General features: G+C 48.5%; 1 pseudogene; it reads left to right on the forward strand.

Moving 5' to 3' along the window:
• The first annotated feature begins 118,679 nt into the window (after positions 1-118,679).
• LOC146859530 (proliferation-associated protein 2G4 pseudogene) lies at positions 118,680-119,882 on the forward strand (annotated as a pseudogene).
• Positions 119,883-144,179: the final 24,297 nt, after the last annotated feature.

Here is a 144,179-nt window from a genome sequence, read left to right on the forward strand (position 1 = left end):
TTGTGGGATGTGCATTCATACTAGTGCCATGTGTTTTGCTGTTTACATGATTGTATGTGTACCTTGTGATTTTATGTTTGCTTTCTTCTGGCCACATACATGTTCAATGGTAAGGGCCTATACATGTATGTTGATAATGACAGTGATTGGCCTTTGCATGTGTTGTTAAATGTGGCAAGGGCAATGTTGATATGTTGTGGTTATGTGGGCTGTTGTGTGCACCCAAACAGTGTGTGACATGTGTGAGTTTCTGTGACCAACGTTGCCACGATGTACACTTCTATTCATTACGGCCTACTGTGGGCTATGTTTTAATGGAATGTGTAGTCACAGTTGTGTTCCACATCTAGGTCATCGAAGCCAAAGATGTGGTAGTGAGTAGTTATGTTGAGTACCCATGTCCAATGTAGAGGGTGCGCTCACATAAAGCTGATATTTATGTGGGATGTGACATGAATATGTGGTGTGGTTATCTGTGGGTATTTGTACACTACTGTGGCCTAGTTTTAGTATGTGCAAATCATTGATGCTGGTCATTTGCCTTATATATTGGTCACAGATGTACCTCTGTTTCAATGTGTTGTGTGTAGATCTACATCCTAGGCCTTGCAATACTGGACCGTGATATGGAGCTAGAATGCGGTGATGGTGTAGCCAAAAATCTCAATGTGTAGTTGGGATGTCCATGCCTGTGTTAGGGGTCTCCTACCATGGATTTATGTTAATCATCTGACAGTAGAAATTCAGCCCCTTTGTGCCCACACAAATTGTAGTGGCCCATGTAGGTGCAGTTGTGTTTGGCAAATTGATGGTGTTATTGTTATGATGTGTGTGGGATGATTGTGGCAAGTAGTCTCACACCTGTTTCCACTGTGTCTTCAGCATCAACCAAGCAAGGCAGAGGAGACCATGCAGATGACTTTGGGGAGACAGCTGGAATTAGTGGCTCTGGTCAGAAGACTGACAGCAGCGGTGTCACAGTCTCGGAGAGTGAGGGGCATGCCCTGGAGGATAAAGACTTGTCATCTTCATATTCGGTGAAGTCAGGCTCCAGTGGAAGCTCTGTGGTGGTGGACCCCACAGAAACTGCATCTACACCACCCTTGTCCACCACCTGCGATTCAAGCGTCACCCTCCCTGCTGCTCCCCACCAAGTTGTCTTCATCTACTCCCATAAGGAGTGTGACGTCTCTTTTACCCCAGGAATCTCATCCCCAGCCCCAGTGCCCCCAGCTGCCCTGGGTGAGGAGACTATTTCCCTCCTAAGGCAGATCTCTGTAGGGCAGACTGCACTGCTGAGTGCCCTCCAGGGTCAATCCAACAGCTTGAAACAGATGCTGGAGTTCCTGGATGGCATTCAGAGATGCCTGTGTGCCCTACAGAGACCTCTTCAGGCAATGGCCTTCTCACAGACAACAGCCTTTACACAAGGCCATCCTTTTACCCCTCCACCTGCCTCTTCCACATCCCATTTCCCTTTACCCATACCCATCCCACACAGATGCAAACATAGGCACACACAGACACCAACATCCACTTGCACCACACCAAAACACAGAAAGACTTCCATACATGCACCCACCGAACAGACACTTACCTCTGTCAGTAGTAGCACAACACACATACCCACAGAGCACCCACCATCAGACACAGCCCAATCACAGCCACCTTCAGACTCACAGACACCAGCAACAGGTACACAGCCTCAATGGACCTTTGTGCCACTGATGCACTCAGATGATGCAGGGAATTTCAGCAGAACGACTTCAGTGCACACTGATCCATACAGTGCAACTCGGAATAGGGCAGTCCGAGGACCACCGTCAGTCTGCACGGTGGTCCATGGATCACCAGACTTGTAGTTAAGCCCTTAGACTAGAGCAATCCTTCCCACAACTCTTCCCTCAACTAAATAAACACAAAAACAATGTATGAACATTTACAATACAATGTTAGACTATTTCCAAATAGCAAAGGACTACAGTACCTAGAGACAATAGCCAAATCTTTTCTCTAAACACAACCTCTAACCAACAAAAATAGCCCTAAACATAACATCATACACATACCTAATTTGTAATCATTTTTTTAAATATAAAAATATTATTATGTTGAGAAAACTAAATATTAATGTAGCTGTAACAATTGACATAATGAACGTATTTTTAATATTATTTAAAAAACTAGTGCAAATTAAATCAACACCAAAAAAAAAACTACCTAAACATGCTTATACTAATACATCATGGGGTATATTCACAAGAACATGTGATAACTACCGCAAGAGTAGTGTAATGCAAATTTCAATATCGCAGCCTATCGGGGGAAAATAACCCAGTGCCAACGTGGAATTCAAAACAAGGCTGTAGCATGCAATAGTCACCAGATAACATGCCAAATCTCCATGTGAAAATAATCGCCACGCCACATAAATGCGATACGTGAACGCAAAAAAACATGCGATGAGGCCAACCGTGGAAAAAAAGTAGTGAAAACCAGCAACAGGCCTGCCAATCCCACGCGTCTGGCAGAACAATGTACCATAAAAACAACAGAAAAAATATACCAAAAACAATCTAAAGTGCGTAGCAACATGGATGCACCCTGACACAGCGCAGGGGCCAACTTGAACCACTCAACCCCCACAGACTACCAGCAAGGAACAACGGGTCGGGGAAGGTCAAGGAGAAGAGGGAGAGGAAGACGGGTGCAGACCGCAGGAAAACAAGACCAGCGTCACAGAGGTAACAGAACACTACCAGCAACTGACCCACTAGCAGACCACCTGGATTGCAGTCGGAGTGCCAAGGTGGCCAATCCAGGAGGCCAATAGGCGCCAACATGATGTGACTACCTAAACCAGGCACAATCCCGCTGCCAGCAGGAAGGCAGCAACGGTGACAGGAGGTGGCAGTCCAGTGCCACCGGAGGAGCTGAAGCAATCCCAGGCCACAGTCATCAGTGTGGAGGCAGTGCAAGGAGTAGGGAGTATGGACACAGCGCAATAGGACCTTACACAACATCAACAGGGAGTGTAACAAACAGGGACTGGGGGGACGGGGGGAGTGGGTACAATGGCATACATGCACAACGAGGTGTAGCACACTGCACACCCACAATCACCCAGGTCCATGGGCCCGATCCCCTTGGCACACTGCAGCACACACACATAGCACGAAGAGCACACCCACATTGACGTCTACGAGGAATAACGCGCATAGCCGACATTGCAGAACAGAGGACACAACTGGCTCCGCACATGCACAGAAACATGCCTACTACATCTGACAGAGCCGGAAACTGGGAAATGGAAATGTACGCGTACGACATCACATCCGTCATGTAGTCCAAATGTACACTGTCCCGCAGAAGAATCCTGCACCTCCAAACAGTCACAATGTACATTGCCATACAGTCTGCAAGCAAACCTGCACAATGCGCCAACATATATGTCAACTCAAAGTCAATATGCACCTCCCCTTCACATCGCAGAGGGGCACACAACACCTTCAGCAGAGCACAGAAAACAACATATCAGTGATGCCGGAGAGGACCACCACACCGTCGACACCGACACCCTACAACAGCACATGGATATCCCACGCAAACCCCCACCAGGACCCGGACAGCCAAGCTACTCAGAGGAGAACATCGAGCCTGAAACAGACCACACAGCAGGAAGCACCAGCAAGCACAGCTGGCTCACAACACTTCACCCACCCACACATCGCACCCCAATGTCATGTTCCTGTGCACCAAAAGGAGTTGTCCCAACAGGTGTGGGGGGACCGAACCCATGGAATGCAAAACAGGACACATACGTAGGTGTCCATCACCCTTCAGGGGCCACCAACACCCCACTAAGGAGACCCACACTGCCTTAGAGACACATGCAGTCGCACATTCACAGTACAGAACCACGGGCAGGGGCGCTCAAAAGCAGTCACACACCCATGTTGGCTCTGCATGCGATGGCCCTTACGAATTGAGTGGGTGACGACAAAGCTACAAGTCCAAGCTCCAACCCACTGCCTGCGGCGACACGTCTGCATCCGATGTACACAGCGCGATGTAATGGCGTCAGGCCCAGGGCCCTCATGCATACAAGACCACAGGGACACATGCAGATATCATGTTGAACTGGCTACGGGCACATGTGCCTGGCCCCTTTATTGGCAGGGCTACATGTACAGTGACGCCAGTGCTGGATGTGTGTGGGGTGAGTGTAAGCCATTCCGCACGGAATGTCTGGTGCTGGTAACCACTTGAACATTAGACACCAGTGCAACGGAAACAGAAAACATGCATGAAAGAGTCAACTGCTGAGCAACATGGAGGGAGCCGTAGAAAGTCCAGAGGACACCCAAAATGCAAACAGAAGTGTCCGTGAGTTGCAGTGCACTGGGGATAGGACACTAGAGATGAGCGCGCCCATGTGAAGAAAAGGTCTTGGATTGTGTCCCTCCAACTTATACCTGATACAGATGCAGTGGGGTGTGTCATTCCTGCATCATCTTCCCCATCAACGTCTCAGGACCCCCACACTGTTTGAGGTGACATAGCTGCACAACCTCTCCACAGCTCAAAACTCAATCAGTAACGGACACTGGCACCTGGAGTGCTGAGCAGGGTATCAGGCTGATGATGGCATCTACGACAGGTCTGGGCAACTCTGTAAGTCTGTCAGGACCACCGTGTTGACTGTGGCAGATGGCTGTTGGAGGTGGTCCTTGTTCTGGTGGCGTGTGCCTCCTGCGGTGATGCCACACTCGATTTGGTGTGTGAGACCTGGTGAGACACTGTTGGGCCCGGAGGCTGGGTACAGCGCAGGGCCACAGAGAAATGGCTTTGATGACCCCAAGGCCAACGCTTCAGGGGCCATCCAATATCTCTGAAGAAGGGGTCCGGACCTGACAAGTACAGAGTTAGTGGCCTCGGATGCATAGCGGCTGGCACAGGCACCCAGCCACAGGACGGTGACTTGTGGTGCAGTCAGATGGGCCATGCGACCTGAGCGGGTCACCATCAATGGCCAAGGTGTATGTTGCAGAGGGTTTCGGGGGAAAGTGGAAGGTGTCCTCCGGGGCATGATGCCGAAAGGTTTGATTTTATCCAGAAGCAGCAAATGAAGGAGTGGAATGCGACAGCCTTGTTGCCACCACCAATTCGGTATCAGCTACATGAGGATGAAAACTGCCCCCTAGTCCATAGATTCAGACGCCACCAAAGTTCGACCAGAGAGTGTCCATGATTGTCGGGAAACAGACTTAGAGGCACCGGGGCTGAGAGGGGATGCTGTCTGCGATGATGCTGGTACGCTGATATGAACTCAGCCATTGCAAAATAAAGAATCTGTGACCTACTGATCAGCAGTGGCCCACAGCCACGTGTTGTTGGCTGATGAGGCACACAGTTAGTGACACAGGGCAGTTGTCGGTAGTGTTCTATCACCTCCGTAAAGATGATCTTGTTCCCTCCGGACTGCAACGCGTCATTGTCTTACACCTCTCCGTGCGTGCGATGACATGTATTCTGCCTTTTGAATAACCGATATTCATTTCCAAATCTGTGACCCACTCGTGCGCAGCAAAGGCTGAGGACAGTAGTCCACGTAGGGCCAAAGACACGTGTGGTTGTGATGCCATGCACAGACTTGTTGACATCACATCGAAGTAAGTAAAGTGACTTGTTCTATGCCTTAAATGGTGTTCGCTGCTATGGTGTAATCAAGACTCAGTTCCAAATGTGTGACCTACCTGACTGTGGTGTAGGCCTGAGGCAGCGGTCAGCATAAGCCATTCACCGAGTGTCGCCGGCACAGTTTGGATGGCCCCACCTGCCTGCGTAGTTCAGGTTCAGTGGCACCACCTGTTTGGACACCTCCATGTATGTGACCCGGGTTTTGTCCCGACTGAGCCGCATCTTCCTCTTACTCCTCTCCTTCCGACCACTGGTGTGAACTGTGCCTAGGTGCTGGATGTGGGACCTACTGGGTCACGGGGTAGTCTTGGTTCCTCATCCACGTATCGCTGGCTGGCATTGAACTGGGTTAGTGGCACCACGTATCGCCGGCTGGCGTTGAATAGGGTTAGTGGTACCACGTGTCGCATGCTGGCGTTGAACAGGGTTAGTGGCACCACGTGTCGCCAGCTGAAATTGAACAGGGTTAGTGGCACCACGTGTCGCAAGAAGCCCATATGGAACTATGCCTCACTGATCGGGTGGGGCCTGGTGCTGTTGCCGCTGGCCCGGATTTGGGGTCATTGCCATTCATGACTCAGGACACAGTTTCACACATGGGACCTACTGGGCCAAGGAGTAGGCCTGAGGTGGCAGTAGAGTACGTCAACGAAAAATGACTAAAGCAGGCCCGGGTCGGGTAGGCCGTGTTGGTCTGAGGAGGCTGACAGGAGTTTGTGCCGTAATGTGGTGGGCCCTCCTTGACACACGCCAGTGTCGGCAGGCGATCAGTGAGGCCTGGCTGTGCAGGGGCAGACCTGACAGCTTTGTGGTCCAGAAGGCACACAGCATCGCAGGCAACTCTGCTCTAGAGGATGGCGTCGGCCTCGCGGCAGGGTGAGAGGCGCTGCCCTGGCAGAGAAGTTGGGCTTTCCGGAAGAGGACCACACCCAGGGCTACGTGCTTCCTATTCACACCCCTCCGCTGGCGTGGCATACGCCGGGCCATCCCACTCCAGTCACGCTTAGGGGGGGACGTAACAGGCAAGATTTCCATAAGGTCCCCAACTGGCTGTGGTGACATTGTTGCGTCCACTGTCCGCTACACTCCATACATCAGAGGTGTATGTTGCCATGAATATGGGTGTGTGTTGCATACTGTGGTCTGTCCAGCACATCTCCGCCACTCTTGGCATTGTGTACTTTCCCAATCATGATACTACTGCATCCTTAACACATGCCTGTTTGCCACCTCTCCCCACATTCGGCTGTTGTGTGACTGAGGTGCCATGCCATTGACGGCTCATGTTCACGGCTTGGCCAGGTAACCATTGCGAGTTGTTCTGTCATGTCTGGTGGATGTGCATGTTGTTGTGCATGTTGGTTGTGATTTTGTGACGTTTGCATTGCCAGAGTTGTGATTTGCATGGTTGTGGAGTTGAGGTGAGTGGGGTGTTCATTTGGAACTTGCCAAGGGGCTGTGCATTTCCCTTGGTGCCATCATTGGTTGCTGATAGACTGTCGGATGATGGAGAAATCATGCACACTGTCTGTGTATTTGAAGGCGACATTGTTGGAGGTTCCACGATGTTCTGTTGTTGCATGCACATTGGGGTGGGATGTGTGCTTTCTGTTGCAGTGATTGTGTGCTGTGTCACCGGAGGGCACAGGTGGAACATGTGTGCTGTTGATTGCCCCCAACACATGTGTGCATCCTGCTATGGCGTATGATCCTTGCTTGGTCTCCAGCGCGACCTGTGCATTTTGTTGGATGTATGGGGACTGGGATACCAGGGTGATGGTCATGTCCAGGACAGGTGTGAGGGACTTGGATGTGGCTGGCAGTGAGACTCCTCCGACTCTGGTGGGTGTTGGTTGGGGGGTACCAGGGGCCAACAGGTGCAGCCAAGCCAGCAGCTTGGTGAGGGGTGGAATGTTGGTTGTCCGCTGTGTTGGTAACATAGGCCTGTTGGGCGATGATGGTCGGGATGCGTAGGATGGTTGTCCCTTTCAGCCTGTGGTGGACGGTGACGTTGTCAGAGGTTGGGTCTGTGAGGCTGGTACACTTCCTCTGGGTCTGCTGTCTTTGTCTGTACTATGTCTCTTGTGGTCCAGGGAGGTGTTCTGGGTGTGAGTTGTGGTCCTGGGGTGGTGTCGCTGGGTGTTGTGGCCCTCTTGAGTGTGCGGGCCGCATGATGGGTGGTTCCATGGGATCTGTTGCCCTTCTGATGTGGCCCTGGGCTGTGCTCCCTTTTATTGTGCAGGCTGCCGTCCGACTTTACACCAGGTCAGAGCAGGTGTAGATTTCCTGGTGCTAACGCGCCTTATTGACTGTTTTGTGTTTTTATCGCAATTCTGTCTGGTTGTTGAGAATGTGTGATGTTGTCGCGGCTTCTGGCACGGGATCGCCCATTCTGCATCTCATTAGCGATAGTTGTGGGGGGCCTCTGTGGCAATGTTTTTTGCGGCTGCTATCGCAGGTAAACTGGTGCTGTGGGCTGTTAACACCAGCTCGTGAATGGGGCGATAGATTTATCGCAACTTTGGCTGCGATAAAGTGCTGTTGACTCAGCGATAGTTTCTTGTGAATATGCCCCTACATATTTTTCATAAAACAATACACTCAATATAGATTTATCCAAAAATAATTAAACATAAAGGTGCCGATTCCGATCCTGTATTTTTTTTTCCCGTACGACTCGTATCCGTATTTTTTTACGTACGAGTCGTACAAGTGCCCTACAACCAGCGAAGTACGATTCGTACGTTAAAAATTATTACGAATTGCTTCGGGAAAATGTTACGAGAGGGATCCGGACAGTTGTACGTGCAATTCGTACAACAGAAGTCAGAGCGCGCAAGTACGACCCGTACCGGCCGTCCGAATATACAACCGCATGGGAAAGGCCCCGTATGGAGAGAACGCTGTACCACTCATGTACACGGGTAAACTTGTGCCTGCATACGAGTCGCACAGCCTACCCTCCCCCCGCATATGTCAGCACCGTACCCCTGTATATGTCAGCACCGTACCCCCCATGTCCGCACTGTACCCTAGCCCCCTACGTGTACGTGCCGTACCCCAGCCCTGTACCCCAGCCCCGTACCTGTAAGCACCATACCCCAACACCGTACCCCAGCCCCGTACCTGTACGCACTGTACCCCAGGCCCGTACACCAGCCCCGTACCTATACGCACCGTACCCCAGGCCCGTACCCCAGCCCCGTACCTGTACACACCGTACCCCAGGCCCGTACACGAGCCCCATACCTGTATGCACCATACCCCAGGCCTGTACCCCAGCCCCGTACCTGTACGCACCGTACCCCAACACCGTACCCCAGCCCCGTGACTGTATGCACCGTACCCCAGCCCTGTACCTGTATGCACCGTACCCCAACTCCGTACCACAGCCCCGTGCCTGTACGCACCGTACCCCAGGCCCGTACACCAGCCCCGTACCTGTACGCACTGTACCCCAGGCCCGTACCCCAGCCCCGTACCTGTACGCACCATACCCCAACACCGTACCCCAGCCCCGTGCCTGTACGCACCGTACCCCAGGCCCGTACACCAGCCCCGAACCTGAACGCACCATACCCCAGGCCCATACCCCAACCCCGCACCTGTACGCACCATACCCCAGGCCCGTACACCAGCCCCGTAACTGTACGCACCGTACCACAACACCGTACCCCAGCACCCTCACCCAGCATCACGTATGTACGGACCTAACAACAACATTGCAGATAGAGCACGGTACCACAACATCGTGTATGTACGCACCTTACATACGCGAAAAAGACTCATACTGAACCAGGACACTGTAAAACAGCACAAGGAGGCTCAATTCGACTCGCAAAACACCACAAAACACGTCTACATGAGAAAATACAGCTCAATGACTGACCTGGCACATCCAAACAGGCAAACAGAGGCCCAAACCCACAACCACCTCCTATAACACACTCACCAAAATTTCAAACACAACCCCACCCAAAAATGGACCAATAAAAAGGGCCCGCACACAAACCATGAGTCTTTGCAACAGACCCACTGCTGCCAGACCCACCAGATAAACAACTGCACCTTACTTACACCTTAACTACACCTTAACTTACACACCTTCACACAACCTCCTTCACAAAGACCCCCTCTTTGTCAGGACTCCAAAATTACAGATAGGGTTGATAGCGCATCGAAAACCCAAAGTTTACACACCCCGTACTATGGAAGATACTTGGGTGGAGCTGACTTGGAATTGGCGCCTAAAAGGCCACCAGAACCGAGTGGCTGTTAGCGTTCTAGTGTTCAGCAGAGAACGCGCTGGAATCCCAGATGAGGCTCACGCTGCTTGTGAACTGCGCACTTCACCAAGAATTCCAGCGAGTCAGGAGCGCACTTCAGAGCGCGCTAACAAAAAGAGTCAAAGTGTAGTTTTTGAGGGCTTATCATTTATCAGGGCTGAAGAGCATTCGGAAGTCAGCTGATAATGAGGTTGTAAGCCGAGTTCCAGGAAGTTAAGTGATATATGAGGAGAACGGCAATTCTCCGTTTTTGTGAGGCTTTCGTACCGCATCGAGAGAGAGAGGAAGCAGCGTCGCCCGGAGCATCTGAAGAAAGAAACAGAAAACGAAGCTAAGCTATCAAGCGTATATTTTGTCACATCAGAGAATTGAAGTAAATTGCTGTGAGCTATATAAGTAATAAGAACTTACTGTGAAGAAAGCAGCATTTTAGTATTTCAGCACAGAGGTCATGTGCGGAGTCGGCAAGACCTGAAAAAACAAAGAAGTGGTTAGCCTTACATGCTAGTACACTTGAGCAACCTGTAAATAGTTAAAATAGATAAACCATACTTACCACAGGAATAAAACGTCAGACAGTGGCTTAGGAGCTGAGAGTAATAAGACCAAAACTAAAAGAATAAGAAGAGAAATGCCAAATACACAGATGATTAATTATCAATAGGAAAATACCCCAACCACAGTAAGTAGAATTCGAATTTGAACATAAATAATACCAAGTCAAAAAGAGAGTAGAAGTCCTTAACATATGAATGTAAATATATTGCAGGTGTGCTAAAAGAAAACGAACTGCAAATTAAGGCAGAAAGCAAGGAAGACAAAACATAGAAGAGAATAGAAAGAAAATAGAGAAGTAAGTAAGATACGCAGGGAGAAAGATTTACATGAGGAAGATAAGCATTAGGTTTAGCTGTTTATTTCTAATTGCAGACGAAGAATACAGTTAAAGAACAAAAGAGCACACACAGAAAAGAAATAAAAGAAATAGAAGAGGAGCTGAGTTCTGGAATTAGTATGGTAAGGTAGTAAGATATCAGGGTTAAAAAGATAAAGAGAGGTTTAAGGTCTAAATGGTTTATGATAACATGAACTCTTGTCTACAGGTTACTTCTTCAGCAATAGAAGTCTGCGGGACGGACTACTGAAGAAACCAGCAGAACAGTCTCCTATCTCTTTTGTTGTTTTATCCACTTTTCGCTCTTCCCCCCAAGATAGCCACTCTAGAGACTTGTTACACTAAGCTCTAGGTTGCTGTCGGGGTTGATTTGGGAACTAGCATCTCTGTTCCTGTGTAGTAGCATTCAGTAACTAGAGTCTGACAGAGTGAAGTGCCCAAGTTGCATTTTACACCCGAACAGAGATGGCTGAGGGAATAGACTTACAAGGTTTAGGAACTGTGTTAGATACCATACAAAAAGAGTTAATTGCAGTCCGAGAGGAAAACCAGAGTCTCAGATTAGAAGTAGTAAATTCTAGAAAAGAGACCGCAGAATTGGCGCAAAGGCTTAGACAACCTTTTGGTTCTGGGTCGGACGCTCAAGCTTCATTGACAGAAGGGACTAATAGGATGACTACTCAGGTGATTCACTCCCTCTCACCCGTCATTCCATTAGCGGCACCTGAGCGTTTTAGTGGGGATCCACAGAAGGCTCAAATTTTCATTACGTAGTGTTCGTTACACTTCATGTGCCTCCCTTCCATTTTTCCAGATGCTCAATCTCGAGTAGCCTTCGTGTTGTCATACCTAAGTGGGGATGCAGCATCCTGGTCTTTGCCTCTGATTTCAAAGGATGATCCCATATTGCGAAATTATGAGGACTTCAAAGAAGAGTTCCTTCGAATATTTGACAGAAGGCGGATATCCCAAGCCGTAGACAACGAGTTACTTGACCTGAAACAGGGGAATTGCGATGTGGTCTCTTATTTGGCTCAATTCAATAAACTAGTGGTGGAAACCAACTGGCCTGAGAGTAAGAGAGCAGCGGTGTTTTATCGTGGTTTAAGAGATGAGTTAAAGGATGCATTGGCTGGAATACCCAATAGACCCACAGAAATCTCAGCGTTGGTAGACTTGGTGCTGGAAATCGATTTCCATCAAGGGGAAAGAAAAGGTGAAAAAAGAAAAGATTTCAAGCCGATGGTTCCAAGATTTGATCGAATCAGGTCGGAAGGAGGACGAAGTTATGAAGGTCAGCAGGGCATCGAACCAATTCAGATTGGTACTATACGGGGTCCTCTTTCCAAAGAAGAGAAGGAAAAGAGAAGAGCCAGCAATCTTTGTATGTACTGTGGATCGGGAGGCCATTTTGTGCGAGCTTGTCCAAAGAAACCCAAGGGAAGTTTCAAGCCGAAGGAAAACTAAAGGCACCATCTGTTGGAGGAGTTGAACAGGTGGATGCGATTTTAGATCAGACTCCAAAGGAAGATAGGGTGGCCAATACTCTACAGTCTTCAGCTCCACATCTAATTTTATCGATGGAAATCAGATTCCGACACGTGACGCTGAGGGAAGTCTCAGTGATGATCGACACAGGAGCCACCGGAAACTTTTGCGATTTAAAGTTTGCAAGAAAGGTGGGAATTGAAGCCATAAAAAAGTTAAAATTTGAGCCCGTTAGAGCTGTAGATGGAACCAATCTGTCCTCAGGTCCAATAGTCAGTCACACAGAATTAATACATTTGATCTCGAATGACGGACATGAGGAGAAGATCCAGTTTAACTTGATCGATGCCCCCCAATTCCAATTGATCCTTGGACTTCCCTGGCTCACCTAACATAACCCAACTATCAACTGGAGCACCAGAGCCATTAAGATTAGGCCTGGGCCAAATTTCCGTTCCGTTCGCGGAAATTGCGATAAATTGGCATTTTCGCGTTCCGCGGAGAGCGTGAAAATGTCAAAATTTCCGCATTCCGCAGCTTTGCGATAATTTGTTTCATGCTCGCGCTGTAAAATAATACGTTCTCGCGCGCGCGCGATCTTCTTACCTGAATCCCCGCGTTCGCCGACAAGTTTTCCCGATCCGGTCGAGTTCTCCATGAGATGTTGTATTGTTTTTAGCCATTTGCGCTGTCTCACGACAGTTCGCGTCCGCAGTGACGTCATGCGTCGCGCGATCACGTCTTTCTTCTCGCGATCATGCACCGCGAGACAACTGAAAACAAGATGTCCGCGCCTGCAAGCAACCGCAGGGGTAAGTTAGCGACCCGCAACCATGCAGAAAATATCGCGAACGGGGGGGAAAAAAACTTCCGCATCTTCGCGATATTTCTGCGTGTTTGCGGAGATTTGTGACATTTTCGCGATAATTTGCGAAAGTGAATTTCACAAATTCCGCCCACCCCTAATTAAGATGAAATCAGATTATTGTTTAGGAAATTGTTTTGGAGGTCCGCAGAGGGAGCAAGAGGTTAATCCTGCACATTTGTTGTGTCAGATTGGAGGATCAATTTGTGTAATCCATGTACAAGACATACCAGAGGAATATCGAGATTTTGAAGATGTATTCAACGAAGTGGAAGCTGAACAATTACCACCCCACAGATCTTATGATTGTAAAATTGAGATTGAACCCGGTTCGAATCTACCTTGCAGCCGTGTGTATGCCCTTACGGAAAAAGAACACCATCACCTAAAGGAATATTTGGATAAGTATCTAGCAAACGGCTTCATTCATCCCTCGCAGTCTCCAGTCTCCTCGCCCCTATTTTTTGTGCCAAAGAAAGAAGGGGATTTGAGGACTTGCATCGACTACAGAGCCATCAATAAGATTACAAAAAAGAACCGTTATCCATTGCCGCTAATATCTGTTTTGTTAGATCAAGTGAAAGGAGCAACAATTTACACAAAGTTGGATCTGAGAGGAGCGTACCATCTGGTGAGAATGAAGGAGGGCGATGAGTGGAAGACAGCTTTCAGAACGAGGTTCGGCCTATTTGAATATCAGGTTATGCCCTATAGGCTATGTAACGCTCCAGCAGCCTTTCAACACTTCATTAACGACGTATTGAAGGAATTCATCGACCAGTGTGCACTGGTGTACATTGATGACATCCTTATTTACTCTGAGAACAAGGAAAAACATCAGGACCAGGTTAGAAGGGTCTTACAGAAGTTGAGAGAAAACAGACTGTTTGTAAAGCTTGAGAAGTGTGCTTTCAGTGTCTCACAGATTGAATTTTTGGGTTTTGTAATTTCACCAACAGGCATTCTTATGGACCGCAAAAAGATCGAAGCAGTAATAAACTGGAAGTCCCCCGAGAGCGTCAAAGAAGTACAAAGCTTTATTGGTTTTGCCAATTTTTTACTGGAGATTCTGTCAAGTTCCCAACTTCTTCACGGAGACAGAACGATGAGAGTTCCCAACGCCCACTCCCCAGAACCCACTGCAACTCAGGCAGCTGTTCCAGGAAGGGGGAAAGGGGAATTGGACAGAGAAGAGACACTCCGACTACTCCTGGACTTCCTCCGCCTGCCTGCCAAGTCTTCGTTTGGTTATTCTATTGGCTGGAATTGGAGTTCACCTAATGCACACAGGAGATAACACCTTGGTAACACTTAAACATAAATATATATTTCCGTTCACTGTAGGACTTGTTCTAAACCCTTTTCTTTACCCTACCAGGTTCTGACGGAGCCTTGCTTCTCTTCTTTCACTCAGTAGCCTCAGTTATATTGGGACTGAAGACTCCTAATACACACAAGGGAAAATATCTGGGGTTAACACATTGCCTTTCCCTCCCCGCATCAATGACTAATTTTACCTCACAATTCCCACCTGCTATATGCCAGTAGGCTATTGTAGAATATGACTTGGTGAGCAGTTAGTCAGTTGAAGGCAAATTGACTTTATCCCTGCAGATAGCTCAGTTCCTCATAAAGAGTAATGAAGGAGATGTTCACTGTTACAGGTTCTTTTGATGCGCGCAAAAGGGAACAAGGAAGGAAAAATAGGTAGGAGAGAACAGGAAAAGCGCTAGGACACTGGGGTTCAACTTTTCATTGTAGTCACAGTCAAATGACGAACGGGAATCCTGAGACCGGAACAGTCTTACTTGTGATGCTGGAAATGGTGTCCTCACCGAAGACTTCTCAGTATTCTTCTAAGCTGAAGGAACTCTGGAAGGGTCGAGGATGAAGAGCTGAAGTCCAACTACTGGATACAGCAGTATCTTACCACATAGAAGGTAACTCCGACACCCTTCCTGAAGTGGCACTATGGAAGCCAAAACGTCCGACTGACTGGACGTGACACTGCAGGATAACTCTAGAAGTCTGACATGAGAGAATTACTTCCCACGGCAGCGAACTTACGAGACTCTCTCAGAACAACCACTCGTCTCCTCATACAAATTGAAGTGCGCAGATTCGCGCGCCGACTCGCGACTCGGCACCTAAAGTCTCGCGATAACTTAGACTCCCATAGACCCAATGCCGCGTAAATGGAAAACCAAGCGGCCATCTTAAAACGTGCAACTCTTCTAGACATTCAACCACAGGTTGCACAAGGAAGGTTTTACAAAGATTCTAGGTCTCTTGTAGAGTCTTCTGCATGTCGCAGTGACCTGATTCCTGACAGTACCCCCTCTCAATGACCGATTCATCGGTCTTGGCTTGAAAGGGTGCTGTAAATGAAATCGTTTAATTAACAAGGGAGCATGAACATTCTGTACTGGCTCCCAAGATCTGTCTTCAGGGCCATAACCCTTCCAGTCAACCAAATAGAATAATTTCTGGTGTACTCTTTTTGAATCCAAAATTTCTTTTACCTCATACTCTGAGTGTCCCTCAATGTCTAGAGGAGGTGGTGGATCACCCAATCGAATGTGAGGGACCGTCTTCTTCAATAGGGATACATGGAAAACTGGATGAATACCTAAACTAGAAGGGAGTTTAAGTTTCACTGTTACTGGTCCTAGTACTTTCTCAACAGGATAGGGACCTACAAAACGGGGTTGAAATTTCCTATTTCCCTTCAGACGAAGGTTCCGGGAGGATAGCCAAGCTAAATCCCCTATGTGAAATATTGGTGCCTCTTTTCGATGTTTGTCTGCTTGTTTCTTGTAATTGTCTTTTGCTTTTATCAAGTTAGCTTCTGCTGATTTACGGACTGAGGATAGGTTCTCTAAAAGATCCCCTACAGCGGGTACCCCTAAATCCCCCTGAAAGCTAAAAGGATTTGGATGCAACCCAAAATTCAAAAAGAAGGGGGAGTACCCTGTAGAGACATTGGTAGCATTGTTGTGTGTGAATTCTGCCATCCACAAAACATCCGCCCATTCACCACCCCGATCCAGAAGAAACAAACGAATATATTGCTCTAATTCTTGGTTTACTCTTTCAGTCTGTCCATCTGTTTCAGGGTGGTAACTGGTCGAGAGTCGAATTTCTACTCCCAAACCCTGCAGAAATGCATTCCAAAAACGGGACACAAATTGGGGTCCTCGGTCCGAGATCAAAATCTTAGGAATCCCATGAATCTTTACTATATTCTCACTAAAGAGTCTAGCTACTTCCTGGGCTGAGGGAACCCCTTTTACCGGGACAAAATGGCTCATCTTGGTGAAGGCATCTACTACCACCAGTATGGTATCAAACCCTCGGCTCAGGGGCAGGTCAACAATTAAATCCAATGTGACTGTGTGCCATGGATGTGTAGGAGTGGGCAAGGGTTGTAACAGTCCCCGGGGACCCTGTCTACTGGATTTCCCCCGTGCACAAAGCTCACAAGATTCTACATAGCGTTTAATTTGGGAATTCATACTGGGCCACCAGAAGTAGCGTTGAATCAGGTCTTGGGTCTTAAATATGCCTTTATGTCCTGCTAGGGGTAGATCATGGCAGTCTCTCAATGCTCGTTCTTGGATTTCTTTGGTGGGTAAATATAGAGCTCCGTTATGATAAGGCAAGGAGTTGATAATGTCCCTGCCACTTTCCAATTGCGCCCATTCCTTCATCTCCTCCTCAGACATCAATTTTCTGACTTCTTCTTGATAATTGAGCACAGTCAAGGAACATACAAACTTAGAGGTTGGAATAATAGGTTGGGGGTCCACCGAATGTTCTGTGGTCTCGGTTTGTATCCTTGACAGAGCATCCGCTTTTCCATTCTTGCTCCCTGGGCGGTACGTGATTACAAAATCGAAGTCTGCAAAATATAGGGACCAACGTAACTGGCGAGGTGTTAAAGTCTTTGCGGATCTCAAAAATTGAAGATTCTTGTGGTCTGTGAACACCGTGATCGTATGCCTGGCTCCAAGCAGATAGTGTCTCCATTCTTCAAAGGCATCCTTCACCGCCAGTAACTCCTTCTCAGCAATCGTATAATTGACTTCTGCAGCATTTAACTTCCTAGACCGGAAGGCCACTGGATGTAATTGCCCCGTAGATTTGTGTCGCTGAGATAACACACCTCCAATTGCTTGATCAGATGCATCAGCTTCCACAAAGAAGGGTTCAGCTGGGTCCGCGTGAAGCAGGATCGGAGCCGAAGTGAAGCTCTTCTTTAAAAAAGCAAAGGCTTGCTCCGCTTCTTCTCCCCACTGAAATTTTACTCCCTTTTTGAGGAGTCTCGTAATGGGGATGATTTTCTGTGAAAATCCCAAGATAAATCGCCTGTAGAAGTTGGCAAACCCAAGGAACCGCTGAACCTCTTTTACATCTCTTGGAGAAGGCCAATCAATGACTGACTGAACTTTCTTCATATCCATAGTGATTCCCTCCGGAGACAAGATGAATCCCAAAAATTCCACAGACTGCACGCTGAAAGCACATTTCTCCAATTTAACAAAGAGCTGATGTTGACGAAGTCTTTCTAGGACTGATTTGACATGTTCAGTGTGCTCTTGCGGATCTTTGGAAAAGATTAAGATGTCGTCTAAATAAACCACAGCTATTTTGTCAATCAAATCTCCCATGATGTCGTTGATGAAATGCTGAAAGGCGGCTGGGGCGTTACACAGGCCAAATGGCATCACCTGGTATTCGAACAGCCCATATTTCGTTCGAAATGCCGTCTTCCACTCATGTCCTTCTTTCATTCGGATAAGGTGATAGGCACCTCGAAGATCAAGTTTGGTAAAAATCTGAGCCTCCTTAATCTGATCCAAAAGAACTGAAATCAAAGGAAGAGGATAGCGATTTTTGATTGTTACTCTGTTTATGGCTCGGTAGTCAATGCACGTTCTCAAAGATCCTTCTTTCTTAGGGATGAAAAATAATGGAGATGAGACCGGGGACTGAGATGGTCGAATAAATCCGTTGGCTAGATAGCGGTCTAAATATTCTTTAAGATAGGCATTTTCCGCTTCAGTCAAGGCATATATTCTACTGCAAGGCAGCACAGCACCTGGTTCCAAATCAATTGCGCAGTCATATGATCGATGCGGTGGCAGTCTTTCAGCTTCTCGCTCATTAAAGACTTCTTGAAATTCTCGGTACTCTTTCGGAATCTCTGTTGCTTCAACCACTCCAATAACTCCAGGACTGAATGACAACAAGGCGGCTTGAGAGGGTTCAATATTCTCTTCAATATTCTCAGGGGTCGCAGGGAAACAATGCTCCAAGCAGAATAAGGAATCCATCTCCACAGTCCGATTCTCCCAATCAATGGTAGGATTATGTATGGTTAACCAGGGGAGCCCCAAGATGATTTGGAATTGAGGGGCATCAATGAGATTGAATTGGATTAGTTCTCGATGTCCATTGGCTTGAATGAGTTCCACAACTTCAGTATGATGAGTGATGGGGCCGGAAGAGAGATTAGTCCCATCCACTGCCCGAACAGATTCTTTTTTGTCTTTTAATACTGCTTGTATTCCGATCCTCTTTGCGTACTTAATGTCACAAAAATTGCCTGTGGCACCTGAATCAATCATTATCGCCACTCCAGTAATTTCTTGTTCCCCAAACTTCAGGGTCATTTGCAATATTAAATGGGGCGCTTGCGTTTGAAGGGTATTCATAACTTGATGGAAGGTTGGAGTCTCGTGTTCCCCTTTCGCCATCTGAATGACTCCTTCTACAGATGGTTTTGCCCGTTTCCCGAAACTGGAGTCTTAGGTCTCTTCGGGCATTCCTTCACAAAGTGCCCCGAACCACCACAATACATACATAATTTCTTCGCTCTCCTTTGTTCCTTCTCTTCCTTGCTCAACGGACCACGTACCGAGCCAATCTGCATTGGTTCACTCTCAGCAGTCTTTTCTGAGTTCTTGCCACCCTCAGAACGTACTTTATCAAATCGAGGGTAGTTCCATCGAAAGTCTCTAAATTTCTTTTCGCCTTTTCTTTCGGAGCTGCGAAAATCAATTTCCAAAACCAGATCCACTAACTCAGAAAATTCAGTTGGTCGGTTCGGAATCTGGGCCAAAGTATCTTTAATCTCATCTTTCAAACCACGATAAAACAAGGCTGCTCTCTTCTCCTCCGGCCAATTAGTCTCTACTAACAATTTATTAAATTGCGTCAAATATGCAATTAAATCTTTATTGCCTTGTCGCAGCTCTAGCAGTTCGTTATCAGTTGCTTGAGAGATCTTGCGTCTGTCAAAAATCCGAAGGAATTCAGCCTTGAATTGATCAAAGTCATATAGCAGCGGATCATCTTGAGTAACTAAAGGCATCGCCCAATTAGCTGCATCTCCACTTAGATAAGAGAGAACGAATGCCACTCTAGACTGTGCATCTGGAAATAGGGTGGAGCGACACATGAAGTGTAGGGAGCATTGTGTGAAAAAGATTTGGGCTTTCTGGGGATCCCCACTAAACTTCTCTGGAGGGGCCAATGGGATAATGGGTGAAACAGAATGGAGAACCTGCGTGACAGTGCGTGTATTATGTTCAGGGACGGAACTCGTGGGAACTGTTTGAGAAGAACTAGATGCTCCCCCTGTAATCTCACTAACTCTTTGGGATAATATCATGGTCTCCTGACGAGAAGCCTGAATTTCTTGCCTCAAATTTTTATTTTCCTCACTGAGGGTTCCTAACTCTCGTTGAATCCCTATCAACATTTCTCCTACAGCCTTCAAGTTAAATCCCTCCGTCATTCTGTCTGGGTGAAAATACTTCGTGGGCACTTCAATCTGTCAAGTTCCCAACTTCTTCACGGAGACAGAACGATGAGAGTTCCCAACGCCCACTCCCCAGAACCCACTGCAACTCAGGCAGCTGTTCCAGGAAGGGGGAAAGGGGAATTGGCCAGAGAAGAGACACTCCGACTACTCCTGGACTTCCTCCGCCTGCCTGCCAAGTCTTCGTTTGGTTATTCTATTGGCTGGAATTGGAGTTCACCTAATGCACACAGGAGATAACACCTTGGTAACACTTAAACATAAATATATATTTCCGTTCACTGTAGGACTTGTTCTAAACCCTTTTCTTTACCCTACCAGGTTCTGACGGAGCCTTGCTTCTCTTCTTTCACTCAGTAGCCTCAGTTATATTGGGACTGAAGACTCCTAATACACACAAGGGAAAATATCTGGGGTTAACACATTGCCTTTCCCTCCCCGCATCAATGACTAATTTTACCTCACAATTCCCACCTGCTATATGCCAGTAGGCTATTGTAGAATATGACTTGGTGAGCAGTTAGTCAGTTGAAGGCAAATTGACTTTATCCCTGCAGATAGCTCAGTTCCTCATAAAGAGTAATGAAGGAGATGTTCACTGTTACAGGTTCTTTTGATGCGCGCAAAAGGGAACAAGGAAGGATAAATAGGTAGGAGAGAACAGGAAAAGCGCTAGGACACTGGGGTTCAACTTTTCATTGTAGTCACAGTCAAATGACGAACGGGAATCCTGAGACCGGAACAGTCTTACTTGTGATGCTGGAAATGGTGTCCTCACCGAAGACTTCTCAGTATTCTTCTAAGCTGAAGGAACTCTGGAAGGGTCGAGGATGAAGAGCTGAAGTCCAACTACTGGATACAGCAGTATCTTACCACATAGAAGGTAACTCCGACACCCTTCCTGAAGTGGCACTATGGAAGCCAAAACGTCCGACTGACTGGACGTGACACTGCAGGATAACTCTAGAAGTCTGACATGAGAGAATTACTTCCCACGGCAGCGAACTTACGAGACTCTCTCAGAACAACCACTCGTCTCCTCATACAAATTGAAGTGCGCAGATTCGCGCGCCGACTCGCGACTCGGCACCTAAAGTCTCGCGATAACTTAGACTCCCATAGACCCAATGCCGCGTAAATGGAAAACCAAGCGGCCATCTTAAAACGTGCAACTCTTCTAGACATTCAACCACAGGTTGCACAAGGAAGGTTTTACAAAGATTCTAGGTCTCTTGTAGAGTCTTCTGCATGTCGCAGTGACCTGATTCCTGACAGATTCATTGGTGAATTTTCGCATAAGATTTTACCACTCACTCGTCTATTAAAAAAAGGGCTCAAATTTGAATGGACAACTGAAGCTGAAGAAGCCTTCCGCTCTCTAAGAGAAAGTTTTACGTCTGCCCCAATTCTACAACATGCAGATCCGACTGAACCTTTTTATGTGGAGACCGATGCCTCAGATCAGGCTGTGGGAGGAGTTTTGTCCCAACGAAGCAAGCTAACAGGGCAGCTGCATCTAGTCACCTATAGGTCAAGAAAATTAACTCCGGCGGAAATAAACTATACAATCACAGAGAAGGAGCTATTGGCCATAAAAGATGCATTCAAGGATTGGAGACATCATTTAATGGGGGCACAGCATCAAGTCACTGTATACACTGACCACAGAAATTTAAAATTTCTAAAGACAGCCAGAACCCTAACACCAAGACAACTTCGATGGTCGCTATACTTTGCTGATTACGATTTCGTCATCACTTATCGGCCAGGAGCCCAGAACGTGAAAGCAGATGCCTTGTCCAGAATAGACACAGAAAATCAAAAGACACCACTAGGAAATCAATCCATTATCCCAAGTGAAAAGATTATTGGAGCAATTACTTCAGTTGATCTTGAACATAGTATCTCTGACGCAATGGATGAAAAGACCTTGAAAGAGTGGGTGAAGAAAGAAGGAAGGGAAATTCGTAATCAGTTGCCCTACTTCCACGGAGCTCTGTATATTCCCACTAAAGAGTTGCAGCAACAGATCATCAAGGAATGCCACGATGCAAAGTTGGCCGGACATAAGGGAGAGGCAAAGACCAGAGAACTGATCCAGTGACACTACTGGTGGCCTGAAATGTCAAAGGGCATTGAGCAGTATGTTAAGACTTGCGAGATTTGTGCTCAGGAAAAATCCGAAAGACAGGCTCCAATAGGTTTACTTATGCCCTTACCCACTCCACCCTATCCTTGGTACACTGTTACATTAGACCTCATTACTGACTTACCCCTTAGTCAGGGCTACAATACCATCTTAGTAGTGGTAGATTCCCTTTCTAAAATGGCTCATTTCACAGCTCTAAAGGGAGTATGTAGAGATCTCCAGCCAGGAGATGTCATGGAGCTGTTACCTAGTTCTAAAGGGACAGTTGAGGAGAGCCATTGGAGATAAAGGAAGCTGCTCTCTGCTGGGATGCTGTTTTATTAATAAACCTACAAGGAAACTTCAAAGGAACCTGTGAAGGCTCTTCTTTTCATGGCGACGAGCTGCGCAAGGAGCAGAAATCAGCATCCCATCCTTGGATTCACAACAAAAGATTAAGGCAAGATCAAAGCTGATTTAATCTATTTATCCTCTGGAAGTGAAGACTATTTAAATATTTCAATATTTAAAAACTATTCTCATTTATTGAAGCCTTTAAAACAAGTAATCAATAACTCTTGAGAAAACTGAATAATAATTATTCATGCGTTTATTTATACTTGGCATGCTTTTAAACAATGTCATAATGAAATGCGCTGCTTTAAACACCAGATGAACTGTTTAAATATTTCCAACTTATTTCTCAAGAAAACATCCTTGGTCTTTGTACTTTGCAAACGTTTCCTATACTCCACATCGTATCATCTTCCAATATTACGATATTGGACTTCATACTTTTGATCTTTAAAGGTCCCATATATTTGCTTTCACCTTTACGGATCATTGGTTTTGCCTCAAGAAGATTACAAGGCGCTGAAAGATCATATTCAGTAATTGAAAGAGAAGCCTTGGCGTGTTGTTGGGCGATGTGCCATTTCAAGTTTTACCTGTGGGGTCTCCCTTTCAAAATACGGACTGATCATAAACCATTGTTGTATATCTTCAAGGGTGGAAGAGGGTTAGAAGGGAGTATAACCCCAAGAATTTCTAGATGGCTATTGTCTGTCTTAGAATATAACTATGAGATCGAATATGTTAAAGGAGAAAAGAATGTAATTGCTGATTACCTATCAAGAATGCCTCTGGATGTAAAGGTTGATGAGATTTGTGTGAACACAAATACTGATTTTATTAGTAAAATTGATGTTGTTGCTTTATCGCCTGAAGAATGGAGCAAAGCCATGGAAAATGATCCTGTATTAAGGAAGGTAGAAGGTAAAATTGTTAATGGTTGGAATTTTGAAGATTGCAAAGATTTGGAACTTGTGGATTTTTTCAAGATTAGAGAAGAGTTAAGCCTAAGTAATGGGAATGTTATGAGAAGATGGCAAGTTGTACCCCCTAGAGAGGTGAGGAAACATATTCTTAACATAATTCATGAAGGTCATCCTGGGCAAGGAATGTCAAAACGAAGGGTGAGAGAATCTTTTTGGTGGCCTGGAGTAGATTCAGAAGTTGAAGCTTTGGAAAAAATTGTCAAATTTGTTTAAACAGTGATAAATCTAAAGTGGTACGTCAACCCCCATTGGAGTGTACAAAATTTCCATCAAGACCATGGGAGAAATTAGCTATGGACTTTATAGGACCAGTGAGTAAGTTGGGGCTAAGAGATAGGTTCATTCTAGTTCTGGTAGATTACTACTCTAAATGGTTCACGATAAGAACAATGGGTGAGATCAATACTGGTAATGTAATAAAATTCCTTGAAGAGATCTTTCTTGAGGAAGGTATACCAGGCAGTATAGTGACCGATAATGGTGTACAATTCGTTTCGAGGGAGATGCAAGAGTATCTTGAAAGAATGAGCGTTGTTCATGAAAAAGTAGCTCTCTTTAGACCTCAAGCTAATGGTCTAGTGGAAAGGGTTAACCGTATAATAATGGAGAACATTCAGTTATTCCTTGCGAATGGTTTGTCATGGAGGGAGGAGTTGCAAAAAATGATGTGGGCGCATAGGATTACTCCTCATTCTAGCACTGGGATAGCTCCTTTTGTATCCCTTAAAGGGAGAGAACCAGGGAAAAAGGAGTGTCCTGTTTGGTTATGTGAGAAGGATAAGATATGGGTTGATCGTGAGGAAGTGATGAAGAAAGTTGAAGCGGGTCAAAAGAAGATGAAATATACGTATAATTTTAGAAAGGGAGTAAAACATATGACGTTGCAAGTTGGTGATTGGGTTGTGGTGCGGAAGAATGAATGGGTCCGTAAAGGTGAAAGCAAATATATGGGACCTTTAAAGATCAAAAGTATGAAGTCCAATATCGTAATATTGGAAGATGATACGATGTGGAGTATAGGAAACGTTTGCAAAGTACAAAGACCAAGGATGTTTTCTTGAGAAATAAGTTGGAAATAAGAATGTTAATTTTAATTTGTACTGTAATGTATTTTTAGTAAAGCAAAAATGTTAATTTTATTAATCTTTCTGTATTCACATGATAGTCTTTTACACTGTGTTGTTGTTTGTATAAAAGGGAGATATGTAGAGATCTCCAGCCAGGAGATGTCATGGAGCTGTTACCTAGTTACTGGAAGTATGACATGGGGAAGTTCTAAAGGGACAGTTGAGGAGAGCCATTGGAGATAAAGGAAGCTGCTCCCTGCTGGGATGCTATTTTATTAATAAACCTACAAGGAAACTTCAAAGGAACGTGTGAAGGCTCTTCTTTTCAGAGTGCCAACAGCTAAGCAGTTGGCGACTCATTTTAGGGCCCAAATAGTGAAAATACATGGAATCCCTAAAATAGTAATCACAGACAGAGGTCCACAGTTTGTTTCCCACTTTTGGAAATCTTTCATGGAAGGGTTGGGTACAGAAGTCCGTTTCTCCACCAGTTATCACCCAGAGACTGACGGTCAAACCGAAAGGGTGAATCAGAAACTTGAACAGTATTTGAGATAGTTTCTTTTAAAACAAGAAGGAAATTGGTCGGACTATCTATGGGCTGCCGAGTTTGCCCATAATAATGCAAAGAATGTTTCCACTGGGTTTTCCCCCTTCTTTATGAATTATGGAATACATCCCAACTCAACCCTCAGGCAAACTGAAATCTCAGTTCCAGCGGTGGAGGAGATCGTAACACAGTAAGAACAGGTACATAAGAGTGCAATTGAAAATCTTGAACTAGCTAAGGAAAAGTATAAGACTTATGCAGACAGAAAGAGACGAGTAGGCCCCCCCCATTGGAAATAGGAGATAAGGTTTGGTTAAGTACTAAGAATTTGAGCCTAAAAGGAAATCGGAAGTTTCAACCGAGATTTATTGGTCCATATCTGGTAGAGGAGAAAATAAATCCGGTGACTTACCGAATTCAATTACCACCAAGGCTGAAAATACCCCCAGTTTTCCACATATCCCTGTTGAAGAAGGCTCCAGAAAACTTACGAAAAAACCTGCCACCAAGGCCTCTTCAACTAGAGACTGGTACTGAATTTGAAGTCAAAGAAATTCTAGACTCCAAAATGCGAAAAAAAAAGGAGCTTTACTATTTGGTGGAATGGAAGGGTTATGGGCCTGAGGAAAGATCTTGGGAACGAGATGAAGATGTTCACACTCCAAGATTAGTTAAGGCCTTTCAATGATGATTTCCAACTAAACCCCAGAGGAGGTAACCTACCTTGTTGGAGGGTACTGTCAGGACTCCAAGATTACAGATAGGGTTGATAGCGCATCGAAAACCCAAAGTTTACACACCCCGTGCTATAGAAGATACTTGGGTGGAGCTGACTCGGAAATGGCGCCTACAAAGGCCACCAGAACCGAGTGGCTGTTAGCGTTCTAGTGTTCAGCAGAGAACGCGCTGGAATCCCAGCTGAGGCTCGCGCTGCTTGTGAACTGCACACTTCACCAAGAATTCCAGAGAGTCAGGAGCGCACTTCAGAGCGCGCTAACAAAAAGAGTCAAAGTGTAGTTTTTGAGGGCTTATCATTTATCAGGGCTGAAGAGCATTCGGAAGTCAGCTGATAATGAGGTTGTAAGCCGAGCTCCAGGAAGTTAAGTGATATATGAGGAGAACGGCAATTCTCCGGTTTTGTGAGGCTTTCGTACCGCGTCGAGAGAGAGAGGAAGCAGCGTCGCCAGGAGCATCTGAAGAAAGAAACAGAAAACAAAGCTAAGTTATCAAGCGTATATTTTGTCACGTCAGAGAATTGAAGTAAATTGCTGTGAGCTATATAAGTAATAAGAACTTACTGTGAAGAAAGCAGCATTTTAGTATTTCAGCACAGAGATCATGTGCGGAGTCGGCAAGACCTGAAAAAATGAAGAAGTGGTTAGCCTTACATGCTAGTACACTTGAGCAACATGTAAATAGTTAAAATAGATAAACCATACTTACCACAGGAATAAAACGTCAGACAGTGGCTTAGGAGCTGAGAGTAATAAGACCAAAACGAAAAGAATAAGAAGAGAAATACCAAATACACAGATGATTAATTACCAATAGGAAAAGACGCCAACCACAGTAAGTAGAACTCGAATTTGAACATAAATAATACCAAGTCAAAAAGAGAGTAGAAGTCCTTAACATATGAATGTAAATATATTGCAGGTGTGCTAAAAGAAAACGAACTGCAAATTAAGGCAGAAAGCAAGGAAGACAAAACATAGAAGGGAATAGAAAGAAAATAGAGAAGTAAGTAAGATACGCAGGGAGAAAGATTTACATGAGGAAGATAAGCATTAGGTTTAGCTGTTTATTTCTAATTGCAGACGAAGAATACAGTTAAAGAACAAAAGAGCACACACAGAAAAGAAATAAAAGAAATAGAAGAGGAGCTGAGTTCTGGAATTAGTATGGTAAGGTAGTAAGATAACAGGGTTAAAAAGATAAAGAGAGGTTTAAGGTTTAAATGGTTTAAGATAACATGAACTCTTGTCTACAGGTTACTCCTTCAGCAATAGAAGTCTGCGGGAAGGACTACTGAAGAAACCAGCAGAACAGTCTCTTCTCTCTTTTGTTGTTTTATCCACTTTTCGCTCTTCCCCCCAAGATAGCCACTCTAGAGACTTGTTACACTAAGCTCTAGGTTGCTGTCGGGGTGGATTTGGGAACTAGCATCTCTGTTCCTGTGTAGTAGCGTTCAGTAACTAGAGTCTGACACTCTTCACATTCACACCCACACCGTCATTTTCACACCCACACACCCACAACCATCCACACCCACACCCCACACCATGCCCACAGACAAGAATCCAAAGTTCATAAGGGAGGAGCTGGACGTCCTTGTCAACGAAGTCATCAGAGTTGAGCCACAGCTCTTTGGAACATTGGTCAGACAGACCAGCATAGCTGAAAAATCAGCCATGTGGCAGAGGATCGTCGATAAGGTGAATGCTGTTGCGGCCATCAGAAGGATCAGGCATGAATGCCAAGTTAGGTGGTACGATCTGCGGAGTGCAGTCAAGCGCAAAATGAATGAGGACAACGCCCAGAGTAACATCACTGGAGGTGGGCTGCCCCGCAGACCGGTACATTACCATCCCTGGGAGGAGAAGGTGATGGCCACGCTTCCGCCGGTGGGAGTACACGGAGTCGAAGGAGTCGCAGAGCCTGGTGAGTACACAAATAACTGACGTAACATGGGGGGAACGGCATCCACACCCCAACTACAACAAATGCACACAACTACCCCCAAGCCCTCACCGGACACAACCACAATCAAAAACCACGCACATGCCACTAATGTGTCCATGCCCCATTCACAAAGCAAGGCCATGCCATGTCCCAGGCTACACGAAACTCAAACCCAAGACTGGATGTCTGCGATGCTGGGAGGGTGGGGCTCACAAAACACTTTGTGCAACTCAGAAGCAGACACCAATGCCCATATGGCCTAGTTACATACCCATGCACCATGCTCAATGCACAGGGACTGGCCAAGTACTGACAAGGTAGCTGACACTTGTCCCTGCTGTAGGCAGCACAAGGCCCTCCTGTGACCACTGTACACTCAAACACCAACTCCACAAGCTCAGATACCTAGCACAGGAACTCACACTCACTGTCATGCCAGCATGCACCATGAGGGGACAGACACATCACCTGGGAGACCCAATGCCAACTCACACTACACCCAACAGCAGGCCCGGTCACACCCCCTCCCCCCCTTACACAAGCACCCCCCCCCCCCGGGGCAGGCAACGGATTTACCCACTCTCACAATGGATATGTGACACAACAAGACCAATCCATAGCCAAATAAGCATCCTAGCCAAAATTCGACAGGTCAAACACTCAGTAGAACATATCAATCTGTCCCATACCCATCCACAAGTGTACATTGAGAGGAATGCTAGGCACATCCAACTACCTGGAGGAACTGTGGCAACTTGAATATGTATGAAACATGGATGTCGCATGAAACAGCATTAACATTGTCTCTCTCTCACACACAGGGCAACGTCATGGTTCTCCCCCCAACACTGGGGGGGAAGAATCACAGTCCCAGGCTCGGCATGAAGATGATCCCACCGGCAGCGACGACTCTCACCACTCCGTGGATGACCCCAACTAACAGGGTCCCTCTGGTGCCCAAGCACCTGCACCACCTGCTTCAGGTACATCTGGCCCAACCACCCCCCCCATTCCTGCCACATCCCAGGAAACACCCAGGAGCCCTGCTCGCACTGAACAACAGAGCCAGTCTGACCAGGAGGGACAAGGTTCTCCGGGCACCCAGGAGGAGGCATACAACCCCGCAAATGCCAATTCTCAGGTGTCCCGTAGACCCGATGTGCCCACAACGGCAGGCCAGGCTCGTGTGGGCAGGGGTGGTGGGAGTGAAGGCAGGCGGAGGCGCGAACCTGACCAGCCAGCTGAGGGAACCGGTATGTCACACATACGCCACATCCTGGACACATACCGGCGTGACACCAGGGGCATCAGCCAGGTAGTGGCAAGCCTCACAGACATCAAGGGGACCCTCAATGAGATGAAGAACCTGCAGGCCGAGCAACATGCCAGTCAACAACAACACCAAGGACGGATGGAGGCAAGACTGGCTGAGCTCCTGCCGGTGCAAACGAACATAAGCCGTTCACTCCGTCGGATCGCCGACAACATGGGTAACCCTCCCTTTGCCCCCAGGCGAAGACCACCACCAGCCACAGGGAGGGAGGAGGAGGAGGATTCGTCCGACGGAGCATCACAAACATCGTCAAGGCCTGCATCTGAGGGTCCCCCGAGGAAGGTGGGTCGTCCACGGAAAAGACCATGAGAGGCAGCGGACCATCCCCATCTCCCAGGTCACCTGGCCTGGCACCTGGCCCTCTAGCGCAACAGCAGCACTTCATCCAATGACATTCTCTGCCACATGGACTTGCTGGTCACAGTCTGACCAATGATGACCAACACTGTGGTCTGGACTCTGATGACTTCCAATGCAAAGGATCCCATCTCCCCCTGTGAACTTTGGATTCTATGGGCACTGTATAGCACCTATTTTCAACACTAAACACGCCCCCTACCGAGAATAAATCTTAATATCTCTACCTATATGTTGCAGTCATTTAGCATGAATACACAACCTACGTGTGGGGAAATGTCAAACTATGCCTGAGTGTTGAACTAACTCCAGCCATCCATACCCTCGGAGCTGAGTCTGGTACAGGACATACATGGGTCACAATGTATCATCCAAAACAGACATGGAGCACAATACTCACCCGTGATGGCCTCATGCTGCTGAGGGGGGGCTTCCAATCCTGTGCGGACAGACCAATTGGGAAGAGGATCATTAATGCGTAGAGGTCATGGATCATGTGAATGTTGCCGGGGAGGGAGTAGCAGGTATGTTTTGCCAGGTGGGCGAACCATGTCCTGCATGCTGGAGTACGGTGGATGTGAAGAATGGTGGCCAGGGCAAGGTTGGCTGCACGGAGATGGCCCAACGGGGTCTTGGGTGACAGACGTACAAGGTTGGTTTGGGGTCTGGGGTTGTGGCCTGCCTCATGAGTGTTGGCGGGGAGTGTGAAGGTCATCCGGCAGCACACAGTGATCCATTGCAGCTATCACTGGTGGACGGGTATGTGGCCGGGGTGCAGAATGTTGAAGCAGAGGTGTGCAGATGCCCCCTGGATGTGGACAAGTTTCCCGTGAGTTTGGATGTACTTGCTGCGTAGAGGGCAGGGCAGTATTTGACACGGATGTTGTCGTGGACCTGGGGGATGGTCTGTCTGTCCGTGGAGTGGATCTATCTGTGGATCATGTGCATAATGCTGAGGGAGTTGCAGCCTGAGGTACAGATGCTGGAGATTAGCATGGCAAATGTGAGCCACCAATACATGATGCACACCATCTTGTGTGCGTGGCCACTGGGTGCTTGTGCAGGGCTCTTGCAGGTGGGACACAACTAGTTGACCCAGCTGTAAGGGGACAATCCTCAGGTTATTACCTCAGTCCTGTACAAGTCCAGCCTCAGGTGGCTCATGTACAACCATTCATCAATGGATCCCTCTTTGGTGAGGGTGAGTAGCACCTGGCTGTCAATGGCATACGAGCTGATGAGGAGTTGCTGTGTGCATGTCATGGTGGAGAGGGTGGTCCTGGACACATAGAAGATTGACACGCTCAGAGATGATAACTGGCCAAGTGCCAGATGACGACACCATACTACATGCTGAAGGCTTGAGTCCCACTCCCATGTCCTTGCTGGGGTACAGTGCCGGTGGGGAGTAGGAGGATCATGACCTGGTTGGTGTGACAGGGCCTGGAAGGCATGGCAGTGCTGTGTAGGCAGTTGGAGTTGCACACTCATCATGCAAAGGTGTTGTGTGCGTGCTTAGGGTATGCCTGAGAGCAGGCGGCAGATTTGCGGATGGGCATTGCTTGGAGGGTGGCTGCAACATCAGACTGTAGTGTGATGTGGGTCATGCAAGGACATGAGGGTCGTGCAATGTGCACGTTGCATGCGCTGACGGTCCAGCCTTTGGCACCGTGTGGCCGCAACAGTGGCACAGACAAGATCAATCAATCAATCAATCAATCATTTGCATTTATAAAGCGCGCTACTCACCCGTGAGAGTCTCAAGGCGCTGGGGGGGGGGGGGTCAGTGCTCGAAGAGCCAGGTCTTGAGCTGCCTTCTGAAGGAGAGGTGGTCCTGTGTGGCGCGAAGGTGGCTGGGAAGAGAGTTCCAGGTCTTCGCTGCTAGGTAGGAGAAGGACTTGCCTCCGGCGGTGGTTTTGCGGATGCGAGGTACGGCAGCCAGGGCTTGTCCGGTTGAGTGTAGGGTGCGAGGAGGAGTGTAGAAGGAGACTCGGTTGTTGATGAGTTTTGGTCCGAGATTGTGCAGGGCTTTGTGTGCATGGGTGAGGAGTCTGAAGGTGATCCTCTTGTTGACTGGAAGCCAGTGGAGTTTCATCAGGTGTCCGGAGATGTGGGGGTGGCGAGGTATGTTCAGGATGAGTCGTGCGGCCGTGTTCTGGATTCGTTGAAGTTTTCTCTGCAGTTTGGTGGTGATGCCGGCATACAGAGTGTTTCCGTAGTCCAAGCGGCTGGCGACGAGGGCGTGGGTGACGGTCTTCCTGGTGTCGGTGGGGATCCAGCGGAAGATTTTGCGGAGCATGCGGAGGGTGCTGAAGCATGCAGAGGTCACCGAGTTGACCTGTCTGGTCATGGAGAGAGATGAGTCCAGGATGAAGCCGAGGTTGCGTGCGTGGTCGGTGGGTTGGGGAGTGCTGCCTAGGGCGGAGGGCCACCAGGAGTCGTCCCAGGCGGTGGGTGTAGGGTCGAGGATGAGGACCTCCGTCTTCTCTGAGTTTAGTTTGAGCCGGCTGTCTGTCATCCAGTTCGCCACTTCCTTCATGCCTTCGTGTAGTCTGGTTCTTGCTGCGGTGGGGTTGTTGGTGAGGGATAGGATGAGCTGGGTGTCGTCGGCGTAGGATATGAGGTTGAGTCCGTGTTTTTGTGCGATGTTCGCCAGGGGGGTCATGTAGATGTTGAAGAGGGTGGGGCTGAGGGAGGATCCTTGGGGGACGCCGCAGATGATCTCCGTAGCTGTGGATCTGAAGGGGGGGAGGCGGACTCTCTGAGTTCTTCCGGAGAGGAAGGAGATGATCCAATCCAAGGCCTTGCCTCTGATGCCGGTGTTGCTGAGGCGACGTATCAGGGTACGGTGACAGACCTTGTCGAAGGCTGCGGAGAGGTCAAGGAGTATGAGGGCCACGGTCTCTCCTTTGTCGGTCAGAGATCTGATGTCGTCCGTGGCTGCGATGAGGGCGGTCTCGGTGCTGTGGTTAGCTCTGAAGCCGAACTGTGAGGGGTCGAATGAGTCGTTGGCTTCCAGGGCGGTGGTGAGTTGAGCGTTGACGATTTTCTCAATCACTTTGGCAGGGAACGGTAGGAGCGAGATGGGCCGGAAGTTTTTGAGTTCGGTGGGGTCTGCTGTTGGTTTCTTTAGGAGGGCGTTGAGTTCGGCGTGTTTCCAGTTCTCCGGGAAGGTGGCGGTGGTGAAAGATGTGTTGATGATGTCTCGGAGGTGGGGTGCGATGATGTTGTCGGCTTTGTTGAAAATGTGGTGCGGGCAGGGGTCGGATGGTGATCCTGAGTGGGTGGAGTTCATGATGCGGGTGGTTTCCTCGGTGGTGGTTGGGTTCCAGGTGTCGATGGTGGTGTTGTCGTTGGCGGGTTCCGGTGGTGGGTTCGTGTTGGTTATGGTGAAGCTGTTGTAGATGTCGGTGATCTTGTGGTGGAAGAAAGCTGCGAGGGAGTCGCAGAGGTCCTGTGAGGGGGGGATGGAGTTGTTTTCGGCGTCGGGGTTGGAGAGCTCTTTGACGATGCCAAATAGTTCCTTGCTGTTGTGGGCGTTGTTGTCTAGTCTGTTCTGGAAGGCTGATTTTCGTGCGGCGCGGAGGAGTTGGTGGTGTTTGCGGGTGGCGTTCTTGAGAGCAGACATGTTCTCGTCGGTCTGGTTGAGGCGCCAGGTCTTCTCGAGGGTGTGGCATTCTTTTTTGGAGTCCTTGAGGGTGGGGGTGAACCAGGAGTTTTTCTTGTGGCTGTGTTTGTTTGTTTGGGTCTTCAGGGGGGCCAGGAGGTTGGCGCAGTCTGAGATCCAGCTCGTGAGGTTGTTGGCGGCTTCGTTTTGGTCTGTAGTGCTGGTGGGTGGGTTTTGAGAGAGGGTTGCTGTGAGTTGTTTGGTGGTGATTTGATTCCATTGTCTTCTTGGTGGTTGCTGGGCGTGGTGGTGTACGTTGGTTTTCTTGAAGCTGAAGTGGACACAGCTGTGGTCTGTCCAGGAGAGTTTGGTGGTGTGGTTGAAGGAGATGTGTTTGCTGGAGGAGAAGATGGGGTCGAGCGTGTGTCCGGCGAAGTGGGTAGGTGTGTTGACCAGTTGTTTGAGTACGAGGTTGGCTAGGTTGTCCAGTAGGGGGGTGGTGTTGTTGTCGGTGTGGTTCTCCAGGTGAAAGTTGAGGTCCCCTAGGAGGATGCAGTCTATGGACTGGAGTGCGTGTGGGCTGACGAAGTCTGCGATGTCTTCGCTGAACTTTGCGCGTGGTCCTGGTGGTCTGTATATGAGGGAGCCTCTGAGGGTGGTCTTGGGATCGCTGTGGATTGAGAAGTGGAGGTGTTCGGTGTCGGGGAGTGAGTCGTCGGAGTAGGTCGAGATGTGGATGGAGCTCTTGTGGGCGATGGCGATGCCTCCTCCGGTGCGGTTGGTGCGGTCTTTCCTGATGATTTTGTAGCCGTCGGGGATGGCTATGGCGATGTCGGGTGCCGAGCAGGGGTTCATGCAGGTCTCGGTGAGGAAGGCGATGTCCGGGTTTGTTGAGTCGATGAGGTTCCATAGCTCGATGGTGTGCCTGTGGACGGATCGGGTGTTGATCAGGATGCAGTCGAGGTTGTTTCCGGGGGAGTCGTTCTTGTTGGGTGCGATGTGTGTTTGTAGGAAGGTGAAACGGCAGTTGCGGCAGGTGAAGGGTCCGTGTTTCCGCTTCGGGGTGTCGCGGCAGCAGCCCTGCGTGCGGCCGGGGTTGAGGGCGGTGAGGGTGGCAGTGTCATAGGTCAGGCGGGGGGGTGGAGGTCGTGGGGGCCAGGGGTTGTGGCGCTGTGCGCAGTCCAGGCGCGGACGGGCGCAGACGGGCTTGCCTTAGGCGCGCCTTCGGCGCGCCAGCTTCGCACCCGCTGCGCGCGGCCGCCATATATGGGTAGCCGGGGAGGAGGGGTCAGCTGGGAGGCGGGTGGCGGGAGGGTAGGTGGGGCTAGGGAGAAACGGCGGGAAAAACAGGCGGCAAGGCCAGAAAATGACGAGGCCCAGAAAGGACGAAAAAACAGGCGAAAAAGCGGAAAAACAAGGCAAAAGAAGAGGCGCTCTGGGGGCACTCACACAGGGTACACGGAGGAAGAGGGGTCACCAAGCAGCAATAACAATAACAGTAACGGCGCTTTGGGCACTCACACGGGATACACGGAGGAAGAAGGGTTACCAGGCAGCAATAACAGTAACGGCGCTTTGGGCACTCACACGGGATACACGGAGGAAGAGGGGTCAGCAGGCAGACAAGGAGCAACAACGGCAATACGGAGAGAGCAGCGGACAAGGTAGCAAGGCAGCAGGCAAAGGCAGGTGAGCACTGGTGGCACTGCAGAGGAGGGGGAGCGACCTACCCTGAGGTCAAGGGTCGCTACCTCTGCCTTGGATGATGACAGCCAAATGAATGGGTGGAGGGAGGAAGGGAGGAGCATCTTTGATGCGTGTGTGTTGCCGAATCTGGCAACTTTCTGTGCCCTTGCTGCTGGGGCCGCAGTAGCAGGCGGCATGTCCTGGAAACTATGCCACAAGTTGCACACAAAGACAAAGATGTCAGAAAGGACAACTGCAACAGGCGTATGTACATGAAGGAGTGTCCGGTTTTACATGGCACATCCAGAGACAATGGATGCACAATCACCAAAGATGACTGACACAGGATCATGAAATAGAAGGCCGAGCTGCGCACAGGAGACACACCCTCAGTAGGTGTTTTTGAGGGCCCGTTGTGGGGACCAACATGGCCAAATACATACACAAACATGAACTTCATGCACAATAGAGATTCGAATCCATGATTAACTGCATGCATGTTGCTAAACTACACATAGACTCATATGCACAATCTTTGACAACTATGGCAGAGATGTCGCATGCAAAGTGGCAAGAGACCTGCATTGACTGAGATGAGGCACCTTGTAGGGTGAGGAACACCTTTATTACTCAGGCTCACACCTCGGGAAATGCATCAATATGAACAGACTCACAGGTCTTTTGCCTGAACATGTGGGACCTACACTGGGCACCCCCTTCACACCACAGAGGCTGTAAATCCATTGAACTGGTACACAAGTGAAGTGGGTGAGCCAAACACCCCCTGCTGCACACGGAGAGGCTGCAATTCCCCATTGAGCCTGTTATAGGGATGTCCCACACTATGTCCACACGTAGCATCCCGTATGTTTCAGTGGGAAGTTTTACACACATTGATGCCTTCATCAGAATCCACAGTCCCATTACAGATGACTGTCATGAAGTGTGATTATCAAGTCATGGGAGTCATGCTACATGTCATCTGCCCCATGGTGAGTCGACATGTATCCATAGTGACACAACATGCACAGGAGCAGTGCCCACACATTCCAAACACCTACCACACCCAAAAGGCCTTGCAGCAATCCTTACACAAAATGACTACTCACCATGTCCGTGCATGGAACGCTGATTCAGCACACGTTGCAATACTCATGAGCAATAGCAGGAGGCCAATGATGACACAAGCAGACAGCATGCGCAACTACCTGGGGATGACAGACACACAAGAAGTCAGCAAAAACATTGTCATCCGCATGCATGGTCATTTACCCTACAGGAATAAGTGTGTCACCATGCTACTTTTAAATTGAGTGTCTCAGCTAAAATGCTTGGAATGACATCATCACTCGAGTGACACATCTGAACACACCTCTAAGTCACTTAGCATACAGTCAGCTGGACACACACATTGCAACACATGCCACACAAGGCTCCAAGCGTGCACACTCAGACACAGGGACTCACCATTATGAAAAGAAGTTGCGGATGAGCTGACTCCGATGTCCTCCTCCTCCTCCTCCTCACTTGCCTCGTCACAAAGTCCTTCATCCTCCATGGGTGGATGTTCCTGCTCATCCGGATCCAGGATGAGTGGCACAGCTTTCTCCACTGCCATGTTGTGCAGCATGCAGCACACAAGGAAGATTTTGAAGACCTTCACCGGTGCATATGGGAAGGACCCGCCTGTCTTGTGAAGGCACCGGAATCGGCTCTTCAGAAGGCCAAACGTCCTCTCAATCACTTGCATGGTCTGCCCATGCGTGTTGTTGTAAAGGTGATCTGCAGCTGTTCAGGGGTTGCGGAGAGGCGTCATCAGTCATGGCATGTTGGGATAGCCAGAGTCCCCTACATGGAAACATCATGTGAAGAAGTGGGTCAGGAGATGCCGTAGGATACAAAGATAACACTAAACACAGGACCAACAGAGTATACCCACCAACAAGACATGCTCGGGCATTGTGACAGCCGCGGCATCATTTCTGGCACCCTGCTATGCCTCATGATGTAGGCATCGTGTGCTGACCCTGGAAAACGTGCACATACATGGGAAATCAGCATGTTAGGTAGACACACCACAAGGGCATTAATAGAGTGATAATGTTTATGGTTGCGAAAGGCTACCTCCTGTGCCTGTGGTGGTACCAAAGCCACATGTGTCCCATCAATGGACCCAATGACATGGGGCATCTCTCCCAGGGCATAGAACTCACCCTTGACACCTGTCAACTGCTCACGAGTCGGAAAATGGATGAATTCATCCAGGTGCTCTAACATGGCTTCTAAAACATCATGCAGGACATGGCTGAACATGGTCTGTGACATGCCACCAACATCAGCTATGGTGAATTGAAACGTACCCATGGCAAAGAAATGTAGGGCTGCCATCACCTTCATCTTGGGGGTCAGCGCAGTAGGATACCTGTGTCGCGGTTGGAGGTGTGGTTCCAGCTTCGCGGTCAAGTTCTCAATCAACTGTTGCGAGAAGCGGTAGCGTCTTATGCAGTCATGTTCCCTCATGGCACCCAAGTCTGGCATTGGTCAGGATAGAGGCGGTGCCCTGCAGAAATTTGGAAGGAATAACGAAGAGTGAGTACATAACAACATCTATGTCAATGAACTGAGCACATGCTCCACTGCTACTACACATCTGCTAAATTCAGAGTATGGTCTGTGCAATACATCCAGGACACGTATGCCAGCCAGGTGATACTCCTACGAAGAGGCAGCTACACCCGTTGATTGTCAAGTTCTACATTACATGCCCTGAAACTAGCTGTGGGCCAGTGTAAGTGAACAGCCAGACACATCACAGGAGTGACATACATCTACATATCTGCATTCCAAGGATGACATCCCATACAGACAGCTGGCGGCCAGCTAGACACACAGGTCACATGTCATCATAAATTTACAGATCACACACATTGCAATGAAGGTGTACACGTGATTAACGAAAACACAGACATGGAGACAACGCAGAAATGTCCTCATGTAAAAAATATCATGTTTGGAGCATCCAGACACACGTAACGTGTGAAGCCACATGTGACATGGTGTGCGTATATGTGTGCCATGCCCATATATACACAGACACATGTTGGATGCAGCAACAGCAGATGCAGTTGACGGAACACCAACAGCAAGCTCATGGGAACACATGACACACACATGACATAGTCACATCAGGGCACACTGGTAGTTAGATGTCAGGTGTTAGTGTCCCTGTCCCTGGCATCATGGGACAGTTGCGGGTGTTGGTGACTGTGCCATACCAGTGATGCAGTGCTTGACACGTTTGTACTACATGCACACATGTGCAAAGTGGGAAGGGGAAGTGTGCCACATAGTGCCCCATCACACATGACATGTGGACACAGGTCATCACACATCTACAGTGCTAACACATGATGAGACATGTGCCATATCACTGCCTGACATGCCTAGGCCCTGAATAATCAAAACAAAAGAGGGTATGTAGTTCCTTATAAGAGTCTTAAGCAGGAAGGGAGCCAGGATAACTATTACTATGGACGTCGTCCACTGATATTACGAGGGGATAGGGAAATTCCCTTATTTGGAACTAGGGCCCTCACACACCCAGCCAGCTAGGTGTCATGCTTCATCATTGGGCCTGCTCCTCGTCGGGTCGGCGCTGCAATACCCGACGGGCACCCAATGTGGGGCTCTTTGGCGGAGATCTTTTGTTCCACGCCGTATGGTGTAGTGGGGGTGAGGGGCCCAGTGTGAGTAGATGTGGTGAATAGGTGTGTGCAGTGATTAAAACAGGTAAGGGAATCCAATAAGAGACCTTTAGTCAGATAGGTTCCCTGCCTCATTAAAATGAAGGTCGAGCGGCGTATATGTGACTGTGATAAATAAGGATATGTACGCTCTACTCGTAGCTATGCAGGTCAACATGTTTCTTGCCTTGCTCGTCAGGAGGATCGACTGGCAATTCTTCAGGACCAAGTAACATACATCTGCACATCGTGGTGAGGTGGGTACACCTACCTCTTAAATAATCAAACTGTGGGAGCTGTGACCACAGCAATGGAGGACGACCTACAATTGTAGGAATCATAACTCAGCAGTTGCCGGCGGATAAAAAGACACCTATCGTGTAGTGTCCTCTTAAATAATCAAACTGTGGGAGCTGTGACCACAGCGATGGAGGACGACAATTGTAGGAATCATAACTCAGCAGTTGCCGGCGGATAAAAAGACACCTATCGTGTAGGGTCCTGTTATGAAGTCCGGAGCTGTCCTGGAAGTAAACCGCTAGTGTCTAGAGAAGTACGTCAAGCTGCGACCCATGAACTAGGCCCTGCACATGAAGGACTGCACTGACAATGACTTGATGTACAGCCTTGTGCGAGTCTGAGACCTCCATTGGTTTCTTGTGCGCCTCCTATCACCAGTGTAAGCTGTGAAACGCACTGTACACTCGCTCTGAGGGCGTGTGTACGGTCGTATCACTATATTGGGGTTGGCGTAGGAATACGCTTGTGTGTACGGACCGTACACACGTACATGTACGACCAGTGTGTACACGTACATGTACGACTAGTGTCTAAACGTACGTGTATGACCAGTGTGTAAGCGTGTGTGTACGGACCGTACACACGTATGTGTAGACACTGGTCATACACGTACGTGTACACACTGGTCGTACACACACGCGTACACACTGGTCATACACACACGTGTACACACTGGTCGTACACGTATGTGTACACACTGGTCATACACGTACGCGTGTACTGTCCGTACACACACGCGTACACACTGGTCATACACGTACGTGTACACACTGGTCGTACACGTACATGTACACACTGGTCGTACACATAGGTGTACACACTGGTCGTACATGTACGTGTGTACGGTCCGTACACACACGCGTACACACTGGTCGTACACGTACGTGTACACACTGGTCGTACACGTACATGTGTACGGTCCATACACACACGCCTACACACTGGTCGTACACACACGCGTACACACTGGTCGTACACGTACGTGTACACACTGGTCATACACGTACATGTACACAATGGTCGTACATGTACGTGTACTACCATAGTACACGTACGTATACGACCAGTGCGTACACGTATGCGTCAAATGCACTGTGCAACTGGTGCCGTAGGGGTACGTGTGAAACGCACCGTACCTGTGTGTGGATTAGAAAATTACATAGGGGACACATGGGGGACAAGTATTCGGGCCTAAATGCATGCTGGTTGTCATGGATACCGAGTTCCCAGTTACAAATTTTCCATCAGGTGGGCTGCAAGAGTCGGTTGGCCACTAAATACAATGTTGCAAAGTGGTTGTTGACTTATCATGATGCTCAGATTTTCAAACCATCCAAAGTCCCTCACTGTGTATGTTTAAAGGTATTGGAGGAAACGTAGGATGCAAATGAGCCTGACCAATCACTCGGTACTCCTGTAAATGAAACTGCCCAGCAAGGCAGATATAAGTCAGGCAGGACCCATGAGAGGGCACTTGCCTTCACAACCTTTCATTCCACATCACTGCTGCTGTCTGTGCTTCCTCTGGAACCATGTCAAGGTCTGTGGAAAGGGCCCAGCCATTCACCCATGAGGAGAATGAGGCGTTGCTGGACGTCATCCTCCCACAGTATCCCAGCCTGCATGGGAGACCAGGGGAGCAGGTGAGTGCTGACTCCACTACCTTTGACAGTGGCCCTTGTTTGTGACTGTCACTCCTGGTATTGTGTCCAGGTGTGACAGACATGTAATGTTGTTTAGAGTGGGTCCCAGGGGTGGGATTGGCTTATGTCTCTCATGCAGAGCATGATGTAGTTCATGTGTGCACTCCTCACTTGCATTGTGCTTACTCTGACATTCACTGCATAGTGCATGGCACATTCAGGAAGGCTAATCCTTTTGGCAATTTTTGTTCTATAGTCCTGAGGTGAGTCAGTGGTCCCCCCGGTGTGACAGGTGACTGTACCCACAGATGTGTGTGAGTTGAGTGGAGCTGTGTTGAGACTGTCCAAATGATGTGTATGCCCGCTGGACATTGATGTGTGTGAATGTTCCTTGTCATGTGGGTGAGGGTCTATGTGGAGTGTTGCACCACAGCTGCATGGAGGAGGCAACAGCTCTACTCATCTGATGTGAGAAGTAAGCCGTACTGTGTGTCTGACTTGCTGAACTAGCCTCACACCTGTGACACCCCACAGGCAAGTGGCACATGTGCAGAGTGAGGTTTGTAGCCACTGTTGCCTATGGCAGGTGATTGATCTGTGCCTGTGTGTGTCTGTGTACTCTGCCGAGGTTGCGTCAGTGGCCAGGGGCATGTGACTGCTTTGAGGTGCTGTCCATCAGCCTGGTGTTGCTTTGGATGCACAGTGTGTGCCATGATCAGGGAGTGCGTCGCACCCCTCATGCCACCTGTGTACTTTCAATGCCATGTAGTGCATTGGGGCTTCCGCAGAGGCAAATGTCCCCATGACAAAGGTGCCATTGGTTAGCACCATCCTATGCCCTGTTCAACATATCAAAGATGTTCAAATGTGTGTCTCTGTGACATGGAGCAGGTGTAGTGATGTTGTCTCACTTTGTCATCCTCACAGGTAACTGCCTACCAGAAGGGGGAGATATGGAAGCGGGCCGTCAGGGCCGTGAGATCTGTGGAGGGTCACAGTCGGCGCCTGGCACAAGTTAGGAAACGCTGGCAGGACATCCGGTGCTGGACCAGGAGGATCGCCCGGGTCCTGCTGGAGGACTCACCACCACGCCCCCACGGCAGGCGCCGACACCTGACCCACCAGATGAAGAGTGTCCTGGCGGTGGTCTTCCCTGACATGGATAGGCGGTTACAGGAGGGACAGCAGCAAGGAGGGTGTAGGTACATGTGTGTTTGTTGTGTGTCACCAGATTTTGGAAGTGCTCAGTCGCATGGATACACTGCCAGGGTTCATATGTGCAGTGCATATCCTGTTGCCCAAAGTCAACCAGTGCTGTTCTTCCTCCCTTCCCCTCCTTGACATGTGTTCCCTGGTCTTTGTGCAATCACTATTGCACAGGTAATCCAAGTGCACACTGCTTTCTGCATCATGTGTGGGGGTGGTCTGTGACATTTGTTGGTACCTTGCCTGTGCCCTGTCCTGTTCAGTCAGTTGGGGGCCCATGTATCTTGGCACTGATGCTGAGTCTCAACCTAGGAGTGTGAGGTTTCAAATGAACAGACTTGCAGCATGCATGAACGATGTTGTGGCATCAGACATGATGTGCATGAGTGGGAGATATGCATAGTGCCGGGACGGTTGCTCATGTTACAGTCAGATCATTCCAGGACTAATCAATCAATCAATCATAGGCATTTGTATAGCGCACTGCTCACCCGGAGGGTCTCAACTTATCAACATATCACTGCCTGACATGCCTAGGCCCTGCACATGAAGGACTGCACTGACAATGACTTGATGTACAGCCTTGTGCGAGTCTGAGACCTCCATTGGTTTCGTGTGCGCCTCCTATCACCAGTGTAAGCTGTGAAACGCACTGTACACACTCTCTGAGGGCGTGTGTACGGTCGTATCACTATATTGGGGTTGGCGTAGGAATACGTGTGTGTGTACGGACCGTACACACGTACATGTACGACCAGTGTGTACACGTACATGTACGACTAGTGTCTAAACGTACGTGTATGACCAGTGTGTAAGCGTGTGTGTACGGACCGTACACACGTATGTGTAGACACTGGTCGTACACGTACGTGTACACACTGGTCGTACACACACGCGTACAAACTGGTCGTACACACACGTGTACACACTGGTCGTACACGTATGTGTACACACTGGTCATACACGTACGTGTGTACTGTCCGTACACACACGCGTACACACTGGTCATACACGTATGTGTACACACTGGTCGTACACGTACATGTACACACTGGTCGTACACATAGGTGTACACACTGGTCGTACATGTACGTGTGTACGGTAGGGGTGGGCGGAATTTGCGTAATCGCGTTACGCAAATCTCCGCGAAACGGTAAAAAATCTCCGCGAACACGCAGAAATTCCGCGAACACGCGGAATTGCTTGTTCGCGATACTTTTTGCCTGTTCGCGATCGCTGTTTGCGTGCTCGGGGTGAAATATCTCGCGAACACGCATATTGAGAACGCGAACAAGCAAAATATTTTGCGAAGTCGCGGAACGCAGATTTTTGGGCAATTTCGCGTTCTCCGCGGAACGCGAAATTACCCAAATTCCGCAAATTCCGCGAACGGAACGGAATTTACCGCCCAGGCCTAGTGTACGGTCCGTACACACACGCGTACACACTGGTCGTACACGTACATGTGTACGGTCCATACACACACGCCTACACACTGGTCGTACACACACGCGTACACACTGGTCGTACACGTACGTGTACACACTGGTCATACACGTACATGTACACAATGGTCGTACATGTACGTGTACTACCGTAGTACACGTACGTGTACGACCAGTGCGTACACGTATGCGTCAAATGCACTGTGCAACTGGTGCCGTAGGGGTACATGTGAAACGCACCGTACCTGTGTGTGGATTGGAAAATTACATAGGGAACACATGGGGGACAAGTATTCGGGCCTAAATGCATGCTGGTTGTCATGGATACCGAGTTCCCAGTTACAAATTTTCCATCAGGTGGGCTGCAAGAGTCGGTTGGCCACTAAATACAATGTTGCAAAGTGGTTGTTGACTTATCATGATGCTCAGATTTTCAAACCATCCAAAGTCCCTCACTGTGTATGTTTAAAGGTATTGGAGGAAACGTAGGATGCAAATGAGCCTGACCAATCACTCGGTACTCCTGTAAATGAAACTGCCCAGCAAGGCAGATATAAGTCAGGCAGGACCCATGAGAGGGCACTTGCCTTCACAACCTTTCATTCCACATCACTGCTGCTGTCTGTGCTTCCTCTGGAACCATGTCAAGGTCTGTGGAGAGGGCCCAGCCATTCACCCATGAGGAGAATGAGGCGTTGCTGGACGTCATCCTCCCACAGTACCCCAGCCTGCATGGGAGACTAGGGGAGCAGGTGAGTGCTGACTCCACTACCTTTGACAGTGGCCCTTGTTTGTGACTGTCACTCCTGGTATTGTGTCCAGGTGTGACAGACATGTAATGTTGTTTAGAGTGGGTCCCAGGGGTGGGATTGGCTTATGTCTCTCATGCAGAGCATGATGTAGTTCATGTGTGCACTCCTCACTTGCATTGTGCTTACTCTGACATTCACTGCATAGTGCATGGCACATTCAGGAAGGCTAATCCTTTTGGCAATTTTTGTTCTATAGTCCTGAGGTGAGTCAGTGGTCCCCCCGGTGTGACAGGTGACTGTACCCACAGATGTGTGTGAGTTGAGTGGAGCTGTGTTGAGACTGTCCAAATGATGTGTACGCCCGCTGGACATTGATGTGTGTGAATGTTCCTTGTCATGTGGGTAAGGGTCTATGTGGAGTGTTGCACCACAGCTGCATGGAGGAGGCAACAGCTCTACTCATCTGATGTGAGAAGTAAGCCGTACTGTGTGTCTGACTTGCTGAACTAGCCTCACACCTGTGACACCCCACAGGCAAGTGGCACATGTGCAGAGTGAGGTTTGTAGCCACTGTTGCCTATGGCAGGTGATTGATCTGTGCCTGTGTGTGTCTGTGTACTCTGCCGAGGTTGCGTCAGTGGCCAGGGGCATGTGACTGCTTTGAGGTGCTGTCCATCAGCCTGGTGTTGCTTTGGATGCACAGTGTGTGCCATGATCAGGGAGTGCGTCGCACCCCTCATGCCACCTGTGTACTTTCAATGCCATGTAGTGCATTGGGGCTTCCGCAGAGGCAAATGTCCCCATGACAAAGGTGCTATTGGTTAGCACCATCCTATGCCCTGTTCAACATATCAAAGATGTTCAAATGTGTGTCTCTGTGACATGGAGCAGGTGTAGTGATGTTGTCTCACTTTGTCATCCTCACAGGTAACTGCCTACCAGAAGGGGGAGATATGGAAGCGGGCCGTCAGGGCCGTGAGATCTGTGGAGGGTCACAGTCGGCGCCTGGCACAAGTTAGGAAACGCTGGCAGGACATCCGGTGCTGGACCAGGAGGATCGCCCGGGTCCTGCTGGAGGACTCACCACCACGCCCCCACGGCGGGCGCCGACACCTGACCCACCAGATGAAGAGTGTCCTGGCGGTGGTCTTCCCTGACATGGATAGGCGGTTACAGGAGGGACAGCAGCAAGGAGGGTGTAGGTACATGTGTGTTTGTTGTGTGTCACCAGATTTTGGAAGTGCTCAGTCGCATGGATACACTGCCAGGGTTCATATGTGCAGTGCATATCCTGTTGCCCAAAGTCAACCAGTGCTGTTCTTCCTCCCTTCCCCTCCTTGACATGTGTTCCCTGGTCTTTGTGCAATCACTATTGCACAGGTAATCCAAGTGCACACTGCTTTCTGCATCATGTGTGGGGGTGGTCTGTGACATTTGTTGGTACCTTGCCTGTGCCCTGTCCTGTTCAGTCAGTTGAGGGCCCATCTATCTTGGCACTGATGCTGAGTCTCAACCTAGCAGTGTGAGGTTTCAAATGAACAGACTTGCAGCATGCATGAACGATGTTGTGGCATCAGACATGATGTGCATGAGTGGGAGATATGCATAGTGCCGGGACGGTTGCTCATGTTACAGTCAGATCATTCCAGGACTAATCAATCAATCAATCATAGGCATTTGTATAGCGCACTGCTCACCCGGAGGGTCTCAAGGTGCTGGGCAGGAGGAACGCTACTGCTCGAACAGCCAGGTCTTGAGTTGCTTCCTGAAGGCGAGATGGTCTTGCGTTGTCCGGAGGTGGATGGGGAGGGAGTTCCATGTCTTGGCTGCCAGGTAGGAGAAGGATCTTCCTCCGGCGGTGGCTCTGCGGATGCGGGGGACGGTGGCGAGAGCGAGGCTGGCGGAGCGGAGCTGGCGGGTGGGCTTGTGGAAGGTCAGGCGGCTGTTGAGGAACTTGGGGCCCAGGTCGTGGAGGGCCTTGTGTGCGTGGGTGAGGAATCGGAACGTGATTCTTTTGTTGACGGGGAGCCAGTGCAGGTCTCTCAGGTGTCCGGAGATGTGGCTGTGTCGGGGGATGTCCAGGATGAGTCGTGCTGAGGCGTTCTGGATCCGTTGGAGTTTCTTCTGGAGTTTGGCGGCGGTGCCGGCGTAGAGGGCATTCCCGTAGTCCAGCCGACTGGTGACGAGGGCCTGGGTGACCGTCTTCCTGGTCTCCGTGGGGATCCACCGGAAGATCTTTCGAAGCATGCGCAGGGTGTTGAAGCATGAAGACGAGACGGCGTTGATTTGTCTGGTCATCGAGAGGGAGGAGTACAGGATGAAGCCTAGGTTGCGTGCGTGGTCCGTTGGCTTAGGGGTGGCTCCCAGGGTGGGGGGCCACCAGGAGTCGTCCCAGGCGGAGGGTGATGATCCCAGGATGAGGACCTCCATCTTGTCTGAGTTCAGTTTCAGGCGGCTGTTCTTCATCCATTCGGCGACGTCTTTCATCCCTTCGTGTAGGCTGGCTCTGGCGGCGTCCGGGTCGCTGGTGAGGGAGAGGATCAGCTGGGTGTCGTCGGCGTAGGTGATGATCTTGAGGTTGTGTTGACGTGCGATGGTTGCGAGGGGGCTTATGTAGACGTTGAAGAGGGTGGGGCTGAGCGATGACCCTTGTGGAACGCCGCAGATGACTTCGGTGGCCGCTGACCGGAACGGGGGGAGGCGGACTCTCTGGGTTCTTCCGGCGAGAAATGAGGTGATCCACTCCAGGGCCTTCTCCTGGATGCCGGTGTTGTTCAGGCGCTGTACCAGGGTGCGGTGGCAGACAGTGTCGAACGCTGCGGAGAGGTCCAGGAGGATGAGGGCCGCAGTTTCCCTGTTGTCCATTAGGGATCTGATGTCGTCTGTGGCTGCGATGAGGGCGGTCTCCGTGCTGTGGTTGGCTCGGAAGCCGGATTGCGAGTGGTCGAGGGATCCGTTGGTCTCGAGGAAGGCAGCTGGCTGTCTGTTGACGGTCTTCTTGATGACTTTGGTAGGAAACGGGAGGAGCGAGATGGGGTGGTAGTTCTTGAGGTCGGAGGGGTCTGCAGTTGGTTTCTTCAGCAGGGCACTGATCTCGGCGTGTTTCCAGCACTCTGGGAAGGTGGCGGTGTTGAAGGAGGCGTTGATGATGTCGCGGAGGTGGGGTGCGATGATGTGGTCAGCTGTGTTGAAGATGTGGTGTGGGCAGGGGTCCGTAGGGGATCCGGAGTGGATGGTGTTCATTGTGCGTGTTGTGTCTTCGGTGCTGACTGGGGTCCAGGTGCGGAGGGTGGTGGTGAGGGGCATCGGTTCGGTGGTGGGGTTCGTGGTTGGTGGGCCGAAGCTGTTGTGAATGTTGGCAATCTTGTCGTGGAAGAAGGCTGCGAGGGAGTCGCCGAGGTCTTGCGAGGGAGTGATGTCATTGTTTCCGGCGTCGGGGTTGGAGAGCTCTTTGACGATGCTGAAGAGTTCCTTGTTGTTGTGGGTGTTGTTGTCCAGTCGTTCCTTGAAGGCTGTCTTCTTTGTGGCGCGGATCAGTTGGTGGTATTTGCGCGAGGCGTGTTTGAGGGCCGTCATGTTGTCTGTGGTCTGGTTGGTGCGCCAGGTGTTCTCCAGGGAGCGGCAGTTCTTCTTGGAGGTGATGAGCTTGTCGGTGAACCAGGAGGCTTTCTTGCTGCCGCGTCTGCTGGGGGGGTTCTTCTTCAGTGGTGCGAGGGCGTCTGCGCAGTTGGTGATCCACTGTGTGAGGTTGTTGGCGGCTTCGTTGGGGTCCGTTGAGCTGGTGGGGGGGTTCTAGCTGAGGAAGGTGGTGAGCTGGTCGCCGGTGATCTTGTTCCAGCTCCTGCAGGGGGCTTGTTGAGGGTGGTGGTGGGTCGTCGCTTTACTGAAGCTGAAGTGGACGCAGCTGTGGTCAGTCCACTGGAGATTGGTGGAGTGGCTGAAGGTGACGTATTTGCTGGATGAGAAGACTGGGTCAAGCGTGTGGCCGGCGTAGTGGGTGGGGATGGTTACCAGTTGCTTGAGTCCGAGGTTGGCCAGGTTGTCCAGCAGAGCAGTGGTGTTGTGGTCCTTGTTGTCCTCCAGATGGAAGTTGAGGTCCCCAGGAGGATGTAGTCGGTGGAATTGATGGCGTGCGGGCTGACGAAGTCTGTGATGTCTTCGTTGAACTGTGTGCGTGGTCCCGGTGGTCTGTAGACGAGGGTGCCTCTGAGCGTGGTCTTGGGGTCGGTGTGTATCTGGAAGTGGAGGTGTTCGGCGGAGGTGAAGGTGTCATCGGAGTTGGTCGAGATGCGGATGGTGTTCTTGTGGATGATGGCGATACCTCCTCCTGTCTGGTTGACGCGGTCCTTCCTGGTGATTTTGTAGCCTTCCGGGACGGCGATGGCGACGTCGGGCGCTGAGGAGGCGTTCATCCAGGTTTCCGTCAGGAAGGCGATGTCTGGTGCTGTCGAGTCGAGGAGGTTCCAGAGTTCGACGGCATACCTGTGAACGGAGCAGGTGTTGAGCAGGATGCACATCAGGTGTTTGTTGCTGGGGCTCGGTTTAGCAGGTGCGGTGTTGGGTCGGAGGCTGGTGAAGCGGCAGGTCAGGCAGGTGACGGGTCCGTGGGTGCGTCTCGGGGTGGCTCGGTAGCAGGCGGTGTTTCGGCCAGCGTTGAGTGCGTGGAGGGTTTTGGCGTCGTAGATGTGCAGGGTGTTTGCTGGCGAGGGCGAGGACCAGGGGGTCTGGCGCTGGGCGCGGTCCAGGCGCGGATGGGCGCAGACGGGCTCTGGGGGCGTCATAAGTAAGGAGCCGGGAGGGAGGAGCAGCTGGGTGGCGGGAGCGGGGCGGCGAATGGATACACAGGGGGGCGGGGCCGCAGGGAGGCAGCGGCGGGAAATTCCAAGAAGCAGCGGGCAGCGGGAAATTCCCAGGAGCAGCGGGAAATTCCCAGGAGCAGCGGGCAGCGAGCGAAGGAATCTGCAGGCAGGAGGCGGCAAAGGCAGGCAGGAGCGGCAGCAGTGAGTGGGGCGACCAAGCCCTGTGGAGGGCTGAGCGGTCACCATGGAACAGTGTGCCCACTACAGTCCCCTGAGACACCCTTGCCTCATAATCATGTGTGTCATCCAACACTGTGCCCATTTCCTGTGTGTTCAGCATAGGTTGGCCTCTGTGGCATTGTTTCCTGACCTCATTAGTATTTATGTAAAATGTGCTACATGTGTCCACTGTACAGGCTGAGCCCATTTTGCTTGTGCATCCTCACACTGGCCAGTGCCTGTGTGTCTATTCACAAATATCTGTTGATGGTTGTTTGTCACAACTATGTGTTGCCAGCCTCACGAGGTGATGTGGAGTACATTTGGGAATTCTTGCTGTACATTTTTGTAAACCCTGATTAAGAGTTGTCACTTCTTGATCTGTCTCAATCACATTGTCTCAGGTATGGGGGGTTTGTGCGGGCAAGGCCTACATGTCCAAACCTTATGTCTCCTTGCAAGGTCTGACCTATGTGTGATAATTGACAGGACAGACACTCAATGTGCAGTAACCCAGTCATGTTGTCCAGGGTTCAATGTTTGTGCCTTGCAGCATGTTTCAAGAGTTAAAATAATGGTTCCTGCGCATCCATTTTTGGCACCAGTGTGTGGTCGAGATGCTACGTAGTTTGGTTTGTGTGTGCTGACATCTGTGTGGACATTCTTGGTTCCCATGAGGGTGTCTCCTCAGTGCAGGTGCTCCTTATTCCGACACAATTGCAGGCCCATTATCTTATGCATTGTCCTGTATTTGGACATGTGTGCCACTCCACATGACAGGCAGTGGGTCAGATGTGTTTCCAACTGTGTCATCATGGTACGGATGGCCATTTGACAGGTGGCATGATTCAAGTTGTTAGTCAAGAAGTGTTGTACCTTGGCACTCACTACACCTGTCAACATGTCCCAATTTTAGCAATGCTTTACTTTTCTGTTTTGTTGTGCAGGACAATAATGTGCCTGCATGACAGATGTCTCCCAAGGAAGTGCACAAGAAACCACCTTGACACTTTCCGGGGACACGCTGGCCCATTTAAAAGAAAGGCACAGTTCAAATGACACTTGTTTTGAGATTATGCATAGACATGTTCCCACAGTGTGGTTGCATTTGGGTAATTCCTTGGTTGTTGCTGATTACAACTTACGAATGTCAAGTCATCCAGACCACCATTGTGCCATGTATATGTACTTACTAATACCTCATCTCTTCTTAACAGTGGCTTTTGTGATTTATGCTGGCAGCTCATACATTGACTGTGGAAATGTGGTTTAGTGTGCACCTCCTTGTGTGACTTCTGTTATACAGGCACATGTGTGTTCTGTTCACAAAGTGGCACATTCACACATTCTAAACACGTAGATTGTGTCAATAGTTGTGATTCCCAATGGATCACAATGTATTTCTTTTGGGTTTCCAATGTACTCACAGGTCTCTGAGGGTGGGGACACCTTCAGCATTGGCGTCTGTTATTTGGGCTTGGGTGCACCAATACAGTTTCATTGACAGCGAACAAGAGGTGGCATGCCTTCATAGTCTTGCTGTGCTCGACTGTTCCCAGACACTGGCTTCTCAGTATAATTCGATATCAAGTTATTTGCTGTTGTGTCCTAATTTTCATTGTTACCAAGTGGCATGGTGGGTCAACCAACTGGGAAGTGCAGGGCTTCCATATGTGCGGAGTATTCTAGATGTTACTCATGATGCATCTCCTGATGTGCACTATGACCTATTTTGTTTGGACTCATGTATCAGATGTATACCGGTGACTGATTATTTTCTGTTTCTTCACCTTGCCCACAGCATCATCGGAGGACACCGAGGGAGACACCTGCATGGAGCCGGAGGAGGGATCCAGCACCGGTGCCACCACTGCTGGCGAGTCTGCGGAAGCAAGTGGCACGGAGGGCGAGGGGAGTCAGGCGGAGGACCTGTCTAGTTCCAACACCGACTACGACGCTGACGAGTCCGAGGCTGAACTCCCTGAGGGGGCGGAGGCTGCTACAACAGCTGGCAGCAGCACTACATCTGTCACTGCCCCCTCCATTCCCATCACCGCCCTCCTAGTTGCTCCGGTCCCTTCTGTCTGTGCAGGGTACCACCATGTCTCCTTCGTGCCAGGCACCGCTCCCCCTGCCCCTGTCCCCCCTGCTGCCTTCACTGCAGAGTCTGTGGACATTCAGCGGCAGTTGCAGGATGGCCAGACATCGATGCTGAATGTCCTCCATGGCCACACCAGGCTACTGACACAGATGGTGTCGTACATGTAGGGCATGTCATCAGCGATGTCTGACCAACGGATGTTGCTGAGGTCCATGGACTCTTCACTGATGGCAGCAGTGAGTCTCCTGCAGCGCTTTGTCACCCCCTACCCCTGCACCATCCACACTTCCCACTCCCATGCCTGTCCCAAGCACACCTAGACATTCTCAAGCAAGCACCCCACCAGACACAGGCAGCATACCAACATGGAAGGGCAAGCGCACACCCCCTCGCACGCACACTCAGGGGGAGAAAGGCACACCCACTGGGTCTGGGGCACACAGGCATACACGCAGCCACAGTCCGAGTCCGCATGCCTCACCACCCAGTCCCCCCCATCGCACTCCCCTCGGCTCCCCTGCCCCACTATTGGAGAAGGAGAGCTACTTGGCTGTGCTGGGCCTCAGCCCCACTGGCTCACCAGCCCGCAAACGGGCAAGGCACTCCACGGGTAGGGGAGTTGAGTCCCCCCTATTCACCCACTCCCCCAGTAGCTCTGCACCCCATCCCTCCGACCACCCCCCTCCTTGGGGCCTGTGGTTTATTCGGGTGCAGGAGAGACGCTGGGTGACCTGGCAGTAGTGTGCAGCGCTGTGCTCGAATCTACCTTTGGTGCTGCCCCACCCCCTGTGGTGGAGTCGTCCCCACACCTACCCTTACCCCTCCTGTCCCTGCGGTGCCTGGTCCTTCCCCACTTGATGCCCCCCCACCAGTAGACAAACCTGAGGGTTCTGATGTGCAGGCAAGCTAGGGGAGACATGTGCCCCAGTGTCCCCCCCCCAAGGACTTCTGATATGGACTGGCCATGTGCCTTGGTAAATGTGTCCTTTTATGATTTTGTTTTTAATGCTGAATAAAGCATTTTCTTTTCACTTTCAACACTATTGCATTTCAGGTATTGATGTGGGTGCTGATGCTCCAGGAGTTGGGGTTGTGTTATTGTGTTATGTTTCAGGGTAATGTTGTGGTCTGCTGCTCATGGGGTGGACCATGGTATCTGCGTGCCATCACAAGGTCTCTGCAAAGAATCTTTGGTCGTGTGTGCTATTTGTGTTTGGAGACATTGTCCCAAGGAGTGTTCCTTCCTCTGTGCCACCTGACATCTTCCCTGCACGGAGATGCCCAATTGTTGTGCTTACCTGTGTCTACATTTCCTTTGTTGGTGACAGATCCCTTCAACTATGGCCATGCCTGCTCATCAATGTCTCCGGCTGCATCGTCTGTGCCATCCTTGCTAGTCACTGTACTTGTGTATTGAGTATGTTGCCATGCCTTGATGGAGAAATAGTCCCTTTTACGCACACTGCATGTGTGCAATCCCAGCCTAGCACACATATGGTACTTGTTCTGCAGGGTATTTGGGCACCTGACTCACAATTGTGGCCATTGTATCTGTGTGAACTCCACCCTATTCCGGCCATGAGAGACAACATCTTGGTGGCTGTCCCAGCACCTGTACATCCCTATCAGTCCAGGGATGTGCGTGACAGTGTGTGTTCCCTTTGGCTTTCTTTGTTTATTGGGCATAGACATGACTATACAGTCTTGTGGCATGGTCTCTGTGTGTGCATTGTGCTGCATCTGCCAGGGGTGCGTATGCATGTGTCATTTGTCCTCACACCCACATGTGGTGTGTCATGCAGTGGGGGAAAGACATACATCCTCATGGGAGTGGGACACTGCTGTCTGTGTTGTGTTGTTATGGCACTATCAACATAGTCCAGTTTGAGGGATGCGTACATACACCCATGGAGTTGTGGCCATCTGATAATGATGCACCCACCTCTCACATGTCTCTGTCCACTGCTGGTATTCCTCTGCACCCACCACCATGTCTCTGTCCACTGCTGGGAGTCCTGGGCACACATCCCTAACATGTCTCTGTCCACTGCTGGTATTCCTCTGCACCCACCCCATGTCTCTGTCCACTGCTGGGAGTCCTGGGCACACACCCCTCACATGTCTCTGTCCACTGCTGGCATTCCTCTGCACCCACCCCCATGTTTCTGTCCACTGCTGGGAGTCCTGGGCACACGCCTCTCACATGTCTCTGTCCACTGCTGGTATTCCTCTGCTGCCACCCCCATGTCTCTGTCCACTGCTGGGAGTCCTGGGCACACACCCCTCACATGTCTCTGTCCATTGCTGGTATTCCTCTGCACCCACCCCCATGTCTCTGTCCACTGCTGGGAGTCCTCTGCAGACACCCCTCACATGTCTCTGTCCACTGCTGGTATTCCTCTGCACCCACCCCCATGTCTCTGTCCACTGCTGGGAGTCCTCTGCACACACCCCTCACATGTCTCTGTCCACTGCTGGGAGTCCTGTGCACACACCCCTCATATTTCTCTGACCACTGCTGGTATTCCTCTGCACCCACCCCCATGTCTCTGTCCACTGCTGGTATTCCACTGCACCCACCCCCATGTCTCTGTCCACTTCTGGGAGTCCTCTGCACACACCCCTGACATGTCTCTGTCCACTGCTGGGAGTCCTGTGCACACACCCCTCACATGTCTCTCTCCACTGCTGGTATTCCTCTGCACCCACCCCCATGTCTCTGTTTACTGCTGGGAGCGAGAGGCACCCACCCCTATGTCTCTGTCCACTGCTGGGAGTCCTCTGCAGCCACCCACCCACACACCCGCCCCCTTGGTGCAGTACACTGCTGTCCTGTGCATATACAAACACCAATATACTGCTTATATGCTGCACCAGGCCCTAAGCCAACATTCGTGGCGTGTGTACGCCTTGTATCCATTATGTACTGGTGCCGTAGGGGTACGGGTGAGACGGACCGTACCCCCGCATTCATAGGGTGTGTACGGTCCGTACCATGCGTACCCCTACGTCACCACTACAATGGTGGTACGGACCGTACCCACGCCCTCAAAGAGTGGGTACAGTCCGTACCACGCGTACCCCCCACGTCACCACTACAATGGTGGCACGGACCGTACACACACTCTGGGGGCGTTGGTACGGTCCGTACCACGCGTACCCCTACGTCACCACTACAATGGTGGTACAGACCGTACCCACGCTCTGGGGGGCGTGGGTACAGTCCGTACCACCATTGTAGTGGTGACGTAGGGGTACGCGTGGTACGGACCGTACCCACGCTCTGAGTGCGTGGGTACGGTCCGTACCACGCGTACCCCTACGTCACCACTACAATGGTGTTACGGACCGTACCCACGCCCTCAGAGCGTGGGTACGGTCCGTACCACCATTGTCGTGGTGACGGGTACGCGTCTACGTCCACTTCCATTGTGGCGGTACATAGGGATTGGTGGACACGCCCTCCGAAGTGACCAGACCCTGGAGGTAATGTATGTACAGGACATATAACCTTTTTTTTCTCTATTTGCCCTTCTGTCATTTTCGATCATTAAGTTATATGTGTACATTGACATTTGTTTTGTGGAGCTTGGATTTACTCATTCCTTTTGTTTAATTTTTACTGTATTTATGTAAATTTTCATTTGCAACAATTCAGTTTTGTTTTGGGGCTAGTCTTTCTTTTTTTCCCCGGCACTTTTAATTCCGTTTTCCACCACTTTCGTCCTTTTTACACACGAAGGTTAGCCTTCTAGTCTCCCGGCTCTTTTGCCTTCTTTAACCAGCATCCGGTTTATTCATTTCTCCCACACTTCGGCAGCCTGACATCCCTGCTCCTACTCGCCTATACCAGGTAAATTTTCTCGCCTTACGCCTAGGCTTTCCACTCTTTTTCCCAGCTTTAGTTCCCTTTAGTTTAATTTTCTCACCCCCACCTTTTCCAGGCCTTCGCTATTTGTTCGTACCGACCTCCGTGAACCGGCTATTGATTCGAACTTCAGTATTGTACTTTGGATTCTCTAGATGCCACATTGACATCTTGGTGAGTCAGACTTTCCTTGTATTTACATTCCGTTGTGCTTCTTCAATTCACATTTTTATTAACTCTTCCACCTCATGATAATTCTTTCAACTCGTCTACCCACTTTTACTTTCTCACTTACCGTGATTTTCTGCTTTAAGTCACAGTCCTGTTTTTTCACGCTCTTTAGGTAGTTTCTCCTTTGCCGTTTTACACTCAGTGCCGCTTTCGCTTGTCATAGTTGCATGTCCTTTAATGCACTCATTGCTCTTTTAATTTCTCTCGTGGGCTGCGCTCGGCGTTCTGTTTCTTTTGATTTAGCGCTTTCCACTCACACCATTTTTTAACGCCCCTTCGTTACAGTTTTGTTGCAATTCTGACATGAAATGTTATGTTAAACACGCTATGCGATCGCTCACCTCTTGCCCTTTTTTCTGGCGCGTTTTTGATTGTATTCTTATACCCATGTGTTTTCCATTATCTCTGCATTGTATTATGTATATACTTTTTTCATTTGTACTTTTACCATATGATCAACAGTTCTATGTTTTCATTGTTCTTTTCAGTGTGTCTTGACCTCATTGTTAGTACTTTTTACATACACCTCTTTAGACCTGCAGTGGTTGCTTTAGCCTTTTTTTCGCCCCCAATTTATTACTTATCAGAATTTCCTGATTTTTGCCCTTTTCTTTGTCTGTGAACCCTTACCCCACCGTTTCAATATTCCTTTTACTTTCTTCCCCTTGTTTTCCATTATTTCCTCCACTTCCATATTTTGTTACGCTTGTTTTTTGTAATTTATTTATCTTTACTCATTGTCACCTCATTTTGTCGAATTCTTCACCCCCTTCTCCTTTGCTATATGGTTGATTTATCATTGTATTGTTTCCCAGCCCTGAAGAGTCACGGATTTTGTTCTGTTGACGAAACACGTGTCGGCTGGCGCCCTTTATTTTGAGGGACTCATCTTGAATTAAAACAACACTTACTTCACATTGATGTCTGAACTTTGTTTCTTTCTGTGATTATCTTACCCAGTAGTAACGTGTGCACAGGAATTGTCTATAATTATTTAATGTATGTTACAGCAATATATATATCACTTTGCAAAAATGCAAATGGATGTTAATATTGTCTTCCAAATATACACTACCAACACCTATAGTATACCAATTATAGACACATTTTTTATTTTTTATTATTACTTTTGAACATTTTCAAAAAATGTATATATTGAATTCCAATTAATATAATAATGTGTTATGTTTCCTAAAAATAAAACAGTTTTCACCTGAATAAAATGTTTTCAAACTTATTCAAACTTGCATTAAGTTGTTTTGTCTCCGAAATAAAAAATCTGCAAACATCTATGTGTTTTTTTACTATTTAATGAATAAATATGTAACATATAAATCCTACAATACTGGATTTATTATAGCCATTTATGCTATTATAAGTTATTAAGCACAACAAAATATAATAAATTAATTCCATAAAAATATAAAAACTTTTTCTACCACAAAATAATTTTCAAATGGGAATTTTCGCACCTGTAACACAAAAAAACTAATGTTTTCCACCATATTTTTAGCTAATTTAAAAACACTATATACCAAATTATAAATATTTAATATTCCCACTAGAAGATAGCACACTTAATTAACAGTAGTACGAAGTAAATCACGCATTCCAAATAACTTAAAACTTCTAACTAATAAAATTTACCAAACTACAAATTTAAATATACAACTTCCAATACAAAGCAAAATAATTCAGAGAAAACACTGGAGAGTAAACCTATACTCTCCACTCTCCACTTCCCACTCCACCATAACATAACTTAAAAAACATGTTAGATGGTAATATACCAACATTCACCTTAAAAACCTAATTAATACTGATGTTCGGTAATAATATACATGCTAAGGGCCTGATTATGAGTCAGGCTGTCCACTGATCACCAGACTCATGTTGACAGTCCAGCCACTGCCACATCAGCGGTCCGACCGCCCCATTACAAGTAGGAGAGTCGGAGAGCCATAGCACTCTCTTAACCGTCCGGGGTGGCGTGGCAGTCTTGAGGTCAAAATATGCTTTGCTGGACTACGAGTTTCCTCTCTGACAAAGTTTTAAAGGCAGTTCCTCCTCCATGAAAACAATAGCGGAGAGGAAACAAAGTGGGCCCTACAGGGCCCACTGTTGCCTCAGGGCCATGGGGTGCATTGAGGGGGCATATGTTGTGCCCCCCTGTGTGCATGCACCTCAATACCCAGAGCATGAATTGCATCAGTCCATTTGCATGCAGGTACTGCCTTTGACGTTCCCATAGCGGTGCCCTATTTCAAAGGGCACCCTTTAGACAGAAGTGCACAGGAAGCCGATGGCCCGGAATGCACTACTCTTGTTTAAGAGCCACCATCCCAAAGCATTGAGGTTCAAATTACCAGTGGGACAATGTTTTCAAGTCAGATGCAACTGCCCACAGATATCCAAGTATGAGGACCAATCACATGATCTGGATATGCAGTTAGACCATGGGCACTATCCTGAAATCACTGCGGCCAAACAAGCAAGAAATAACAACTGTGCCGCCTTACTGGAGAAAAGATTGAAGAAAATCACTACTGACAAAATAGTCTCTGTTAGCACCTTCAGTAATTTTTCAACTACCATCAAATGGGTGGTACGTACGAACTGGCACATTTTAAATAAAGGTAAATTACTTTGTCAGCTACTTCTATTTGCCTTTAAATGCAGTCAAACTTTCAAAGACCAACTAGTACACACAAGACCTCTCCTCCCTCAAGCATCCATACAGGACACACTGTAGACCCACCTGCCAGTGAGGGGGTACTTTCCATGTGGATCCTGTGGGGTCTGTGCATACACTACATAGTCCACACCTCTGTAACTTGGACTCAGCACTCCATGGGAATTACAAAAAGCACACTAATGTCGACAGTGACAAGCTGATCTATCTGATCACATGTCCTGGTGGTCTCCGGTATGTAGGGATGACATTCAGGAGGATCAAGGTTCACATCAGTGAACCCCGGAGCACCATTTGGTGTAAACTAAACTCATCCAAGCTGACAACACACTTTGTAGACAAGGGACACACACCAGATGAACTCTCCTCGATTGTACTAGACAAACCAACTATTCCAACTAATATTCGTGATGTGTTACGATTCTTTTTGTCAAGGACCTACGTTGAGTATGATATTCTGTGGACGGCTCTGTCCTAGATAGTTCAGTGAACAGGGGGTGGGGGTGATTCATGGTGATCATATGGCTTTGCAGTTGGTGCCACTAATGAACAAAACGTAAATGACCATAATCAGCCATATAGCAACACAATGACATTGTATGTCCTGCCCCTAGCCTGTCCTAGATTTTTGACACATACAGGACTATACCTCTGGGGTCTTTAAGATTATAGTATAGGTCCTGGTGAAGCAGATTAGGTCACATGACCATTATTGTATGCACATTTTCACTGGTTGTTTTACATTGGATAGAGAAGATCAAGCTGTAGTGTGCTTGTGACATTTGGTAACATGGGTACAATTTCATTAAGCATCTTGGTACTTGCTTCCACTATTTTTGTGACCTCACACTCACTGAAGGCTGTGTTGCCGTACTTGTAGGTATTTTATTGAAAGTAACATGAACATGTCACACATGATGGTTGTATAACATCTCGTAATGTGCAAATATGGGGGCATATCAATAAGGCGGTGATAATTTTTTATCGCCGCTTTAGCGGCGAAAAAGCAGCGTTAATTTTATCGCCTTTTCAACAAGGCGACGCTAACCCCTGTTAGCGTGAGTTTTTTGGCGATAGCTACTGGATTTTTATCGCCTTGCCAAGCCAGTGATAATTATCGCTAATGACATGCAAGGTAGCCGTTCCTGACTGAAATTTCACGAAAAAAGTCGCTAACACAGCTGCTTAATATTAACAAGGTTATCTCCAAAACGCTTAGCTACAAAAAAACGCACGCTAACTCCCGCTAACTCCAGTTTCTAACACCTGATAAAAACCTGACTTAAACTGGAGATAAGTGGGTGTATATAAGGGAGAGTTGGCCAGAGCTTCCCAGAACAGCCACAGTAGCCATGCAGATAGTCCTCCTGCAGCTCGGACTCCCACCAATGCAGCAACAACAACAACCACCGCCAATGCCACCACCACCAGGACCACCACCACCCATGCAGCGACGAAGAAGACAACGCTCACTGCGCAGACGTGTCTACCTCACAGACTTAAGGCCAGAGGAAGTCATAGCCCACTACAGGCTCAAAAGGACATCCATCCAGCACATCCTGACCCTCATTGCCCACAGGCTGATGCCACCAACACAGCGGACAACCAATATCCCTGCGCAGACAAAATTGCTAACTGTGCTGCACTTCTTGGCCTCTGGGACATTCCAACCAACAACAGCCAGAGTCGGTGGAGTATCACAGGCAGCCTTCTCAACCTTCCTCCCCACTATCTTGGATGCCATGCACAGCCTGATTCCGCAGCACCTATACTTCCCAACACTGTGCAGGAGCAGATTGCCATCAAGCAAGGATTCCATGACATTGCTGCCATTCCACAGGTGATCGGTGCAATTGACTGCACACATGTACCATTTGTGCCCCCTGCGGACAGCGAACACATCTACCGCAACAAGAAGCACACCCATTCAATGAATGTGCAGGCAATAGTGGACCACCGCGGACTGTTCACAAATGTCGTTGCCAAATTTCCAGGGAGTGTGCATGATGCATTCATCTTCAGACAATGTATCATAAACCAGCGCTTCCAGGATGGCATAGATGGAAATGCATTGCTTGTCGGTAAGTACCAACTGAACACACCACATGCACAAAAAACACTATCATGTTGACCCATCTAGAGGGAGGATGTAAATACATTGCCTAGGTACTGATTGGGGGTGGGCACAAAATGCATGGGCACATGTTGATGTATTGTGTACGAGGATGAGGCATACAGGCTCCACTGTGTAGGGCACGGCTACTCACAGTATGAGCCACGTGCTGCCAGAGGCCTGGCAAGACTTTCTTGTTGGGTCGTGGACCTTGCAGACATTGTACCTGTGTGCCATGTCTGCAGATTTCAGAAGAGTGCCACCAAACACTGCCGCAACAGTGCGGACTCCGAAAGACTCTGCACCATGGGGGCTGTGCGAATCCAGCAATAGACAGAGTGGAGATGCATGTGCACCAAGAGGTGAAACACAACAAAAAATAGTTAACAAGTAAATGGTCCATGAAAGACCTGTGAAGTACTGTGGTGTGGCTATGTGTGTGCCCAGGAAGCTGTCCCAGCCCAGGCTGCAAGGGGGGGGAGGTGACAGAAGGTGACAGAGGGAGAGAGAGGCAAAGAGACACAGGGATGGAGACAGAGGGATGAGGGCGACAGAGGGAGGGAGACCGAGGGCGACTGAGGGAGGGAGACAGAGGGAGGGAGAGATAGAGCAAGGGAGGGAGAGACAGAGCGGGGGAGGGAGACAGAGAGAGGGAGGCAGAGAGAGAGAAAGAGAGAGAGTGAGAGAGAGAGTGAGAGAGAGAGATGTGTGTATGCCAGGTCTGGTGGCTTAGTGAACGAGGGTGTGCGCACCAGGGGCCTCTGTCGCACAACATGGTCATTTCCCTTACTCACTAGCCCTGCCCCCTTCCCCACTGACCCCGCACCCACCTGTGTGCCACAGGGACACAAACCACACAGCAAATTTGGGACCAGAGAGAAAGTATGTGAGTACCCATGGTGTAGAGTAACCCCTAGTACCTGGCTATCCATTTACCCTATTAAAGTCAGCCGGACTGGCATCCTATTCCTGGGTGTGGTCGCATGGTTGATGAAGATGATCATGTTGCAGTACTTGTTGCCGGTGACCTATTAGGGTGACCCAACGTTTCACAAGTACTCACACATGTACATTCAGTGTGTCAAGTTTGCGCTCTGTCGTGACCAAGGTTGTAACAATGCACTTTGATTGTAGGAATTGCAGAGTGGGGCAAATGTGCATGCATAGGCCGGAAAATGTGTCATGAAACCACCATACTGCGCCATTGGTGTTGACTGCAGTGTTGTTGGAAGCTGCTGTTGATGGTGTCTAGTAGCATCTTCTCTCTCACTCTGCCATAAATATTTCTCTGCCTCAACCTTGTCATATGGTGTGTCATGTGGTTGCCCGATGAGTAAGTGGATGTGTATTCGGTCACTACTTGTGTGTAGTAATTGACCTTTCAAATGCTAATCCATTACAAATGCTAAGAAGTTTGCAAAGGTGAGCCATGCCATGTGTATCAGAGTGGGGAAGTGTGTGGACAGTCTGATCTTGTTGAAGAAACCACATATTGAAAATGATTGTGAGTAGTTGTGTCATGTGAGTCTAATGCTCTGCTAGTGACAGATGACGTAGGCCAGTAACTTCACGTGGTGTCACAAGTCATTGTTGATGGTGTGTGCCAACCTTCACTGTCCCCATTGGGCCCTGCAGGTGAGGTGGCTGTGGTCTGTTCCTCCATATTACCTCAGGACATACAATTGCGTGGCTTGTGTGGTGTCACAGGTCTGCCATCAGCATGAGATGCATGTCTGAATGTCAGCTGTGCCATGTGTGGCCGAAGTCATTTGAACATTCACATGGCGGTGACTGCAACAAGTGTGGATCAGTGCCATGGCTAGATGTTAGGAGAGCCAGACTGCCTGTCGGTGTCTGTGGTTATTGTGCAGGCATCATTCAAATTTTGGACACTTGTAGTGACACTTATGCAACCGTGCAGCAAACACGAGCAAAAAGGATGGTTGGAGAATCAACACTAAGGCAATGTACTCAGCATTGATGCCGCTAAATAGCCAGAAGCAACACATGTCTAACCTAAGTCAAAAAATAGCAAAAAGAACAATCGCAAAATATGTCAACACTGCCAACATAGTATGCATAATGAACCATGTACACTTCTCCCGATTACATCTCATAGGTGATCAAGGATATGCTCTCTGCCCGTGGATGATGACACCAATACGAAACCCCACCACCCAGGCACAGAGGCAGTACAATGCTGCACATCGACGCACACGTGGGATCGTGGAGCGTACATTTGGTGTGCTCAAGTCACGTTTCCGGTGCCTGGACATTACAGGTGGCAAACTGCTGTACAGCCCAGAATTGGTCAACAAAATAATAATAGCATGTTGTGTATTGCACAACATTTGTGTCAGCACAAATGCTCCCTGGATCGAAGTGCCTGCAGCACCGGCCGATGACCAAGATGATGAAGAAGATCAACAAGGTGGCCCACACACCACTGCCAATGCTGCTGGAATTGCCCGAAGGGACAGGATAATAAACAAATATTTCACTTGAGCACATTACATTGTGACTGACAAAAAAAAATACATGTATATGGAAAATTGCCTCAAGAACCGTTTGTGACAATAAACAAACTCAACACACATACCCTGTCTGCAAGTTACTTCCCTGCATCAGTATATCACTATGAAATGTTAGCATTGTACAATAATTGCAAGTAAGAGTCCAAAATGACAATCCTGGTGTGTATGTTTCAGCATCACAGAGAGTTAATAGGGTGTCAATTGTGCACAACTTGACTTTACAAGGAGTAAAATCTGGCACACAATTCATCAATGCTTGTGTCAAATAGCATGCAAACCATGATTCACAGGGTGTACTTATCATTAAAAATGGAAACTTCATGTGTTTGTAAGTGCCAAATAATGAATTTCATGGTTAATTCGGTGTTAAAGTTTCAGGACAAATCTGAAAATTGGGCATGGAATGTTGATCAAATCTGAGAAGGGGGTGTTGAATGGGGCTCAATTTGGAAAAATGGGTCCTAAAATGGGTGCAAATGTTAAATTTGGGTGTGAAATGGTGCCAAGCATGAACATATATCTCTGCATGCATCCAAGACATTGAATGAGCCACCAGCAGAGCTCACATGCACACAATCTCTGGATACCTTCAGGAAGACCGTCAATACCGGTCTCTACTTTGAACAAATCAGCTCATTGGCAGAATGACCCAACAGACAAGATGACCTATCTGACCATCTCCCTGCACCCCGTGGTGGACAAAGTCACAGAGAGACACATAAACATCCAGCTGGCTGGCTACATTGAAGAGAACTCCATCATGGACAACTCCCAGTCTTGTTTGGGTATCAAGCACAGCACCAAGAACTTACACCATGCTGACAATGCTTAAATATGCATGCCACTTGACCTGTGTCACATTGTGGACAACACATCCTACTACACCTCTATGCAGCCACAAACACCCTCTCACACACCACACACCACATGCCATACACCACCACAAGGGCATACAAAGAAAAGCCCTCTCCTGGAGTACAACATGGAGCGTCACTAACACACACATTTTGCAATATGCACATGTCCCCACTCACCACCATTGCTAGACAGCACGAGGTAAGCATATCATCCCACACAGACAACACACAGCTCATCCTCCTCCTCAAGAACAATGCAGAAGACACAAAAGCCAACTCCCAGGAATGAATGTCGGAACTAGCAGATTGGATGACACAACTCGGAATAAAGATCAACTGTGAGAAGACTGACCTCCTCATCTCCGCTCCATCCACATCCGCATGGGACAACCTCTGGTGGTTGACAGCCCTTGTGAGCCCGCCCTCACTGACAGACCATGCACGCAAGTTTGGCATCATCCCAAGTACACCATCATCCTGCCCAGCAAGATCTACTCCATTGCATGCTACAGCTGCCTACAAACCGAACCTAATCCATCACAACGGATAACCCCAGGAAGTATAATAATTGGCCAAAACGCACTCATCCACAGCAGACTAGACTTGTGCAACAAAATCTACGCAGGGAGATAAAAAACAACTCTACACAAGTTATAACACCGCATGAAAGCGGCAGACACACCTGTCTTCAGAAACCCACATCCCAAACACAAGAGGCAACACATGCAGAACATCCAATGTAGCACCTACAAGGAGAAAGTAAGCCGCTAACTACTCACACACACATTCAATTCACTACACATCATCAGCCACAAAGACATCTATGACAGAGTCAACCTCAACATCCCCAACAGGAACAGCTGCTCTGACAACCTTGCCCTTGCAGACTCGACCAGGATCGGCAAATCACAAGGCAGAGGGAGAGCTGCCCCCTACGCCGCAAGCAAAGCCATGGACGAAATGAAAGTCAAATTCACACAATCTCACACCCAGCATGCTAACATGCGGAACAACAAGACATGTCTAATTGGATGAGTCGGAGCTGCACTCCTACTCCCCCACAGTGCTTTCGGAGCCGCACGTGTGAGTAGGGCACATCATGTCCACCCTTATTGTCGGATTTATATGCACACATACTCATCACCTACAGACCACCCCAGAGGAGTACTACCCTTACAATTCACATCCCTTTTTGTAATGAATGTCTGTGAAATTACACAAAGATGTGGGGATGAGTAATGTCACATGCCATTTTGGGTGTCAACTGTCTTGGAACATAAAAGGTGGTCTGTGCATACACCTGAGGAAGTGTTGGCTATGGAACAACAATTCCCTTTCTGTTGTATGCAGTGGGATACACAGTACCTGGGCCTACAACTTGCTCCAACTCTTGCCAGTACAGCGAAGCTCAAATATCCAACACTGTTGGATGAGACGGATAAGGCGCTAGACGCCTGCTCAAAACTGAGCCTCAGATGGTTTCGAGGCATAGCGGGAGGGTAAATGTTGAGTCTTCCACGCATTTCCAAAGTATGTCAATTTGGACACATGGTGTCCCACCACCGTGCACTCACACAATTGCAAGTCATCATAACTAAGTCTGTCATGGAGGGCAAGCGGACTTGCCTCTCACATGTGCAGCTTACATGGCTGAAAATTAAAGGCTGCCTGGGATTGCCCCTCATCGGTGGCTACTAACAAGCCACATGCCTCTGATATATAGTTGAATGGAATAGGCTGCTATGGGAGAAGCAATGGAACTTCATGGACCAGTCTGTGGCGGGCAAAAACATCTGGATCTTACTGTGGCTAGCCCATAAGCACTGGCCCTGGGGCTTGTACTCTTTGCCGGTTAGGGCGCCCACCCTCAAGGTCTTGGACAGGGTGGCAGTATGGAAGGGGTGGGCCTCTTTCCCCACACCAAAGAACTACAGCGTGGATAACCTGGACTTGCCCCGGGATCAGGAATCAGCGATATTCTATTGCTGGCAAAAACAGGGCTGCAAGAGCATAGGGTCTATCTTTGATCTAGAAGGGCTTGTGCCATGTCTGCGGCCCATACAGGATTATGATTTTCCCGCTGCTTTTGTGTATTCATAATGCCAAATAACACACTGGGTCACGGGACTCGACGTTGGTTACGTCACATGCAAAGTGGTCAGCGCGTAAGGAGGACAAACATTCCCTCATATCTGAGCTGCACAAAATGCTCATCACCACTCTGAGTGGTCAGTGCACAAAAGTGCAGGTTTAGATGGAAATGTAGCTGCGGAGGCCAACATAAGCCAAGGAATGGGAACGTACCCTGTATTGCGCACACCACACTGTGCACTGTGTAGCGGGGGCTGGAACCCCCTACAAGGTTTGCTCTCATTGTTGTCACACACCTGTGCAACTACATGTCTGGTATAACAGCCAGCCAGATTGCTGCTGTCAGGGATGCAGGATGACTGGTGTCCTCATGCACTTACACTGGCATTGTCCAAATTTGTAGAGATATTGGGGTGAATCCTTAGATAACATGAATACAGCGTGTGACATAGCAATGCCGGCACACCGGAGTACACTCTACTTGGCCTCTCACATCCGGAGGCCTTCTCACTAACATCCCTCAGGGCTAGGCAAAAAGTCACAGCTTTGCTGGTGGACAGGCCGGTTATCCTAGCACAGTGGGGGACAATGGCAGTTCCAGGGCTCCTGTTCTGGTTACAATGTCTAAGGAACCTATTAGCTCTTGAGTGCCTGTCTCGGGCTGCAGAGGGAAGGGTGAGAGAGTTTGTCCACTTCGTGTTTCCCCTTTGTGACTTCATTGTCGAGAGATATGAGGGAAGTCACATGCCCAAAGTACTTGCAGGTCTGACGCATACCAACGATGGGGCAATCTTCCTCCGCCGGTCACACAGTGGAGTGAAGAGGGGGCTCCCTTACACACATATTGTGTATGCTTACTATCATCTAGGTAGGCTGAAACTATTGTGGAAGGTGGGGTTGTGGGAGGGTTATTGGGGGAGGGGTGTCATTTCACCCTTTTTCATGATTTTTCCACTTCTCTGTTTTACATGGTTATTCTTTGGAAAATGGGAGACACTCCTAGTGGCTTCTTTGCTCTTCCGGTATGCGTCCGGCCTACGGGTGGCGGCTTAAACGCTGTGTAAATGCACACAACGCGTGCACGTCCGACATCCGTATGTAACCAGTAGACTGGGTTGCCAACATTAGCCTGCCTTCATATAAAAATAGGTAACCCTCAAATTGAGTCGGCCGTCATTGTGCAAACCTATCTTCACATTGTATTATTGTGCAGTGACCAGAGTATTGGCCTGAATGTCCATCATTGGCATATAAATTCCAGGATGTGAGATCCTCATCGCAAACACGACGATATATCACCCGCGCATTTAAAGGCACATGGCTAGACACACTCCCCAATACGGTATCAGCATCAAGCCAGTAGAAGCCTCTTAGCGTGAAGAAACCCATTGAAAGCTACGAAACATCCCGCATACATATTGCAGTAAGCATATTGACATTAGCGGGTCCTTAGCGTGCAGATTCTGGTTGCATGAATGCTGCATGATTACATTGGCTGCCCCTTAGCGTGCAGATTTTGATTGCTTTTCATTACACTGTATGCATACACATTACAGTAAGCATATTGACATTAGCGGGTCCTTAGCGTGCAGATTCTGGTCACATGTATGCTGCATGATTACATTAGCTGGCCCTTAGAGTGCAGATTTTGATTGCTTTTCATTAAACTGTATGCATACACATTACGGCAATCATATTGACATTAGCGGGTCCTTAGCGTGCAGATTCTGGTTGCATGTATGCTGCATGATTACATTAGCTGGCCCTTAGCGTGCAGATTTTATTGCTTTTCATTAAACTGTATGCATACACATTACAGTAAGCATATTGACATCAGCGGGTCCTTAGCGTTCAGATTCTGGTCGCATGTATGCTGCATGATTACATTAGCTGCCCCTTAGCGTGCATATTTTGATCGCTTTTCATTAAACTGTATGCATACACATTACAGTAAGCATATTGACATTAGCGGGCCCTTAGCGTGCTGATTCTGATCGCATGGATGCTGCATGATTACATTAGCTGCCCCTTAGCGTGCAGATTTTTATTGCTTTTCATTAAACTGTATGCATACACATTACAGTAAGCATATTGACATTAGCGGGTCCTTAGCATGCAGATTCTGGTTGCATGAATGCTGCATGATTACATTGGCTGCCCCTTAGCGTGCAGATTTTGATTGCTTTTCATTAAACTGTATGCATACACATTACAGTAAGCATATTGATATTAGCGGGCCCTTAGCGTGCTGATTCTGATCGCATGGATGCTGCATGATTACATTAGCTGTCCCTTAGCGTGCAGATTTTGATCGCTTTTCATTAAACTGTATACATACACATTACAGAAAGCATATTGACATTAGCGGGTCCTTAGCGTGCAGATTCTGGTCGCATGTATGCTGCATGATGACATTAGCTGCCCCTTAGCGTGCATATTTTGATCGCATGGATGCTGCATGATTACATTAGCTGCCCCTTAGCGTGCAGATTATGATCCCTTTTCATGAAAACGGGCCGCATACCCATTACAGTCTCAGCCAGAGTACAGTCGCGGCCCCTTAGCGTGCAGTTTCTTGTGGCTTTGTAAAAAAAATTGCCTCTGACACACAGGAAGTGATCTATGCCTGCTTCCTGTCTCCATGCGTGTGGCATTCTCGTTCACTTTCTCTTTTGAGCACATTGTGTTGGATTTGGATGAGTGAGGAGGTGTTTTTGGTATTGTGCTGGTGGAAAGTGGAGTTTGGAGTGTTGTTGGGTTTGCTGTGTCATGTCTAACGTGTTTTGGGGATTTTTTCACATTTAATTTACTTTCTACTGTCTACTGTCCTCGGTCTTGTTGTGTTTTGTGTGGGGTTTTTTACTATTGTCCTCCTTGGGTTTTCTGTTTTGTATTCTACGGTTGAGAACTGGGGTGTGTGGAGATACCGGGGGTGGGCAGGTCAGGGTGGATGTCTGAGGAGGCATTGGGGGGCTTCCTGTGGCTGGTGCTACCTGCCTCTGATGCTGGAGAGGGGAGGGTGCATCCTCCAGGGGTATGGTGTTGCGGTGCGCAAGTTGCGGTGGGAGCGCATGCGGGCGCAGATGCTCCGCTTTTTTAAGGTGATCCGGACCGTGTGGCAGAGGAAGCACCGCTGGCAGGATATGCTGGCGTGGGAGGCGGACCTGCTTGATTATACCGGTGTCCTGCCTGGCATCCAGGGTGGTAAGTACCAATTCCCTTGTTGTCCACAACTAATGTTACGTACATATATGAGTGACGTGTGTGAGAAGAAGATAAGGGGGCATATGTATCAAAAACTGTATTTGCGATTCACAAATAGCGATTTTTAGAGAATCGCTATTTGAGAATTGCAAAACGGGAGGTATGTAAAAATGTGCACATATTTACCAAATTCAGATTATTACTTAATTGCAGCTCTTTGACATTCATCTAGGAAGGTCTGCCATGGATTTGCAGTACTTTTGTTTGCTTTAGTTGTGTGGGCTGGATGTGTCGAGGAGGAGTTGTCAGTCGTATGCCTATGATACAATGTTGAGTCCATAGCTAATCACGATTGTGGCGTGCGGAGACATGTAGATGTGAAAGATTGTAGGGCTGAATGAGGATCTCTGGGGGACTCCACGGCTGGTTGTTGGAGGCTCCAAGACAACAGAGGGGTGTCTGACCCACACGTATGTACATTGAGGAAGAAGCGGATCCAGTTCAGGGCCTTGTCTTGGATCCCTTTCTTGAGGAGTCTGCATATTGGTGGCCTTTGTGAGACACTGCTGAAAGCCACTGCGATTGGTCAAGGATGATGAGTAAAATGATTTATTTGCGCTCCGTGTGAATGAGGTGCCTTGATATTGGGTGAAACAACTCAGATGTGCATCTCGGCCAGCAGTCATGTTTTGGCTGTGCAGCCTCTGCTTCCACATGTTTGTGTGTGGATGCCATTCAAAGTAGGCCCAGTCATGTCGCCAACATGAAGTCAACCCCACAGGGATGTAGCATTGTTTGTCACAGTAACAATTCACATGGTGAATATGCCACGTTTGCTGGGGTTTTATAACAACACATATTTGCGTTTGTCCTCTCACAGATGGACGCCAACTGATCACCCAGGGGGAGATTGACCGTTTCCAGGACCCACACGCCACTGGTGAGTAGTGACAAGAAATATTGGCATGTTGCGTGGTCATGAGTTTCTGTGCCAAATACAGCACGCTGTTGATTAGCAGTATGGATGTGTATCGCGTGTCAATTGCCTATGATGTGCAGAGGTATTCAGCCATTCCGTACTGTGTCTAACATGGTATTGTAAAGGAGTACAATGCATTTCATTCAGAGTTGTGAGTTTGTCCATCAACAGTCATTGATACACGTGTCAATGTATGTGCCTATTTCCGAGCTAATAATGCTGCCAACTAGGCATTTACACTGCAGTTGTGATGGCAATAGGCCACTAGCATTTACTCCCATGTTCATTTGCGCAGCCTAAGCAATATGGCACACTTACATGCGGTTGACATCGTCCAAGGGGCGTACAGTGGGTGTAGCATTGTGCACAATGAGGCTGTGCTATTATGTCTGTACAAGGTCATACATCTTGGCACAGTGATACCTAAGGTATGCTGCTGTCATGGTTATGCGCGGGTGGCGTGACCCACGCACTCACACTGAGCAACACTACCACGGCCCGAGGGGAAATCGGGTTAGCGGTCTATGCGCCGAGAACCGGAAGCGGACGTCACCATGCCTCACTTCCGGGCAGACGAGCTTAACAGACGGGGATTCCGGCTGCCCCAGCGCTTTGGATTCACGCCGATGCCGATGCCGATGCCGCCGCCAAAGATATGCTGATCCTGACGTCAACCTCCTTCAGGTATCGTACCTTGCGAGGTTTCTTCATTTTCTGGTGCCATTGTGACTGCTGCAGTCTGCCTAGAGACAGTGGTGTCCAGATAGAAGCCTCGTTCCTGGTTCTAAGCCTTGCACACAGGTGTGTGTCAGGTGGGCTGGGCCAATTGGCAGGCCACTTTATTATTTGTGCAGGAGCGCTGGTTTTGTTATTTTTTGGTTCTCACCTACAAGAACTCTGACTGGCCTGGACTGTCCTAATGTGCAGGCGTCTTATCAGCCTGTGTTATCTTAATAGAAGCCTTGTCCCTCGTTCCTAGCCACGGGCGCACCGGCGTGCGTTTGTGTGGCTACTCTACAGGTCAACTTTATTATTTGCTCAGGAGCGCTGGTTTTGTTTATGATTTTGGTCCTCACACGCCGGAGCACTACCCCGTATGCCTATGAGGAGAGTGGTTACTGGCGCAGGAGTGATGGTTGGTCGTTTGCCACGGATGTCTCCACGGATCTCACGACTGAGGTAATCCCATAGTCAAGTGGGTCTGACAATCCTTAGAGCGATAGGGAGGTTGGGAAGGCATTACAATAATTGTTGTTCCCTTATCATCCTATACAGACCAGCCTCAAGGAAGACTCCAGAGACGTAGTGAGGCCCCCAGACTTATTACCTGTACTTCTCCTTGCCTGGCTTCTACCCCTGGTACCCCCTCTATCCTAGTCAGTATTTACGCGTTACTAGGGTAAGGTGGGAGACGGTGGTGGTAGTTCATGTCGCCTCTTCAGGATCGCCTCACAAGTAGAAGGTAAGACTTGTGGGACTCTGACAGAATCCAAAGCCCACGTAGTCTATCTTGCCCGGGCGGCGTGGGTGACCCCGAGATCACACTACAGGACATTGCAGCCATCCTTGCCACCATGCAGGCGGAAAACCACAGCATACGTCAGGATATCACTGCGTTACAGACACAAGTTGCAGATAGCGGAACAGGGCCCTGGGGACAGTTCCCTATGGCTAGGGTGCTACGGGAAGGCTTATTGAGACCCGCCATGTTCCAACCCGGTGGTTCTGCCACCACTCCCGCTCAGGGCACCACCATCCAGGTGGTAGCCCCTCATGCAGTACAGCTGGCTCCTCCCGAACGCTTTTATGGCGACAGCTCGAAGTATAGCGTCTTTATTCATCAGTGTCATCTGCACTTCATGGCGCGAGCCTCAGCTTTCCCGGACGACGCTTCTAAAATCGCCTTTATCCTCTCCTATATGGGAGGTGATGCTTCTCAGTGGTCCATACCCTTGGTGGAGAACGACGACTCCGTGTTATACAACCTTCCAGCCTTCAAAGACACCATGCGAAGGATGTTCGCCCGCCACACCTTTGTGCAGGCTGCAGATAATGAACTGCTCGGATTAAAGCAAGGAAACACGGACTTGCTGCATTACATCACCACCTTCAGTAGATTGGTGATTGAAGCTCGCTGGCCTGAGTCCAAGAAAGTGTCGGTGTTTTACATGGGCTTGCGGGACGAGATGAAGGACCTGCTTTCCCAGATACCGGATACTCCAGAAGATATAGGCCCTTTTATTGATTTGGTGGTGAAGCTAAACTTCAGGCTACAGGAACGGAAGACCGACAGAAACAGAGGCGGTGATCCCCGATTCCTGACGCATAAAGAAAAAACCACTGACGACTCTGTGTCAAACCCTGACACACCAGAGCCGATGCAAATTGGAAGCGTTCGTGGACCCCTCACCAGAGAAGAGGAGACGACAGAACCAGTGTTTATATTGTGGCAAAAGCGGACACTTCGTTAGAGAATGCCCGGTGAAGCCGTCTAAACCGAGGGGAAAGAAACCCTTTGTTCTCCCTGTTTCCAAAGGTGACTGGTCGGGAAACGGGGAAACCCAGTAAGTGGTGGGGTCCGGCTACTGGGTTCTTCATCCATCAGGATACCGACCCCTGGCATTTGCGACGGTTACCATCATCTCGGCGTAGAAGTAACCTTACAGACACGGTCGGGCCTGGTATGGCAGGTAACAGCCCTTATCAATTCGGGAGCCACTGGAAACTTTATTGACAACCAGTATATGGGGGGTATGGGTATAGCCACCGTACAGAAGAAGACACCAGAAACAGTAAAGGCAGTGGACGGGACGGATCTTACCTCTGGCCTCATCCGTTTTCAAACTGAGCTCCAAGAGATGTCATTCAGGAACAACCACACGGAATCCATTACCTTTGATGTCATCGACGTACCACAGTTCCGCTTGATACTGGGACTTCCATGGTTAGTGGAACATAATCCACGGATTGATTGGGTGTCCAGGGTGGTGCGATTAGATTCGGATCATTGTACTTCTCTCTGTTACCCCAGTAAAGTTCCACCAGATTGACGGAAGTAAAAGCCCACAAGCTGTCCCTCACCAAAACCATCATGACCCTACAAGGGAACGTACCAGATGCATACCTAGACCTGGCGACAGTATTCGATAAAAAGGGGGCAAACACCCTACCTCCGCATCGAAGCTTCGATTGCAGAATAGACTTGATTCGTGGTTCCAAGTTGCCCTGTATCTACTCTCTCACCGAAAAGGAAAACGAACACCTCCGTATTTATCTTGACGAATACCTACGCAAAGGGTTCATACGCCACTCCAGATCGCCGGTGTCATCTCCTCTCTTCTTCGTGGCAAAGAAGGAAGAGGACTTGAGAACGTGCATCGACTTCAGGGCTATGAATGCCATCACGATAAAAAATAGATACCCGTTACCTCTGATATCCAACATGCTGGACCAGGTGAAAGACGCCAACATCTACACCAAGCTGGATCTCCGTGGGGCCTATCATCTTGTCAGGGTCCGAAAGGGTGACGAGTGGAAGACCGCGTTTTGGACCAGGTATGGTCTCTATGAATACCAGGTCATGCCTTTCGGACTCTGCAACGCTCCGGCAGCCTTCCAGTATTTCATCGACGAAGTGCTGAGGGATTTCATCGATCTGTTTTGCATCGTTTACATCGATGACATTTTGATCTTCTCCAAGACACTAGCAGAACACATACAACATGTGCGCACCGTCTTACAACGATTACAACACCACGGATTATATGTCAACTGTTACGGGACGACTCGTTGGTACGTTGTCAGTCCCGATCGGTGAAATCCCCGTGAGCAGAACTACATTGCCCAGAGGGCTGTGCGGCGCATTGGTGACGTGCTGACGCCATATCCTGTACGCAACGCTGTTTCCGGCGTCGCACGCTCGTGAAGAGGGGAGCAAACGCGCAAAGCCGGTGCCGGATATTCCTAATGGTTCCTGTTAAGCTGCTTGGGCGGAAAGGGAGGCGGTAGGCGGTCGTGGTCGGGTAAGGGTGCACATGCACCGTGGAGTTTGCTTTGGAGAATCGAGTTGAGGGAGTCTTTGTACGGGGGGATCCTTGACATTCTTGTTCGTGCATATGCTCTGTGCACGCGTTCTGGAGTGTTTTGGAGGAAACAATTAGTAAACACCACAGGGTGAGTGCAAGTATGGTTCACGGAGTCTACTGATGTAGATTGAGTGCGTGAGTGAGAGAGAGAGAGCAACACCGTGAAGTAAACGGCTTTTGTCATAAAAACTATCGTATAAAACCCTATATGCTCAGATAAGGAAAGAGCTGGAATTTGGAAAGAACATTGTTACATGGTGGAGCACTGAGGGCCAAAGCGGGGGTTCGAACCGGAAACTATAGTGCATATTCATCCTTGGGCGAAGCCGTGTTGAGAAACGGTGGAGGTCATGGAATGAGAGTTTGTTTATAAAGAAAGGCATGCAATGATGTATTTATTCTTTTGGTGAAGTCACTACTGGTTCTCTGTTGGGGTATGTAAACTATAGGTACAAACAAGACTGAAGCCAACCCCTGAACCACAGTACTATTCATGACATTCAAATGAGGTCTATGGTTATTCTTTTTACAGGTACTAAGATCATCCACAGGGCAGTTCCCATGTTAAATGTTTGCTGTCTAGAATGCGCATAGATACAGTGTATAATAGTATGCTTCTATTTTTACAGGTCTCCCTCCCCGCTGTCCCAATCCTTTCCTTCCCTCACTTGATCCGATCTGTCTCTTGTGCTATTATAGCAATCAGAGAGGAAACGATCAAGAGGCGGAACCCTTTGTGCAACGAACCAATTCCGAAGTGGTCAACGGATTCAACTCGAAGCTATCGGAGCTGACATCAAGTTGGAGAAAAGCGTCTTTCACGCCACCACGGTTGAGTTTCTGGGACACATCATCACTCCTGAGGGGATTACCATGGACACCAAGAAGGTTGAGGCTATACTGCAATGGCCTTCCCCTGCTTCCGTGAAACAAGTACAACGTTCCTTGGGTTTGCTAACTACTACCGCCGTTTTATCATTGATTTCTCTAGGATCGTCACCCCCATCACCCGCTTACTGCGCAAAGGCATCCGCTTTGGATGGGAACATGAGGCCGAACAAGCCTTCCAAACCCTAAAGGCAAGGTTCACTGCAGCTCCTGTCTTAATACATCCTGACCCAGAGCGGCCTTTCATCATGGAAGCCGATGCCTCCCAAGACGCCCTGGGAGGGGTGTTGTCCCAAAGAGATACCAACTCGGGCCTGTTGCACCCTGTGGCATTCTACTCCAGGAGATTACAGCCAGCAGAGCGTCAGTACACGATCTCTGACCACGAGCTATTGGCCATGAAGGCCACCTTTGAGGAATGGCGCCAGTACCTCAAAGATGCTAAACACCCAGTAACCATCTACACAGACCATAGGAACCTCCAGTTCCTGCGTTCTGCACGGGCCCTGATCTCTCGGCAGCTGCGTTGGACCTTATTCTTCAACAAGTATGATTTTCTCATCACGTATCGACCCGGCAAGGACAATGCCAAGTCCGATGCTCTGTCACGTCTCGAGAATACTGAAGACAGCACATCCATGGTTGAACCGGCTTCGATCATTCCGAAACATTGTTTCCAGGGGCTCATCCTGTCTTCTGGCTTTTTAACCCAACTACACGATGACTTGCAACAGAAAGAAGCCTCATCTTGGATCGGTGAGCATAAAGGGCTCACCGCTCTGGAAGGATTCATATACCGGGGAGATCGTTACTTCTTGCCTCTACCGACCCACCAACAACAGGCCCTGTACTTGTGCCATGATCATCCCCTATCCAACCACCCGGGCCGCCATAAGACTATGGAACTGCTGCTGAGACATTTCGGGTGGCCTACCATGGACACTGATGTACACGCCTATATAGCACGCTGCGCCATCTTCGCACAGGGAAAAAGCACATCTCAACCCTCAGTGGGATTGTTGCATCCTATCCCTGTGCCTCCGTACCCTTGGCATACCATCTCCATGGACTTTGTAGTGGAGCTGCCCAGAACTACGGCGGGGTGCACCACCATTCTCACCATAGTGGACCACCTCTCCAAGATGGCTCATTTTGTCCCCCTGGCGAAACTACCCTCAGCAGTTGACTTGGCAGTGATCGTCATGCACAACGTGGTCCGTTTACATGGTATCCTGTCCGTTGTGATCACGGACAGGGGCTCCCAGTTCGTGTCCAAGTTTTGGAATGAAGTATGCCGCATTCTACACATGGAGGTGCGCTTGTCCTCCGCATATCACCCCCAGACCGATGGACAGGCGGAGAGGACTAATCAGACCGTAGAGCAATATCTCCGATGTTTATTGCTGTCCGTGGAAAAAGACTGGTAGGAGGTTCTATGGCTGGTGGAGTATGCCTACAATAACAGCAAACATTCCGCTATTGGCATGTCCCCTTTCTTTTGCCTCCAAGGGCGTCATCCCCGTACGGTCCCCTGGGAGGTGCCGCTGAACAGTCCCTTGCCCACTGTGCAGGCTTACCATGGCTTTCTTCGTGATCTCTGGCAACAAGCCCGATTTGAGTTGGCCAAAGCTAAAGAATCCTACAAGCTGTCCGCAGTTAGGCACAGACAGGCAGAGCCACGGTACCAGGCAGGTGACAGGGTGTGGGTATCCATACGGCATCTCAACGCTCATGGTTCCAAGAAACTGTTGCCCCGATACGTGGGTCCCTATGTCATTGCTAAGGTTGTCAACCGTGTTTCCATGAAACTATCTCTGCCCTCTCACATGAAAGTTCATCCTGTATTTCACGTTTCCCTCCTACGGGCCACACACCCTGATTGTGTGGCCTCCTCTCCTCGTTCTCCCTTTCTTCGAGGTGACCACATTGAGTACGAGGTCAGGGCCATTCTTAACTCCCGAAGGACCCGGGGACGGCTCTACTATCTGGTGGACTGGAGAGGGTATGGTCCGGAGGAGAGGTCTTGGGAGCCGTTGTCGCATGTCCGCCACGCTTCCCGGTTGGTTCAGGCCTTCCATGTGGGTCATCCTGGTTGTCCTCGCCCTGCCACCCTGGTGTGATCGGCCGACTGCTGGGTGGGGGTCCTGTTTGGTGGTGGGTGATGTCATGGTTACGCGCGGGTGGCGTGACCCCTGCACTCACGCTGAGCAACACTACCGCGGCCCGAGGGGAAATCGGGTTAGCGGTCTATACGCCGAGCTCGGAAGCGGACGTCACCATGCCTCACTTCCGGGGGGACGCGCTTAACAGACGGGGATTCGGCTGCCCCAGCGCTTTGGATTCACGCCGATGCCGCCGCAGTAGATACGCTGATCCTGACGTCAACCTCCTTCAGGTATCGTACCTTGCGAAGTTTCTTCATTTTCTGCTGCTATTGTGACTGCTGCAGTCTGTATAGCGCCAGTGGTGTCCAGATAGAAGCCTCGTTCCTGGTTCTAAACCTTGCACACAGGTGTGTGTCAGGTGGGCTGGGCCACTTTGCAGGCCACTTTATTATTTGCGCAGGAGCGCTGGTTTTGTTATTTTTTGGTTCTCACCTACAAGAACTCTGACTGGCCTGGACTGTCCTAATGTGCAGGCGTCTTATCAGCCTGTGTTATCCTAATAAACGCCTTGTCCCTCGTTCCTAGCCACGGGCACACCGGAGTGCGTTTGGGTGGCTACTCTACAGGTCAACTTTATTATTTGCGCAGGAGCGCTGGTTTTGTTTATGATTTTGGTCCTCACACGCCGGAGCACTACCCCGTACGCCTATGAGGAGAGTGGTTACTGGCGCAGGAGTGCTGGTTGGTCGTTTGCCACGGATGTCTCCACGGATCTCACGACTGAGGTAATCCCATAGTCAAGCGGGTCTGACAATCCTTAGAGCGGTAGGGAGGTTGGGAAGGCATTGCAATAACAGTTGTTCCCTTATCATCCTATACAGACCAGCGTCAAGGAAGACTCCAGAGACGTACTGAGGCCCCCAGACGTATTACCTGTACTTCTCCTTGCCTGGCTTCTACCCCTGGTACCCCCTCTATCCTAGTCAGTATTTACGCGTTACTAGGGTAAGGTGGGAGACAGTGGTGTTAGTTCATGTCGCCCCTGCAGGATCGCCTCACAAGTAGAAGGTAAGACTTGTGGGACTCTGACAGCTGCATAGCACAGAAGCAGAAGTGGCAGGGTGTAGCCCAGATCCAATATTGTCAATGGTGTGTTACACAAACACATTCCATAGATGTGTACGTCAATTTAGAATTGATATTTGTGCACTGCAATTGTGTTGACAGGCTATGTCCGTGTGGACATACCAGGCTGGAATCAGGATCATGTGTACCAACTCATCTGACACAATTGGTGACATCACTTAACACACATTTCATAGCCATGCATTAGCTCTGTATCATTTTATGTCACATAGATGAGCTAATCAGGACTGCGGCAACAAGATCTGTGTGTACACATTAGCCATAACAATTACACAATCCTCATGACCCCAGGGTGCCATTACAATGTGTAATCCATTGTAACAGTTTGCGTAGTTGAAGCATGCGTGCTCATCTCTACTATGGAGTGCGATTGGGGGTTACAACACATGCATGACTGGCAGTTGTGGGTCATTGATGTATCCCCCTCGCTGTGGATGACTGTCACCAATTGCATTGTAATGGTGGAGTGAGTAAGTGCCTAAGTCCGCATTCATACCCTAAACATGTTTCCATGTGTGCGGCATGATGCAGCATGATTACAAGTGTGAGTAGGGCAGTCCCAGGCCTGTTATTGTGCATGTAGTGTGAGGCTACAATAGGTAGGTATTCACACCTGCACACATACACCCTTGCCTGTCTTGGCACTGGCTTGATGTACTGAACACAGTTCCTGGGGGACACACATGGCTGCACATGGGTGGGAGAGGGTTGAGCTGTGCACGAAGGGGTTATGCCACCCGAATGAAGTCAATTGTACAGGTCACACAGAGCCCTGTTGTCCAATGGTGCCATGTTTGTAGCGTATCCTTAGCTTTCAGTTGTGTCAGTGCATGTCCCATGCCATGCACAGTCATATCAGTCTCAACAGCATGTAGTTATTTAATCGTGCAAAGACATTGTGTTTAACAGGTCAGTCCTTGACTTAACATTTTGTTTTCCACTTGTGATACAGATCTCATGTTGTACGGTTACATAGTGTAGGCGAAAGAAAGCTGACATCGATTTTTATTCTCTCTCAGACAACATGACACCTGAGGAACAGCACCGGTTCCAGGTCGCCAAGGATCGGTACCTCCATGTGCGGAAGGGACACAAGGGTTATTGGTTGATGGCACGGAGGTACCGGGCCGAGAGGAGGGCCGGCACCTGGCCATCGCTGCCAGAATGTATCACCACTGGCAGCGGCTCTACACCATCCACCTCAGGTGTCGTCGTGGGATCTGGGATCTCGATCCCCCTGCTGCCAAACCCGCACCGGTGCCAGGCCAGCATGCACCGCCACCTGCACCAGCCCCGGCACCAGCACCAGCCCGCCTACCAGCACCAGCACCGGCACCAGCCCCCGCACCAGCACCAGCACCGGCACCAGACCCCATGGACTCTGGAGTGGCACAGATAATGAGGATTCTCCAGGGCCACACTACCCTCCTACAGGACCTCCGCCATGAGTTCCTCTACTTGAACACGCAGATCCACGAGATCAGGGCCCACCTCGGACTGCCCTGAACACTGCCCCAGTTCTCACCCCCCCATCTTCTCCCTTCCCACACTGTCCCCCTTTTATTATTATATTGTGTGATGTCCTAGTTGTATGTGTTGTTTAGCATAGTTTTAGTGTATGCTTAGTTAGGGTTAGTTTTAGACTGGTTTTACTAATTCTATTTTATAGGATTTGGGGATAGGTTTCATTTATCTGTGGGTGGGGTGTTGATGTATTTATTCTTTTTCTGTGTTTGTAAATAGTTAGTTAAGATAGTTTTAGGTAGAATTCATATTTGTACTTAGGTTAGGGCTAGAGTTAGGGACATTGATTAGTGTAGGTTATCATTTTATATATTTATGTCTTTGTATAATAAATCGTGTTAACCATAGATTCCTGCTTGCACTTATATCATGGCTGATGCGGGGGAGTGGGTCTTGCACCATCGTGTGCAAATCATACCATCTTTGGAGTAATCATTGTATGTGTAACTATGGTCGTGACCTGTCACTCAGCAGGACGGATTGAGCCCAGATACCTTAGATGTGAGCACAATGACCTTGCATGTCTGATAGATTAGCAATTATGGTTTACGGCCTACTCTGGTGACAGTTCATTGTGACCTCCAACATCTCACATGTTCCTGGCCATGGCCAATCGATCTCCATTCCATGCATGCTGTTGGTCATTTGTGTGTCCATTGTTAATGTCACATGGCACAGCAGTGTCAGTGAGTCACATGAGTTATACGAGACTGAGTAATGAGTTTGGAATAGAGGTCACTCACAGGTGTCTTGGAGTATTAGCATTGTCCGGAATACAGACTTAACTTCGACTTTCTTGCTTTTGTGACACACTTACTCATTACAGTAATGCCTTGTGACCTGATGATGTTGGTTTGCAGATACACAGTTGTGCTGCACACAAGTGGTGACATGCTGCATTGCTCCCTGTACCAACAGTGCCATAGCCACTCATCCCAGCTGTTACTATCGCATTGTCTCATAGTGATGAGACCCTTGTAATCTTGCCACTGATGCAGACTATATGCTGAGTGCAGTTCAAATGCAAAAATAACAATTGATGGACAGAATGCAGAACAATGTCATACATTCACCCCAGTACAGAGATCTGGGCCTAAATCCATCGTTTTTTTGCTCACCATGCCATTCCAGTTTGAACCCAGCCATATGCAAATCAGTCTTGACCCTGTGCCCCATGGGAACAGTCCAGCCCGAACTGCCAAGCCAGGTCCTCCCTGGACTGGAAACAAGCATCCTAGGACCGCTTTCAGGCTTTCAGCCCTCGTCAGCCAGGATAGCTTGATTCCAGTGGCATGGAGAGCACAGGACTCACGTCTGAGCATACCCTTCCCACTCGGGGTGACAAATGCAAAAATAACAATTGATGGACAGAATGCAGAAAAATGTCATACATTCACCCCAGTACAGAGATCTGGGCCTAAATCCATCGTTTTTTTGCTCACCATGCCATTCCAGTTTGAACCCAGCCATATGCAAATCAGTCTTGACCCTGTGCCCCATGGGAACAGTCCAGCCCGAACTGCCAAGCCAGGTCCTCCCTGGACTGGAAACAAGCATCCTAGGACCGGGGGAGAATGTCTGCATTGTCAGCATTCCGTCCATCATTTGTTTGTTGTAACGCTTTTCGCCCTAAGTGGGATGGGTATTCCCGGACGTGGGACCCGTGCTCACTACGCCACTGGAGTCAAGCTATCCTGGCTGATGACGGCTGATAGCCAGAAACCGGTCCTAGGATGCTTGATTCCGGTCCAGGGAAGACATGGCTTTGCAGTTCGGGCTGGACTGTTCCCATGAGGCACAGGGTCAAGACTGATTTGCATATGGCCATGTCTGAACTGGGGTGGCGTAGTGGGCAAAAGAACGATGGATTTAACCCAGATCTCTTGACTGGGGGAGAATGTCTGCATTGTCAGCATTCCGTCCATCATTTGCTTGTTGTAACGCTTTTCGCCCTAAGTGGGATGGGTATTCCCAGACGTGGGACCCGTGCTCACTACGCCACTGGAGTCAAGCTATCCTGGCTGATGACGGCTGATAGCCAGAAACCGGTCCTAGGATGCTTGATTCCGGTCCAGGGAAGACATGGCTTGGCAGTTCGGGCTGGACTGTTCCCATGAGGCACAGGGTCAAGACTGATTTGCATATGGCCATGTCTGAACTGGGGTGGCGTAGTGGGCAAAAGAACGATGGATTTAACCCAGATCTCTTGACTAGGGGAGAATGTCTGCATTGTCAGCATTCCGTCCATCATTTGTTTGTTGGAGTGCAGTTCAAATGACATCCGTGGGCACATTGGCCAATATGTGTGCACTTCATGGCAGTGCTCAGAAGTAGCTTTTGCATAGGTTTTGCACAGGTAGGAGCTGACTGACGCAATGCACTTTGGAATCAGTAAGTATTGTGGACTCAACTTCAGTGTGGCTTAGTTTGTATTTCCATATATACGCACTTTCAGAAATCTACATCCGCCGCGAGGGAAACAGCTGCCTTGCTGATCTCGCCCTGATCATCCTACCTCCTTGTCACCTTGTCCAGAAACGCCGTGAGGGGAACGGCGCCGTGAGGGGAACGGCAGCGTGAGGCTCGAACTACACCCCCCAGAAGCTTTAGCGCATCCGACGCCGTCACACATCACGTGACCTTGCTGGTGGGCCTTATCTGGCCGAAGCGCCTCCCGCAGCGCGGGACGCACTTTCAGAAATCTACATCCGCCGCGAGGGAAACGGCTGCCTTGCTGATCTCGCCCTGATCATCCTACCTCCTTGTCACCTTGTCCAGAAACGCCGTGAGGGGAACGGCGCCGTGAGGGGAACGCCAGCGTGAGGCTCGAACAACACCCCCCAGAAGCCTTAGCGCATCCGACGCCGTCACGCATCACGTGACCTTGCTGGTGGGCCTTATCTGGCCGAAGCGCCTCCCGCAGCGCGGGAAGCACTTTCAGAAATCTACATCCGCCGCGAGGGAAACGGCTGCCTTGCTGATCTCGCCCTGATCATCCTACCTCCTTGTCACCTTGTCCAGAAACGCCGTGAGGGGAACGGCGCCGTGAGGGGAACGGCAGCGTGAGGCTCGAACTACACCCCCCAGAAGCCTTAGCGCATCCGACGCCGTCATGCATCACGTGACCTTGCTGGTGGGCCTTATCTGGCCGAAGCGCCTCCCGCAGCGTGGGACGCGCGCGGGCAGCGCCCGGGCGAAGCCCGGGCCAAGGGCGGGCCCGTCCTTGCCCGTCACTGACCGGAACTGACGGGGCGGGTATCCCCCCTTGAATTCGTAATACCATCACCATCCATCCTAAGGTACTGTGGTCTTTGTTTCTTAACGGGCTGATCGCACTATTTCTGTTTATTAACCCAGTCCTCCCCATTGACTATTTGCTGTCCACTGCGGCGCTTGGCCTTTCTTTGCTAACTGCTCTTTTGACTCTCGCTATGCCACCTAAAGATCGTAATAGCAGAGCGGCCAACGCACATTTCTCGGGAACGATGGACCAATTTGTCACCAAAGTCAATTGTGTTATTGATAAGGAAATTATGCTCTTGGAACGCCGCGTCTCGCAGGACCTTGCTATGGCTAGGAGGTCCTCTATGGGCTATCTTGCCAATGCCCGCTCTCCTGTCCAGCACAACTTTGACCTTGCTTCTACTGCTCGATCTGATGTGGATTCTATTACCCAGGGCCTGCCACCCAGCGGATTAGTTGCTACTGACTCCATGGAGGAACAGTCCTTGCCCCTTGACTCTTTGTTGGCTTCTCCCCGATTGTTACCGTCTTCTACCAGTATTGTTCCAGAGCCAGGCACCAGGCAGCTGCGTACAAGAAATCCTGGGGCAATTTCTAAAACTAAACCTGGGTGTACATCCTCCAAGGGTGGGAAGGGCAAGATTATAAAAAACACCCATAAAACAATAAACCACCTTGGCCCATCGAATAAGACTTTATTCGTTTCTGACCCGCCCTCGCAGTTGGCTTCGCTGGATAAGTCTATTCCTCAATCATACTCCTTATCTAACACACCATTGTGTCAGGATGTTATGGGAGGGTCAAGTGAAGCAGATAAGAGAGGGTCCCCAGGTTTACCAAATATACATGAAATTGTTGAGGCTATCAGACTTTTGCTTCATCCTGTGGCGAATAGAATTCTCATAATCGAACAGCAGCTCGCCAGGATTGAATGCAGCCTTGGGTCCCTGTCCAACATTCAAAATAATAGTCTCAGATCAGGGGCACCGAATGTCCCGGTTAATACTAGAGCAGATAAAGATATGGTGGCCCTCCAAATTCACCCTCTAGTCTCCGAACAAAGTCAATCAGCACCTGCATCCAAAGAGTCTATTTCGGTTACTGCCCATAGGAATCCTAGACACCTTAGTACTACCCACCCAAAAGAGGCTCCTAGGACCCCAATACTCATGTCTCCAAACAGGGCAAATATCCCCAATTTACCACCTGAAACTGCTCCATACGTTGTTATTTTGGCAGGGGTCCCAGAACAGGGCGAAAATGAATCCGAGTCTCCCACAACCCTTAGGAATAGGGTGATACACTGGCTTAACAAAAATAGACCGTTGCCAATGTTCAAAAGTAGTAGAATACTCACAGTAAGATGGGTCCCATGGGTGGGTCACTTGGCAAAAAACATAAAGGGGGACTGTATTCTAATTAACTTTAATGATCCTCAAATTGTTGACTATATTTGTAATTGGAGATACCCTAGTACAGGATCACTCATTAAAGCTTTACCCCTGACTTATTTTTATCCCCCTGGTCACTTCTTGGACGATTGGACACATGTCCAACGGACCAGGAGAGGTATCTCCCAGATGAGTAGGCCTTCATGCCCACCGATGTTAGATCCTGTTCCCACGGAAAATCGGTATGGCTGTTTATAGGCTGTCGACTGACTGCAGGGCAATGGAGACATTCCATCCACTCTCCTGAGCCGCCCAGGTTCTCCTGTACCAGGTCCCACTATTCCACCAGTATTCCTAGGTACGGATCCACCTATTCCAACGGATCTACCGAGGAGGCCTATCCCCAGTCATGAAGACCACCTGCCAAGTACCTCTATCCTCCAAGAAAAACCTCCTGGATATACCAAGCTTCATTCCTGGAACGTGGCAGGCTTACGCAATAAGCTCACTCTTCCAGATTGGAATGAACTAATTGAGGGACATGACATATGCATGTTTCAGGAAACCTGGAGTGTGGAGCCACTGTCTAAGATAGGGTATTGTTGCTTTTTTGAGCCAGCAACAACTATTGGGCGTGGCCGTCCTTCCGGCGGACTCACGGTCTGGGTCAGGGCACACCTCAATCTCAAGATCACACATAACAGCTGTTCCACGCCAGACATAATGAGACTCTCCATTAAGGGCCCAAAGAATGGCCATTCTTGGGAAGTCTTCAATGTCTATGCTCGCGGAACACATGGGGGTGCTAAGTCTCCCACCATCACATCTCTCTCAGGTATGCTCTCTACCTGCCCTCCTGATTCTCTCTTACTAGTGGCTGGCGATCTCAACTGCTCTTTTGAACCACTTGCTACTGATGATATCTTGGGAACTCACGACGAGGATGCTAGACGGGGCATTCCCTTATTATCGCTCAACCCTGTAAAGAGATGGTCCCCAGTCGTGATCCAGTTAAACGCATTGGCCTTAGAATTTGGTCTAAGAGCTGCGAATGGGCGTACAGCCTCTGACCTGGGGGGTGCTAACACCTTCAATAGGGTCGCCTGTCAAAGCAGAATCGATTACATCCTGATTGACAGGAGAGGCTGGAAATCTGTTGCTGATATGATAATAACTCCCTCAACCAGCAGCGACCATAACCCGTTATCACTCAGCATGAGAGAGCTTTGCCTTAGTCATGACCAAACTCCTCTACATGGATTGCAGATGCTCACCAAGATACTCCACCCCTCTAACTGCAACAGATTCCTCAGATGGTCAAAACTTGCTGCCCTGGGTAGAATCCTTGTCGAATATACTGCCAGGCTCTCCATGGCATCGAATGATATGCCTGGCTATACCAAAACCTTCGAGGATACCATGGCCTCGATTGGTACCTTGTTTCTTAACCATAGGAAAAAAAACCCACCAGAACTCAAGTCAGAAAATGAATGGTTCAACAAGGACTGCAGACTAAAAAAAAATACCCTGATCGTCGCAATTAAATCTAATATTCCAGGTGCGGTCAGGGAAGCAAGGCAGTCTTATAGACAGGCACTTGTTACTGCAAGAAAAGACTGGGATGAGCAGCGCTGGGATGCTTTAAAATCTGCAAGCCACTCTAAAAATGGCGAGCTTTTCTGGTCCATCTTGAGAAAATCTTCCATGTATGACCAGGATAAAATCCCCAACCACATTACGGACAGGGAGTGGTTTGACCATTTTAGGAACCTCTATGTTGGGGTGGGACCTGAGGAGGAGCAGGGTATGTATCTGAGGTCCATAGCCACTCCCACTGAACAATCTCTATTTGATAAGATCGAGAAGAAAGAGGTAGAGACTGCCATTAATAAAATTGTTTCTGGAAAGGCCCCGGGGCCAGATGGCATCCCGGGTGACCTTTTCAAAGCAAATGCTGGCGGATGGGCAATGTACTTTGCAATTTTTATTAATAACCTCCTGGACGGCTCCCCGGTGCCCGATTCTTGGAAGGGAGCAGAAGTAATTCCCATCTTTAAAAAGGGCTCAAGGGGTGACCCAGCGAACTATCGCCCAATTAGTCTAATAGACGCTGGACAGAAATTGGTCGGCAGGGTCCTCCTGGAGAGAATCCACTCCTGGGTAGATGAAAAAGGCATCATGACGCAGTTCCAAGCAGGCTTTAGGGCCTGCACTAGCACAATTGATCAAGTATTTAGGCTGGTGCTACTTTATTGGAAGGTGGTCATCATTGGCAAGGGCGCCTTATATTTGGCGTTCATCGATCTTAAGACCGCCTTTAACCTGGTTCCTCGCGATCGCCTGTGGTTGATTTTGGAGGAGCTGGGAATCCCCCCTTATATCCTGAACCTTCTCTTCCGGATGCATACCAACAATTTTGCACGCATCAGATGGGGAACTCAGGATCAAAAAAACGATAAAATCCCGGTTAATAGAGGGGTTCGCCAAGGTTGTGTGTTGGCACCTACGCTCTTCACCCTCTTCGTGAATGGCGTAGTTTCTTACCTGCTCGAAATTGAAGCTGACGTCCCCACATTGGCGGGCGACAAAGTCCCTGCCCTTCTTTTTGCAGACGACACTCTTCTAATTTCAAAAACACCTGCAGGACTACAGAAGCTCATAGACCGCTTCTTTTTGTTCTGTGAGCTGAGAGGCCTTGTCATCAACACCTCCAAAACCAAACTCCTTTACTTCAACCCTACCAGATCCTTCCGGTCCACCCTGACCCTAGATGGAAAACCACTTGAGCGTGTTAAGGAGTTTGACTACTTGGGGATTAGAGTCACTGATAGGCTCAAGTGGCAGCCCCATATAGACAAAATGACACTTAATTATAGGCGGGTCATAGGTAGCCTGGGTAAGGAATTTCGTGCCTCCACTACCAAACCCATCGCCCCAGCTTTGGATATCTATGCTGCAAAGGCGGTAGGTAGCGCCCTATACGGCGCAGAATTATGGGGCTTTTGCTGCGTAGATACCCTAGTAACCAATGAGAACAAGTTCTTTAGAGACCTTCTATCACTCCCGAGGGGCACACCGACTAGTCCTCTATTGAGCGACCTTGGAAGGCGCTCTATTAGAGATCTAGTCACCCTTCGTCCTTTGTTACACTGGGCGCGGTTGTGGCGTACCCCTGAGCTCTCTAATTATGCTGATGGCCTCAGGGAGGTCATGAATTTACCGGGAGCTCATAAGATCGAGTGGTTGACAAAAATTAAGAAGCTCTTGGTCGCAACAGGTCTCGCATTTGACCGTGTCCTGGGGACACCGTTGTCTAAGGATGCAATTAAAAAAGCATATTGGGCAAGGATTGATGCCCGGACCCTTAGTGACCCCAATCATGGTAGGCTTACAGAGGCATTTTACCAACACAAGCTTCTCCCTTTCCTAGAACCATATCTGGACTTTATTTCGAAGCCCAGAGATAGGACGCTCTTTATCCAGTTCAGGTTCGGGACTCTTCCCCTCCGCGATAGCACCAGCAAGTGGAATCCCCCGCATAAGACGCTCCCTGATTGCCCTACCTGTTTAGGTGTTGTTGAAAATATTTCCCATTTTCTCTTTGTCTGTCCAGCCTATGCGTCCCCAAGAATGAAGTGGCTCAGGCCTGCTTGCCTGCAGCTTGGGACAAGGGACAGCTCTACTGCCCTGAGAATCCTTAATTCTACAACAAATACCACTATAATTTGTGGAGTGGCAAATTTTTTAGGATGGGCATGGCTGATCAGGCAGAGGCTGATTTGCCCTAGATAATCTCTCTTTTTTCATCAAAGCTGCTAAGTTTAATTCTTTTTTAATTATTTATTGTCCACTATGTATTCTAGATCTTTTTTACGACATGTTTTAAATGTACTGTTTTTTTTATGTAATTGTGTTTTTATAAGTATTGTGCTTTTATGACATCAAATGTCGAAATAAAGCTTGATTGAATTGATTGAATTGAATTTCCATATATGTATGTTAGACCTGTGCCCTTGGGTCTACTCAGCAATGTGAATCTGTTGCAATGTGCTACATCACAACAATCTTTGGCCAACACGTCCGGTGTTTGGCTATATACCAGGAGATTATGCTTTGCTATCATTCTTTGCAACACTACTTGTGTCCTGCAACAGACTTGTACATGTTATCACAGATGCATATTGCTAGAAAGTGGCTAGGTATATACTGTTCCCAAATAGGTACGGTGTGCACAGAGTCCACAGTCACCAGAGTTTGTGCAGAGGTTAAAGCTAGATATGACCTTACTCTATGAAGTGTTAGCTTGGTCAAGCAGTAAGACAGTATCAGAGGACAGTGTAAAGCCTTTGTTGTACACACTCAGTCAGCAGGTGGTCTCACACACTCAATAACTGAACTCAAGGTCACTGTTTTTGATAGAAAAATATATGTTTGTTTTATTTTGTAACCAACAATAGGTATCAAAAGATACTTACTCAGATTGTAACTGCAAATGATTTCCTATGGAAGAAAATAGTGTGATTGGTAAGTATGGTTGTGAGTGGTTTTGAGGGTCAGAGCTGGTCAACAAGATACAGCATTGGGATCTCTCCTAATAGCAGTTGAGTTGTTCCATTTCTGTTAGTTGGTTGTTTTTAAGCAAAACGTTCAACTTTTAGAATCTCAACACTTACAAGGAATTTCTTATGAAACCAATCAATGTTACCCTATGGAATACTTTTGGGTTATCGGCTTTTTGGTAAGTACTCGACTGGCAGAGTTAAGGTTCTGGGCACAGATTCAAGGTTCCCCCAGGCTCATGTTTGTACAGTTGTTACACCCTCTGTGGGACTGTGTCGGAAGTGGGCAGAGTGAGTTTTGCACGATGTTATCCCTTGGGAGGCAGGGGGTCCTTGGTTGCTGGCTGCTGACTAGCAGGCCACACGGCTGTGGGAGCTGGGGTCCTGGTCACTTGCTCAGGGCAAATGTGGGAAGTAGGTAGGAGTAGAAGTTACACTGCCAGGGCCACTCGGGCAGGTGGGTGCAGGGTGCCTTTGACCCTTTTTGCGCTCAATGGATTGCAATGGGAAAGCTTCTGGGCAAACCAAGGCTGAAAGCTTGGGGTCGCAGTTTCTTCATGTGCCCCCACCACTTTGTGAGTTAAATTGGGTATTTGGAGGGTGGGTATGTCCCCAGGAGTCGGGCATAGGGGGCCGTAGTGTGCCGGGTGCTGGGGTGACTTTTGGTCTTGGTAAATCTTACCCTCTGTTGATTGTGGCCTGGGGGTCCCGGGGGGGTCGTCAACAGGGTCTTTGTCCACTCCGTCACAGGCCAGGCTTGTCCAGTGCAGGGTGTGCAGGCTTTGCGGTTCCATGATGATGCCAGGGGTTAGAAACTTGCTTTGAGCAGAGCTACTGCTCATGGGCCTCCCATATGATGAGAGTCACAAAGTAGCCAGGTCCACAGGGGTTTGTGAGGTTGCTGGCCACAAGTGGGTCTGGGCTGTGGCAGGAACAGTTTCAAGGGTCGACAGGCCGGTAGGGCTGGGGCCAAAGCAGTTGGTGTATTCCTCTTCTTAGCAGCTGCACAATAGTTTCTTTCTTCTTGCTCTTCCTTGCTTTTTCCAAATCAGGCAAAGGAAGCTTCAGGGTGCCTCTAAATACAATGTTTATTTGCGTTTCAGGTAGGTACAGGGCAGGGACCAATGGGTCCCTGCCCTGGGGTGGATACACACACTATCCTGCCACTCACCTGTGGGAGTGGGCTAGTAGCCTAGTCCTGATTGTGCAGGGCTTCACATCTTCAAGATGGAGAGCGCACGGAGATGGGCTTCACCTCTCCTCCTCCACCTGAGGGTTGGTGTTGGCAGGCTGGAACATACCCTGTCCTTATTTTGTGTTTCCGGCCAGTCTTCCCGCAAGAGTGGGTGTCAGAACAGAGTGTTGGGGGCAGTTTTCTGGGTGCAGCCCGTGGCCTGTAGAAGCTCACTGAGTCTGCATGCCTTTGAAGGTTCCCCCTGGCCATCCTGGGGGAGGAGACCTAGCACCCCCGCCCAGCATGTGCATTATCGCAGGCCCAGGGGAGCGGGGGCTGTAAACCCTGGGGTCCAGCAACATGTCTGATGTGTGGCAGCCTAGGCAGCCTCCCAACCAGACGTGGATTGTAGGTTAGTTGTCCATGGTTTGACAATTGTGAATGTTAGTGTTTAAGGAAAGGAACATAGGCCCTGGGCACCTGATTGGCAGGAGTCCAGGGCACACTCAGTCAAAGTCCATTCAGCAGTTCCTCAACAAGTGGGTGAATACCATGCATGAAAGATTGTAATTTCTCACACATATGTCATACATGTTGTGTGACCAGAATTGGGATATTGCTAGTTGTGCCATCGGCTCAATGTTGTCAGTGCAATTTTGGCCGTGTAATCTTGTGGGGCACCCTGTGGCCCTTCTTCACTCTCTGACTCCGGTTGTCTCATCTTTGCCATCATTGCAAGTGTTATTTATTTTGCAACACTGTGCCCCCTTCTGATGGGTTTAGTTGTATTGCTCATTTACATTTCTTAGCCTGTATTTGGACACGTGTTTTTCAAACCGCCTCCGCTCTCCCTTCCCGCCACAGTTTCCCCTGCTGAGCCGCACAGCAACACGCACTTTCGTAACACCCACATGCCAGGCTGACCCGCCCACCTCCTCTTCCACTTGCGTACATCCACGCCGGGTCCGTGCAAAGTGCAGGAAGATCCTGGGTCCGTTAACGCAACTACACACTATGCCACTACGATGCTAGCACACTCAACGCCATCAACATAGGATGATCACACACCTGATTCCTGCCCAGAACAGAACGCACACAAGGACACATCTCCAGTCGGAACTGCATTGTCACCAGCATTGAATCTGCAAATCCACCCACTGTGTTGTAAGCAAACTACCTCAGACGCATTGTCCCCAACACCTGCCACAGATGCCAACACACAAGTGAACTCTGGGACCTACTCAACTCAACCTCCCCAGACATGGTCTCCATGACAGTGACCTAATTGGACCCCTCCTCGGAACACTACCTCGCCATAGCCATCCTGTGCAGCTCCAAGATCAACCACAGGGACTGCACCAACGGAGTAGGACTATGAATTGACATCGTCAACAGGAACACTCGCAGAGTCTCAAACAACCACGACAACATCCTCATCAACGCCAGACACATGCACATCCAGATCCACAACAATCCAAAACAACCCTCAGAGTAAACCACGTCTACATAGCCTCCAGACCCCGAACACAGTTCTGCATCTCCATCACCAACTTTGTCGGTACACACGCCCTCACATCCACAGACTACATCCTTCACATAGAGCTGAACTTCCACCTTGTGTACATTGACGGCACCGTATCCACCACCCTGACGGACACCCTGGCCACCCTCGGGCTCATACAACTTGTCACAACACCCACCCACCACAACAGCCATGTGCTTGACCACATATTATCCGCAAGCTCCCCCGTCTACTCCAACCACCCAGCCAACCTCCACTGGAACAACCATCAACGCAGCAAATTCACATTCCATGAAGACACCACATGACACCACACCCAACAGATCCACTGACACTGCTGGAGCACAGTCACAGAAGCATAGCTAACCATCAACCTTGCCTGGAGCACAACCACCGAGACTCACTCCAGCGCCCAGAACGTCTGACAAGGGATAGGCAACAGCGCAAACCCGCTTGCCCAGATTAGGACACACTCCAACAGACACACCAGCAAATAAGCCAGCTGGTTCAATGCAGAACAGCAGGCCTCAATGCCGCCCTGCCATGAGCTAGTGAAGAAAGACACCATCAACTCCACAGATACGCAATTGGGCCTCCTTCAAAGACCGCATTGCCAACAATGCACACACCAGCTAAGTGCTGTCATGAATCCATACCTTGTTCCCAATAAAAAACCCACCCCAATCCCGTGCATCCTGCACTCCAAAAGATGTGTGTATTTATTTTGTAATAGTTATTTGCATGGTTCATTGATGTCAGTGTTTGGGAGAAAGGTACTGCTTGTTTTGTGGACTTCACTAGCGTACAGTATCGTTTGGGCAGTGGCAACATTTGATTTCCTGGAATTGACAACACTTGTAATCATGATAACAATGTCGGTGTTTATTTCAGCCTGCTTTGCGTCTGTGCGGTGCGAGTGCAGGAAGCATCTAAGCAATTGAATCAGTTTGCTCGCGTAGCTCAAAAACCCGGAACAATGAGCACGTACACGCGCGCCTGTTTACGAACGTCTCTGGGTGTGGCTAAGGTATTTAAGGCACACCCAGACTCCGGAAGATGCTTAGCCTTCCGCCTCTTCACCGGAGATCGTCGCGCTGACCTGGCTCTGCACTTACCGTCAATCTGGCTCCTTGGGTCCTGAATTTTCCTGCTTCCAGTTCTGCTCCCAGCATCTTCGTCTCTTCGATCCTCGCAGCGAGATGAAACCTGTAAAGAAAGGAAAATAAGCTAAGTGCAATTCTCTTACAACATCTTCTGGCGCCCACCGCAAGAGAGAGAGTTTAAGTAAAGGAACTTTACAAATTTTTGGACATTCGGACAATCGAGATGTTATTGTTCGGAATAGGTTATAATCAAAAGAGAACAGTATTGTAGATGTGTTATGTATATCTTTTGTTGTATATTCTTTGTTTTGGATTAATAGACGTGACTTGGCAACGACAGGAAAGAACAGGAAGGATCGCTTAGTAAGTGAACAGGCAATAGGAAAAAAGTAACGAAGTTGGTCACCAAATTATTGTTGTAACATTATTTAATGAATGTTTTGTATTGTTTGTTCTTAGACATTTCAAAAACCCAACTGCTTCTTAAATCACACCATTACCAAGCAAGTGGAGAACATAGAACTTCCTCACATCGCGACACCTTCCTGGACGCGAAGCCTAATCCTGTAGAATCGCAGGTAGGATACTTGTAACTAATATTCCTAAAAAGAAACAAGGAAGTGATAAAAGCTAAAGTACTCAGAATAAGCTTAAGTGAAGGGTCAGAAGCTAAGGATCTTTTTGTTAATTCGCAGGTCGACTACAGGAACGTCATTAGCGTCGATTCCGGCCCTCCTCCCTCAATCCTATTGTCAACCTAGGAGTGCATATAAAAAATCTGGGTTATCGAATAGAGTTATAGGGAGTTTGGCCCATAGCGTCTCTGCGAAACACCACCAAGCACCTTACAGGTAAAGGTAAGAGAATTCAGGTAAGAGTGCTTGGCAAACCTGACAAGTGCTCTTCAACCTAGTGACAGAACTCTCCAAAACTAGCTCCAACAACAACACCATCCCACTTTTGCAAGACCTGTGCAACTCCTTAGTTACTTTTGTCCATTGCAAAGGTGCAGCCATCCACGACAGCTACAACGCCACGACTGCCACGACTAGCACTGAGACCTCCATCACCACGGATCCCATACACAACAAGCCCCTGCTCTCCTGGACCAATGTAAACAACACAAACACAATGCGCATCTGGTACTACATCCACTACGGATCAACGTCAGGCACATACCCACACCACATCTGCTCCAAAGCCAGCCCCACCATTGCACCCCATTTCCAGATGAGCATCAACATCTCCCTTGCAAATTCAACATTGACGTAGAGCTGGAAGCACGCCGATATCAACCCCTTACTCCAGAAACAAAAGACTGACCCCAAGGAACGCCTTTTGCTTACGTCCAATCTCCCTGCTACCATTCGTGTGAGGTGTCATTACGAAGACCATCAACAGACAACTGACCCACTAACTCTATGGGAACAGCATCCCGCATCATTTGCGCTTCAGCGGCAACTCCTGCAGCAAACTGGACACATCTCCGCCACCAATGACATAATGCCACGGATGGACAACAGTGAAAGAGCAGCACTCATTCACCAGTACCTGTGATTTGACTTCAACACTGTCTTGCACTGCACACTATGCACACGCATACACGACAACGAGATCCGAGACAAGGCTTGTGACTGGACAAACTCCTTCCTCTATGGCAAATCCCCGTCCACCCTCCTCCACCCTTCCTGCTCAGAGTCCACAGTAATCTTCTGCGGATTACCCCAGGGCTCATCCCTCACACAACATTGCTCTACATGTACATGTCACCACTTGCACACGTTACCCAACTGCCCAACCTCAACATCATCTCCTACGAGAACATCAGCCAGCTGATCTTCTCCCTCACCATGGCCACTCTCACTTACACAATCATACACCATGTAGGACTGTAAGACGTTGCTGAGTGGACGAAGGACTGCCAACAGGAGATGAACATCAGACAAGACAGAAATGCTCATCCTCAAATCCACCCCCTACGCATTAGGCACCTCCTGGTGTGCGGCTGCCCTGGGAACAGATCCATCATCCATCATCAAACACCCACGCATGCACCATGGGGTTCAACATCAACTCTACCCTCTCCATGCCACAGCCGGAAAACGCCATCTCGTCCTCCTGCTTCATCACCCTCAAGTTCAACAGGTGGATTACCACCAAGACATGGAGTACAGTCACACAGGCACGCTGCAGCAGCACATTGGAATACGGTAACATCCTCCATGCAAGAGCCTCGACCAAACTCTAATAACAACTTAGATGCATTAAAAATGCCTCTACACGCCTGGTCCTCAACATCCCTCGCCGACAGCACATCACACCCCACCTGTGAGACCTGCACTGGCTCACCGCCAACAAGTGTCTCACCTCCACTCGCAAGAACCACGCAAGAACCACACACACAAGCCACTCCACAACACTGGATATGCATAACTCAACAGACGACTCAGCTTCTGCACCCCAATCCAGCAGGTCCGCTACTCTGACATTGCAATTGCCACAGTCCTCCGCATCTGGACAGCTAACTCCTGCAGGAGATCATTATGCCACCTCAACACAAAAAACTGGAACACTCTCCCCACCCTCCTGCAGCAGGCACAGCACATTCTGACATTAATGTGACTCCTCAAGAATGGGTTTTCCAAGCAGTGGCAGACTCCCACCCACCCCCGCTCCTTGAGACACTCTGGGGTTAGTGGTGCACTTTAAAGATGTTGTCATAGGAAAATTATCTAGATTGCTTTTGCACATACACGGCCATCTCACTGCCTATCCGTGTCAGGTGACACATGTACATTGATTGAATTAGCCTTGCTGGACCTCCTTGTGAATTCACATCCTCTTACTTATTACCTAAGTTAAATACTTGATTGTTCATGAACACACGCACCTGTGTGATTAAAGTGCATTTATTTACAAACAAAAGAGGTTTTGCATTGACCAGACCTTGACCATAGGACATGGGATTGGCAGTCCATTGAGAGCGACAGAGTCAGGGGAGGAGGCGGATTTAGCAGTGCCAGTGCCATTGTCAATGAACAAGAGGAGATTTGCTGTGGGTCAATGTGTGGGTCCAGGCTGGGTGTTGATGGACGTCGGCAGACAGTGGGAGAGGAAGGTGTGAGAAGTTGGCCTGGCATATGCTGGTCACTAGTTATAGTGGCCACCTTGTACCAGTCCAATTCGACTCTTATGGTGATAGGTTTAAAAGACAACCTTTAAAGAAAGCTATCCTAGTGGTAGCTGTGGAGAGCAGCCTTCAGGCTAAGTCTTGAAGGAGTGTTAAGCTTATTGTTTTACCATAGATAACCTCTTGAATGACCAAATGAGAGTATTCCACACAGGTATATATATAAAATATATGTATTTATTCTAAACAGAATCCCACAGTCTCTTTATGAGGCTAAGGCAAAGTTGCAATTCAAACAAGCATTGATAGATACAATAAATAGCACTGTTAACATTGGGCCCCAGGGGGGGACCAAACCATATACTAAAAAAGTGGTATAAGAACCACGAAAATTCTACAGACATCGCTGGCCCCTTCAGAATCCACCCCAGGTTATAAGGAAGGGGACCCACGGGAGGCGCGTGCAGTGGAAATAGCTGCTATCGGGATCTCTATTATAGCCTATGGAGAATGTCACGGTTTGAAATGAACAGTTTAAAGACACTTCTAGCAGGAGTTCAAAGTTAAAACTTGAGAGTTAAGCTTTTGAGGAGCCCACTACCACGAGAGTACCGAGGTACCACTGTTACCTGCCCCAGGGAAGCCGGGTGCATAGGTCGTTTTCGACGTCGGGTCGCGGGCTGATTTTCAATGGAAAAAGAGTCAAAACTGCTGCTAGCCTAAAGCGTCGATGATGACGTGAAGATTGAAGATGTAAAGTTTGTAGAGAAGTACCTGAAAGCAGAGGGGACAGATTCTGGGTCACAGCAAAGTGACCAGGAGGCTCACAGGAAAGAGCCCTTCGATGTTGGGTGCTTCAGGTGGAAAGTGGTGTAGCTTGGATCTGCAGCCACGGGCTCCGGGAGGCTTCAAGGAAGGCCAGCTTCTGGAGGGCGACTGTGCCACATTGGATGAGGGTCGCTGCGGTGTTAGTGTCCGGATTGGATCCACTAAGCCTTGGCAACCGCAACCCACGCAAGATGAACAAATCGGCTACGGTGAAAACCCACGAGGTCTGTGAGAGGTCTCCTTTGGGGAAACTGTAGAGCAGGCCTGGAGCAACCTGGGGAACTCCTGATTGTCGAGATTGACATCCGCTAGGGCCCACAAGTCGAGAGACAAGGGACCGCAGGAGGCGGCAATTTGGAGTGCGTAACAGGGCACCCATGGGCCACTGGAGGGGGCTAGGGTGCTGGTCTTTGGGACAATTGCTGTAGAGTGGTCGGCTTGTGAATGGGCCAAAGCACAACTTCCCCACTGGTCAGGGTTGTGTGCTATGCAAGAGGTGACCGGTGTCCTGGGGTATTGGGGATCTTGGCACCCACGTGGTCCACGGTGCCCAAACTCATTGAGCACACTCACTGGCCTCTGGGATGCTCTGGAAATCCACCTCAAGGGTGCTGGAAGTCGACGAAGTCCGCAGGAGCAGCGAAGTTCCAACCGGGTCACTTGCAGTGTTTCAGGTGTCTGCCAAGCAGGGGGATAACTCCTTTATCCCAAGGGAGATTTCTTCAGTCAGCTGGGCAGCAGCTCGTCAAAGGCCAAATCTGTGAAGTCCAAGATTAATCTGAGGCTCTGGGGCCACGTTATTCACCTTTATCCCCAAGATTAGGGGAGTGTCCAGAGTAGTGTCCACCAATGAGTGGAGTGAGCTACACCCTCTCCCCTTTGTGTGTTTCCCGCCTGGGCGAGGGGCAGGATGCCCCTGAACCGGTTCCAAGTGGTGTATGCAGAATGCAGGAGCTGGAGCTGCCTACATGCAACTGAAAGGACATTTGGTGCACCCACCCTGTTCCAATCCACATATCCTGTCTAGGAAGGTGCTGGCACCTCCCTGCCACAGGAGCCCTATTGTCCAGCTGCCGAGGCTGGGATTTTCCCCAGCAACAGGCGGCCAGAGTCGCGTGGGTGGCCGGTGTGCACTTTTAAATTGGCGTCTAAATTCTGCCACTTTTCCCATATCGCCCCTCTAGCAGGGGGGAATCGTGCCCTCATGCCCATGGCTGGGCTGGGGGTATGATTCCTACATGTTTGACACCAAACACGATATGGTTCTGTGTAGCCATTCTCAAGTTATCGCGTTATCGCGATAGACTTATAATGCGGTTAAGAGTATATGGTATGGCTACACTACAAACAACCCAGCAATGATTTTACGAAGGTTGCAGAGGGGCCCTACTCAGGTAGGGGTCCCCCCTCACACATACCTCAGCACCCTGCCTTGTAGGATTACCAAGGCCTGCCATAGGGGTGACCTATGAGAGTACATGTGTTGTAATGGGGTGGGATATAGGGTACCTATATCCCTGTAAGGGGTGCTAGCACCACCTTGCCCAGACTACAGTAGTGGTCTGGTGGTGTCATGTTGTATGGCTGTCCCAGGGTGGCACAATAAGTGCTGCAGCCCTGGTAGGCCTACTGAGGGACCCATGCCCTGGGTACCTAGGGTACCATCTACAAGGGACTGCCAGGGTATTCTCAGCATCCAATTGGTTTTTAACTAGGGTACACACATTAGTTTTTAGGGAGAAAGCAGATAGGCTGGGGTCTTGGATCCCAGCCAGACTAGTCAAAAACCATTCAAATATCAGGCAAAAAGTTGGGGTAACCATATAGTCAGATTACACCTTCCTACAGAAGGGCAGTGAAATGTTGTTGTGTACAAACTGACAGGCCTTTGTACATCAATGCTAGCTGGACTTGCGCATCACCATGGTGGCCGTTTCATCCTCAGATTCGTCCGATGATGTGTCGTGTGGGCGGTGGTATGGTGGGAGCAGCACTGTGAGGCACAGACACATCAGGGTGCAGAGCTGAGGATGTGGATGCGCAAGCAGCAGATGTCACAAAACCGTGGGGAGGTAAAGCTGTCATGTGGAGAAGCATGGCCTGCCATATCTGTTCCAGATTGCGCTGGTGTTGAGCCGTGGCAGCCATCTGTTGCAGCTCCCTCCGCTCCCTGGACTCCATTACCCCTGCCAGTCGGGATAATGCAGCAGAGACACTGCTGGAGCTATCCTGCTGGGACAGTGTGTTCACTCTCCGGATCAGAACCCCAGCAATATCATCCAGGGAGCGTTGGATGTGATTGAGGGAGGTGTGGATGTCTGGCAGCCTCGCAAATTTGTTTTCAAGGCGATTCAGACTCCCCCTGAGCTCCTCAAAGTTGTCTGCCAGGCTCTCCAAGCCCACCTGCACAAAGTCCCGTGTCTCCCGTTGGACCTCCAGCACCATGGTTTGAAAGGCCGCATATGTGTTGGCTGGGTCCTGGGAGGCAGCTGTGGTTGGAGGTGCTTGTTGCTGGGTGGTTTGTGCAGGGGGTGGGCTGGGTGCAATGCTGGTGGGTAGCCCTGCTACTGGAGTTGGCATTGCGAAGGAATCGAGGAAACGCTCAAACTCGTCCATATTGATAGTTGGTGTTTGGGACGAGTCATCGTGGTGGAGTGGGTCATTCCGCTGTCCAGGAGGTGTTGTCGCTCCCTCTGAAATTTTCATGGGGGATACAGTTTAACAGTGGGATCCATGTATGGGCATGCATTATTTGACTTAACAATCAGACTGAGGGAGACTGTACATGATAGATATTTTGTACAATATGCATGCTAGTTACAGGATGGTGATTATTGCATAGATATCACAGATGTGTGTGTACTTGTATGTTGTAATATCACTAGTTGCCTAGGTGAGAAATGTTTCTTGACAGGGTCTACACACAAATGCTACCTGTTGTGTCTTGATTTGTGTTATGTGACTGATGCAGTCCGCAACACCTATTAGGCAATGTTGATGTACTCCGATTAGTATGTGTGCACACTGCATTGTGTGATGGTGGCACCTGCTGTCTTTGATTAGCTGCCCCTTGTCCCTTTCATGAAATGGGCCTTTGACTTCTGTGTATAGACAATGCAGACATGTGTAAATCTGTGTGGATGGTGTATCCTTGTCAGAGTAGTGACACGTGTGCATAGTAGGTCATCAAGTGTCTTGGTCACATCAGGGTTGTGTGTACATAAGTTTGTGCCAGGGTGTGACATGCTCCCTTGAGGATGAGTTATACACTCTGCAACATCAGTGAGGTGTCCTGCACCATGTGAATATTTTTGTCCTGCTATCCATCATGCCCTATCACATGCCTTATCAGTGTGGCTCAAGGAGTCGCAGCTTTGCAGGTGCTTGCACATGTGCATGTGTTTAGTGTGCTATTGGTGATGTGTGATGAGTGCCCACTTTTGGCACATTGGCAATGGGAGCCTACTTGGGGGCATGTTATCATGGACGTCCATGGTGTTATCTGCGCTTTAGCAGCAGGAGACTTCCGCTACAAGCGGCAAAGATGTCCTTGGAAATGTGCCACTTAGAATTCCAGGAGAAGCACATGTTCTGGTGTGAACATGGGCTTTGATTAGAATTCTCTGCTGCATGTTATCAGGCACATTATCAACGCTTTGGTTTCTGTTTCATTCCGCTGAAGTGGCGATAATTTTAAGAACTTCCTTGATTATATATGCCGTGTTGTTCCACAAAGCTGCACTGTGTAGGACACATGTGCCTCTAAGTTGCTTTGGCTCCTTGCAATTTGTGTTGTGTGCATTGCGCTTGTCATGTTTAATCTTGCTTCCTGCACTTCTTTTGGATTACCCTTTCAGAGTATGGTGCAGCATGTATGGCAAATGTTGTTGCTATCTGAGCAGACAGTGTCCACACCCATTACCCACAGATTTTGTCCAACATGTGGAGTGTGTGTGGCAGTGGTGGGCCGTATTGTGCATCATACCAGGCGCAAACATTCTACACTCTGCATGAGCGGTTTGATTTTCGAAGGGGGGACTACATACTCCATGCAGCAATCACAGCGGATATTCGTGCGCATTGTAAAGGGGACCAAGCATGACCTGAGCTTTCTTTAGGGTGCCAATACATATTGACAGCAGCTGTAAAGTTTAAGGCAGTCACATGCCTGTACATGCGCATGGGTCTCGTGGAGCTGACCCCTTTGGACAAACTGAATGATCCCGGAAAGGGCTTGTGCAGAGATTGTAGAGTGAGCATGGAGGTGCAGCAGGCACACCCGCTTCCAAAGGCTTATTTAAAATGTTTTACATTGTCTTACCTCACACCGGCAGGAAATCAATGTTTCTACACTCATAGGCATGTACAAGGGTTCAGGGAGAGGTGACAAACTTTCCACACATGATTTGGGGGTGACCACTTTAGGCAACTTATTGGACCATGGTGATAACAGTATTGAAGGTGTTGACAGACAGGGAGGTTGATCTGTCGTAGGGGGCTTGTATCCTACATTGCTTCCCACACACGGGTCAAAGTGGGCTTGCCGCAAGTTTATGGATGGGGTATTATTATTGGCCATGAGGGGATATTACGATACACTGGAAGGCAAGTGGGGCCACGAGTTTAAATCAATGGGAGTGCCAGTTCACCAAATGGGCAGAGTGTGATGGGATAGCTAGGCTACTACTGGTCAAGGGTACAGTGGGCAAGGGATCACTTGATGCGGCTAGGGCATGGGACCATTTATTTGGACCATTTGTGCATGAAGACAGCGAGTGCGATGTCATCACTGAGCCAGGTGAGCTGGTAGCAGGCTATTGCCTTTATAGCACGTAGATGTGACCATTCCACACCATTGTAGACATGCATGATGGGTGAATCTAAAGCGGCAGCCTGTATATTGTGTTTTTAGTGTTTAGCTTCTGGATAACACAGATTACCACAGATTACGCACTGGTAAGGCTATCAAGGAGTATAGAGCAACATGGGTAGTTAGTGACATGCCTTGAGGGATTGTGAAATAGACTTTCGTATGTATTAGTGCTGGTGATGTTGGTTTATATTGCCTGTGTTGTTAATTATTTGGTATGCCACTTTTTACATGGTTCTTAATATTGAAGGTAGTAGAGGAAACATGTCATAGTAACAAGCCAAGGATCCTATGCTCAGAAAAATGAACACCATAGTGAGTGGAGAGGGACTAGGGGCCATATTATCAGGATCAGCGTTAAAATGATTGCGGCTTTAGCGGCAGGTAATGAAGTACTGGGTATTCTAGACCCAGCGGTGCAGGGGCACACACCCTATGACTTCTGGGTTCACCCTGTTCCAGACCTACAGAAACACAGAGTCTTCTGGGTGAAGTCAAAGATCGTTTATTGGCTGCAGACCAATTACAGGTATCCTAGAAGTACAACAGCGTGTATGTTCTCAGGAGACTGCTGAAAATCATAGAAACGGACTTAAATACGCTTTTTCCTGCCTCAAGCATACATTCCTAGGTTTTATGATACGGTAATAAACAAGTGTACATTTCAAAGAAAAAGGCAGAGTCATGATGACCATCCCACATTCCAGTTCGGCCAGCCCACAATGATTTACACAGTAAGGTTCAGATCCCACATTCGATATCAATAGGCCCCAATAAAACACGGGCAGCTCCTGTTGATAGAAACAGGTCATAAAGCAGGAACAGTCAGGTGTGAAAGAGATTAGCCGGGGGCTCGTGTAGAATGAAAGGGTTTTATGATGGGTCAAGCCCTGATGCTAATCACAGGTGGACGGAGGAAGGGGAGCTCGTGAGACCAGTTTGACCTGGGGCAGCAGAGCCAGCTGCCCAGGTCACAGAGAAGTCAAAGGAAAGCACGTGTACTGTGAGGCCCGTATTTGCTCCATTATAGCCTATGTGAGGGCAATGACAAGATGGCCACCGCTTCCAATATGGAACCCGCGAAGTAACGTGAAACAACGTGTACACAGTGCATTCATAGCTAGAACGATATATAAAGCACTCGTACATGCCGCATTAACCATTTGCGGTTTGCTAATACCAGGATAGACAGGGGTAGGGCCCTGTCCCCTACGCGGTCCCAGAGATTAAAGTACGACAGACCCTCCTTTTGCCCTTACATAGGCAATCACTATACTCATCTTAATCCGAGTCTAGGTCAATGTTCACGAAGTCATGGAGATGTTGCTGTAGCATCATCCTATTACTTAGCTCGTCCCTCGATACAGGTTTCCTTACACATAAGGTAGCACAGAGGCCACATATCGCAGGAGCACACTGTATGTACAGACAGAACAGGAAAAGAATGGCTAAGATCATTCCAATGACCATCAGAACTTTCCAACCCCAGGCAGATATCAGTTCCCAGAACCATCCCACCAGTGACCAATCTCCTTTATCCACATGTATGGATTCAGATATTTTATGGAGTTTAGAGATGGCTTGATAGACTGTTGGAGCGTTATCTGGTATGAAAATGCAACAACTGGATTGGATAACCTTACATACCCCACCGCGGTCTGCAAGAATAACGTCTAGAACCATGCGGTTCTGCAAAGTCATAAGGCGATCCGCTTGGAGCTCAGCGGTCAGATTACCAAGAGCACCAGCCGTTACATTAACAGTGGATTCAACCACGCGTGTCAGTTCTCTCAGTTTCCTACTATTCACCATAGGTCCCCAAAACGTCAGGAAACCCAAGAAGAAGTCTCCCGCTTCCTGACCGGCAGTATCCTCCTTACTAATCACACCTCTCACAACTCTGGTCTTGTGATAATCAGAGGCACCAGTAAATGTTGGCGGTAGCAAGTTCGCAATATAACATGTGCCCGAGAAATCAGGGGGCAACCATGTATATGCTCGGTCATTGCAGATGAAATATGTACCCTTGGCAGCCAAAAACGCAGGGGAAAACTGTGACGGGAAAGTGTACGTTTCAGTACAGTCACTTCTTCCCAGTTGAGCTCTAGGATTCTGACCATTACCCTGTAAGCAGAACCGACCCATGTGGGGTACGACCCAGATTGGGGATGAGATTTTTCGCTGTCTTTCACCCAGACTAATACTATACCCCGTCGCGTTCCACCCTACATAAGCTCTCAGCTCTTCTTTGGGAATGGATGAGTATGCATCAATATCCCTACTCATATCAGCAATTCCTCTCACTAAGGTTTTATTATTTGTACCAGGTCTGATGGAACGCGGTTGTCGCGGGGAGTAAGCATCTAGAGCATAGAGGAACAAGTTCTGGAATGCCCATGACGATCCATTGTAGCTAAATGGCAGCACCAAATAGGAAATACCCTTATTAATGGTATGTGGCATTAACCCACACACCCAGCAATTGGTCGTATTCATTACTAGTTGGTGCTGGTGCAAGAGCTGGATAAACGAGTTATTTACAAACTCTGATCGTCTGGTCTGTTCGTGTTCAGGCAAAGGGTGAAAAGAGTGAGAGGAGGCAGTAGAAAGAGGTATAGGCTGTACAGTGGGCGCAATGGTCTTTTGAGAGGAGAAAAACACAAATCCTACGATGAACATTGTTATACTACACAGTGTAAAAAGGCACAAAAATACAAAACATTTATTTTTTACAATTCTACACATCCTTGCTTTAAAGTTCATTTCCTCAACGGGTCTCTCCATCTTAAAAAACTCCATCCTCTAATCGGGCCGCTCGCGGCGGATGAGTTTCTTCTGCTGAGGAGTACGCCTGTCAGTCCAGGGAAACGCCCTAGACCAACCAGAACCGTTGACCTAACGTCTTCGGCCTGTACCCCAAAGTCTTGGCACCGCGACCCTGCGGCTGAACCCGGATGGTGGTTCGAAAAACAAAAATCAAGAAAGTCCTTCAGATGGGAGAGCTAAAATGTCAAAAAGGAAATAGTAAGGAAATCTTTATTTGTCCATGGGCCTTGGTCTCAAATTATAGCGGAGACGGCCAGGTGCTGTTTGGTCTTGGAACAAAAGTTCAGGCTCTGTGGTGTCCAGTCGATTTGACAGTGGCACAGCTTCTTGCAGAATATTGTCACTCTCTTGGTCTGAAGCTGTGTCTTTTCTGCGTGCGTCACTGAATGGTACAAAACGAGGTACAGTGTCTGTCTCAGAGTCGGCGATACCCTCCTGGACCCACTGGTCGTATGGCAGAGGCAAGGGGACTACTTTGCAGTGGGTGCCATGGATCCAGTGTTTCTTCCCCTTTACTCGCACCGCTGATCTTGTTGATAAAAGCACAAGGTGAGGGCCGATCCAGCGAGGCTCGTCGTTGCTCTTGCGCTGGAAATTTCGGACCAGCACCCACGTACCAGGGTTGATAGGGTGTCCAGGAGTTTCAGAAGCTTGAGGAAGAGTATCATGTACCTGTTGGTGCAAAACACGCAGTTTAACAGTCAAATCATACAGGTAATCGAGTAGTACTGGATGCTCAATCTCACTGAATTTCGTAGGCCTCGGTACACCCCATACGTTGGCCGGGCGGCCAAAAACCACTTCATAAGGACTAAGTCCCACTCGTGAGTGTACGGTCATTCTGGTGGACAGGAGTGCTAGAGGCAGGGCGTCAGGCCATTTAAGACCGGTGCTCGCCTGGATTTTGGCCAATTTGAGCTTTAAGGCTCCATTGTAACGTTCTCCTAACCCAGCTGATTGGGGGTGATTTGCAGCGTGGAACTTTTGCTTGATGCCTAAACCTTCACATACATTCTTCATCACTTTACCCACAAACTCACTTCCATTATCACACCACACCATTCTTGGCATTCCAAACCTAGGGAAGAATTCTTTCACAAGGGCTTTGGCTGTGGATAGGGCAGTGTTATCTTTTAGAGGATAGGCCTCTATCCATTTCGAGAAAGCACAAACAACCACCAACACATATTTCAGGTTGTTGCATCTTTCCATGTGAATAAAGTCCAGCTGTAAAACTTCGAATGGACATGATGGGGGTGCAAAGTGACCAGCTGGAGTTGGGGTTCCCCTACCAGGGTTGTACTTCAAGCATACCATGCAATTCTTGACCACATTCTCTGCACACTTGGGAATTCCAGCATTCTGCCATACTGGAGCCAACAACTTACAAATTCCTTTCGTACTGATATGTGCCATCCCATGTGCCATAGTAACCACTGGAAGCACATATGCGTCAGGTAACAACCATCGCCTATGTTCTGTCAGATCAATCCAACAACCATTCTCATCCAACTTACCCATACTTTCTCTCCACTTGCTTAACTCTTTCTCTGTGGCTTCAGCTTGAAGCGACTTCACACTCTCTATCGTGTTTTCACACATCCCGACATCATCAACCCATCTTGCGGGGCCTGCAACATACATTCTAGTCTTTACATTCTGTGCTGTTTCTTTTGCGATCTCATCAGCAAACGCATTCCCACGTCCAACATCATCTGTGATTTTCCTGTGCGCACTGCATTTCATGATCGCAACTTGCAACGGTAGGGTCAGTGACTCAAGGAGATCATTCACCAACTTGCCATTCTGAATTTTAGCTCCATGCGACGTCAGGAACCCACGCTCTTTCCACAAACGCCCAAAATTATGAGCCACGCCGAAGGCGTACTGGCTATCTGTATAAATATTCACTCTCATTCCTTCAGACAACACGCATGCTCTCGTGAGGGCGATTAATTCCGCTGCTTGGGCCGAATTATGTGGCACTCGTGCAGTTTCCACAACCGTGTGTAAAGTCGTGATAGCATATGCAGCAGTCGTATCACCATTAGGGAGCTTGAAACACGAACCATCCACCCATAGAGTACCATCACACTCAGTCAGGGGAGTATCTTTTAAATCTACTCTCCCTTTCGTCTCTTCTTCTGTTCTGAACAGACAGTCATGTTGCTCACTCTCATCTAGGTCTGTTGGAATTGGCAATAACGTAGCTGGATTCAGCGTATTGCATCTCTTTATGTGTATGTGATTTGCTAACAGTGTGAGCTCATAGCCTGATAATCGCGCACTAGTCAAGTGTTGTTTCTTGGTCCTATTTAATAATGTGTCTACAGCATGTGGAACCATAACGATCAATGTGTTGTCCATTACCAGACCAGCAGATTGTCGGATAGACATAGCTGCAGCAGCTGTCGCTCTCAGACAGCTTGGCAATGCCCTCGCTACAGGGTCCAAGGTTGATGAAAAATATGCGCACGGGCGCGGTCTGTCGCCAAAAGGCTGTGTTAACACTGACAACGCACATCCATCTTTCTCGTGAACATACAATGTAAAAGGCTTACTATAGTCAGGGGTACCCAACACAGAAGCTGAACACAATGCATTGCGCAATTCCACAAAACTTTTCTGGCACTCTTCAGACCATGGGATAGGATTCGGTGTGTCTTTGCATGTTAAGGCTAACAAAGGTTTTGCCAACAAGGAAAAGTTAGGAATCCAATGCCTACAGTATGAAGTGATGCCCAAGAAAGCACGCACTTCTCTCTGCGTTCTTGGCACACTCAACTGTGCAATGGCTTGAATTCTTTCTGGGGTCAGCTTCCTTCCCTCCTTCGATAAGAGATGACCTAAGTAGGTCACTTCTTGTCGACAATATTGCAGCTTTGAGAGAGACACTTTATGATGGAAAGCAGATAAATGGCGCAACAATGACAATGTGGCTTCTTTGCAGATCTTTTCAGTATCCGCGGCGATTAGTAAATCGTCCACGTATTGAATCAGGATAGCGCCACTAGGTAAAACAAGTGCATCAAGCTGCGCTTTCAAAGCTTGACTGTATATGGATGGACTCTCACAATAGCCCTGGGGAGCGCGTTTGAAGCGGAAGCTTCGGCCTCCCAAACTAAAGCCAAAAATGTCTCTGCTCTCTTCTGCAATTGGGATGCTAAAGAAAGCATTCTTTAGATCGATCACTGAAAACCATGCAGCAGAGGCTGGAATCATCGTTAATAAGGCAGTTATATCAGGGACAACTGGAAACTGTGGCACAACAATCTTATTAACCTCTCTAAGATCAATCACAAATCTGTAAACAGGTGGCTGTGAAGGGTCCGTTCGTTTTAAGACAGGTAAAATCGGACTATTGCAAACGTTGCCTCTTGACTCTTCAATTACACCCTTATTAATCAAGTCGCCGACAATGTCTAACAATGCTTTCTGGCCTTCATTAGAGATCTTGTACTGGGGAATACGTGGCAGTCTAACATTAGCTTTTAAAGTTACCACATATGGCGGTATCTCCAAGAGGCCCACATCATTGGGACCAGTAGCCCAAAGGGCATCCGGAAGGGATGACAATTCCGGCGGCATTGTATTTTTAGACAAGTACATCGGGGAAATCACTTTCCTGCCTAATGTAAGTTGTACTCCTGACGGTGAACAATACAGTGTAGCATGCAATCTTTTCAACAAATCCAACCCTAGCAAATTCTCACCACAACCTGTTGTCAGAATCAGGGGTGCTTTCAGCTCGCAAGGCCCAATAGAAAGTGACATGGGACTAGAAATCGGGTTCCTAACTGGGGCGCCAGAAAAACCTACTGAAACATTTATATCGCCAGACAAAGGTGCGCCAGGGAGTTTTGAATGCATGATTGAACTCTTTGCAGCACCAGTGTCTAGCAGAAAGGGCTCCGTTACATTTGCTGTAGTCACCTCAACATACGGTCCACTCTGATCCACTGGCACTGAAACAACTCCCTCTCTCTGTCTACGGCTGTCCTAGTAATCATTATTTCCTGCATCGCCGTCCTCTGCATAATAATCATTATTGTAGTACTGAGCTGTATTACTAGTTGTGTTAGCTTGCTGGTCAAAACTATTGATGGTATTTTGAGGCGGTAGAGGACGCGCGTTCTGTGGAACATTTCCACGCCCTCTGCCTCTTGGAGCTTGCTGACCACCCCTACCTCTTGTGCCATACGCATTACCGTTCCGCTGCATTAATTTAGGGCAACTATATTTAAAATGCCCTTCCTCTTTGCAGTATGAACATTGGTTGGGACCTACAGGGACACGTGGTTGATAATACCCATTCATTTGCTGATTGTTCTGAAATTGTTGGGGTTGGTGATAGACACCTTGGGGTTGCCTATAATTATTCTGACCTCCACGTGGCGGATAGGCCTGCTGTAAAAGGACCTTTGTCTTTAATTCCTTAGTTTTCTTTTCTGTCCTATCTTTCTCGTCTTTATCTCTGTTTTCATAATACTGTGCAGTAGCCAGTATTTGCGCTGAAGAAGAAACAGCCCAAGAACTTTCTGAATCTTTTAACTTTTTACACAGGTCAGGAAGTAAATTCTGCACAAACTTATCCACAAATAACCGTTGGCCACCCTCAGTACTCATATCTTGCCCACTGTGGTCAATAAACGTTTCTTCAAACCTGGTAAAGAAGTCTGACACTGTCTCATCTTTCTTCTGCTTGCATGCAGATAGCTTGTCCCAATTTACGCGCATTGCGGGCATTATTGTCTTCATATACGTGATGATTCTACCAGGCAGTTCTGCTATTAAAGGCTCAGGTTTCGCGCCACCAGTTTGTCTAGCATCAGCAGCGATGATGTTAGCCCATGTGTCCCCTAGTTCTGCAGCATGATCCGTATTACGTATGGATCCCCACAAAGGCTGTGGAACCACTTTCCCAAACAGCATATCTACGTCAGCCAGATTCATTACACAAGATTCTGCAGTTTGTGACAACTCCTTATAATAACCGGTAGGGTTTTTACGGGGATCAGGCAATGTCTGCTTGAGTGCTAACACCTCAGATCTTTTCCATGGAACATGTACCCAAATATGCTGGAAATGTGCTACGACAGGTGGAACGGCATTTGGATCAGCGGGTCTCCACACTGGGGGAACCTCACGCATCGGATATTGGCGTGCTTTTACCCTCTTTCCCACAGGGACATCAGGTTCAAACAACGACTGTTGACAATCATCATTCCTGAAGGACAATACAACCGCAACTGCTTTATCCACCTCGCGATCCACAATTATACCAGTTCCAAAATCAAACCTCACTCTACACAACTCCTGCGGGCTCGGGTCTTTACCACTATCCTCCAATTCTTCACAGAGAATTTCGCACATTTTCTCAAAGACATATCTCTGTTTCGGGGCATCCCACTGATGGAAAACGTTGACAACTGATTCCACATCATACAGTGAAGGGAAAACAATCCACCTACGCGCCATGCAATCTATTACCTTTTTCTCATTGGGGTTAGGCAACTGACTACGCAATTGCTTACGCTGTAAACCAGGAGTCGCACTGGATGACTCAAAGAGAGGCGACATTAATGTAGTAACCACATTAGCTAAGCGCTGTCGCGCTGAAGGAGAAGCTGAAGCGAAAACAGGGGGAAAAACAGAGGGGAGAAAAGAGGATGCAGAAACAGGTACCGGAGTGGTGCAAGGAAGAGTATCAGGGGAGGCAGCTGCTGAATTAGACAAAGTCGCAGGAAGTGCGGGGGCAGTTGGAAACACAACTGGCGGCCCTTGAGAGGGCTGCGCTATATGGATAAGAGCCGGCTGCGCAGCAGCAGGCGGTAGCGGCAAGGCTTGCAGTATATTAACTGGAGGTGGCATATTCACAAGCTGGGGAGGTGCCGTGGCATTTTGAGCATACGGGGGTGGCGAACTCAACAAATGCGACATCAGGGGATCTTTCTCCTTGTCTTCTAACTCATTCTGCTTAGAGTGTGGTAAAGCTGGGTAACATTTGTCGATCCCTAACTTACGCTGACTGTGCAATTGCTCATTCATCTGTTCCTCCTCATTGTCTTTAAATTGTACAGCTGCTTGCATTACTGTCATACCTCTCTCTCTTTTATTCTTTTTCGCTAGCTTAATTTCCTTCTGTTTGGCTTCCTTTCGCCATAAGCGGAAAGAGTCAAACATCGCCGGCCGGGCTTTCTTTTTGAACAATTTAATTTCCAAATTATCTAAAATATCGGTATCGAAACTACCATTTTGGGGCCATTTTAAAACACCGTCTTTTCTGGTGTAGTGGATCCATACTTCATTATATGCAATGGGGCCTACGCCATGTTTTACATAGAGCTCATAAGTTGGAGTTCCAACCGGAGGAACCGGACATGATTCCTCTAGCTGGAAATCTCTTCCACAACCCAAACAGAACAATCTACCAAATATTCTAGAACCAGGCATCTTCGCTCACTAGTATAGATCTAAACGTCAAAGGATTATCGATTACGATAGTCTCGTGAATACACGAGTCCTCTGGCTTTGGCGTTTGCAAACTCCAAATTACCAAATCAAAACGATCCCGAGGGATACCAAAACAAATGGGAGACGCTCCACTTATACTTAACTGAATATTGCTGATCGATGGCGTCACCAGAAGACTCTCTCGATTGTTTCGCTCTCTCAAACTCGTCAAGGGTCCAAAACAGGTCGATTAATCAGGGCAGCAGTCCTTCGTAGCCGTCGGGACGCGGAGAACCTCGCAGAAAAGACTTTCGGACCACGTCGACATGCAGGGGTCGATGAAGTGGCGGCCTTCCTCCAGAATTTCCACACGAAGCTCCTCACGAACCTCTGGCTTGGAATGGTACCGCTGAAATCGTCCCGAGTTGGGCGCCAAACTGAAGTACTGGGTATTCTAGACCCAGCGGTGCAGGGGCACACACCCTATGACTTCTGGGTTCACCCTGTTCCAGACCTACAGAAACACAGAGTCTTCTGGGTGAAGTCAAAGATCGTTTATTGGCTGCAGACCAATTACAGGTATCCTAGAAGTACAACACCGTGTATGTTCTCAGGAGACTGCTGAAAATCATAGAAACGGACTTCATCTTAAATACGCTTTTTCCTGCCTCAAGCATACATTCCTAGGTTTTATGATACGGTAATAAACAAGTGTACATTTCAAAGAAAAAGGCAGAGTCATGATGACCATCCCACATTCCAGTTCGGCCAGCCCACAATGATTTACACAGTAAGGTTCAGATCCCACATTCGATATCAATAGGCCCCAATAAAACACGGGCAGCTCCTGTTGATAGAAACAGGTCATAAAGCAGGAACAGTCAGGTGTGAAAGAGATTAGCCGGGGGCTCGTGTAGAATGAAAGGGTTTTATGATGGGTCAAGCCCTGATGCTAATCACAGGTGGACGGAGGAAGGGGAGCTCGTGAGACCAGTTTGACCTGGGGCAGCAGAGCCAGCTGCCCAGGTCACAGAGAAGTCAAAGGAAAGCACGTGTACTGTGAGGCCCGTATTTGCTCCATTATAGCCTATGTGAGGGCAATTACAAGATGGCCACCGCTTCCAAAATGGAACCCGCGAAGTAACGTGAAACAACGTGTACACAGTGCATTCATAGCTAGAACGATATATAAAGCACTCGTACATGCCGCATTAACCATTTGTGGTTTGCTAATACCAGGATAGACAGGGGTAGGGCCCTGTCCCCTACGCGGTCCCAGAGATTAAAGTACGACAGTAACTGCCACTATAGCGGCGGTGTTGGGCTTGATGATCGGCCCTTGTGAATTCCCATAGGAGTCCATGTTCTGGTGTGAACATGGCCTTCTCTGGGAATTCCCGTGGGCATATTATCAAGCCCATTGCTACCACTTTAGTGGCAGTTTCCTGCCGCTAAGGCAGCAATGATTTTAACGCTGATCCTGGTAATATGTCCCTAGGTTTGCACAATTGTTAGATCTGAAGATCTAGCTTACGCAGACATGAGGATTTTTAAATTTTGCTAGTGAAAATAGTACATGCCATGCGTTGACGTGGGTCGGGAGAGGGTGGTGGGTAGTATGGACAGGGATATGTGTGCATGCAGGTGAGTTGCCTTTGGATGACTGAATGGCTTTCATGGTGCGCCCCGCATTGCACTTTGCAATGGAGGGCACACAACTAAGGGCCAAATTATCAGGGACGGCATTACAGATTATCGGCACTTGAGCAGCAGAGAAATGTCGCTTAAGCGGCGATCATGGCCTTGATAATATGCCATAGAGAATTACAATAGAAGTCCATGGTCTGGTGTGACCATGGGCTTCTATTGGAATTCTCCAGGGCATTTTTTAAGGGCCATTATCGCCACTTTAGTGGCAGTTTTCTGCCGCTCAAGCAGCTATTATTTTAATGCTGTCCTTGGTAATATGCCCCATAATCCGTATTTTGGTGTGACATTGCATGTGTTGTTGGTATGCAGAGTGACTCATTACTTTCTCATCTTGCTGTACACAGTGCTGCATAGCATGTACAGGCAAGGGGGCACTTTGGTAGTACAGGCATGAGGTTGTCACAATGTCCCCCTTGCCTCATCACCACACTTATCCAAATCTTCTTCAGAAGTCCGCAACTCCCATGTGCCAAAATGAGTATGCAGTGTGAATGTGACTGGTCACGTGCACGAGTAAGCATGCCAGCGACAGGCTCAGCACACCTGCAACATTGCACATGTGTCTGGCTCGTGTGCAAGGTTATATGTGGCCCTCCAAGTCACCCTTGTTGGCCACGCACATCCTTGCACTCAAGTCAGCCACATGTGCTATTTTGCAGGTGTGCTGTTCTTGCTGTTGGCATGCTTACTCGTGCGCGTGATCAGTCACATTCACACTGCATACTCATTTTGACACCTGTGTGTTGCGGCCTTGTGGAGATGATTTGGATATAGGTTGTGATGGTGCAAGGTGTGCATTTTGTGGGCATTGTGCGTCTCTACGTGATGTGGCATTTTGGTATGTGATGTGGCACTTATTTTGTGGTCTGATGATGTAGCTAGACTGTGTTTTTCTGAGGTTTCAGTGCACATTTCGATGTCAGTTTGTCCGTCAAAGTGTGTCTAGCAACATTTAAGTATGTCCATGCCACCATGCACAGGGCTATCTGGGACCTGAACCACAGTAATTGTGGGTATGCAATGCTATTTATTATACATGTGTGCCATTGTGGCCATCCACCCCCGTCCACCCACTCCATAGTTTGTACTTACCCTGTGGTTGTGTCTGTTGACCTGCAGCGGTGTCCCGACCCGGCCCTCCAACCAACGTCTCCTCTGTGATGACTTGTGCCACCAGTTCCTCCTGTTCATCCAGCTCCAGCTGCGGCACGGGGCTACCACCTCCGGTGGCCATGGCTGCCCTCCGGTTGGCGGCCATCTTCTCCTTGGTGTTCTTCTTGCTGTCGTTCCAGCGTTTTTTCACCTCCTCCACGGTCCTCCTCTTCCTCTCTCCCACAGCATTGACCTTAGCTGTGATCTCCTCTCAGATGTGTTTCTTTCTGGATAATGGCACTGTCTTCCTTATGAACAGCTCCTGCTGGTTTTCAGCCACCAGGCTATACAGGACCTGATTCTCCTGGTGGCTGAACCTGGGGTTCCTCCTCCTCTTTTCCTTCCCCTGGCTCTCTCCCTGCTCCTCCTGGCTGGCTGTGGGGTTCACTGCAGTCTCTGCGCTTGGTCCTGCTTCCTCCATGTCTCTGGTCACTGGTACCATTTTTGTTTTTTGTGCCTGCTTGGGAGCCTTTTATAGTGCATTTTTCCGCTTGCTACATGCAAAAGGCAGGCCTGTTGTCAATTGTCAATCTGATTTTTGAGATAAATTGCTTCGCGGCTTAACGTGCATTTTTTTATCGCCGGTGCTAAGATTTTCTCGCCATCCCTAAGCGCCGGAACTGATTGTTATCGCTGGCTAGCGGCGCCTTGTTAATATGTCAGTGATAACCAAAGGACTTCGCCTGAGATAACATTTTTCCTGCTAACAGCGCTTAGCGATAATTATCACAATTTCTTGTTGATATGCCCCATATTTTGCAACCACATCCTCTTTTTCTACGGATCGGAGAATGTAGCGACTCCCTGTGCATTGAGCTGTGCTGTGAGATCTGCTTCTCCCTGCATTCCCATGTGACATGATCCACAATAGCATCTCCCTGATGTCATTAGAACACGTTGCTTTGTTCCTTAGAAACAAGCATGTCAGGCGGTCTGGCTTCCTTGCTCCTGGTGATATGTGGACTCCCCTAGGACGACAGACGGGTGAGAGGCATGGTAACACATGTTGTATAATGTTTATATGCAAGATACTTTTGTTTACATGAGTTCGGTATTTGATGGGAACTTTTGCCCACATTTTCCCTCCCAGTCGATGCGCAGGCATGGCACTATAAACAATGAAGTTATTTTGCATATAATGGCATGGATATCGTGTTTTTTACTATGCGGTATTGGTGTTTCATTAACATTCTGACTTTAATGTTAATGTTAGCCCGCTTATGCCTTGACTTTACGTGTGGACATGCCATTGTGAACCATGTCACAATAAGTGATCTTACATTAAACAGTAATGGGCCACTTCTAGAAAACACCCAGGATTGTATGTTGGGGACTATAGCCTGCTTGAGCTACATCAGATGATTTTTACGTGGCCTTTTAAATCATGTTGTGCATACCACTACTAGCACAAAGTAGCCGCTGGGCTTGTTAAAAAGGAAAACACAGTTACAAAATAGAGGCTGATAATGAGTTTGGCGGTGCTGAGCCTGCTTTGCGGAGGCACAGCACCGCCAAAGCAGTGCATGGCCCGCCTGCCAGATTCCGAATACAACTCATGTCTGGCGGGTTTTTCTTTTGCCGTTCCCACGGCAGTGTCCTGAAAATGCACACTGCAATGGGAATGCAAAAGAAGTTCCAGAACAGCATGGACTGTGAAGTCCATGCCACGCTAGAACTTGGGGTGCATGAAAACAGTGGGACATATGTTGTGCCCCAGAATGCATCCCCATCGCAGCATAGGCATGGGGACCCTGTAGGGCCCCATTTGTTTACCCACCACCAGCCTTTTCATGGCAGACTCACCACCATGAAAAGGCTGGCGGTGGAGAAACTCGAAATATGCTCGGTGACTGTGGGGGTCCCGCCTTGCATATTGGATACGCCTGTCCGCTACACTACCGCAAGGGAACAGTGGCTCCCTGGCACATCCGGTGAAGCCATGGCAGTCCAAATGGCCATCTTAGAATAGGGCAGCCACAGAGTCACCACCGCAAGTGTGGCTGTCAAAAACCACTAGACTATTAATCGGGCCATTAATTCAGATAAACTCTTGGTTTGTCCATCTATTTGGTTAACAAGTTGAAGTATATAGTTTTTTGTGGTACTGAAATTGTTTTTTTTTAAATTGTAGCATGAGCCCTGAACCTCCTGCCAGGGTCACCTTGAGAGAAGGCGACAAGACTCAGCTGGTGGGGGTAAGACCTACCATTTTTTGCTCAATTCATATCCAACAGTATGCATATATCACTGAGTTCGATAAATTTTACACTGTGCTGTGGGTGCACTTTTGTGAAATGTATCTTTTCCAATAAGGTACTCTAAATGCATTTTATTTTAACAAATAGTTCTAAACCTGTTTTTATATAACTGGTTGGTTTGACTATATTCTATTCTCTTACCGGTCTGGGAGAAGTGCATTGCCTCAAATTTTTGGTTACCACTTTTTTCTATATTCTGTACATGTTTATTCATTTGCACTAATTAGAACGTTGATAGTGCACAGAAGAGTGATTTAACTCTTGGTGAATGCCTCAACCCTCTAAACAAGGGTAACTTGTATGAAGAAACATGTTGACCATAGATCATAGTACAATCAGGGTTTTAGAATCCTTCCCCTGAGCACTCGCTCTTGTGTATTTTTAATCCTATCCCCACCAGATAAATATAAAGTCAAATATATTTTTGCAAGAATAGTTTTAATTGTACCTTGTTCACCTCTTTTATCTTTTTTTCACAGTCTGTGCCGCTGACTTACATTCTGCACTCATATAGGAAATCAGAATGACCTAAGAGCTCCCACTAATTTAATTAGGAGTTGTAGCCCCCACCACAAACCTATTGGGTGTGAGGAGGACCTTTGAACGGGCAGTGGTATTGAGCTAGGTGAGACGGCACCACTCAGGAAAATCGCACATATATTAATCGATCCTAAATTCTAGACGGTGCTGTAAAGTGAGGAGAACCACCACCCTCCCCCAAAATTGTGGCGGAGGCCACTGAATACACAAAGGAAATCCTCAGCACACGTCTGTAGTGTCTCTAATCAATTATCTGCACATTGTATGCTTAAATGTTAACACAGTATTGTGAGCTCATTTTATTTCTTTATTTATTCTTATGGTTTTTCTCCAGCCAACATGTGTTTCGTCGCATACACTGGGACTGGAAACCCATGCCAGTAAGGGCCAAGACATATTAGTAAGCCAAATTATAAGGGGTGAAAAAGTGACATCCTTGATCACCTGCTGATTGGTGATGGAGGAAAACATTTGCGACGACAAAGTGAAAGAGCTAAATACCAATCTATGACCGTATGTTGGTTAAAAAACTGTGATGACACTTATCTGACATTAATTAAAGAACAGCCCAACATAACTACTGTACATTGTCAGATGCAAGCACAAAAACACAAAAAACTGACAATAGGTGATGGAAGAGTGATCAATATGTCCACCTTAAAGCCCAAAGTCATGTGTATGTGAGAACGCATTTCAAATACCTCTACAATCTTTGGTATATATTCCTCTATGAAATTAAAGAGAACTATCATTAGGACACACTCTTAATATACATGCCTACTTCCATTTCTGAATCTGACACGCAGATGGAAAACCTACTTCTTATGTGGTGATAATTCCAAACCACAATGGGTAAAATATCTGTCCTCTGCGTTAAAATATGATCATCATTCATGAAGGGTCTCTGACCAATCCACGAGCTCTGAAAATATATATATATCTGGGGATGTAATAATGTATAAACTTCTCCGAAGAAAATGCTCGTATCTATCATTAGTTAAGATCCATATGGTACTGAAAAGCACAAATATCAACTTTTGAGCCAGAAATCACTAGGTCCCATGTGCGCAACACCGCCTTATTCATCTCAATAACTACCATAACACACCGTCCAGCCACAACCTCTATGAGGTCATGCTTGCTTGTTCAAAACGCGAACGCGTGTCCCCGCTCTGCATATCCATAACATTGTCAGAGTTGCAACACGTGCACTAACGTATCTCACTATTTCTAACATCTCAGAGAGTGTCAACCATCACCACTATCTGGCTCAACATCCAAGACTTAGCCAATGGAACCGTATATGCCCCATTGAGATCACAACACATATCCATATATCAAGTTGGGCACTTGTGCGCAACGCCACCTTGTCAATCCCAATCACTAAAGGGAGTATAATAAACCCGCTATCATAACACACCATCCAGCCACAACCTCTATAAAGTCATGCTTACTTATTCGAAATGCGTGTCCCTGCTTTACATACCCATTATATCGTCAGGGTTGCAGCACGTGCGCTCACGTATCAAACTATTCCTAACATCTCAGAAAATATCCACGTCACCACTATCCGAATCAGTCGTCCGACACTTAGCTAATGGAACCATATATGTCCCATCAAGATCCCAATACAAATTCATATGTCATGCACCCAATAGGCACCAAGATATTTAAAAGATGCCTTCATAACACATGCCAAATTCGTATTTGTACATCGCACAAGTATACTATTTCAAACTACCCGCATAGTCCTTCAAAGTTTAACAATGTATCCACAATCAATTATCCCTTACCGTAAGGACAGCTCCATCATCCACGTAGCCCAAAAAATGACTCTCAAGTCCGAGAACACAGAGGAAATGAGTGCTACCTCCTTTATACAATCTCTCACAGCTGGGAGTCATCAAAATAGAAAAAGGACACATATTGTCTCTAAAATGGGTGCCATCTTGAAATTCCAAATAAGAACCAAAATCTTCAAAATCATCACACAACTGCACTGTATTCAAAGTTCTTACAGTGCTATTTGACCCAAACTTTGGCATATAGTTACACTACTTATATTCTTCTGTATACAGTGCAAAATGTTCAGCAAATTAATTGTGATTAAGAAAGTACCAAAATGGGCCCCATCTTGAAACGTGTTTCACCGTGTTTGTGGTATGCTTTCCAATAATTGAGGAGGCAAACATCACCCTTTAAGTGTATGAAAGGGCGTGAGGTCACTTTCAAAATTCATCAAGATGGTGTGACAAAACCTCTAAATGCAGTGTTGTTTGTGATATATTAACTATACATTTTTCCGTCCCCTAAATACTTTCAATTAGATTTAGGTTCCTATATTTTTTATATAAGAAAAATATAACCGAAAAGTAGACATAATGATTTTTAACAGAAGAGAAAAAAAGTGTTGAACTTGAGTTAAGAAAATGGGCAACCGAAAATCATTTATTGTATTACATACTTATGTTAATTATTATCCACACTGAAAATGCAGTAATGGGCATTTCATCTTCTCAAAAAATAATGCAGCTGCTGATCCACATTTAACCCAATCTCCTTAGTATAATAATCAAATTGCAACCGTCCTGTGCCATCGCGCGTTGCTCGCTGAAGATGTCGTGGGATGATCAGTCGCAGGAGCAGACCATCGCCGAGGACCTGGTTGTGACCAAGTACAAGATGGGCGGCGACATCGCCAACCGGGTCCTCCGGACTGTAATTGATGCCGCCACTTGTGGGTGCTCGGTCCTGAGTCTTTGTGAGAAGGGTGATGCTCTGATCATGGAGGAGACCGGTAAAATCTTCAAAAAGGAGAAGGAAATGAAAAAGGGTATTGCTTTCCCAACCAGTATATCTGTAATCACTGTGTCTGCCACTTCTCTCCCTTGAAGAGTGACCAAGATTATTTAAGGAAGGTGACTTGGTCAAAATTGATCTGGGAGTCCATGTGGATGGCTTTATTGCCAATGTTGCCCACAGCTTCGTTGTGGGTGCCACAAAGGAAACTCCAATTATTGGATGCAAAGCTAATGTTCTGAAGGCAGCACACTTATGTGCAGAGGCTGCATTGCGTTTGGTGAAACCAGGGAACCAGAACTCTCAGGTAACCGAGGCCTGGAATAAAATTGCTCAGTCATTTAACTGTTCCGCTGTTGATGGGATGTTGTCACATCAGCTGAAGCAGCATGTGATCGATGGCGAGAAAACGATCATCCAAAACCACACCGACCAACAAAAGAAGCACCATGAAAAGGCTGAGTTTGAGGTGCATGAACTTTATGCCGTAGATGTCCTTGTTAGCACTGGAGAGGGAAAGCCAAAGGATGCTGGGCAGAGGACCACCATATGCAAAAGTTATCCTTCCAAGCAATACGGTTTGAAGATGAAACCTCCCGTGCCTTCTTCAGTGAGGTTGAACGACGATTTGATGCAATGCCGTTTACTCTCAGGGCATTTGAGGATGAGAAGAAAGTCAGAATGGGTGTGGTTGAATGTGCCAAACATGACCTGTTGCAGCCCTTTAATGTCCTTTATGAGAAGGAAGGGGAGTTTGTGGCCCAGTTCAAGTTCACGGTGCTGCTGATGGCTAATGGCCCTATGAGGATCACCAGCGGCCCACTGGAGCCTGAATTATACAAGTCTGAACTGGATGTGCAGGATATCGAGCTGACGCCACTATTGCTGAGTTTCGCAAGCCGGAGAACCCAGAAAAAGAAAAAAAGAAGGCCTCCAAGAATGCAGAAAATGCCACCAGTGGAGGTGCCAAAGAGATTAAAACCACTGACTGAGGCCCTTCCCAATTTCCTCATTCCAATTTGCCAGTGGTTTTTAAGTATTTGCATCCACCCTGTCCCTCTTTCTCCCCTTTCACGAACAAACAACAAAGGGGGCCTGTTTTGTCATAGGAGCTTCGGACTTCCCACTGCGTACAGTCAGCATCTTTGGACACTGAGGGAGGTGGCTCTACTTCAGACTATTTAAAAACACGAATTAATAAAAAAAGCAGTCTAAAACTGCTCTCTTCCTAAAAAAAAAAAAAAAAATCAAATTGCAACAACGGCGGACCTTTCTTGCCGCACCTCACACCAGTTCAAATAATTGTAATGACCGTGCAATCAACCCCAACACCAGCCGTTGAGAGGCGTCGCTGTGTTCAAGATCAAAAGAGATTATGAATAGATGGGGGTGCACAGTTCAGAGAGTCCAAGGGGCAAGTAGTTGTAGAAAAATAACTTATTTATTTTATCTTTAAAGAGTTCATCTGGTATAAAAATGTCCAGACAACGCGTTTCATTCCCCCATAGGGAACTTCATCAGTGCTGCAACATGACAAGACAACATATATATTACATTCAAATCATGAGACACAGGACTTACACGACAAATAAATGTATCAAAATTGTATCAAAACACTATCTCCAACAGACCATCACAAAAATAAAAACAAACATCCAACAATTGACTAATACATATAAAATTACATATAAGATCACAAATCAACACTTAATTTAAATATAAACAATTATATATACAAAAAGAGCAACCTGAAGGTCTATTAATACACTTTCGGTTATTTCGTATTTGAAAAAACACACTCCACATACCAAAATTGCAACAATCCCAAATTATGCAATCCAGAAATGTAATGCATACTTTCAACAAATATCAACAGCCAACAGGTGAGTGGATCATATTCTAAGTTTATAATTGTTCAATTCTATGTATTAGAATAGAAGATATTAAACAGCCTCAAAACTTGTAAATAGTCCCAAATCATAATATCATATACCTATGGTCAATAATCATACCCTAACAAATGGACATTAACTTGTGCCCACAGCCATAAAATCCTATTGTACGTTGTTTAAGCCAACTCTCTTTCGTCCAAACCCTAGGATAACTAGGGATCAGTAAATTTCTCAGTGCGACTCCTCATCTATAAGTAAAGTCTGGTCTGTCTGAAATCGCATCACTGAGCGATTTGTCTGCTCTGAGAATGTGCCAAAGCTTGTTGAGACTACGTACTAACACGCCTGACCAGGCGTTATAACCAGTCACCATACGTATCTTCTCATTTTTATAGCTAGGTTTGGTGTGCTCCCTTCAAGAGTCCTGTCTCTTTACACTATTATCTCTCTGTTCAGCTTTCCGAAGTGTATTTTTGCCATACCCCTTTCTCTGGAAGCCGGAGCCAACACACCTTTCTTACTTTCCTCAAATTCCGGATCTTGGCTGTAATTTTGTCTAACCCTGATTAGTTCTCCAAAGGGAATTTACATAATTTGGTGAGCAGGATGTGCACTGGACGCTTGCAACAGTGCGTTTCACCCTGTCTTTTTACGAAACAATCTACTTTGGATCTTATTCTCCTTGATATAAAGTTCAACATCTAAAAATGAGATCTTGCTTGTGCTAAACTCAAAGGTGAATCTGATGTTAAATTCCGTTTCATTGATGTATTTGAAAAAATCCATCAGTTTATCTGTCGTGCCAGTCCAAATCATGAGGCAATCATCGATGTACCTGATCCAATACAGGATAGAGTCCTTCCATTCGGCTCCCATCAGACCCCAGATTCTTATCTCTTTGAACCAACCCATGAAGAGGTTGGCATAAAATGGAGAAAATCTTTAGCCCATGGCAACCCCCTGTTTCTGCCTGTACCACTTTTCTTTGAACAAAACAACATTATTGTCCAAAATGATCTCAATCATACTGATCAGCATCTCTGTGTGGTTCCGTGCACTAGCCGAACTAGTGTTGAGTAACTTTCTGATGGCACGCAAACCAATCTCTCTTCTAGTGCTTGTGAACAACGCCGTAACATCTAGGGTAACCAAAGTCATGTTTTGTTCACAATTCAGGTCTGTCAGTATCCCTAGAATATGTTTTGTGTCACGGATGTACGAAGGCAAGTTCTTAACAATTGGTTTCAGAAATGTGTCCACATATTCCGATACTCTTTCGATCGGCCCATCATTACCAGATGTGTTGGGTCTCTTAGGGGGAGAAGAAAGGTATTTGTGTATCTTGGGAAGCGTGTAAATGCAACGAGAACCTAGGACAGTCAACTCTCAAGTAAGCCAGCTCATTGTCATCCAGCAAACCCAACCCAGGCCATTGTCTCAAATGTCTTTTTATGTGGTCTGTCAGAGCTCACATTGGATTGGTCGTAAGAGGCTCATAACATTCCTGATCACTCAATTGCGAGAGGATGTCAAGTTCATAGTCAGTACATTGCATAATAACTATGTTCCCCCTTATCTGCCTCATGTATCGTGATGCTCTGATCACTCATAAGGTTCTTTAGCGCTTCACGTTTTCTATGTATCAAGTTGTCCCTTATACTACCTGTATTTTTCCTTTTGTCCTCATGTTTGTCAAGGTCTAAGAGCACCAGTTTATGAAAGATATGTATATTCTTACCAGTTAAGAGAGTCGGTGTCCATTTTGACTTTTCCTTCAAGTTACTGGTCATACTAAGATTGCTAACTATGTGCAGATCTCGCATGATCATATCCGAGGTCACTACCTTGTCTTCACAATCAGTTAGTGATACCAACAGTCTGGTGTCCAATACATCCTGTATCAAAAGTGCACTGGAGGCAAAGACCCTATGACTTGGTTATAACATTTCATTGTCAAGATTCATCATTTGGAAATGTTTCTTAATTTTCATCCGTCTACCAAATTTATTAAGATCCATTTTCAGATCACAAATATCACCAATGCTGTTAGGGCAAAAACTCGTCCCCTTCATCAGAACAGATGGAACATCATCTGAAAAACATTTGCCAGTCAAATTCACCACATTTATGTCATCTATTTCTTCTGGTTCTGCTCTTCACCCAGAGCCCCCTCTCTTTCTCCTCCTTGTTTTGCCATCTGTACGGGGCGCTTGTTCTCTCTGTTGCCTTTCTTTATTCTCTGAACCTCTTGTAAAAAAGGATTCTCGCTATTAGGTGCATTGTTAGAACCCTCCCCCGTTAGACTCACTGCCACTGGCCTTAACAGTATCCAATGACGTGGAACTTGAACTGATTGTCCCTCCTTAGGTCTCTGCTGATTGTCTTTAGGCACTAAGTGATCGCACTTTTAGCGAAAGTGAAGATCCTGCCGTTTAGATAATCTTGCTCATCTCTCCTTAGTTTCCTGGTTTTTCTCTGTTTAATGTCAGATAGATGACGATGCATCAAGTCATTAGACATTGCAAAATTATTTTCGGTTGCCTCCACCAAATTCAACTGTTTGATCTCCTGTTCTTATACATCTATATCTTTCTGTAATTGTGGGACCTTCCTCTCACAATTTTCAATGAGAATCCTGATTAATTGGTTGGAATTCTCTGTTAGTTCCTTCTCCCAGGCGATTAAAAGGTCTGCTTCGAGGTCATTGTATATGGGTGTAGTATAAAAATCATTTGTTCTGTTTCTTCGCACCATGTAAAGTTAGCATAATGTATCTAGGACGGTATTCCGATCACATAAACACGAGATATGCTCTGAAAGGAGCGTTACTTCTTTCAGTTCTGTATTGCACGACAAAAAGGGCCGAAAACTATACTGCAGCCATCTTGGTTCATGATAAGCCGTGTGTTACATCACGTGATTTTTCTTTGCCCACCATCCCCATGATTTAGTTCGCACCAGCCCAGAGACAGGTTAGTTGTATTTACGGCCGAGGCCCAAGGTCACATCTGCTGTAGGGAATATCAAGCAAATTCCTTCAGGCCCTGAGACGAAAAGGGAGTCACCCTGCCGACCTTCTCTGTATAGATAGCAACCCCTTTGTGTAAGACTGAAACCAAATACGGTATGAGCTCATTTAGGAGCTCCTGGACTAACTGGTGTTTTTCCACTTGTAAGGTTTTGTATGCTGAATCTGTTATGTATATAAGTGTGATTTTGTCAAGGAGCCAGCAGTCTTCCTCGGCGCACCTGATGGGTGAGGATCGACGAGGCTCTTCTATGTAAAGTTTTTGCTTTGGCCAATAAACGCTTGAAGGTGACCATGAAGGGACCCCGTGACAGGGTCTTTCCTTCCCCGCATTCGGGTGGTAGGATTAAGGGCGTCCTGGTCGGGCGGGCGGAGGAGAGGGATTTTCTTTTCCTTCTCCCTGATCGATATTTTTTTTTTGGCACATCCACTCCGCACTCCCGATCAGGGTGTCCTCTGCTGCTAGTAGCCCTTCACCGGGGTCCTACGGGCTTAACCCAGGAGCTGACCGTGTTGATCTTAAGAAGTTGGCAGCGGAGAACGAACATTCGTACTTGGGTGCACCTCGTGAGTAATTTGTTTGTTTGAAGCACGCGCTGTTGAGCGGTGCATTTGGAACAGTTAACTGTATTTGATTTGAGGGTCGTGAGTACCCTAGGAGAATTACGGAGGTCTTGCAGGGTGGTCCGGTAGGGGCTGACTGTAGAGACTCCGCGGATCTTTTGTGATTTGGAGACACTGATCAGATGCCTAGTTGTTACCTGTGTGTAACACACGGCCGGATTGTATTCGGAAAAGCCTGTGGCTGTAACTGGGTAGCCATGAGACATATCTGAGGTGCCGCTTTGACCACATCAGAACAGTCTCAGTGGTGAACCAAGGAGGTCATGGGATGGTCTGTAGTCCAGTCCGTGGTCACACCTGTCTGACAGCCTCTTGCCAGTCTATTGGAAGACTGCTTGTTGTGATTCTGCCAGTCCTTTTTGAATAATTCTCCACGAACGGGAGTCGACGGGCTCGGTTCGTATGTTTGGATGCATCACGTTTGGATAGGTTGAACTGCAGAGAACGATATATAGGAAATGTCGATATATATGTTATACGTGATATAAAGTTTGATTGTATGTTGTTTGTGTCTGTCTACTAACCTACATGCCGTGCTTCTGTAAATTGAATTGTTTTGGTTGCTGTTGTCGGACTAGTGACTCTCGTTTGGCTGAAAGTCAGCCTGCCCCTCCGGAAGGCAGTCCTAGCCATTACATGTATGTAAAGCATGGAATCGCTCCTCTATTGTTTAATACCTTGTGGCATAAGTACACCAGAGGTAATGAAGAATTGCAATGGCCAAAAACTGGTTCATTTGATGAAAAGAAAATTGCCTTCTTAAAGGATCAATTATTTTCTAGACGCAGTAGGCAGTCTATGTTTGAAGCGTTAAACATCTGGCAGAAAGAATCAAAGCAAAGGCGGATGAGAGAGGAGAAGCTAGCTAGAGCTAAGGCAGGGCAAACTATTACTCAGACAGCTGTTGCCTACGATAGAGCCCGAGTGGAAAAAGGGATTGACTGTGTGAATCGTGAATTTAGACTAAAAGTCGATAAAAGTTATGTGGCTCGGCCTGACGCTGAAGATGAAATAGAAGATTTATTGGACATACGTCCACCGCCCCCATATGTTCCGCAACGGTTATATCCGGCGGTACCAGTTGCCCCGGTGTCAGCTGTTGGGGAGCCAGTTGCCCCTGTGCAAGTTTCAGCTGCACCAACGGTAGCTCCTGCTGCGTCGGCGCCTCCGGCCCCTCCCCTCTCCGCGCCTGCAGCAGATTTTTCCCGGTTGTCCTCGTCTGTCTCAGAGATTATGACTTTATTGCCCAATTTGTTGTCGTTTACGACAGCTGAAACTCTTCAGTTGTCACCCGGGTCAACACATTCCTCTCCTGTGTTGACCTCTTCCTCAGCGAGTGCAACTACTTTTGCAGCTGTTTCAACTCCGGTACATCCGGCCGGTTTTCTCGATGGTAAGAAGCTGTTTACCCGGTCAGCTTTAGGATCAGAGGAAAAAGAAGTCATTGCACTACAGGCGTCACAATGGATGCGACAGCCTATTTATACTTTGTCCGACATATGGAGCACTATGAAAGATTATGAGTCCGTAATGCAACAGCATGCGTTAGAACACATGGCTGGACGCCTCATATCATTATGGGAGCAGGTTCATAGCGAGGGGAGGGCTCCGGCAATATTGTATGACATTCATGATCAAGCGCATAAATCTCAGTTTCAGAGCTCACCTTCAGCTTCTCGCTGGTTCTGTAGTCTTGCACAGGAACAGAAGTTGCTTGCTTCCCAACTCCCACTACCAACCACTCAGCCCCAAAAGAATACTTGGCGCTAACTGATCAGCAAGGGGGAAGGGGGAAAGTGGATAAAATAACAAACAATAAGAGAGACTGGTTCTGGACCTTCAGATTTTTCTATCAGGAAACCTTCTTCCGCCTTTGATCTGGCTAGCTGTCTCCCTAGAAAAACTAAGCACACAACAATTATTTATTTTCCCTCCTCTACTCTATCCTACTTCTTGCTTTTACTTTTTTCTTTGAAAATGCTACCTACCCGAGATCCTAAAACTCTGTGCCCCTCTCCTTGGCGCTATGCTGCCTTTCTTCTCTCTCTGGTTCGAGTTGGCGTTCTTTCCTGTAATATATTTTATTGGTTATTATCTATTTATTCCTTACTTCCTAATGTGTTCCCCTACTACTCTTTAACCTACCAGATGAGAATTAACTGGTTTTTTCTCCTTATATGTTGTTGCTTCTTCCTTATGGTTTTATCTATTGTCTTTTAGGTCGTTTTCTTTTCTTGCCTCTTTATTTGTTCTAGGTTCGGCTTCTCTCCACAGGAATTCTCAGTTCTAGTTCTATACTGGATTATTCTCCTCAGGTATTGCCTTTTATCTTTTCTTTTACTGTCTTTAATGTCTTATTAATGTCGTTTCTCTTAGGACTTCTCGCAACCAATAATCATTTATCTTATCTTCTTACAGGTTACTGAGTCTTTAAATCTGCTGTCAATGGTAAGTATCTACTTTAACGACATTGTATTCTTACATTTACTTATTATATCTTATCACTCTAGGAATTCTCTCAGAAGTTCACTTAGCTTTCTTCTTCTCCTTTTCTCTTCAGGTTTTGCTGCTTCGCCACTTGACTCGAAGACTTGAACAACGAAGCGCTGTCAGGATGTCGATAAATTTCTTTTGCTCGGAATTTCCGAATGACTCCTTTCTCTCACCTCAGGAAACTATGGAGATTCTATGACTACTAACTTGGACATTTGATAAACTCTCCTAAACTCGAGCTCTAAGAGTATTTATACCTTAAACTACGGACGCTCTTAAATTCTGTCTTCTCTGTGGAAATGCTTCAGTGAAGTGCGCAATACTTCAGGTGTACGCGCGTCACATCAGCTCGCTCCAGAATCTTGTAATCAACTAGACCGCAGTCCCCAGCACCTTAGCGGCCATCTTGGAGTTGCGAACTTGCCAGCAACTCGACCACTGACGCCTGGTTTTCAACCCTGAATGATCACTAGTGTGTAACCGTTTGCGAGTCTTTTTGGGACTGGAGCTAGGGATCCTGACAGTACCCCCCACCAAAGATGGTCCTCCCACCCTGGGTTTGGTTGGATAGCGTTGATAAAAAAGTCTTATTAGTCTAGGAGCATGCACATCTGAATCTAATTCCCAAGATCGCTCCTCTGGACCATAGCCTTTCCAATCAACCAGATAATACAGTCTTCCTCTGACTAGTTTTGAGTCTAAGATTTCTTTTACCTCAAACTCCACTCCTGTATCTAACTGAATTGGGTGCGGAATCGGTTCTTTTCTCAAATTTGGAACTGCCTTTTTCAATAGGGAAACATGAAACACCGGGTGAATTTTTAATTTGGAGGGTAAAGACAACTTATAGGTCACTGGATTAATCTGCTCTGCAATGGGGTAAGGACCGATGAACCGGGGCTGAAATTTTCGGTTCCCTTTTAGTCTTAGATTTTTGGTATTTAACCAGACTTCGTCTCCAATTTCTAAAGGAGGAGGTTCCTTTCTTTTCTTGTCTGCATACTTCTTATACTTTTCCTTAGCCTGTCCTAGGTTTCTTGATGCTAATTCATGTACAGAATTTAAATGAAACACCAAGTCCTTGACTGCTGGGACTGAGAGCTCAACATCTTGTACTGCAGAATTGGGATGTCTTCCGTAATTTAAATAGAACGGTGAATACCCAGTGGACACATTCTTCGCGTTGTTGTGAGCAAATTCTGCTGTCCACAGGTAGTCAGGCCGTTCTCCATCCTGTTTCAAGGAAAACAATCGTAAATATTGCTCCAATTCCTGGTTCACTCGTTCCGTCTGCCCATCCGTCTCCGGATGGAAACTGTTGGAAAAGCGAGTTTCTACTCCTAATCCTTTCATAAAGGCCCTCCAGAAATGTGAGACAAATTGAGTGCCCCGGTCCGATATTATGACCTTGGGTATCCCATGCAACCTTACAACCTGTGTGTTAAAATGACTTGCTAACTGTTTCGCTGTAGGAATTCCCTTTAGGGCCAAGAAATGTGTCATCTTCGTGTATGCATCTACTACTACCAAAATTGTGTTTATTCCATGGCATGATGGTAAATCTGTGATTAAATCTAAAGTGATTGTGTGCCAAGGATGAGGAGGATTGGGCAAAGGTTGCAACAGCCCCTGGGGAGCATGCCGTTCTGATTTTCCCTGAGCGCATATCTCACAGGTTTTCACATATTGTTCTATATCCTTATTCATCTGTGGCCACCAATATTTTCTTTTTATTAAATCTGCCGTCTTGAACTCTCCCTTGTGTCCTGCCAACAAATGATCGTGACATTCCTGTAAGGCTTGGTTCTGCAATGCTATTGTTGGCAAATACAAAGCACCTTCCTTGTAAGGCAGTTCATCTCGAACTTCTCTTCCATGCTCTTGCTGCGCCCAAGTCAGCATTTCTTCGGGGGTCAAAGCTTGGATCACCCTCTCCTTGAAGTTCAGAATGTCTGTGGCGCCAATAATTTTAGTATCTGGTATGATCGCTTGAGCACTAAGTGGGTTCTTTTCTTCTCCAGTTCCCATCCTGGACAAGGCGTCCGCCTTTCCATTTTGTGTACCAGGCCGATAAGTTATCACAAAGTCATAATCGGCAAAATAAAGTGACCAACGAAGTTGGCGAGGTGTCAAGGTTCTAGCAGACTTCAGGAATTTCAAATTGCGATGGTCTGTGTAAACTGATACTACATGGTGAGCTCCCATTAGATAGTGTCTCCACTCCTTGAAAGCGTCTTTTATAGCCAACAACTCTTTTTCCGTGATCGTATAGTTTATTTCGGCTGGCGTCAACTTCCTAGATCGATAGGCCACCGGGTGTAATTGGCCAGTTTTCTTATTCCTTTGAGAAAGCACTCCACCAACCGCAAAATCAGAGGCATCTGTCTCTACATAAAAGGGCTCCATCGGATCAGCATGTAGGAGGACAGGCGCAGTGGTAAACTCACTCTTTAGTTCTTCAAATGCTTGCTCTGCTTCATCTGACCACTCGAATCGTACCCCCTTCTTCAGTAATCGCGTAAGAGGTAGGATTCGTCGAGAAAATTCTCCAATAAACCTCCGATAGAAGTTTGCAAATCCAATGAACGCTTGGACTTCTTTGACACTGGTGGGTGACTTCCATTCAAGTACAGCCTGAATCTTCCGTCTGTCCATATGGATTCCAGTTGGCGAGATCACAAAACCCAGAAATTCCACCTGCGAAACTCCAAAGGCACATTTTTCCAACTTGACAAATAATCTGTTCTCTCGCAGTTTCTGTAAGACTCCTCGAACTTGTGTTTGATGCTCCTGCGTATCTACTGAGTAGATCAGTATGTCATCAATATACACGATTGCGCATTGATCAATGAATTCACTGAGTACATCATTTATGAAATGCTGGAACGCTGCGGGAGCGTTACACAAACCATAGGGCATCACCTGGTACTCAAATAGCCCCAAACGTGTCCTGAATGCCGTCTTCCACTCATCACCCTCTCTAATTCGAATAAGGTGGTAAGCTCCCCTTAAATCCAACTTCGTAAATATCCGCGCCCCTTTAATCTGGTCCAATAAGACGGAGATAAGTGGAAGAGGATACCTGTTCTTTTTTGTGATGCGATTGATGGCTCTATAGTCGATACACATCCTCAGCTCGCCCTGCTCTTTTTTAGGCACAAAAAACAGTGGTGAAGACACTGGGGATTGGGAAGGACGTATGAATCCATTTGCGAGGTACTTGTCGATATACTCTCTCAGGTGGTGATTCTCTTGTTCCGGTAATGCGTACACCCGACTGCAAGGCAAGTTTGCCCCTGGCTCTAGGTCTATCTTGCAATCGTAGACACGATGAGGTGGCAGTTGTTCGGCTTCCTGCTCGTTGAAAACATCTTCGAAATCTTGATATTCCGGTGGTATTGATTGCGTATTGATTACGCACACTGACACTTCGGCTGAACATAAGGCGTGAGCCAGGTTCTGTTTACTCGTCTCCTTTAAGGTTCCAAAACAGTGTTCTTTACAATACGCTGAATTCATTTCAATTGTCCTATCATTCCAATTTATAGAGGGATTATGCTCCGTGAGCCATGGAAGCCCCAATATGAGTTGAAACTGAGGGGCATCGATTAGATTAAAGTGTATTGCTTCTTTATGCCCATTTTCTTGAATCAACTCTACCAATTCCGTATGACTGATTATAGGCCCTGAGGATAGATTGGTACCATCAATTGCTCTAACTGGTTCACCTTTTGCCTTGGCGATTGCTTGCAGTCCAATCTTAGCCGCGAACTTCAGATCACAGAAATTGCCTGTGGCTCCCGAGTCCACCATAACCGCTACTCCTTGCATTACTTCTTGACGGAATCGTATTGTCGTGGATAAGATCAAATGCGGTGATGACGACTGTAACGTATTCGCCAAACGATGTTCCTGGGGAGTTGATTTCTGATTCGCATCCACCTGCTCAACTCCTTCTACAGGTGGTGCTGCGAGTTTTCCTTCGGCTTAAATGACCCCTTTGGCTTCTTTGGACAATTTCGCACAAAATGCCCACTAGAACCGCAGTACATACATAAGTTGCTGACTCGCCTTTTCTCTTTCTCTTCTTTAGTAAGCGGCCCCCGAATAGTTCCTATTTGCATAGGTTCTGGTCCTGAGAAGGTTTCTGCGCTCTTTCCAACTTCAGTCTTTGCTCTGTCGAAACGTGGAACGGTACTTCGATACTCTTGTCTTCTCTATCCTCTTCGCTCCCCTTGCCTGAAATCCAACTCTAGAACCAGATCTATAAGGGCGGAGATCTCAGTTGGACGGTTGGGTATCTGAGCCAACCCATCTTTTAATTCGTCCCGCAGGCCTCGATAGAAAACTGCAGTCCGCTTGCTTTCCGGCCAGTCCGTTTCCGTTACAAGCTTGTTGAACTGAGCTAAGTAAGCCACTAAGTCTTTATTTCCCTGCTTCAGCTCCAATAGTTCATTATCTACTGCTTGAGAGATCCGCCTTCGGTCAAAGATTCTCAGGAATTCTCTTTTGAACTCATCAAAATTCTGCAGCAATGGATCATCTCGTGAGACTATCGGCATCGACCATGCCGCAGCGTCACCACTCAAGTATGACAAAATGAAGGCCACCTTAGATTGCGCATCAGGAAAAATAGAAGGGCGACACATGAAATGAAGGGAGCATTGCGTAATAAACACCTGCGCCTTTTGTGGGTCCCCACTGAATCTCTCGGGTGCTGCCAAAGGTATTACTGGTGACAAGGAATGTATCACCTGTGTAGTTAGCTTACTTGTGTCTCCCATAGATGTGGTTGGACCCTCCCTTCCAGTAGTGTACGGTTGCCTAACTCTCTGTGCTAGTTCTGCCGTCTCTTTCCTTGAATTCATGACCTCCTGCCTTAAACTTTGATTCTCTTCTTTAACCGCTACCAATTTGTTAGAAAAGGTAGACGGACCGGGAGGGTCGGCCGGGGTCAGGAGGAGAGGTCTCCGGGGAGAGCCGTCTCCAGTGATCGTACAGACAAGTAACTTCCCCCCCACAGACAGATATCACACACGGATAAGGTTCAGTGTTCTTTATAAGCACTTAATTAAGGTACGGTTGGATGGTACAAGGAGGTCTGGACTCAGGGGTCCCCTCGATTATAGTCTCGCAAGGTAGGGAAGGGGGTAGCGGGACAGTCTATTTACCAATCAGGTAGTTCGGATGAGATGATGATGAGCTCACAATCCTCGAGCTTGGTGGTACGGGCCGCGGCAGCGCCAGCAGGTCCCGGTGTGGATGGTCGATACAACGGGCCGCGGCAGCGCCAGCAGGTCCCCGGAAGATATACGGTCCGCGGCAGCGCCAGCAGGTCCCGGTGAGGATGGTCGTTACAACGGGCCGCGGCAGCGCCAGCAGGTCCCAGGAAGATGACTGTTGCAGAGGGCCGCGGCAGCGCCAGCAGGCAGGACGATGATTCACAAGAGCGGGCTACGGCAGCGCCAGTAGACCGTCAAGGTTGAGTTCACTCGGTGTCTCTCGACTCCAGGATACAACTGCCTTCCTGCTCCGGAGCTGCCTCAGTTATAGGGCTGGTGCCCTTTGATGTCCGGACCCTCGCACTTGGAGGTCGGAGGGTCCGGGATGAAGGTGTCCAGACACCCAGCAGGGGGTGGAGCCAGTGCCTGGGGGAGCTGGGGGCGATCGGCACCTGGCGGGGGAGAGCCCTTGACACTTCGTTCTCCCATTGACCTGCCAAGTGGTCCGCTCACCTCCTGGGTGGATGGTGGTGCCGGGATGTCGGGGCCGGCCAGGCCCGGGTTTAGGGTCGGGGGGAGGCCAGGCGGCCGCGTGGTGCAGGGCCCAAGATGGCGGCTTGACCCGGCCGGGGAAGCCGGTGGGGCTGGACCCTGTGATGAGTAAGGGTCCGAGGGCAAAGGGTCCGTCGGGAGACGGAGTACAGGTGCTTGTCGCGGGGTTATGCCAGGTGGGCCGGAGTCCGGGCCCTGTCGAGCGGGGAGGGAGCAAGCCGTCTGTGAGGCCTGTCCAACATGCGTCCCCCCCAGCTGAAGGCGGGGAGAGTCACCCATCTCCTTGGGGACTCTCTTCGTCGAGGCGGAAAAAGCGGGACAGGCCATCCGCGTTGGCGTGGTCTTGGCCTGGTCGGTGCTCCACGGTGAAGTCCATCCCCTGCAGGGAAATGGACCAGCGCAAGAGTTTTGGGTTCTCCCCCCGCATCTGCATCAGCCATTGCAGGGGTCGATGGTCGGTTTGTACCCGGAAGTGGGTACCGAAGAGATAGGGTCGGAGCTTTTTGAGGGCCCACACCACTGCGAAGGCCTCCCTCTCGATGGTGCTCCAGCGCTGTTCTCGGGCCAGGAGACGTCGACTGATGAAGGCCACCGGCTGGTCATGACCTTCGGGGTTCAACTGAGAGAGGACGGCTCCGATGCCGTGGGCGGAGGCGTCGGTCTGCACCACAAATTCCCGACTGTAATCGGGGGCCTGGAGCACCGGGGCGGTGCACAGGGCGGCCTTCAGCTCCTCGAAGGCCGCTTGACACTCAGGAGTCCAGTTGACCCGATTCGGTTGATTCTTGGATGTGAGACCCGTTAGGGGCCCCACGATGCTGCCGTAGTCCTTCACGAACCGCCGGTAGTAGCCGGTGAGCCCCAAGAAGGCTCGGACCTCGGTCTGGGTGACGGGGGGCTGCCAGGACTGGATGGCAGCAATCTTAAGTTGCAGTGGGGCCACCAGCCCGCTCCCCACTTGGTGCCCAAGGTAGGTCACAGACCCTTGGCCAATCTGGCACTTGCCGGCCTTAATGGTGAGGCCGGCCCGCTGGAGGGCTTGTAGGACCTCTTGGAGGTGACGGAGGTGGTCGGACCAGTGGCGGCTGTATACAGCGATATCGTCCAGGTAGGCAGCGCTGAATTCTTCAAGCCCCGCCAAGACCTGGTTCACAAGGCGTTGGAACGTGGCGGGGGCATTCTTCATGCCAAAGGGCATGACCTTAAATTGATAGTGGCCATCGGGGGTAGAGAAGGCTGACCGTTCCTGAGCCCTGGGTGTGAGGCCGATCTGCCAGTAGCCCGCCGTTAGGTCGAAGATACTAAGGTAGCGGGCGGCCCCCAGCCGGTCGATCAGCTCGTCTGCCCGGGGGATGGGATGAGCGTCGGTCCGGGTGACATCGTTCAAGCCCCGGTAGTCGACGCAGAATCTCAGTTCAGGTGCGGTGCCGGGGGCAGCGGCTTTGGGAACCAGTACAACCGGACTGGCCCAGGGACTGTCCGAGGGCTCGATGACCCCGATCGTGAGCATCTTGGCCACTTCCTCCTGTGTGCAGGCCCGTACCCGATCTGGTACGCGGTAGGCCCGGTGTCGGACAGGGGGACTGTCCCCGGTGTCTACGTCGTGCAAACACCAGGGGGTGACCCCGGGGGTGAGGGAGAACAGGGCAGCGAACTGCAGCAGGAGGTCCCGGCAGTCCTGGCGTTGCTCCGAAGTGAGGGCGTCAGAGAGCCGGACCCCGTCCACGGAGCCGTCCTTCTCCTGAGTCTTCAGGAGATCCGGGAGGGGCTCGGAGTCTTCTTCTGTGCCACTGTCTGTAGCCATCAAGAGGCTCAGTTCGGAGCGCACAAAGTGTGGTTTGAGCCGGTTGGGGTGGAGGACCCGAAGGGGGTTCCGGGAGGACCCCATGTCGATGAGGTAAGTGACGGGGCTTTTGCGCTCGACCACTTTGAAGGGCCCCGTCCACTTATCTTGCAGGGCACATGGTTCGGTGGGGGACATCACCCATACTTGCTGCCCAGGCTCGAATTCAACGGAGGAGGCATTGTGATCATACCACCTCTTCATGTCCTCCTGGCTGGCCTCGAGGTTCGCCTTGGCCATCTCCCTGAAGCGCCGGGTCTGGTTTCGTAAGGCCAGGATGTATTTGAAGACGTCTGGAGGGGTCGTTAGGGGGGCCATCTCCCAACCTTCCTTGACTAGGCTGAGGGGCCCTCGCACAGGGTGCCCGTATAGGAGTTCGAAGGGGCTAAAACCGAGGGACTTCTGGGGAACTTCCCGGTAGGCGAAGAGGAGGCACGGGAGCAGTACATCCCACTGGCGACGGAGAGGCTCTTCCAATCCCCCAATCATCCCTTTGAGAGTGCGGTTAAAACGCTCCACTAGTCCGTTCCCTTGGGGGTGATAGGGGGTCGTGAATCTGTAGGTGACCCCGCATTGTTGCCAGAGGGACTTCATGTATTTGGATATGAAATTCGTACCCCGGTCGCTGACGACTTCTCGGGGGAAGCCTACCCGGGAGAAGATCCCCATCAGGGCCCGGCCAACCACCGGAGCGGTCACTGTCCGTAGGGGCACCGCCTCGGGGTAGCGGGTGGCATGGTCCACTAGTACCAAGATGAACCTGTGTCCTTGGGCTGTGCGGGGGTCCAGAGGTCCCACAATGTCTATCCCCACCCTCTCGAACGGGGTGGTGACCACAGGGAAGGGTTGTAGAGGGGCCTTCAGCTTCCGGCCACTCTTCCCGCTGGCTTGGCATGTGGGGCAAGACCGGCAGTGGTTCAGGACGTCATTCCTCATTTTCGGCCAAAAAAAGTGGGTCACCAGGCGACTGTACGTTTTGTCCTGGCCCAGGTGTCCAGCCAGGGGGACATCGTGGGCCAGGTTGAGCAGAAAGTCTCGGAAGCGGAGCGGTACCACCAGAACTCGACCGGCCCCCAGCTCGGCGATTCTTTGCTCGCTGTAGAGCAGGTCGTTATCCCAGTAGACCCAGTGGGTTCCGGTGGTGTCCCCGGCGTTTTGGGTGCTGGCTTGTTGGCGGAGTCCCTCGAGGGAGGGACAGGTCTTTTGTTCCTGGCGGAACTGTTCTTGGGTGGGCCCCCCTTCTTGCCGCCACTGAGCCAGATCCGGAAGGTCCTGGTGTGGCGCGTCTTCTTCGGTAGTCGGGTCCGGTAGGTCGGACTCGCCGTTGTCCTCTACAGGGGCAACCGGGGGCGGAGGTGCTGGCCATTCGGTTTCTTCTGATCGGGGGGCGGCACGGGCGGCCATGGATCGGGTGGTTATGCAGGCCCAGTCCGGGAGGCCCAGCATCCCCAAGTGCTCTCTTCTCTCGACGGTGGCCCACGGGGAACTCTCGAGGTCATTCCCCAGGAGGCAGTCCACGGGGGCATCGTCCCGGACCGTCACCTTCAGTAGGCCGGAGACCCCTCCCCATTCAAACGGGACGCAGGCCATCTTACACATGCTCTCAGAGTTGTCTGCCGAGCGGACGGGGCAGAGAATGTTCGGTAGGATCTGCTCGGGCTTCACCAGGTGACAGCGGACGGCCGTCACGCTGGCGCCGGTGTCACGCAAGGCCTCGGCTCTCTGTCCATTAATGGTCACCCACTGACCGTATTTTCTGGTGTTGGCGGGTAGGGGGGCCCGCGGAACCATGTCTCTTCCCCCTAAGCATGCCAGGACCATGGCGGCCGGTTCCCACCCTTGCTGGGCCGGCTCATACTCTTCGGGTCCCTCCGATGATTGCTCTTCCCCTAGGGCAGCGGCAGCTACCTGGCGGGGCTTGGGTGTTTGGTTTAGCGGGCAGTTCGGATCATTGGCGTAGTGGCCTAGTCGCTGGCACCGGTGGCACGTGACGTTGGCTCGGTACCCAGGCCGCAACGGGGGGTTGCCCCGGCCGGCCGGAGCCGGGGTGTTGGCCACGGGTGTTGCGGGCAAGGCGTCTCTCCCTCGCCCCTGGCCCCCTCCTCCTCCCCGAGGACGGTGCTGGCCTTGGTTGTTTCTGTTCTGTTCGTGTGGCCCCCTCCGGCCCACTCGGGTGCTTTCCCATTGGTCAGCTTCGGCGGCGAGCTGCCGGGGGTCAGTCAGCTTACTGTCGAGTAGGTGCTGCCTGAGCTCAACGAAACAGTTGTTTGACAGGTGCTCCCATACCATGAGGTTGAAGAGTTGTTCGTAGGTGGTGACCTGACTTCCCTTGATCCAACCCTCGAAGGCCCGGCTGAAATAGTTCACGTACTCTACCCAAGTTGTACCTGGGATCCGGGTGCAATCTCTGAACCTCTGGCGGTACATCTCGGGCGTGAGGCCGTAGCGGGTGAGGAGGGCAGCCTTCATGTGGTCGTAGGACGACATTTGGTGATCGGGGAGCTGCAGCAGGGCATCGCGACCCTCGTTGATAAATCTCCCCCAAAGGCCGGCTCCCCAATCACTCCGGTCGATCCGGTGGGAGGTCATTGCGATCTCATTGGCTTTAAACCACTGTTGTATGTCGTCTTCTCGGACATACTCGCGGACCACATCCTTGGGGATGTGAACTTTTTTCTCAATTGGCCCCGGGGTGTGTGGTCGCTCAGGCACCCCCAGTTCCTTATTCTGTTTGCGCAGTTCTATTTCCGCCAGTCGGCGCTCGTGCTCGAGCGTTATTTTTTTCTCTTCCAGCTCTCTCTGTCTCTGCTTTTCCTCTCGTTCCTCTCGAAGCCGCATATGCTCGAGGTTGAGTTTCTGTTCAGCTAACTTGAGTTCCCCATCCATCTTGAGTCGTGCCATCTCTAATTCGTGTAATCTGACTCTGTCTCTTTCTCGTATCTCCTCCTGCGAGAGGCCCGTTCCCCGCTCCTCGGGAGCCGTGGCGTTCCCCTCTGGTGTGATGCTGTTTTGGTCTGGTGCGACGCTGCTTTGGTCGGAGGGTCCTGCGACCCCAGTTTCTGTCCATGACTCAAGAGCGCGCTTTAGATCATCCTTGGTACTCAGGCCGGTGGTAGCAATGCCAAGTTCTATGCAAAATTGTCTCAGTTCGCGGTGGTTGTATTCTTCTAATTTCTCCATTTGGAACTTCTCGGTGGAGCTGCTATCTTTGGTCGACATCGTGCTTTGTCGTGGGGTGAGCTACTCTCTGTACGATTACGCGTTGATTCGGATCGCGCCGCTGGCCACCAATGTTAGAAAAGGTAGACGGACCGGGAGGGTCGGCCGGGGTCAGGAGGAGAGGTCTCCGGGGAGAGCCGTCTCCAGTGATCGTACAGACAAGTAACTTCCCCCCCACAGACAGATATCACACACGGATAAGGTTCAGTGTTCTTTATAAGCACTTAATTAAGGTACGGTTGGATGGTACAAGGAGGTCTGGACTCAGGGGCCCCCTCGATTATAGTCTCGCAAGGTAGGGAAGGGGGTAGCGGGACAGTCTATTTACCAATCAGGTAGTTCGGATGAGATGATGATGAGCTCACAATCCTCGAGCTTGGTGGTACGGGCCGCGGCAGCGCCAGCAGGTCCCGGTGTGGATGGTCGATACAACGGGCCGCGGCAGCGCCAGCAGGTCCCCGGAAGATATACGGTCCGCGGCAGCGCCAGCAGGTCCCGGTGAGGATGGTCGTTACAACGGGCCGCGGCAGCGCCAGCAGGTCCCAGGAAGATGACTGTTGCAGAGGGCCGCGGCAGCGCCAGCAGGCAGGACGATGATTCACAAGAGCGGGCTACGGCAGCGCCAGTAGACCGTCAAGGTTGAGTTCACTCGGTGTCTCTCGACTCCAGGATACAACTGCCTTCCTGCTCCGGAGCTGCCTCAGTTATAGGGCTGGTGCCCTTGGATGTCCGGACCCTCGCACTTGGAGGTCGGAGGGTCCGGGATGAAGGTGTCCAGACACCCAGCAGGGGGTGGAGCCAGTGCCTGGGGGAGCTGGGGGCGATCGGCACCTGGCGGGGGAGAGCCCTTGACACTTCGTTCTCCCATTGACCTGCCAAGTGGTCCGCTCACCTCCTGGGTGGATGGTGGTGCCGGGATGTCGGGGCCGGCCAGGCCCGGGTTTAGGGTCGGGGGGAGGCCAGGCGGCCGCGTGGTGCAGGGCCCAAGATGGCGGCTTGACCCGGCCGGGGAAGCCGGTGGGGCTGGACCCTGTGATGAGTAAGGGTCCGAGGGCAAAGGGTCCGTCGGGAGACGGAGTACAGGTGCTTGTCGCGGGGTTATGCCAGGTGGGCCGGAGTCCGGGCCCTGTCGAGCGGGGAGGGAGCAAGCCGTCTGTGAGGCCTGTCCAACACAATTCCTTTTGTATAGCCTCTAGGACCGACCCTAAGGTCTGTGAGTTTATTCCTTCAACCATTTCTTTTCTGTTCGGGTGCAAGATTTACGACGTGGGCACTTCACTCTGTCAGAGCTCACCTTCAGCTTCTCGCTGGTTCTGTAGTCTTGCACAGGAACAGAATTTGCTTGCTTCCCAACTCCCACTACCAACCACTCAGCCCCAAAAGAATACTTGGCGATAACTGATCAGCAAGGGGGAAGGGGGAAAGTGGATAAAATAACAAACAATAAGAGAGACTGGTTCTGGACCTTCAGATTTTTCTATCAGGAAACCTTCTTCCGCCTTTGATCTGGCTAGCTGTCTCCCTAGAAAAACTAAGCACACAACAATTATTTATTTTCCCTCCTCTACTCTATCCTACTTCTTGCTTTTACTTTTTTCTTTGAAAATGCTACCTACCCGAGATCCTAAAACTCTGTGCCCCTCTCCTTGGCGCTATGCTGCCTTTCTTCTCTCTCTGGTTCGAGTTGGCGTTCTTTCCTGTAATATATTTTATTGGTTATTATCTATTTATTCCTTACTTCCTAATGTGTTCCCCTACTACTCTTTAACCTACCAGATGAGAATTAACTGGTTTTTTCTCCTTATATGTCGTTGCTTCTTCCTTATGGTTTTATCTATTGTCTTTTAGGTCGTTTTCTTTTCTTGCCTCTTTATTTGTTCTAGGTTCGGCTTCTCTCCACAGGAATTCTCAGTTCTAGTTCTATACTGGATTATTCTCCTCAGGTATTGCCTTTTATCTTTTCTTTTACTGTCTTTAATGTCTTAATAATGTCGTTCCTCTTAGGACTTCTCGCAACCAATAATCATTTATCTTATTTTCTTACAGGTTACTGAGTCTTTAAATCTGCTGTCAATGGTAAGTATCTATTTTAACGACATTGTATTCTTACATTTACTCATTATATCTTATCACTCTAGGAATTCTCTCAGAAGTTCACTTAGCTTTCTTCTTCTCCTTTTCTCTTCAGGTTTTGCTGCTTCGCCACTTGACTCGAAGACTTGAACAACGAAGCGCTGTCAGGATGTCGATAAATTTCTTTCGCTCGGAATTTCCGAATGACTCCTTTCTCTCACCTCAGGAAACTATGGAGATTCTATGACTACTAACTTGGACGTTTGATAAACTCTCCTAAACTCGAGCTCTAAGAGTATTTATACCTTAAACTACGGACGCTCTTAAATTCTGTCTTCTCTGTGGAAACGCTTCAGTGAAGTGCGCAATACTTCAGGTGTGCGCGCGTCACATCAGCTCGCTCCAGAATCTTGTAATCAACTAGACCGCAGACCCCAGCACCTTAGCGGCCATCTTGGAGTTGCGAACTTGCCAGCAACTCGACCACTGACGCCTGGTTTTCAAACCTGAATGATCACTAGTGTGTAACCGTTTGCGAGTCTTTTGGGGACTGGAGCTAGGGATCCTGACACTCAGTTAAGCCCGGAAGAGGTATATAGGAATGTTAGAACACTGGTAAATTACAGAATGCGACTACAAGCTGCTGTTCCCGCGGGCTCAGCACAGTACCCAATGTGTGAGGTGCACCCTATTTATCATCCGGAAATAACTGAAATAGTAGATGTACATGGGACGGTTACCCGCCCGAGAGTAGAGGCTCGTTTTCAGGAACAGTGGGTGTACACCCCGTGGAAACGCAGTGAAGTGCTGTCATTGAAAACTCATTTGCCTGACCCTAGGAAAAATCCTACAGCGTATTATAAAGAGCTTACTGAAGCCGCCTCATCGGCGGTAATGACGCTGGCTGATATAGAGTTATTTTTTGCTCTATTAGTACCGGTAGATATATGGCATCAGGTACATGACCTAGCCCATGTGGCTGAATTTGGGGGAACATGGGAACAGTTGAGGGATTGGGATAGAGATCGAAAACCAGGAGATAAGCCCAGGCCTGAAATATTAATGTTACCCGACAAAATAATAACCTACATGCATTCGTTAATCCCTCCTAGAAAAGTTGATTGGGATAAATTGACAGCGTGCAAGCAAAAGAAAGATGAGAGTGTGTCGGATTTTTTCACTAGATTTGAAGGTGTTTTTATTGACTTTAGAGGACAAGATTTATCCAAGGAGGGTGGCATACGTTTGTTTGTCAATAGGTTTGTAACTAATTTACTGCCTGAGATATCAGCCCGACTCCAGGCCGCAGAAAGTACTTGGACGACATCTACCCCTTCGATTATTTTAAGCATGGCTCAATATTATGAGCACCGAGAGAATGAAAGTAAGGATAATACGGAAAAGAAATCGAAGGATTTAAAGATGCGAGTCCTGTTACAGCAAGTTGAGAGAGGCCGTGGGAGGGGTCGGGGAACGCGGGCCAAGTGCAGGGTGTAGGACGAACTGATTTGGGAATAAACCAATGCGCATTCTGTAAACAGGAGGGACATTGGCGTTCCCAGTGTCCGTTGTTGTATGCGCAAAATAGCACTACGCGAGGCCAAGGGAGAGGACGTGGTGGTGGTCATCGTGGTGGACATACAAGGCAGGAAGACTTTGGACAAGGTGGGAATAGTCAAAACTGTTTTGATCCTGGTCAGGGAAAGCAGTACTTTAACGAAGGATGTGTGAGCGATGCATCGGCAGGCTATTCTCATGCATAGGATAGCCGAGGGCAGAGTGGGGGACGTGTGTCAATTCCTATAGATCAAAACAGACCTTATGTTAATGCACATTTAATGGGCGCATCGGGTAAGTTTCTAGTTGACACAGGAGCGATGAACAGTTCTGTTTCACATGCCCTTGTCCCTGAGGCTGCACTGTCTGGCCAGAATAATGTGTCCGTAGGTTTCTCTGGAACTCCTGTGGTAAGCCCCATTTCCAAACCTCTTTCTTTCACTCTGGGCCCAATTTCTATAGATTCACCATCCCTTTTAACATCGCAATGTGGTGAGAATTTATTGGGCATAGACGTATTAAAGAGGTTATATGCTCGTATATATTGTTCTCCAGATGTGTCTATTTAACTATCAAACAACCTTTTCCTCCTTCGGTACAATGCTTCTCCAAAACAGACACCTTCCCCCCTGAGTTTGCTAAAATTCCGAGAAAACTTTGGGCTACCGGAGACACTGATGTGGGTTTGTTGAAAATACCACTGATTTCAATTACCTTGAAACAAAATGCTCGTTTACCAAGAATACCGCAGTACAAAGTTGCACCTGTGGGTGAACGAGCTTTGTTGTCCATTATTCATGACCTGATTCGCACTGGCGTGGTGGAGGAGTCAGCCTCCAATACGTGTAATAGTCCCAGTCTTCCAATTCTTAAACGAGCTCCTATAGATCAAAACCCTGATTATATTGATACATATAGTTTTGTAATTGACCTGCGAGAAATTAACAAGATTGTGGTGCCTCAATATCCTGTGGTGCCTGATATAACCACTATTTTAACGATGATTCCTCCTACAGCTACATTTTTCTCTGTAATTGATTTAAAAAATGCTTTCTTTAGTATTTTCATTCATCCTGATAGCCGATATCTTTTTGGCTTCTCATTAGCAGGCCGAAGCTTCAAATTCTGTCGCGCTCCTCAGGGCTATACAGAGAGCCCTAGTATTTATAGTCAAGCGCTAAAAACCCTATTGGATACTCTAATTTTGCCTGCTGGTAATGTACTATTACAGTACGTGGACAATCTATTGGTGGCTTCGGATACTGAACAGGGTTGCCGGGATGCTACAGTTAAATTATTGCAGCATTTGGCCAAACATGGTAATAAGGTATCATTGTCTAAATTTCAATATTGTCGACCGGAGGTGACTTATTTAGGTCATCTCCTGTCGAAGGAGGGTAGGCGACTAACTCCTGACCGTGTCACAACTATATCTAACATGCCTGTTCCTTGCACGCAACGTGATGTCCGCGTCTTTCTTGGCATAACCTCTTATTGTCGTCACTGGATCCCTAATTTTTCCCTTCTGACTAAACCCCTTCTATATTTAATGACTAAAGATGTGCATGAACCTTTACCTTGGACTGTGGAATGTCAGGATGCTTTTGTCTCTCTGAAATCTGCCCTTTGCTCTGCTCCTTTGCTTGGCACTCCTGACTACCAGAAGCCTTTTGTACTCTATGTGCATGAGGTGGACGGTTGCTCGCTTTCAGTGTTAACACAAGGATATGGTGGTAAGCAAAGACCTTGTGCGTACTTTTCGGCTGTATTGGACAATGTCGCCAGAGCACTTCCCAGTTGTCTAAGGGCCACGGCCGCGGTTGTGGTGGCAATTCGATAATCAGAAGGGCTCATCCTGAATACGGATCTCACAGTGATGGTGCCTCACGCTGTGGATGTATTATTAAACAGGACCAAGACCCAGCACTTAACTAGTGCGCGTCTTACAGGGTACGAATTGACCCTGTTTGCACCCGATATCACTATCAAAAGATGTGCCACTCTGAATCCTGCCACGTTACTCCCCCTCCCTTCGGAAGAACAAAAGCAGGATATACACGATTGTATATTTCGGACAGAGGAAGAAACGAAGGGGCGGATAGACCTGACAGACACTCCCTTATCTGACCCCCAAGGGGAGTTATATGTTGATGGCTCATGTTTTAAGTAGCCTAATGGCACTACCACATCCGCTTATGCGATCACCACTCTCCAGACTATAGTTGAGACGGCCAAGGTGCCTTATCAATCTGCCCAGGCTGCTGAGTTAGTTGCACTGCTTCGGGCCTGTGAATTAGGCGAGGGTTTGAGGATAAATGTCTACACCGATAGCCAGTATGCTTTCGGTGTAGCACATAGTTTTGGTAGGTTATGGGCAGAGAGAGGTTTTCTTACTTCCCATGGTCAGAAAATAAAAAATGGTCCGTTGGTTTGAGATTGTTGACTGCTCTGACCTTGCCACAAGAGATTGCTGTTGTTAAATGTAGTGCTCATAAAGCCGTGATTGACGCTGTAAGCGAGGGAAATTCATTTGCTGACAGAATCGCTAAAGAAACTGCCCAGTCTAACACCACCTCTATGTTTGTAACCAATTTATCTAGAGGAATGGTGGAAACAGAGACATTCAATAGCACCATAGACAGCGTTAAAGAATTGCAACAAGAAGCGGCCCCCGAAGAACTAGTACATTGGCAAGAACAGATAGGGAAACTAGACGAAAATGGATGTTGGATTGACCTGTCAGAGAAATTCAGATGGTTATTGCCAAATGCATTTGTGAATGCAAT

The sequence above is a fragment of the Triturus cristatus genome, chromosome 3_2 (assembly GCF_964204655.1).
Source record: "Triturus cristatus chromosome 3_2, aTriCri1.1, whole genome shotgun sequence".
NCBI classification, from domain to species: domain Eukaryota; kingdom Metazoa; phylum Chordata; class Amphibia; order Caudata; family Salamandridae; genus Triturus; species Triturus cristatus.